The sequence below is a fragment of the Calidris pugnax genome, unplaced genomic scaffold (genome assembly GCF_001431845.1).
Source record: "Calidris pugnax isolate Ruff unplaced genomic scaffold, ASM143184v1 scaffold156, whole genome shotgun sequence".
Classification (NCBI taxonomy): domain Eukaryota; kingdom Metazoa; phylum Chordata; class Aves; order Charadriiformes; family Scolopacidae; genus Calidris; species Calidris pugnax.
Window position 1 is genome coordinate 2149252 of NW_015090889.1, and position 140173 is coordinate 2289424.

The 140173-nt window shown below is 39.0% G+C and overlaps 1 protein-coding gene across 1 annotated transcript; it reads left to right on the top strand.

Moving 5' to 3' along the window:
- The first annotated feature begins 19887 nt into the window (after positions 1–19887).
- CDC42SE2 (CDC42 small effector 2) lies at positions 19888–76816 on the top strand. The gene is made up of 5 exons (XM_014947647.1): positions 19888–19907; positions 48331–48653; positions 69770–69871; positions 74376–74493; positions 74911–76816. The coding sequence occupies exons 2-4, from the start codon at positions 48600–48602 to the stop codon at positions 74472–74474; spliced, it is 255 nt and encodes an 84-aa protein (XP_014803133.1). The 5' UTR covers positions 19888–19907; positions 48331–48599; the 3' UTR covers positions 74475–74493; positions 74911–76816.
- Positions 76817–140173: the final 63357 nt, after the last annotated feature.

A 140173-nucleotide genomic window follows, 5' to 3' on the forward strand; every position in this document is an offset into this window, starting at 1 on the left:
TGTACTGTCTGAAGAGCCAGGAACTACTTTTCAGCTTGCTTCAAAGTTATGGTTAAAGTATATTCAACAAACATCTGAAATATATCTCTGTGGGCTGTGTTCAATTGATAGCTTACTTTTTTGGCTGATGTTGAACATATGGATCATGAAATAGACAAATATTTAGTAATGTCAAAGGTCTATTGGATTGCAGTTACCACCACTTTATTGACACTGTGGTTATTAGAAATCTGTCAGCTCAGTCTTTCACTGGACAGAGTTTGAATTCTCTCCCCACCCTACATAAGCAGCAGAGGTGTCATGGTTCATAATGAGGTTTGTTTGCACTGCATAAACCATTGCCTCTACACTGGAGAAGAGGTACTGGAGGAGAAATTGCAATTCATCTTTAGCATATAAAGGACAAAATTTCGTCTGAATAATAAGGTGCTTCTAATGCTGGGAGAAGATTACAATGGTAGTGACCACTCTGATCCAATAATTTTTCACAGCAAACAGTTACAGTACTTAGAGTTGCACTTTAGGCAAGCAGGAATTAAATACTGTGAGTATCTCTAACCATTTAGGCTAAAACAGACAGCTATTTGTTTTATCGGTATATAAATCACGGTACAAGGGCAAAAAAACCACGAACCAAACAACTGATTACAGACTGCATTAATGTTTGCTGGGTATTTTGATGTGCTTTTTTTACAAATTGCTGTACAACTCAACACATTTTTTTTCTGTGTGTACATGCCTTGAACTTTATTACACTGAGTTCAGAAGTGTTTTCTTGGGAATGTTTCCTTTCCACAGAATACAAAGTGTGTTGTCACCAAAGCTTTCCCAGTCAAAATCCCAATTGTCCTCACAGAAAAAATGTGTGCCTGTCTTTTGCATGAAGTTGGTGAATTCTGTCTTAAGCTTCATGCCTTTTTTGCCATAACTACAGGCTTATCTTTGTATGGGCTTGATACACTTTTTCCTCACTTCCTTTTTGGAAGGGGATCTTTTGTCATCTTTCTTGTGCTCACCACTGAATTTGGAGACTGTTTAAATCTTGTGCAAAAATAGGACTTTCATAAATTGTACTTGGCTTCCTTGTCAAAACAGTCATACTAATATGTATTGAAATATTACATGCAGAAAGCTCTTAGTTAAATTTATTGGTTGCTTTTATCTTATGGCTCATGTTCATTAACTCTTGTGCTGACTGATAACATCTTTTTTTAATTGGCCCCACGTGATGCAGCTATTCTCGTCAAACACCAGTTAAAGGAATTCCACATACTCCTTTAAAGCTTACTGAGAATGATTTTTCATTAGAGCTCAAGTAGCTATTTCCCCTCATAACCCTTCAAGTGAATGCTATCTTGCCCTGATTTTCTGTACTGAAGTCCTCTTCTGGTAAGTTAGTAAGTTGAGTTTTATAAGGTTTGTTCTGCTCTGAGTTAACAAAAAGAAATTAAATGGATGTAAGAAAGTAGTTTGAAGTTAGGAGTAGTCCTGTTCACCTGAACTGTATAAACAGATTTTGAGATATGATGGAAACTGTTTTCTCCAGCCAAAAATATAAGTATTTCAGAAGCAGGAGTTTATGTGTTTTTTATGTGGTGGTCATATAGCCAAGAAGTCAACCTACACTGCACTGAAAGAAAGGTTTAGAAATACCTGTTTTTAGTACCTTCTAATTTTTAAGGGGAGGTAGCAGGGAGTGGTCATCAAATAATTGCTTTAGTTTTGGTATTTCATGCAGTCCTTTCTCAACAGATACTTTTTAAAATTATTTTTTATTGTCCTCAAGCATGTGGGGGAAATAATTTGTGGAGCTAATCGGAGAGTAAGTCAGTGGCTCTGGTGCGTTCCTTTATTTTGGGTTTTGTTTTTTTTTCTGTTCTCATATCAAAAACTCATCTTGCGCAAATATTTAGATGATCTGCTCATAGTGGGAGCATGTCACTGATCACGTCACTGGTACAGCCAGGGTTTACTGCATAATCATGTCTTTTATTTCAGTGTTGAAATAGTGACTTATTCTGAAAATAAATCTAGATGTGTCCAGCTCTGTTATTTGATGTAATTGTTTTCTGCTAACTGTCTTGTAATAAGTAAAGCCTTGTGATGCTTTTGGAAAATGTAAGTTGGACTTGAGGTTGTATTGAGGGGAGTTAGAAGGGGCAGTATGTCAGTACAGCCACTCTGTTGTGAAACGTATGATTCACTTATCCACGTGGACCATCCCCCAGGGTCTGCCATTGCCAAGCTTCCTGTGAGGGCTCTAAAGAAAAGCTTGTAAATCCCTGCACTGATGCTGCATTCTTCTTCACCCATGCAGGGTTGTTAAGTGGTGCTCCCACTTTACTGCAGGCCTTTCCTGGGAGGTCGGTAGAAGTGGTGAAGGAAGCCTGTCAGATTTGGTGTTTCAATTTAAAGCCTGGCAATGATGAAGTTAGTGGTGAACCTTTCATTGAGTCCTAAATCCGTTACAGTTGTGTCTGTGAAGAAAGTCAACTGCACCTCTGCAAGAATGGGTTTGCAAGGGTAATAGTCATCATTACCTGCAGCTAACACTTATGCTGAAGTCTTGTCTCTTGTATTTCTTCATTGGACTCATAATTGCATTAGTTGTATCCCAAGGTGCTTGCAAACTAAAGTATGAGACATCATCACTGTATGTACAGACACCGGAGATTGTGGTGGATTTTTTTTTGTTTTTTTTTGTTTAACCTATTGTTTGGTTGGGGCACAAAGAATCAAGAATTGTTGCCTTTGCTCCCATCCTCTTTTTTGTCAGGATATATATATTTTCACAGTAAGATGATCCTTATTTCTTAAGATGATTTTAAAAAAATTTTTATTTCTGTTGAAATTTATAGTAAATAAAAGGAAACTGTGTTAAAAGTGATTCTACTTGTGGGAAACTCACAACAGGCATAGACCTGTTATAGTTCAAACAAGTCTACATTTCAGTGAAATAGTATATAAATTAAGAATTCCTTTAAAGAAAATATGGTGTTCTGAAAGTGACGCATCCTTAGTGTCAATAGCTACTATTAGCTATTACTGAGTAGCAAATAGCTACTCAAATGTTGATAGAGATAAGGGGTGAATCTAAATTATGTGTTTTATACTGAATGTATGCTTTTTCTTTTCTTGAATCCATAAGATTAATTCCCTTTCTTGTAGGGAGAGAAAGCATAATATGAAAGTTTTGTTGCTTTGTTTCTACTTGTTAAGTTGTATTAAGATATTCTTGTCAGTGTTCTTCTGTAAAGACAGCTTTATCAAACTGTATGTGGCTTATTGTCTCTTTAAATGAAACTTAATTTGTGTTTGCATCTATTCAAAGATGTTGAGGGCATTTCAATACTGTACTGTTCCAGAATCCCAGGCAGCAAATTTTGCCAATCATCATGGAAATATATGTGTGTGGGAGGAGGGCTGAAGTCAGAATCTGCATTAACAGAATATGTTAGTATTGCATATGCTCAGTGCCTCTAGCACTGCTTGTTCTTTGATGTAGATGTGTTCTTTGCTTAATTAAAAACAAAGTAATACTGCTTATAGTGTGACTTTTTTTAATCGGGATTTTTTTTTTTGTGATTCTGAAACTAATCCACTGAAATAATCAGATATGTGGGTAATCATTGAGTCTTCTTTCTGTTCAGGAAATGGCACATAAGAATCTTATAATCTAGTAAAGAAACCTCAAAATCTGTTGCCTCTCCAAGAACTTATGGATAGGCTCAGAAGTCAGTGTTTTGCAACTGGAGCTACGTACTGAGGACGCTTACTCCTGATAGCTCATGTCCTGGAGATTTGTGCCAAGTCACTGTGAATGTTTAAGGTTTTTGGGTAAGCTCGTCTGGATGCTTTTGTACATGCAGTTGTTGCCTTAGACACAGAATTAGTTCCGAAGTATAGGCAATGCTAGTGTAAAAAGAAAAAAAAAAATGACCGACAAAAAATTTTAAAGAGGAACTGTGTTCTGTTTTAGACTGCTGAAGCTATTTCTTAATAAATACGCTTACTCAGTCAGTGCTGATGACAGATAAACTTATAAATTAAGAGGAACGCTGGCTATTGCTTTGTGTGTGGGACAGGAGGAGTTAAATCTGGCATTTCTTGACTCTTTACTACTGTAGTCTAAATAAACTTGAAAAAAAAGGGAGGCTTGGATGAAGGATAATTTATTTTCCCCATTACTGTATTTATTGTCTCAAATTTTATGAATAGTGATAATTTACTAGTTTAAAAACACTATTGCTGGTATTGAGAATTACAGAGGCATTGATACCGGTTCAAAATGCAGGCCAAGTTATAATGACTTTTGCGTTAGATGGCCTGAGGGAATGGGCTTCTTCACTCTTTCTTTGCATAGATAAACCCTATAGCAAAACCGCCAAGAGGGACGCTTGTGTTGAAGTGCCCTCTCTGCCTCAGAGTTGAGATGAGTCAGGGGAGGCTCACGAGAGCTGCGTGTGCCACCTGCAGCCTGGAGTCACTAGCCTGGTGTGGCAGACATTCGGTCAGGCTCTCCTGAGCTCACACAGTCAGCTGTAGGTCTGAGCTATCCATGTGTGCTTTTACATCACTCCGTGTATTTTGTTTTTACAATGCTATTCACTTGTTATATGCAGTCTGTCATAGTCATAATGCTTATTAGTACAGTAATTTTTCTTCAAAATGCCAGACCTCCTTTCGAGAGGGAAAGTGTAGGAAGTGATGACTTTGTAAGTCTTTGCCTTAGGAAAACAAGTTTCATTTTTTCAACGCTGTTTTTGCAAAGGCTGAACTCCACTGTGTAGACAGTGGAGCTCTTTGTATAGCTAGTAACTTGCTAGGTCCTTTCTTTGCATGTTGTGGAAGGAGATGTTAGATCCACTAACAGGATATATCTCTCTCTTGTTCTTTAAAAGACAAAACTTTAGGGTTGGTAGGACTTAAAAAAATGACCTATTGTAGTTCTGGGTGGAGTTTCTCGTTCGTTTACCTCAACCTGTCTACTTCTGTTAGGTACAAGATTTGTAGTAGCACACAAGTTGATTGTCACCTGTGTGATTTAAAGCAGACAGCTAAGGGATTATTCATAGCAGATTTTGAAGCAAAAATGTAAGTAAATTACATCCTTTATTTGATGAATCAGTTAAGTTATTCATGCCAGGTTCTTGAAGTCTGTGTTGGCAGGTATGAAAACACAATACCTGCTTCTTAAGAGTATACAGTTAAATGCTTTCCTCCTACCAAAACCCCTGACAGTATTAGCCTCTTCCAGCTGCTTCCTTATGAAAAAGGAAAGCCTTTATGTACTGCAAAAGAGATCACCATTAGATTTAGGTTGTATGGTAGTAAAATAATCTCAGATATAAGTATGAGCACACAGATACTTTTCCTTCCCTTTCTGAAAGGCTCAGCCTCTCAAACATGGTAATACATACTGAGTTTCTCCATACTAAAAATCCAGTGTGTCTAATTGGAATGAAATATAAAATTTCACCCCTTACACAGCTGAATTTCTGTACTTACAGTGTCTGACCAAGGTACCTTTCAGTCTTCTCCTTACTGTGTTCATACAGCATTGTCCATTCATCATCCAAGTGGAAACACCTCTGTCACTGAGCCAAATAATTTCATTAGAACAGAGAAGAAATAGGAAAGCTTGGTGCCAACACGGATAAATATGACATGAAGGTCAACTTTATATTTGTCTGACTCCTAGTAGTTTCCAAGAGGATTATTTGCTTTTGCACTTGGGGAGATTTCTGGAGGCCAAAAGAGGTAAATGTAAACTTCATAAAATATTGCAATGTCTTATGTTGCTATTTTCTAAGGATCTCTCAAAAACAATGTTTGAGATAGGCAAAAGGTATTCAGAGATAAGTTCAAGTAGGCTACTGTCCAAAGTCTTCATCTAGTTTAAGTTAGTAAATAGAGGTATCTTCCTCCTTCAGATTTATTAAGTGCAAACCCTGTCTCTACGTTGTCCTCTAAAGTACTGTAATTTTGAGACTTTTATCCCTTTGATAGGACTGGGAGAAACTATAATGAGCTTTCATGATTCTTTGTGCCCCAACTTACATTTAATGTTACATACCCTGTGACTCTTTTGCTTCCAAATATGCACAGCTCTGAACTCACTGATATTCATTATGGCTGTATTAAATGAATTGGTGTACCAGCTATAAGCTTTGTAATGTGATGATAAGATACACTATACTGGCTCTCTCTAATTTTCTATGTGTATGTGACTTTGCCATTGACTGGAATGGAAGGATGATTGTAAATGTGTAGATTGTAAATCTACATATCTCTATAGAGATATGAAAAGTACTTAGCAGGTGCAAAAGCTCTCCTTGGTATTTTTTCGATTTCTCTTTTCAATAGCTTGCAAAAAGGTGGAAAACAAGCCCAATATAAAGTTCAGGTGATCATTTTGTTACGGATAAACTGGTACAACTACTGAAATTCAATGTCTGAGTTTTTTGCTGGTTGGTTTGTTTTTTTGTTGTTTTTTTTAATGGAGAGGACTGAATGTTTGTAGGCTATTTCTCAAGTCTACTAATGTTTATGACACTTTTGTAGCTGTCCTATCAAAATAGACTTCTTTGACATTTAGCTTCTCTAAAAGTGTGTATATCTCTTCAGTAGAAGTGCTGTACTAATACAGAAGTTTCACCTGTCTAAGGCAATCCATATGTCACTTATCATACTGATTTTTACTTTGTCATCTTTGACATTTATAGACATGTTTTATACAGAACTTCTCAAAAAGGCTAATACAACTTAAACTGTGATGGACTAAGTAAAATAAGAGATCATCTGAGCAGATAACATCAGGATAATCATGCAATCACCTGCCAACATTGTAACATTAGTGATTTCTTGTAGCTGGTTAAATCAGTAATTTGATTATTATTTATTAATATAGGAAGTATATTGAATTGTTAGCTCTGAAAGCAAGGCTTTAGACAAGCATAAAGCTTTAAATTTTCATGCAAATGCTAACACTTAGACAATTACTATTTATAACTGACATTCTTAATGAATGAGTGATGTGGGCAAGTCTGCAATAAGCTGTCCAGCCTTCAGAAAAAGTGGTTATAGCTTGATTAGTAGTGTGTCTTGGCAGTACCTGCAAACAAATGTTCTTTCCACTCCGCTGGCTGGTACTCTATGCCAGTTCATTTAATAGCCTTTCAATACAGAAGTCTAGCGTTTATAGAAGTGGTTTTGTGAATTAAATTGTCTGTTAGGTTGTGGGTTTAGTCTATGGGCTTCATTCATCTGGGACTCTAAATAGCTGTGACATGATGACTTACAGCTACGGGTCCAGATCTCATTTGTAACTGACTTTTTAAAATGTTATTGTACAAGGATGGCTTTCATTGTTCTGTCCTGCCACTTTTACAGCATGGCCCTAGATTTCTAATGCAACAGTTCAGGAAAGTGTAATTGATTTATTTTCTACTTAGTCTATTTTTCTTTAAGGAGGGGGTGGAGGAAAACATTTGGCTTAGAAGTCGTAAATATAGATATTATTATATCTACTCTTACCTTATTTATATAAATATTGTTACATATTCAAATGGCTTTTACAGAATTGCAGTCTCTGCATGTTTTTAGGATGTTGTGTGTGCTATTGTGTTAGTGCTCTGTGCTAATGTCTCATAGTGCAGAATTATCTTAGTTTTACCTCAGTAAAATTTACTAACGTGAATCTTTCTTCGCTTTGATTTCATTTGGATTGCATTCGAGTGAGGAGGTTCATGTTTAAATACAATTAAATTAGTTGATTCTATATGTCTTATCTATATGTCAGATACTGTCCACAGAGTCTGTAACTAGAAGGTAGCCAGCTTTCAGTGACAATTGAGTTACAAAATTGACGTCTACTCTAAAAATGCATGCTTGCCTTGCTGGCTTTAATGATCTTATTTGCTTTCTTATTGAACTCGTTAGGCAACTAGTGCAGTGTCATGTATTATAAGCTGGTTGCTCAGCTGTTTTGTCTCAGGAACAGCTTATTGTGATATGGTTATTTTGCCACGGGAAAGAAAAATCATCAGAACTTTACTTACAGGTATTCCGAATACAGTTGATGAGGAACCTAAATATTATGACACTGAGGTTTTTTTCCAGTGGGCATCTGCCACTATGTTGATAGCCCCCAGCTTTGCTCCATCTTGATGTTCCATTTTTGTGACCCGTAGTTCTCTAGCCCCTCACCCAGTGACTCTAAAATTTTTATATAGCCTGTCAAGCTTATTGTTCTGTCAATTAAAGTTTACTTCATTACTCTTCATTATTCTGAGGTAAATAAAGATAAACAAAGAGTAAAAAGCTGTTGTCTGACAGCTTGTCTTTCTTTAGCCAAAGGTAGGAGTTAAATCTTACTCTTTCCACAGAGTTATGCCGTGTTACTGTCAGGGCTATGCAACCATCAAATGTTATTTTCATGAATGCAGTTATAGCCAATTCCTACTACCGATTCTTTTAGCAATCCACTATTGTGAAGTCTTTATGACCACTCAGGTTTCTATCCTAACAAAAAAGGTGATCAGAGCTTTGTGTCTCCAAAATGTAATGCTGTTTAGACAAGTTCTCCTCTTCCCTCTTTTCCCCCCAGCATTCTTTTCTTGATTTACCATTTTTCTTCCTTTATAGTCTATTTTACCTGCTCTTAATGTGCCTCAGCTCTTTGTTTCTAGACCATAATTTTTTTTTACAGTATTTTCTGAAAACTACATGGCTACAGATTAAAATACACCTAATTTTACTTTAAAACTCTGACTTATATCACAGTCTGAAAAAAAAAACAACCAGAAGAGTCGGTTCCCTAGTTTGTGAGCAAGGAAGGGGTGAAACAAAACAAGCCCCCAGTGAAAGTCAACAAGCAAATGTCTTGCAATGTAGTGTGAAAGTTAAAGCACTAGGGATCTCAAGTGTAGAAAAGAGTTGTTTGGTTTTTTAAAAGTAAAATCTACAAACATTGTCCTACCTAACACAGCAGATGCATAAAATTTAGTTTACTAGCAACTTTACCTGGTTTTACATGAACATTTGAAGAGTCAACTGGATTTTTTGAGTTTTCAGCTTTCCTCATGGCTTCTGTCTGTTTTGAAGCCCATTTCTGATACATGAATCCTGTCATGACAGTTTGTCATTACAGGTGGATGCTCTCTGAATGCAGGGGTTTTCTGGTTTGTTGGGGTATTTTTTGAATACAGTTTCAATACTGGTAAATAATGTGTTGCTGCTTCAACAGCAGATTCTAAAGCAGTGATTCTTCTTGTTGCTCAGAGCCAGCTCTTATGACTGGGTTTCCTTTCTGTTATTGCCTACAGTATTTGTAATCCATCCTTCCTTCCTACTCACAACTGCTGATCTTGGTAGCAGATGTCATGGACAATAATTCAGTATCAAATTTGTTTGCTAAACCTCACACATGCCAAATTACACATTTTTTTGGAGGTGCTTAGTACAAAACAGTTATTTCCTGGACTACCCGGTATTGCCAGTGATCTGATCAGTAATAAGGATTATGTAACTAATCTTGCACACAAAAATGTTGGGATATACATCTGGTTTAGGGCCTTTCCACCAGCCCCTGCCAATATGAAGGTTTGAACCTAGCAAAAAGAGCAGTAACTTTTGAACCCATGCTCCTTGTTTACTTCCTTTAACTATGTCATACCTATAGATATACACACATAAATTATGTTCTTCAAACAGTGTAAATTAGGGAAAGAATAAAGAGAGCACACAAGTCAGTGAAGGTTTCTTCCAGCACTGCAGTGAACAAGGTGGCCTCTAATTCTTGAATTCATTCACAAATAGCAGTAGCTCAGCTGTTCTGATATCTGTGGTGCTCTGCAAAGGAGAAAAGTTGAAGAAACTCCTGACTATCCCTCTTGGTAGCTGTTTTCTTTCTGCTAACATGAAGTTACGTTGCTCTTTGTTATAAATAATTAGCATTTGGAGTTATAATAGATAGTTACTTATGCCATTGCTTTTCCCTCCTTCCTTGCTGTCTAGAATTGGGGATCTCTTCAGTGAATAACTTACTACTTAAAGAAAGGACTAGAGTAACTGAAGTTGTGGAAGTCAGGTAGGCAATACTGTCCATTTACTTTTTACTTTAAGTGTTGAGGTAAACGTAGATGGCAGATCTATGAATATTCATTGTGGTACCAAAACCGACAAAGCATAATAGGGATTTAACCTGAAGTAAATTGGTTCTGATTTTGTGGCTCCTCTGATGAATTCTAAATGGCATTTCAAGTGCTCCCTGGCCATGAGCCACTGACAAGAAGTCCAGCAGAATTATGATATGCAAATGTTCTTTGTGCTCCTAATAAAAACAGATTGATTATTATTCATATCTAATTCAGGCTAACTTTGCCAGGAGAGCCAGGTACTTTGTGAGCCTCAATTAATTTAACAGATTATTTTTGACAGCATTACTTTGTCTTGTTGCCCTAACAAACTCCAATATTCATGGTATGTACAGCCACATATGCTTTATCTAGCTTTCCTTCCCTAATTTTCTTGCCAAAGTACATTCTTGATGGATTTGCTAATAACCTTATGTCTGTTCCTCGTTCCTGTTCCTTTGTTCAAATTAAGTCTTCTAAATAGATCTCCAATACCTAATTCTTCAGTAAGGTGACAAAATTCTTTTGGTGTTCTTTGTGTGATACCTTTCATGGCTTTAATAATTTAACTTTCAATTTAATATCAAATGCTACTGCTTATCCAGTTTTGCTGAGCTTTGAAGGACCTGTACATCTTGACTTTACTTTCTAATGCCCATCAAGTACATGTGCTTTGGTGTGGTGTTAAACAATGTAGATGAATGGCCAGTGTTTTTAATCAGCTCAATTTGCCTCCAGCAAAATTCTGGGATAGATCTATTCCTGTTTGTCTTTGGTAAGTGATACAATTGCAGCGCATTTATGTAGGGTTAATTTCTGTGGATTGCATGAGTACTGACAGACAATTAAACCCTGAAATTACTGCTAATTTCTTATAAGCTCACCTCTGTACAGCAACATTCATTTTAGAAGCTTGTAAACTCTAATGTTTTCCTTTACTGTTTCATATTTTACTTCAAATTTGGGATTTTACTAAAAATACAAGTGAACGATGGAGAAGGATTCTGTTAGGTACAGTACTGTAGGAAATGTGCATAAAAATCTCTCACACGTGCTGCTTCCTCAGAAAGAGGTGTAGCTTGTGGAACACATGCATTGGGAGCAAAGCCTGCAAAACACTCTTTAATTTCTCAGGTATTACTCATTAAATATCTTTCTGTTTTACCTTATTCTGAGCACCATTCATGAAGTATGTGATTGAAGTAGCAGTCAAACTTGATGATTTGCCCTAAAAATACTCAAAGTAAACTGAATTTCATTTAAATACTGGTAGACGTCTAACATTACATTTTCTGTTTCTTTCTTTCTCTCTCCCTTCCCCTATGTTCCTTTGACAACTCTGAAGTGTTTTCAGCATGACTGATGATGCCAGACATGTTTGGGCTTATCCTTCATGTTCCTTCCTTTCCATGAACACACCTGTTTTTTTCAGCTCTGATTTCACTATTACTTGTAAAATCTTTCTGCCAGAGAGCCTGGGGAAGGAAGAGTCTGCACATGAATTTACCCCAGAGAAGTTTGTGACAAGGAGGTGATTTTATTACTAGCATGTGAAACTGGAAGTGTAAGTGGCATCCCAAAAGTGGGAGCAGGAGCTGCAGCCTCCCGTGCTGGCCCTGCAGTTCCTCCTCTGGCCAGCTTCTTGCTGCTATGCTCCAGGAGCATCCCCTGACATTCATAAACCCACCCTGTGAAAAAAATGCTTCATTGCAGAATGAGAATGGAGTGTGGTGATAGGGAATATCTGTCCTTGAGACTGTTAGGAGGAGGGGGAGAGAATAACAAAATGGTAGCCCAGTCAGGTATTTTTTAAATAAATAAAAGAACTACCAACACTATAAAACCCCTCAACCAAAAAAACCTACCCTGTGGAGGTGGATGGAAGGGGAAGAAGAGAAGACAGGCAGTTGGGTAGCAGGTGTAGGGGTGATAAGAGCCGATGGTGATGTCTGTCTGAAGGGGATGACTAAGAAGAAAGAGTAGAAATATTGATGACCAAAGGAGAATAAGGGCTGTACTGCAAGCAGCAAGAGTATGGCCATTCATGAGAGCTGATGCAGGAAGACCAAGTAGGGAAGAGATAGGACTTCTCCTGGAGCACAGGCATCAGTCAGTGGTGATCCCCTCTGGAACAGGGGGAGCCTGGGAGGAAAGAGAACTCCACTGTGTGAAAATATGCACATTTCATTCCTGTGTCAGAAACAAGTAAAGTGTAATGGGTGTTCCCAACCTGTTGGCTGCCCTTTCTGTACATGCTCCAGGAGTGTCTGCAGGAAGCTTTAATCACAGGACAGGAAGTACAGTTTTCCTGATTTGCTGGCAGCTATGACATTGGTGAGTGTAAATCTCCATAAACATCTTACACTAAGTCCTATTCCAGCCTAAAAAGAAAAAATAAATGCTTAAAGTCCTAATATTTTAATTCATTTATCTTAAGTGTTTTGAGGTGCACACTGGGGGTTTTAAGGTGCAAAATGTGGGTTTGAACCTCAAAACACTTAAGATAAACAAAGAGAAATATTAGAACTTTAAGCATGTTTTTTTAGGCTAGAATAGGACATACTGTAAGATAGTGATGCAGGACTGTGCACCAGGGCCATTCCCTGCTACCTCTTTACCTGGAACCCTGCAACATTTCCCTCCCTTGTATCCCCTGTGGGGATGTACTTGCATCTTCTTTCACGTAGCCAGTGTTTCTTGTTGTATAACTTTTACCACATAGTGGGTAGATGCACTTCCAGTCATGTGAAGGAGAAGGCATCAAGGCTTGCGGCTCGTCATCTTAGTTAGTATATTCCTCATCTGGTCTTATGATGCTCTGAAACTTATAGTTTCCAGCTCCTTAGAGCAAACCTAGAACAATCTGAAAAAAAGATAAAAATGTGTTTTCCTTAACTTTTCCATTCTAGTATTGCTATTTATCACTTCATTCACTAAAGGTTTGGAATACTGGGGTGGGGGAGAAGGCAGGAAGAAAAATTATTTTCTCTCTTCTGGAGCTAGTGTCAAAGTCATAGTGAATTTTAGATAAATGCTTCTATACCAGTAAGTGACTTGGATTTGTCAAGGAAACCCTTCCTCCATTCATATCTAGCACTAAAAAGCTTTTGCAATACTTCCTCAGTACACTCTTGCAGCCAGAAGTCCTAGCCTAAAATATTGGCAGACTATTCATATGTTGTATTTGTTTCTGGGTATCACCACAGAAAAGCCTGCATATCTTCAAAATCTGAAATATGTCCTTTCTGCTACCTTGCTTTTGCAGTGTATGGTTTTCAAATTTGGCTCAAGGGCCTTTTTTTCTAAGATTTACATGGATTTTAGTTTCCTGTGTAAGGAAGTGTTCAGACTTCGTCCACCGTACTTTCACCAGTTTTGTGTGACTCTGATTTTCAGTTTAATAAGTGATTCATGAAGTTGGAGCAGTGGGAAAAAGAGAAGTTTTAGTTCACTTAATTAATTAACTTTTGTATGTGCTGCTTACTTAAAGGGCAAAGGAAAAAAAAATCCCACAAGATGTTGTATTTTAACATTTTGTTTAATGGAGGACTTTTATTTTTCAGTTTAACTTAACTTCTACCTGCAACTCCCAAGTTCTAATCATTGCATTAATCCTGAAGAATAACTCTGAAGTTGCACAGGTACAAAACTAAGGTGTCCTGTTACTCCATTCCAGATGCCCATTTGTACATATACTCACATTGTATTACTACTGTCTCTTGCACCAACACTGTTTCTATCTGACTGTCCTCCACTTCCTTAATTGTTACACTTGGGTCAAATCATTGGAGTGCAGCTGGATTGTGTGTCTGATTCTGCTTCTTACCTAGGTCTTCTTACACAGATCTTCAAAAACAGGTTTGTGCTTTTCCCTGAAACGTTTTGTTTGTATTTTGAAGTAGAACACAGCTGATCCAATTGAACCATATTAATGCAGAAAACAACTTTTGGTGTCACTTTTCACAGTAAAGTGGGTCATGAGGAACAAATTTGCTAAAGTTTTGTGCCAATGGAAACCACAAAACAGAAGATAGCTAGGTATCAAAGACTGTCAATAAGAAAATTGCTTGAACTTTCTTTACACCTCTCTGTATGAAGAGAAGAGTAAAAAAAAAGGAGGATAGGAGAGTGTGTCAGGAATATTGTTTGATATCTCAATTAGACTCTTAAACTGGTTTGTCCTCCTTTGTGGGTAAGCCATCTTGCAGTGTAATGAAGGAAAGCACGAGGCCCACAAAAAGATGATGCTAGGAATGCATGCCTGCATAGTGTTCAGTTACTGTAGTTTGAAATATTGAATAGGCACCCTGAGAGGTCTTTCTTTTTTGAGGTTTTACATTTAGACTTCTAACTAGCTATAGAATGTACTTCATAATAATATTTAAAGTATCTCTAACAGATTGGGAAGTTCTTGTTCTCTAAGATTATTTTTTTCTTTCTGGAAGTACACGCACATGCTGTAATCTTTTCATTAAATTGGCTAAGCTTATGTACAGTGTGAAGTATGGCATCCTGAAAAACCTGTATGTGCTTCCTGTCCTCTAATATGCGCTGTACTTAGCAATCATATTTTTTTTCATATGTGATTTTATGCAGGAAAAAAAATCTGCCATTTTGTGATTAAGGCACAAAGCCTAAGAGTGTGATTCTGGGTTTTGCCACTGTAAATAATCACATCTCTACAAAAGATGCCCCAAGCCCAAGCATAATGCTCAAGACAAAGCTCTATCTTCAGTGAGAATGCCAAGAACAAATGTCCTGGGACTACTTTAACACTGGTGTCCTGTTTCCTGGAAGAGCCCAGGCTGCGCGCTAATAGTCCTTGTCACAAATTTTTTAGTGCTCACTGTCTGTCTTTGGTACATCAGATTTGTAGTTACCCTCCGATGTGCAATGCCTGACCATTCAGAAAAGCTACCAGACATTGTGCAAGCATTATATAATCAGATTGATATAGATATCAAATAATTATGGAACCCTATTCTACAGCATGAAATTACTTGAAATACTTATGTAGCTCAGAGGCAGAGAAGAGCTCGTATGAAGCCTAAGAATCTGATCTTTACAGTAGGCTGGATACAAAAGTAAACACAACTGGAGATTTATTTCCCCTACCATACCTAAATCTTGTTCTTGAATTCCAGGTGGAACTTCTAACCATGGCAACTGTCCGTTTCTTCAAAAGAAGGAAAGTGACAATATTCTCTCCTATATTAATGATATAGTATCAAGAAGGAAAGAGGAAGACTAGTGGCCCAATTTAACTTTCAGGTTCATCTTTGCCACAGAAAATACTGTTCTACTCTGGTGTCATGTCTTCTTTTTGGACTAACTAACGGTTCTTAAAGCACACTGAAGAACATAGAATAGATTATTTTCTAGCTTTGTTTTTTAACATTATGTACAGCTTACTGGATATTCCCTTAATAATAAAAGCACCTTAAGCTATGTCCCTTGAAGGAGGGATGTGTTCCAGTAAGCAGTTATTCAGGACTTTGGCACATAGATTCAAATACTGCCTTGAAAATTTTACTAACATTCAACTTTGGACATGCAGGTTTCACAGACATCTTTCTTCCTTTTTGTGGTTTCACAGACACCAAGTCAGCAGTTTACTCTGGTCCAGAATTGTTGCAGTTTGGTTGAGCCATTTGGATGCTACCCTCTGTTCAGGAGAGACTGATCGAGTTTCTTGGAATATGTTTCATTCAAATCATACTGGGCTTCTCACAAGGCAACATTCTGCAATGTTATTTTCTTTTTGAAACATAGTGAGCAAAGTAATTTCTTGCTGTTTCTGCTTCCTTAAGCATGAGCCAGTAGCTGCAGCATTTTTCAAGAAACTGTTTTCTTCTTTTGACTGAGGCAATTCAGAAGAAGCACATCTCGTCTGTCTTTCTCTGTATTTAGGTGGATATCAATCTTAATTCCTTCTACTCTTTCTTGATGATTCCCAGTTATTAATTCTACCAGGAATGTTATATGTTACTGAGTAAATTGGGGAGAAAGGGTAAGCAGCCCAGTATTTCCATTATTCCTGTTCATAACAGATCTGTGCCTCTCTCTGGCTGGATTATGCATGACTGACCATTTTTTTGAGGCTGGTTTGTTAGACTTCAGTCTAAGTATTTATCAACAGTTATTCTGTCATTCAAGCTGGGTCAATCAGCCTTAAGTATGAGTCATGTTTAGAGGCTGAGCTTCATTTGCACATCGTGAGCACATTGACTCTTTGGTGCAGGAGTCTGAAGAACTGAAAGAGTGGCCTCAAGCTGCAACTTCCTTAAATCCCATCGACGAGCAAAAGCGGAATGCTGCTATCAATAGGATTGGCAATTTTTGAATTTACTCAGACAGGAAAATAGCAGTGGGGGAGTTGCAGTGACTTCACTGGGGTTTTTGTTTGCTTTTTAGTTAATACGACTGGATTAAAAAGAATGAGGAAGGTAATGCCAGTATATCCCCCTCTTTAAGAGTAGTCTTTTCAGTTTCATGCCCTTTTTTGTTGTTAGGGAAGATGCTTTTACTGTGCTGATGTGGAAATATGAAATACCCTCTTTTAAAGAGAAATGCATGGGTGATAGTTATTTGCTATATACGTATATGAAAAGATATTAATTTCCTTGTGCAGAAGAGGAAGTGTAGGCATGGAGAAACATTGTAATTAATTATTAGGAGGTGGGGATGCCAGAGGAATTGTTTGATTTGTAAAACAGCAAGCCAAATCTGTAGTTGAGTAGTACCTGCTTCTAAAAATCTGGCAGGCTTTGAATGGAAACATGCAGGGTACTTTGCACTTCTGAAAATCTAGCTACTTAACTTTCCAGTTCTGTTTTGGGATGCTTCTAACATAAGACTCCTAGCTGGAGATACGAGTTATGAACAAGAGACTGAGCTGCTGCTTTGTGAAATGTTCATTTTGATTTAATGGGCTGTGACTTAACCAGTAAATGAAAAGCCACACTGTGACATGAATCTCTGTAGACCCAGCTGATTTTAAAGTGCAGATCTCCAGACTAGTATGTACACAGATATTACTACTTGATTTATCTGTTGTAGGGAAAACAAACTCATGGAAGATTGCAGAAATTTCTCATTGTTAACAGGGTTGCCAGAGAAGAAACGTATGATTTACTGTCAAAATTTCATTATTTACCTTCAGATAAGCCAGTCTAGAAAAATATTTTGTCAGCAAATGCTGTCTTGTAACTACAGTGGTTCCTTTTTTCCTATACTGTCTTTCTTCTGCTCTCTGTCTACCTTCTGAATATCTCCTGCACTATCTTTGCCTCTGGATATTTAGATACATTTCAGCAAAGCTTCTTAATGCAGTAGGTTATCTGTTGTGGTGTCATTACAAATGCTTTGACTTCCTCTCCCAATTTTCATATGTTTAAAAACAAACAAATCTCCCACGCAGTTATTTTATATTGTATGTAAACTTCACACCTGTTTAGTATAGTTTCTTTTGCTCTGTTCTCCATTGCTTCTCCTCTCCCTCTTTTCTTCCTCCAATATAACACTATAACCTTTCCTGTTACCTTTCTGCCTTTTCCTGTTCCTTTCAGCTGCTTGTATCTCAAAATAGCTGCAGTGGTCCTTACTGCTGTGGTGATGTTGTTAGACAGACACAGAATTTGAAGGCTGCTGGATAATGTTACATCATTAAGTCCTTCCTGGGGTGGCATGGGAGAAAACTGTAACTACTTCTGTTTTAAAAACCTTGGGAAAAGTTGCTAGCTCTGCAAAATCTGACTGTAGTGTCATTTAAGAACAAGGGAGTTGATATGCGTTACTAATGTAGTAGTCAAGGCTTTTGGGTGCTCTTTGTTAACCTAATATATCGCTTTGCTGTGGCTAGTAACCTCTTGTAAATAGGCATCAAATTCCCAGATGTAAAGCTTTGTTGCAGAAAAGCGTTACTTTGCTGTATGTCCCAAAACAAACTGTAAGAAAAGCATGTGCTTCTTCTAGTCCTTAGAGACTGATACACTTTCGTTTCCATATATATTTAACAAAGTCATGTAGCATTTACTTACCGGAAGCTTCTGCAGTAGGGTAGCACTGCAGCTCTTACTAATTTGGTAGTTCAGGCTGAGCTCAAGTGTGGAAGTGGTTTTTTGTTTGTTTCACTGCTTTTTTTCGGATAGATGAGAATCCTTTAGATGGAAGATATATTCACATATAGCCAGAAATAATAACTTGTTTTGCAGAAACCAATTGTAGTCTGAGGACATGTTCAATAACATAGTTATTACAAAAAAGCATTTATGAAAAGAAGAAACATCCATCACTTCACAAATTAAGAGCAGTAACTTCTCAGAAAAGCTTCTGAAAGGCTTTTCGCTATTTCATTGTCCTGCTATTGGTATTTGCACATTTCAGAAAGTACTTCACTTTTGAGATATTGCCTCTTCAATATAACTGGAAAATAAGATATTAATCAGGAAATGGAAGAATATTGTTTTCAGAACTCTTGCAAAAATCCCAAGTGCTTTGTCTCTTTCCCCATCAAAGTACCAGTACAGAAATAATGAGTCAAAGTTGGTGACCAATATGCACTATTATTATTGGTGTTACTAGCACTGTCTAAATTTTGCAACTGTCTGGGATTTTAGTATATTATAAAGCAAGTGAAATCCGCTTTTTTTTTTTTTTTTTTTTTTAAGTCTCAAGTTGAGGGTGATAGCTTTGTGCACATCTCACAAATGCAACTAGAATGCTTGAGATATCCATCTATCTATAAAAATGTAAGATACACATATACTAGTTAATGTCAAATGTTGAAAAATGGATGCAATAGTGATATAAAAAGCAGATTAACTCTCTTTTGACAAATAACAATGTTATTCACTACATTGCGTGTTCAAGAATTGCAGTTATTTCAGCACCGCTGTGTGGTATTCTGCTGCTCCTCTGACTCTTACCCCTCTTTATTCTTCTAGTTACTTCTGGCTTGTTTGCTGCTAATGTGAACTACATGTGTTATATTATTGCGTTTTTGGAGGTTTTTTTTCTTTTCTTGGGCTCTAGGAAACGTATACCTTTAAGATACAAGTTTAATTTCTTCCTACCAATTGTTCTGCTATCCCAATTACAGAGCTATATACCAGGAGATGGAGAGAGGTATGAGATCAGACTAGAAAAAAGAGCAGGTGGAATCAAGTACGTACTCCTGCTTTAAATATTTATGAGATATTTGCATGGAAGAAAGCCCACAATTGTAGGTTAAGGCATCACAAATTCTGGATTAGAAAAAGAATTAACTTTCTGTTTTACTAGAAGTATTTGAGTCATGGTCCTCAAATACTACTGGTTGGATTCTTCAACATCTCTTTATTTAAACTCCTAACTGTTCCCCCCACCCCAGGTTATTAAGTGGTTTGCACAGAGCTGAGGTAGTTAACTGTAAATGTGTTGCTTTTTTTTTTTTCATAATATCAATTTATAAAGACATTGCCTTGCAGAATTAGGCTTGTTCATCTCTGCCTTGCTTTGTGCCCATTCAGAAATAATCACATGTGGTTCAAAGACCTCAGCAGAAGTACCGAGAGGAAACACATTAGGGAAGATGTAACCCTGCAAAAGATTACCAGGGAACAGACTAGACTGCCTGCATGTGTCCTGTGTCAACAAGGAGTTAACGTATCATCCTTCTGTTTATGGTCCTTCCAGTGTTAGATCACAGGTGTCAGATCATGGGACAAGTAGCAGCCTTTTAGCGTCAGGCTGGATCTGGAAGTTGTCGTACGCTGACTCTTTGGCTGTGTGGTAAGTGCATAACTTTGCCAGGGTGCTCTGGTAACCTTACGGGCATCAAACACTGCAATTTCTGTCACCTTGTATGGAGACCTGGTTCCTCAGAGCTGGCGCAAATCCCAGATGTTTCCTCCACTCTTGCTAAAGAGACAGACCTTCAGGTAGAGGATTGCTGATCTGATATTAAGTGAAAAAGCAGTCTGACCTTTAGTTACAGCCTAGAAAAAACTGTGATTTCCTTTCCACCTCTTGCTGTGTAATAGTCTGACACCCTATGTGAGAATGTTTTGGCACCCCGTGTACTCTCTGTGTATGCTTTTTAATGTAAAACTAATGATCACTTTGGGTTGCTTTCTGTGAAATGAATCTTCTCAGTTTCCATTGTAAACTACTTGTTTCACACAGCCTCAAAAAGCATGTTTATGAGTTGTTACGTGTTGATACTCAGAGTTCTTACGGAGGCTTAATTTCTTTCTTTTCCCTTTTCTTCTTCTGCTGTTCAACAATGAATTTTTTGCCCCAAGGAAAAGGAGTCCAAAGTAAAAATCAATTATTTTTTCCTGTTTTCTTTCCTCTGACTTAGGAATGCTAAACAATTTCGTTATAGGAAATTGCTGACAATATATTGGCATTTACAAGTGAGTACCAGGTACCAAAACCAGTCTAAGGAGCAATTAGTTTTTAATTATTTTGAAATTTTTTTAAAAGTTTATTTATTTATTTTTCTAAGTTTTCCAAATAGAAACACTGCCCATATCCCTCTCCCCTTCACAAGTGACACAACCATGTGAACGTGTTCATAGAATAAATTCAGTTGTTAATGCCAATAAAGATTTAAATGAAGCCCTGGGAAGGCAGTTCAGTGTGAATGAACAGTACTTTGGACCACAGCAAGGTGTATGGATTTGGTGGTTGTGTCCTTCTCTGATTTATGTCTTCAATCTCTGTATGTTCCAGAGGAGTCCGGGACTTATAAGCACAACTCTTTCTGGACAATTAGAAATATTAGAAGACTGTTCTTACTGGTTTTAAGAAAACAAATCTCATCTCACTAGTTCTTAAGTCACGCTGCAGTCTGAAGTTCCCATTAACTCATGAGTAAAGATGACTGGATCGTAAATGAGCAGCTTCTGAAGACCCGTCCCTAGACGGAAGCAACCTGTGGTGGTGTCAGGCAGCTTCTGCAGCCCTTCCTATGTAAATGGACACAAAAGAGTGGAGCAGAGGGGCAGTGGGTGCCTGCCCACTTTCTGATGGGGGAAAAAAGGGGAATGCTCTATTCTGGTGGTGCTGTGCCTGCTTGGAGGAGTATATAATGAAGCTCTTTGTGGCCTGCTCCAAGGACATGCGCTTTGACAGGAATGGGCTGTGCAGCTGCAACCCTAGCAACAAGGGCCCGGAGAAAGGAATGAGGACAGCTTACCAATGGACGATGGCCATGTTTGAAGATGAGCAAATTAAACCTGTAGCATAGTATTTATAAGAACCCATGTGCCTGTTATTCTTCATAGTGATTTTTTTTTTTTTTTTTAATTTTAACCCTTAGACTGAACTCTCTCTATGTTTTTTAGTATAAATCAATTACTTAAGACTTGGTAGTGCCTTTGTTTGTTACTTTTAACTTTGGGCTTCAGGAATTACTCTTACTGAATGTTACACTGTAAGTTCTCATAACAAGTAGTAAAAATCCTTGATTTTTTTTAAATTGTGTGTGTGTGATTTTAGAATCTTAACTTCATAGTGTATTTCCTAGAGAATTGATACAGCTCAAAATTCATTGTCACTAGTTAAAGAGCATGAAGGAATTAATTCAAAGTTGATTTTTGTGGTATAGATGCACAAAATTCTTAAAGAAAAAAAAGTTATATATAAATTCTCAGTACTATTTGCATTGATGCTTCCAAAGTGGTTGTGCTTATTTTAACAGATGTTTTCTAGAGAAATTAATGTTAAATACTTCATTTGTAAGATGCGGCGCTCTGGTCTATTAGCCTGGGAAGTCCTGTGAATGAGTTGCGATAATGCTACTGATGTGAATACAATAGGCTTCATTAACTACCCAGCTGTGGATAGTGATTCAAGAGCCACAGTTCTGGCCGCATGTCTGGGAGAGAGGGGGTGTTTTATTGAGGGAGAGACTGAATAATGAATACCTCAAACCAAATGATCTGTGGCTCAGAGGCAGACACAGAGGACTTTGGGGAAGTGACTGATTATCCTGCATGAAAGGATCGCACCCGTATCTGCCATTCATGCTGAGCCTTGCATGTGAGCCACCACTCCTCCTTTTTGAGAGAAGGGGAAATCAAATCCACTTAGGAAGACAGTGCACTTTGCCAGCGCTGAAGGTGTTGTAACTGCATCACGCTCATCTAGTTATTGTAATGTAGAATGGTGACATGAAAAGTTTGTTTATTTTATTTCTGTTTTCCAGTATTTTGACAAATGCAGTTGGCACTTTTTTGCAAGATAGGTATAGATGTTTTTGTTTGTTTGTTTTCTCTTCCACTTTCTTACCTCCTATATGTCGTCTCTAGCATCTGTGCAACAAGCTGATTGTAAGTCAGAGACCAGAGCGAACGGAGCAGCAGATATGATGTTTCCTGGGTGTTCTCTGATCAGGCCAATGTGCTGACGTAGGGCAACTGCAAGTCAGAAGCATGTTCCCTTCTGCCGACTTTGCAAAACAGGCAGTAAAGTCCTGCACAGGAGCTGGGTAGAAAGCTCGTAAACTGTTGAAGCAATATTTACTGGACCTTAATTGTAGATGGGAGGAGTTACTCATTTCTTGGATTTCCTTTTTCAATTCTGCCTCTGCCATGGTCTAGCCTCAGACAGCAACAAAGAACCACGCAGCCACTCTCTTGGCCTCCCTCCCACCACTCTCTCCCCCCGCCCCTGGCCAAGCCATGAAGGAAGAATTGGAAGAACAAGGCCAAACTCATGGGTTGGGACAAAAACAGTCAGAGGAATGTACAAACATGATTACGATACCACCTCTCACTGACTGGACCCAGGACACCCCAGCCCACTCCCAAGCAGGGACTTTCTGCCCTCTCCCCCAGCCAGCCCCCCGCACAGCTCACATGGTATGGAATACCTGTGTCCCTGCCAGATCCTGGGGAGAATTAACCCTATTCCCACCAGAACCAGGACATTATCCACCCCCTTTTATACCATCTATGCCATGCCCACCACCCCCTTCCCCTGTGTTATATATATACATATGTACATATATATTTGTACATATATAAAGTCCTTAGCCTAGGGACCATCCCTCTAAAATGTCTGCTGAGTTCATTTATTCCATGCCTTCAGGCTCCATCTGCTAGAACAGTCTCTCAGGGCAGGCAAGATGGTGTGTGGTGCTGGACTGTTGCATGCTGTATTTTCGGGGCTCGTGGCTGATGGATCTGGTGCAGCTCATGCCCATGGTCCATGGGTTGAACATGTCGATCTCAATGAAGTTGTTGGGCACCAGCTGCTGAGGTCAGTTCTGATCCCTTCACAGCTGCACTTATTTTTTTCATCAGAGTCCATCTGTCAGTAGTTTGGGTGATTCTTACTGTAGTACAACTGATAGCAATTATAGAAATGAGGATGCACAGTGGCAGGGTCATTTAGCAATGAACATCATACAATTTGATTAATTGGCTATTGCCCAAAATCAGGTCACCATGAGGTACACATCAGACTTACCCATCCTTCCACATCACCCACCAAGTGCACCCAGGTCCTTGAGCAAAGTCGATGCAACGGGTGGGTTTGCCTTTCCCTGAGGCAGGACTAACGCAGACTGTCTTCCCTAACATTCTTCATGTGCACTACGGGGACTTTATCCCCTGCTACAGAACGTGGAAGCTTTTATTGGGCAGGGCCAGCTCGGTTGGTAGATCCCCTGGAGTTAACTAGCCAGGTAGCCTTAGCTAAATGTTTATCCCAATGTTTTAAAGTCCCACCACCCATTACTCTCAGTGTAGTTTTTAACAGTCCATTGCATTGTTCTATCCTCCCAGAGGCTGGTGTGTGATAGGGGATGTGATAGACCCACTCCGTGCCGTGCTCTTTGGTCCAGGTGTCAATGAAGCTGTTTCAGAAATGAGTCCCTTTGTCTGACTCAGTTCTCTCTGAGCTGCCATGTTGTCACAGAACTTGTGTTTCAAGGCCCAGGATGGTGTTCTGGGCAGTGGAATGGGACAGGTTTCCAGCCACCCAGTGGTTGCTTCTACCACTGCGACCACATGGTGCTTCCCTTGAGGGTTTGTGGGAGTGTGATGTAATCAATCTGCCAGGCCTCCCCATATTTATATTTCAGCCATCGTCCTCCATACCAAAGAGGTTTTAACATCTTGGCTTGCTAGATTGCAGTACATGCCTCGCATTCATGGATGAGCTGTGCAATAGTATCCATGGTCAAATCCACTCCTCAGTCATGAGCCCATCTATATGTGGCATCTCCTCCTTGATGTATCATGGGCTCACACAGCTGTGAATAATTCACCCTTATGTTGCCAGTCCAGATCCATCCGAGCCACTTCAATCCTAGCAGCCCGATCCACCTGCCAGTAGTTCTGATGTTCCTCAGTGGTCTGATTCTTGGATACATGAGCGTCTGTGTGACATAATTTCACAACCAGATTCTCTAACTGGGCAATATCTTACCACAGTTCAGCAGCCCAGATGGGTTTGCCTCTGCGCTGCCAGTTGCTCTGCTTCCACTGCCGTAACCACCCTCATAGATTATTTGCCACCATCCATGAATCAGTATAGAGGTAAAGTACTGGCCATTTTTCTCATTTGGCAATGTCTAAAGCCAGCTGAATGGCTTTCAGCTCCACAAACTGGCCCAATTCACTTTGTCCTTCAGTGGCTTCTGCAACTTGTCTTGTAGGACTCCACATGGCAGCCTTCCACTTCCGATGCTTTCCCACAATCCCACAGGACCCATCAGTGAACAGAGCATATATCGTCTAATTTTCTAGTAGTTATACAATGGCATCTGTCACCTCATCCTCTGGCCATATTCCAAAATCCTTGCCTTCTGGCCAGTCCATGATCACTTCCACAGTTCCTGGGGGTCTGGGTTTTCCCATTCAAGTTCTCTGTGGGATCAGTGCAATCCACTTACTCCACATAGCATCAGTTGCATGATGTGTAACAGGGACCCTTTCTTTGAACATCCAGCCCAGCACGGGCAGTTGAGGTGCTAAGAGGAGATGTACTTCTGTACCAACCACTTCCAAAGCAGCTCAAACCCTTCATATGCTGCCAATATCTTCTTTTCTATTGCAGTATAGCAGGCTTCTGATCCTCTGTATCCCCGATTCCAAAACCCAAAGGCTTGACCTCAAGTCTCCCCTGGTGCTTTCTGCCAGAGGCTCCAGGTAGGGCCATTCTCCCTGACTGTGGTGGTAGGGAACATCTTTAACATCTTCTCCTGACCACAATGATAACCCACAATGCCCAAGAAAGCTTGTGTTTCCTATTTACTAGTTGCTGGAGGCATAACTGCTATTTTGTTGGTCATATCATTTGGATCTGACAGTGCCCGTCTTGCCATTTTATTCCTAAAAAACTGGATCTCCTGTGCAGGTCCCTTGACTTCACTTTGGTTTATGGCAAAACCAGCTTTCAGAAGGATTTGAACTGCTTTATTCCCTTTCTCAAAAACTTCCTCTGCTGTTGTGCTGCCCGGTACCATGATGTCGTCAATGTACTGCAGATGTTCTGGAGCTTCACCCTGTTCCAGTGCAGTCTGGACTGGTCCATGACAAATGGTGGGGCAGTCGATTGGGACGCCCCTCCAAGAGAAAGCAAACTGGGGCCTGCACTCTGCTGCCAAAGGGATTGAGAAGAATGCATTAGTGATATCAATGGTGGCATACCACTTGGCTGCCTTGGACTCCAGTCCCTATTCTGGATCCTGCAAGTTCTAACATGTCTGGCACAGCAGCACTCAGCAGTAGCTTCATTCAGGCCATGATAGTCTAAAGTTACCCTCCACTCTCCATAAGATTTTTGTGCTGGCCATATGGGACTGTTAAGGGCTGAGTGAGTTTTGCTGATCACTCCTTGAATCTCTAATTGATGAATCAGCTTATGGATGGGAATCAGAGGGTCTCAGTTAGTGTGATATTGCAGCCCACGCATCTTTGTGGTAGCAATCGGCACCTATTGTTCTTTGACCCTCAATAACCCCACAACAGAAGGGTCATCTGAGAGACCAGACAAGGTAGACAACTGTGTAAGTCCTTCTGCCTCCAAGGCAGCTATGCAAAAAGCCCATCAGTACCTTTTTGGGTCCTTAAGATACCCTCTCCTGAGGTAATTTCTACCAAGGATGTATGGAGTCTCTGGACCGGCCACAATGGGATGCTTTTGCCACTCATTCCCAGTTAGGCTCACTTCAGCTTTCAGTACAGTCAACTCTTGGGATCCCCCTGTCGCTCCAGAAATGCAAATGCCCTTCTATAGCTTGATGGTATTAGGGTTCACTGTGCACCTATGTCCATTAGAGCCTTATACTCCCGTGGGTCTGATGTGCTAGGCCATTGAATCCACACAGTCCAATAAACCTGGTTGTCCCTTTCCCCCACATGGCTGGAGGCAGAGCCCCTCTAATCCTGGTTATAGTGTCCATTACTCACTTCTTGCAGAAATGACTTGGAAGTTCCTTCAAGAGGATCAGAATTAAGATCAGGCCTTCTACTCTCTCTGGGGAACTGCCCGCTAGAGGTGGTACTTTTTCTGGAGGTATGGCCTTTTGTGTTTGTTCTTCCTTGAAACTCCTGTACCCATAGGATCGAGATGGGTTGTCCATCCCACTTCCTCATGTCCTCTCTGTGGTCATGCAGGTAGAACCACAGAATCCCTCGTGGTCTGTACCCTTTGTATTCTTTCTCTAGAATGGAGAAACACCTGCTCCTAATCGCTGAGATACTGGCCCATACAGGTGGGGAGTAGGACGTATTCTTTTCAAGTTGCTGGACCTTCTGGGACAGTGTCTCCACAGCTGAGAGGAGGCAGGAAGAGAGACTTTCTTCATATTGCCAGAGTTGTGCAGCTGCCCTACCTACCGTTGGTCCCTCTTCACCTTTCCATTCCATCACTGGCAGTGAGTTGGCACATGACGATGGTGTGCTCTGTACAAACTTCTGCCACGTGGGCCTTGTGCACTGGGCCTCATCGGGATCTGTGGGTAACTGTGCACTCTCCAGGTCATAATAAATCTTCTCCTGCAGGCTAAGTCTCTCGTGTACTGGATACCTTTCCTGTTTTCACCTGTAAAATATTTGGGGACACCTTGAGTCTCAAATAGTTCCATACTTTTGTGAGAGTTAGGAAAGATAAGGAAAATATTTTGGGCTGGGATAGGATCTGAGGCTGTACTTAGAACCATAGAATCATCTAGACTGTATGGTTTAAGTTCATCGAGCCCAAGCGTTAATGTAGCACTGCCAAAACCACCACTAAAGCTTGTCCCTAAGCACATCCTCTGCCCATCTTCTAAATACCTTCAGGGATGGTGATTCAGCCACTTCTCTGGGTAGCTTGTTTCCAATGTTTCATAACCCTTTTGGTAAATAAATTTTTCTTAATATCCAATCTAAACCTGCCCTGGTGCAACATGAGGCCATTTCTTCATGTCCTTTTGCTTGTTACTTAAGTGAAGAGATCAAGCCCCACTTCTCTATAGCCTCCTTTCAGGTAGTTTTAGAGAGCTATAAGGTCTCCCCTGAGTTTATCTCCAGACTAAACAGCCCTAGTTCCCTCAGCGGCTCCTCATAAGACTTGTGCTCTAGACCCTTCACCAGCTTTGTTGCTCTTCTTTGGACATAGTTCAGCACCTTAATGTCTTTACTGCAGTGAGGAGCCCAAAACTGGACACAGTATTTGGTGTGTAGCCACACCAGTGCTCAGGACAGGGGCATGATCACTTCCCTAGTCCTGCTGGCCACACTGTTCCCGAACCAGGCTAAGATGCAGTTGGCCTGGGCACTCTGCTGGCTCATAGTCAGCTGGCAGTCTACCAACAGTCCCAGGTCCTTTTCTGCCAGACTGCTCTCCAGCCACTCTTCCCAGGGCCTGTAGTGCTGCATGCGATTGGTGTGACCCAAGTGCAGGACCCGGCACATGGCCTTGTTGAACCTCATCCTATTGGCCTCGGCCCGTCGATCTAGCCTGTCCAGATCCCTCTGCAAAGCCTTTCTACCCTCCAGCAGGTCAACACTGCCACCCAGCTTGGTGTCATCTGCAAACTGACAGAGGGTTCACTTGAGCCCCTTGTCTAGATAGTTCATAAAGATATTATACAGAACTGGCCCCAATACTGAGCCCTGGGGAACACCACTTGTGACCAGCCACCAACTGGATTTAACTCCATTCACCACCAGTTTTTGGCCTCAGCCCTCTAGCCAGTTTTTTTACCCGGTGCAGAGTACTCATGTCCAAGCCATGAGCAGGCAATGTCTCCAGGATAAAGCTGTGGGAGGCAGTGTCAAAATGTTAGATTAAATGTTAGATTTAACAACTGTATCTTGTGGACTTTGCAGGAGTTGCTGTGAAAGCCAAGTTGCAAATTTAAAGAGCTCGACACCCCCTTTAACAGCCTTTCCTTTATTTGAAAAAGAGTAACTATAATGGAAAAAGATGCTAAAGAGCAACTGTAGCTTTTTATCTAAATGCATACTTGCTACATGTTAATCTTAACTTTCAGATAAAAATTCTTATCCCAGGTAAAGTAATTGGTGTGGGGGTCTGTTTTGGTTTGGTTTCCAAAAATATTCACAGAATATTTTTGTCAGCAGATGCAAGAAAAATTCCCCCCACTCACATACAAAAAATAAAAGTGTAGGGCATTGGAGTAGATAGGATATCATTCAAATAGGGAATCTTTGTGTGGTAAACTGAATTGCCACCTTACAACTGTTTGACAGTTTAGTAAAAGTAGTTGCTGCTTGCTTTTCATTTCAGTTGATTTACTTAAGTGTACTACATGCAGTCACCAGCCCACAAACTAACAAACAAAAAGCCAAAATCCGAACAAAACCAAAAAGAACTAAGAGAAATATGAAGGCAGAAAAGACCTTTTTTTTTTTCCTTGAACATAGAGGATTCTACTACATTTTACAGCTTAAATTTTCAGTGGTAATGGAGTTTGCCAGCAGTTCTGTAGTGTGCTTTGTCACAAAGTTTGCAATGTCAGTGTGAAGATATTTACTGATTGTACATACTTCAGACCTTTGTAATCTCTTCAAAACTTCCTAAGAATTCAAGATCACTGGGGAAAGGGGCAAAAGTCTCCATAGGACTAAAAAGAATAGGGTAGGTTTTTTTATTTTTAGAGAAGATGTGATTGTACCTCTTTCGTAAAAGGCATTGTGCTAGTTTGGGCTATTTTTGTCTTTCCAAAACTTGTCTGTTTAATTCCTGTTTCTCGGTCATTTGCCACAGGAGTTCTTGAGAGAAAATGAAGCTGTTGTACTACTTTGTGCTTTGTATCTCCAAATCGCTGTGATTCTGGCTCAGGAAATAGTTCCTCTATGTTTAAATCACAGGCATGCTCTCATTAAAAGGGAAGCATGTACCAGTTTCCATAGGTTTTCCCGATCCTGGCCTGTACCAGAAAAGGTAGTGGATGTGTATGTTAGGAAATTGTACTGGTATTTTGTGTTTCTCCATAAGAACACTTGGAGCCAGGATGATCTTTCTTAATAGCTAATATATATTTACCAGGTGGTCTAGGGAACTAAGCATTCATCAAGAGAAATAACTCAGATTAGCTAAATTTACCTGTCAGAAGAGTAGAATAATACAACAGACGGTGGAGAACAGAGTAGGTGGTGTTGGCAAAGCATTTTATTTCAAGCTTAAACGTGGAAGCATCTGATGTTAAATCCATCATGAGCTAAGCCTTGTAATTCACTTCACAGTTTGTGGCTTGTTTTGCAGTCTTCATCAGCATAGTTTACAAAAGAAAACCAGGAGGAACCTGATGATCTTACTTGATATGAAGACCTGCAATGGTTGCTGCTGTCATTTTCCTTGCTGCTTTGTCGTGTGTGTTACGAGAAGATTGCATGTTGGCTGTCTAGAAAACTTCCATAGTTGATCTTGAGAAAAGGAACTTGTACTTTCCTGTTTCAAGTGGGCAAATGTTTTTGATTGATGTGAAAAATGAGAAACATTTGAGCTTCATGCTTATATTTATAGAGATTCTTACTCTCTCTGGCAGCAGCATTCTTTTCATAGAAGGAAGCACAAGTATTATACTTCGTGTTTGTTATTCAGGACCTTTCAAGTTTATCAGCAGAAGTACTGTATGTCTAGTGATTGTTTTGGCATAAGAAATATCATGGTCAAAAGACTGTTTATTTTCCAGGCTTCCATTATTAGGTTAGAAGGTTGGAAAGAAGTGAGCAGTGGTTTTGTGTATGTTTTTTTTTTCCTTCCTTACCTGTTTGCAAGAAGGTAACTAACTGAAATAATGCAAGAGGGATTGCTTGGAAACAGTATGCCTCTGATCCATACTACAATTGCTGATAGTGTTTTCAAATGTGTATTCTTGTAAGTAATTTAATTTCTTCCCTTTCCCTTTCCACTCTCCCAAACAAATTCTCCAGAGCTAGGTCTTTGTACTTGAAAGTGTTCTTTTGGTGTGGGTAAGCAAATACTGTCAGGTAATGTGACAGGGGAATTGAAGTGCTCACAATGGCAAAAATAATATAACTTCATTGCTGTGCTGTCTTGCAGCAGTAGATCTTTATTTCACATGGATAATATCTGCTGTAAGTAGATAGTATTTTGGCCATTACAAAATGCAATATTTAGTGAATTTTTTTGCCTTACCTTATGTGTGCATGGAGGATAGAAGTGTAGTTCTCTTGAGGAGGAGGTGCAAAAGCAGGAGTTAGGTAGAAGCAATATCTGAAGACTGTGCCAAGCTGGAAAATACAGAGCAGGAGCAGGAAGCAGGCCTTCTCTTTCAACCAGACTTCTGGGGATACAAGTGTAAAAGGACCCTGTAGTAAGAAACACCTAGTTCAAATCACTTTGAAGGCTTGTTTTTCGCCTTCACTGTGTGGAAGAGGTGACCATTCATGGCAACTTCAGAGTTCTATGAGCAGATTTTGGAAAAAGTTCTGCTGAGAAACATATATGTTGCTTTATATGAAAAGATACCATATTTTTATCTTTTTATTTTTCCAATGTCTGCTCATAAAAATGTAAAAGATTAACATAGAGAATTCTAAAAACTAATAAACATCTGTTGGTTACTTTTGCAGGGCAAAGGTTTGCCTGTCTGACTTTAAAATCACAGAGCAGTGTCATTGTGCTAGCTTTGCGAGAAGACATACGATGAAATCCGTAAATTGCTGGAAATACATGTTCTTAGAACTAAGTTGAGTAAGAACATCCTCAACTATCTTGAGTTGTAAAATAATATTGTCATTATGCTTCAATTTCCCACACATGTAAAATGGAAGAGGTGAGACTTGCTCAGAGTGCTCATGGCAAATCCTGTGCCTGTCATAAGCCTCCATATTGTGTCTTTCTTTTTTTAACAATTAAACTAACTCCTGATAAATAGTTAGCAATATAATCCACCATAATGGGTTCTACTCAACGATTTTTACATGTAATCATATTTTTTTACAATAATTCTGTAATTACCAGCATATGCTATGACAATCCCATCATAGAAAATTGACTTCACAAACTATATCAGTGAAGTCATTGTGATCCAAGATGAAGAGTTATGCCTGTGTTAGAGTGCTCAGAGTTTATTAAGTTTAGGAAAAAGGTTGTAGTGCTTGTAGTTTTATTTGCTTCATACTGGTTCTCAAAGTTTTTTCCAAGTCTTTAAATGGGTACTGAATAAATTACTTTTTTTTTGGTAATGCAATTTTTAAATGTACATTAAAGACCTTTTGATTTCTCTCCCACAGAATCATTAAGAAAAATGGAATGGAAAAGATCTGCTCATTCATCTGTTAGTTTCTTTGCCAAGATGCGGCTGTTCATGTGTGGTTTTGGTTTTTTTTTTAACTAATGTTCTGTACAGTTTAGTACTAAATGACTCATGTGCTAGAACTTGCCCACTGACACTGTCCTATGATTTAGAAAATAAAAAAAAAAGAAGTGTTTTTCCTTTTTTTCCCCCCATAGCTTTTACCATTAAGCTATATACTCATTTAACTTGGGTTAAATTGTGCTACAGTAGGAAGGGGACCGAGAGGCTGGGTGTCAGAAGTGGTGATTTGCAAACCTGTCTTGGAAAGTGTAATTACCCAGTTATATCAACAGTCATCTGTGCTTCTGGGCATAATAATTTTTTTCTAATTAAAGGTGTGTTTCATGCTTCCACCTGTCATCAGTACGTGTGAATAAAAAACTGCCATGTTTGATAAATAAGCTAGATCAGTTATCTCATGTTTATTCTTTGTAACTTAACTTTGTTTTTTCATTCATTGGTGAAAACACTGCACTGGTGTGCTAGTTGCTCTCAGTGATTAAAAATATTGACTTAATAGGTAGGGGGCTTTCTAGCGTCAACTAAATAAGAAATTCATGTCTATGTTCAGTATAGGCAACTCTGCCCCCCAGGGCAACAGAATCTTTCTATGAAATTGAAACAAAAGTGTCATACAAAAGTGTCTGAGTTGGCTATGTACTCTGAGATGCTCTTGAAGTAATACATACTGGTTATTGACAAATATGTAAGTGTTTCGTGATCCTGCTGTACCCATAAATGCATTTCATGCATGAAGTTCCTAGAATAAGAACATGAAAAAACAGATCCTTTAAGTCTAGATATTTTTTGTTGTTGTTACAGTAACCTGTAAGTAATTATTTTAGTTTAGATGTGATGCAGCTTTGATTCTTTCATGCAAGATAGCAATACGCTGCATTGTAGGCTGTATCTTAAAAACAAAGGTAGAGCTAGCGTTTCGTGCCCAACTGTCAACTGTGCACAAATCAATCCCCTTTTCTACACAGATGCCCATGCAGGGGATGAGATACAGAGCATGTGAGAGGCAGGGGAGAGATGCTTGGCAGGCGGCCATGCTCTGAGGTTAGGTGAGTCTGTGTCATGTCTATATGTGGAAGTTGCAGTAGCTAGTTCACACTTACTTTCCGTAGTCTGCTCAAAAACCCTGTCTGGTGTGGGTACCACTACTCTGCTTGTGAAAGTCATCTTCCTCACGTACAGCCACTCTCGGCACCTCCTGAGGTGCCCACATGGGAAGTAGATGAAACGCAGTGCAATGATTATGCATGAAATCATGTCTCCAACAACTGAGCACTGACCTCTTCCTTTTGTAGACATAATGTATGTGACAAATGGCAGATCTAGTTTCATATCCAGCATGTTCTTGGTTGGTTGCTTTTTTTTTTTTCTTTCCAGAACAGGTTTTCTGATTTCTTTGTTATTAAGTAGTTTTATCTGTGATTTATATTAAGAATAGAGACTTTGAAAGACAGAAGTCATAGTGTAGAAACATTACTATAACTGAAAGCTAATAGGAAGCAAGCAGTAAATGCTATCTGGCTTTGAGAGAAAGAATGAAATACCCGCATTTGGGGGTAGGAAGGATTGTGGTGTGGTTGTTTTGGGGATTTTTTTTGTGGGAGCGATGTTTTGGGATGATTGGATGTTTTGGGAAGGTCTTCTGCTATTGTGGTCGCTACTCGCTAATCTAGAATAGAGATTCTGGTCAGTTGTGGGAACTAAGCCTGATAAGAGCTGGAGAGCTTGTTAACTTTTGTTTAATGACATCAGAGCCTAGTTAAGACTCCAGATAGCACAAGCACTGTGGCTGACAGTCCATTCACAACATCTATTCCTGAACACCTGACAGCATGATAGAAAGGACTGTTTTTCAAACAGCATTAAATTGAGAAGCAGGGAGCTTTGCTGTAAGTTGAGTTTTAGTGAATAAAACAGGAAGATTAACCAGTGACTGTGAAGGTAAATTGGGCAAAAAATCTCATGCTATTTAAATCTTCCTTATTGCCCTGAATAAAATCACAGAGCAGATGGACAACTGTGTTCACTTTTTGCTTTAGAATAGCTTATTTTTCATGCTGCAGCATTTCTGCATGTAAAGCAAAACCATTTGCAGTGTAGCGGAGGTAGCACTGAAAGCTGCAGCACTAAGATTTTTGTGAGGAAATGTCAGTGGCAGTGCATACCTTCTCTTTCCAAGCCAGTGGTTAGATTGAGATTGGAGCCTGAAAGTTACTCTCTTTTTGTATGATTCTTAATGTATTTTGAATTACTTCTCTCCCTTCCCTCCACCACCCCTCCCATGATTTTAGGAGGAAAATGAGTAGTTCTGAGTAGTTTTCAACTAGGTTGTATTGAATAGCTGGCATGACTCTGCTTTGCAAATGTGTTGTAGTGGTTCTGCCTGTGACATGACCTTAGTCTAGAACGTATTGGGAAAATAATAGGAAGGGTGTTTTTGTGTTTCTAGGAAAAATATGCTTAAAAGCAAATAAAAAGCATTGTTTTTAAGGAAGAGAATTAACAGAGATGCATGAATACATCGAAACCAACTGGCTGATGTACTTTTGCAGTCAGAATAAATGAGTAAACATGGTACAGGTGAATTAGGTTTCTTCACTGGGGAGAAAAAGAAAATCTTAGTAATCTTAGTATCTGTCTGTTATCTTGTCCAGCTTTTTAAAAAGTTTTCAGCTGTCTTTACTGGTGGGTACTTGCAGATGTATATAACATCAGTGAGGCCATACCTGGGAGCTGGGAAGCCAAGTTGAGGGTCCCTGACACTGGGCTTGATCCCAGGGGAAGGCTGCTCTGCCTGCAGCAAGCTGGGTGCCCACCGGCTACTCCCACCCACCCTCCTGCACCCTCAGTCAAGAACCTGCTCCAGATCTTGACAGTTCACCTGCTCATCTGGTTGTCATCCCCTGCTGTCACATAGCCCAAGTCTTAAACAAACCAAATGCTTTTATTTCACAGAAAACTTTCAAACTAATGGTGACATAGACACAACCAAGAAGGTAGATATCTCAAGGGCGGGCAAGAGACCACCTGCTGAATCCAGATGGATCCTGAAGAGTTTGTATGGTTGTGTCCAGAGACACAAACCAGAAGTGAAGAGGTATACCATCTCAGTCCTCTCTTGCATATTGGTGTAATACATAGGAAATATTGCCTTTGCATCACAAAGAACAGAAAGATCTTTAGTTTTGAGAAATGTTTGTATTTATCACAATTCATTCCACGGGAGTGGGTTTTTTAATGTTTTTAGAAATTATTTTTTTTCCTTTAAAAAAGCAAATCTCAGAATTTACAAGAGCAGTTGTTTGTGTTCTGACACATTTTTAAGCACATTCTGTTAGTGACTCTTGGATAAGATTGGATAGTCTGTGACATAGGATAATCTCTGCAATTTACTTTAGTTCTTAAATTGTTGGCAGACTGAATTTACATCCAGAAAATCGTATCATATCTGTGGTATGCCTGGTTTTTAGGAGGAAGTATGGAAGTAAAATTTCTAAGTACATGCTATACAGATATTTTATGTCTGTTGTATGAAACTACAATTTTGAATAGCTCTAGTTAATACAACTAGAAGTACATTGTGGAGTCTAAATAGTGTCATCCTGTGGTTATTTGGTGTCAGAGTACACGTTTCACATCGCCTATTAACTTCCTTATTACGGACCACTAACTGAGAATTGAGCTATATAAAGTTTGTTTCATACTTAGTAGGCAAGCACTGCAAGTTCCTTATGATTTTGTCAGCAGCTTGCAGTTTGGGAAGCATTTACCGTTATGAACAACTTATTTTAAAACTCATTGGAAAAATAACTCTTAGTCTTGATACACCTTTTATTTTAGGTTTTTTCGCTTACTGGATACCTATTGATGTAGGTAAGCCATATCCTGCTGTATACATGGGGTTTTCATAGAGAATCCAAACCATTTGAGATTTACAGTGATTTTACATTGGCAGTAAAACTCCAGGTAACTTAACCACCACTGAGACATGACCCACAGGGCATTTTCCAAATGGGCATTTTTAGCAGTAATGGCCTTGAACTTTTTGTGGGTACACAGGGAACACAATTCAGTGTTTCTTGGCAAGATAGGCAGGTCATTTCTGAGGGGACAATTTAGCTTCTTGTGCATTAAGATTTCAGAACAGCAGTAACTGTTCTGCTGAGAATATGTACTTTGTTAAAATGTTTCTGGAACATTTTGAAACTCCCTTTTTTGTACAGCATTTTGTTCCTTAACTAGGTCAATAATTCTGCTATCTCCATTTAAAGTGCATTTCAGTGCTGGAGATTTCTCTGTGTGCCTTTTTTTTTTTTAATTTTAGGCTGACTATATGTATGCTTGGCTATTTTTTCTGCATATTCTACGGCATAGTGTGTTTTGGTTTTTAAATTGCGCATCTCTAGAGATCCCTTCCAACTCTGTCAAATCTGTGAATCTCTACCTGATTACCTAAAACATTATTAACTTATAATTAAATTTTATTTGGTAAAGGTGTCCATGTTACATAGCGTATAAAAAGAAGTGTTGCAGGTGAATTATTAAGAGAAGTCATTATTATGGGGTCAACTTAAAGGGTTTTATAAATTATTAAATGATGATCAAATGATAATTTTATCAACAATTGAGTGAAAAGGAAATATTAATCAATTAAGCAGTAATTGAATGGTAATTAAGTGGTGATTTAACCCAATTTTCCAGAAGGGTAAGAAGGGAGACCCTGGTAATTACAGGGCTGTCAGTCTCATTTCACTGCCTGGTAAATTCATGGAGAAGGTATTTCTGGGAGTTACTGGAAAACACTTGAGAGACAATGCTGTCATTGGTCATAGCCAGCATGGGTTCACAAAGGTTCTGCTTAACTAACTTAATTTCCTTTTGTGACAAGGTCACCCATCTATCTGACCAAGGGAAGCCAGCAGATATGGGGTTTTGGAGTTTAGCAAAGCTCTTGATACTGTCTTGCAGTATCCTTCTGGACAAAACGTCCAGCATATAGCTAAACAAGTCCATGACACATTGAGTGAGCAATTGGCTGATGAGTCTGACTCAAAAGGTTATAATAAATAGGGTTACGTCGGGCTGGCAGCCAGTCAGCAGTGGGGTTCCCCATGGCTCAATTTTAGATCCAGCACTCTTTAAGGGTTTTATAAATGATCTGGATGCAGGAGTCAAATGTACATTAAGTGAGTTTTCTGGTGATACTAAATTAGGAGGACTTCCTTGAGGGTAGAGAGGCCTTATGGAGAGATCTGGATGGACTATAGAGCTTGGCAATCACCAACAGTATGAAACTGAACATCAAGTGCCAGATTCTTCACCTGGGGTGAGGTAATCCTACCTATACATACAAATTGGGATACAAGAGGCTGGAGAGCTGCCTTATGCAAGAGAGCTGGGGGTTTGGGTTGATGGCAAGTTGAATATGAGTCAACAGTGTGCCCTGGTAGCCTAAAGGCCAACTGTGTCCTGGGGTGCATCAAGCACAGCACAGCTAGCCGTTTGAGGCAGGCGGTTGTCCCAGTCTACACTGCACTGGTGCAGCCCCACCTTGAGTACTATGTACAGTTTTGGGTGCCTCAATACAAGAAGGACACCAGACTAATAGAGTGTGTCCAGAGGAGGGTGGCCAAGATGGTGAAAGGTCCCAAGGGCAAGACTTAGGAGTAGTGGTTGAGGTCGTTTGATTTGCTCGGATTGGAGAAAAGAAGGTTGAGGGGTGACCTCATTACAGTCTACAGCTTCCTCAAGGGGGACAGCAGATGGGGAGGTGTTGATCCCTCCTCTCTGGTGACCAGCAATAGGACACAAGGAAATCGAAAGGAGCTATATCGGAGGAAGTTCAGGTTGAACATTAAGAAGAGATTCTTTACTGAGTGGGGTGGTTGGTCACTGGAACAGGTTCCCCAGGGAAGTCACAACACCAAGCCTCTGATAGTTCAAGGAACCTCTGGATGATGCCTTTAGTCATATGGTTTAGTTTTAGACAGTCCCATGAGAGGCAGGGAGTTGGACTCGATGATCTTTATGGGTCCCTTTCAACTCAAGGTACTCTATGATTCTGTGATACTTTTAGGACTCATTTACCTTGTTATAGATATCAGATGCTTGGTAAGGGGTCTCTCAGCCTTGAGGATTAACCTTGAGAGGTGCCCCTGCTTAAGGGGAAGACCACTGCCATGCAGCCAGCTGCTCTACAGGAGCGTTCAGTGGGCTTGGCGGGGCTACACATATTTATACTGTAAAGTGATTGACTTGTAGTCAAACCATGCTTTGTTATATGTGCATGTGTGCAGCTGTAGCAGTTCTAGGTTTGTCTAGACTCAACTCAGGCTCGTACTGTTTAGCTCCTGATAAGGCATGGCCTAGATGCCTTAGTCCCTGTGAAGATACAGCCTAGAGGTTCTCACAGCTTGCACAGCAGGGCCGATTTCAGTCAGACCTTGTCAGTGATGCCTGAACCAAAGCACTGTTCACTCAGTGCATCCATCACAGAATCAGTGCATCCGTCTCAGACTTGCCCAACAACAAGCTTGATCTGTGCTTCCAAGCAAAAAAATTAATAACCAAATGTCTATCACAAAATGAAAATCAGCAAGGATTTTCAAGATTTTGTTTGCAATTGCATTTTGCATAGTCTTGCCATTGATTGTGGATCTAAAGATTTTACCAGTGTTTTGCAAGAGACATACTAGAGCTCTCTGTGGTCAAGTATTTCTTCCAAAGAGTAAATACTCCAATTGAACTGATTATTAAATATCATTTGCAATGATTCTCAACTTGAGGGAGGGGAAAGAAAGGAACAATAATTCCTCTTGATTAAAGTGCAGTATCTGAATCAAGCTGCAGTCTGAAGATAGTCCCAAAATAGGATACTGAATTATAGCATTTCCTCTATGAAACAGGTTATTGTTACTAATGAGCTATGTCCATGTGTGCATGCATAATGGCTAAGTGTGAACGACTGTAGAGATAAAAAGTATCTCTTAAATAGTCTTTGTCCATTTTTCTCCCCTTCCAAAATCTCATTCTGTTTTGAAAAATGAGTATTCGTTCCAGAAAAAAAAGTGCTGTTGACCTGCAAAATGTCATTTCATACTGACTGTACTGACTGCAACTCTAATACAGAAATTTTTCTTTACCAGTCCCTATAGACTTTCTTGATTTTGTAGTTGTTCTCCTTAATACTGACTAGCTGTCTAAGGTTTGTAGAGGTAAAATCTTATAAGCTTTCAGTTATTTTCATACTTGCTGTATATAGCATGATAGCTTTAGCCATAGGAATGAAATACTTTGTGATTGCTGCAGTTACTGAATTATAGGTTGCGCATGTGGCTTCATATGGACGTATACATGCACACGCAGTCGTGGTAATTGGCAGGCTGCTTTAGTGTGGAAGTGGGTAAGAGGGATTGTCAGTGCTGTGGAGGTCTAGGATCTCTCTGCATTCTTCTTACTTACTGATCGTATTTCGTGTCGTTGTTTTCTTTGTAATTGTTTAAGGATTATAAAATTAGGATATTCTTCTGGATGATGGCATATGTAAATTATGATACATTAACTCAACTAATTTGTTGTACAGTTAGGTTTAAATTTTCCTTTCCCTTAAGTGACTTAAGCAATGTCTGGAGGCAGAGGAAGAGAACCATCTCTTGTTTTATGCTGCTAGATAAACATGAAACCTGCCCCTACTTTGTGCTTCATGTTACATAGTGTTGTGCTAGCAGATCTCTGGTTATTGGATGGGAGAAAAGGCTAAGCAATTTATCCGATTTTAACTTATTTTTTCCCCCCACATGCTCTGGTCTGAAAGAATATGTAGCTACAGTAAGCATGTTTACATGTATGCATCTTTCTTACTAAAGCATTCTTTCGAGACTTGCTTTGTCAGGCTACTGGTGCAGCTCCCCGTGCTGGTATTTAGAGTGAAATCTTAACAGGCCCAGCTAGCACTTGCCACCTCTCACTGGTTCTAAAACTTCTGTGCTTCCTGGCTCTGCCATATGCCCCAGTAACATACTGCTTTTCCTTCTTAACTTATTTTAGAGTGTTCCAAGTATCTTTGAAAATGTGATTTGTCTTAATTTTTAAGTTCCTTTAAGCAATCTCCCACGTGCATACATGCAGGCGTACACAGTTCAAGTCATCTAAAGCAGCTAATAATAGAGAAATTATAAAAGGGCTAGAGAATAAATGTAAAGAAATGGTAGGGTCTTGAATGCTAGCAGAGGAAAAATATGCTGTTCTGTCACACTTTGAACAGAAAGCTATTGCTGTTTTGCTGCTTGCAAGAAATGGAACTGAAAGCTAAAGCAGAAGCATGCTACTTGAGGTGATGCACTCTTCCTGTTGGAAACATCTCATCACCACATGCCATTGAGGGCTTGAACAGAGGTGATTCATCTTGTTTTTCAAACAGGCAAATGTGCACCCTTGCTGATGTTACTGGGTCACTGTCTAAACTTCACTTATACAGTCCCACAAAATGTGATGCTGCTTTGCTTACTACAGTTGGTCTTGTCATTGCTTTGTACTTCAGTGGGAGGTGAGAACGTGACAGCAATAATCTACTGAAGTGCATTAAAATGACTTTAGATACAATGGCAGGCTTCTTTTGCAAGGCATTATATCTTACAATAGTAACATAAAATCTGCAATAGCAGCGTACCAGCTTGTTTTTTTTTAACACAAAACACTTACTGTACTGGTGAGAGTTTGCCTTTGTGAATTCATGACAGTTTTAATGGCCTTGTCTTCCCATGTTCCCACTTATTCCTTTCCTCTTTCCTAAACCTTCCATGGAAATTGCTTGGTTGTATTAGTTCTCTGTAGAAAAAGGAATATTATAAAAGCTGTGAATAATGTTTTTTACTTATAGGAATACTAAAAAACAGGTAGAGGTCCCTTGAATATCTTGTATGGTCTGTCACGTAGTTTGTCATGGGTATTTTTTTTCCCACAGACTATTCCATTCCTTTTAATGCTACGGTGTTCTTAAAATAATGGACTCTTTGGATGCTGATGTTGAGCATTTCCCATCATTAACTTGAAAAATGATAACAGGGGGCTCCTCAGAGAGGTTGTAGGGGTTTGTTGGTGTTTGTTTTTTTTCTTTCCATTCTTTAAGGAAGTGGTACCCTGCTCGGAGCCTGCCTTAGACCACTGGTTTGCCTTGTTAATTTTTTCTCTCTGACTGGTATTGCCTGTTAGAATTAACAAGTAGGCCACATGAGAAAAATGTTCTTTTGTGTTATCTTCAATAGGGCTTGACACTTAAGAAGATAATGTTATTGACCAATTAAAATTTGACCAACAGGATTTATTGATGTTCTTAATGTGAATGGGCAGGCAATATGAAATCACATTTCCTAAGCCATAGGAGTGGATTCTCAAAGGCCCCTCACTTCTTCTTAACTGACTGTTTTTGTAGGTAGGGGAAAATATATTGTGCCTAGACTATGTTGTAGGTGGGAAAAAAGGTATTTATTTTATCTTTGATTTGTCTTGCTGCTACTTAGTAAATAAATTATTTTTCTGTTAGTCTTTCTATATTTTCATAGTGCAAAACTATTAGATGTTCTGTGCTGTGGTTTTCAGAGAAGCAGGCTTCTCTCTACATGTTTGTGTGAGAAACGGTATGAAATAGTATCAGATATTTGAGAAAGCTGCATTGAACTCATGTATATTGAAAGCAATTATTAATTGAAGACACAGGAAGCTCTGAAATGCCAGTGCTGGGGAAAAGGTTACCGCACTGCTCAGTCACTAACAAAGTATTGCCTGTTAAGCTTGGTTTTGTCCTGAAAAACTACGTTTTTGTGTTTCATACTGGACACAGGGAATTCCAATGGCACCGGTGTAATGCTGTCTAGTTCATCTGTTGGTTTTGTGCACAAAGTAATAAGGACTATGCGAGGACCAGGCCACTTAGCTGAAATCAAATTTGACAGAATGGCTAGAGAGTAAAACTCGGGCAATTGCAGGTGGGCGCTGTGAAAAAAATAAAGAGGGGGGGTGCGAGGGGCGGGCAGCACAGGACGTTTCTCAATGATAAAACAAGTGTTTGAGTTTCACACTATCAAGATGTTTTGAAGATGTTTAAAGGCTCTCTGCCTTAAGCTCTAAGCTGGGGCTTGCAAACAACGTGATTACTGTCACACTGTGTAAGCTGTTTTTTCCTTGACCAAATGGTATGCTTTCCTGCCTTCACCTGCTTTACAGATCCCTCTCATGCGGTCAGTGACCCGATGTGAAAAGCCTAATATTTCTCCTTAAGGATTTGCTGCAGTTCCCTTCCTTTATCTTCTGCTGCCTTCCCATGTATTATCTCAGATGGGTACACTTGTTGCGGAGAGACTTGTGGTGGCTTCCTACAAACTGGAAACACAAAACTGGAGGTGTTTTGGCTTCAGTGAAACATGAGATTGTTCCTAAAGCTAGACTCTATTCTATTACTAAGAATTTAAAAAAAAAAAAACAACCATCTTTCTCCATTAAGCAAGCCATAAGAGTAACTTCATCCTATTTGTTATGGTTTGAGGAAATCCATAACAATCTATTGTCGGTCAGAAAATTATTCTATCACCCGATGACCCCTTCCCACCCGGAAAGGGGAATCGGGGAACACAAGGAAACACAAGGGTTGAAATAGAAAGAGATTTAATAGACTAAGACTACATAATTAACAATAATACTAAAGAACCAGTATTAATCCCGATACTGATATAAGTTACAGGAATTATACTCAGCCAGTTCTATCAGCGGGAAGCTGTGCACTCCCAGCTGTGGACAGTAAATGGTGGACACTGCAAGCGCAACGGCTTCAGGAGGAAGGGAAGGCCTCAGGGGTCCAGCACGGGGGCAAGGGGTTGTCTGGGCCACCACCATCAAGGGAGAGAGAGCTACGCAGCAAACTTTTCTAATTTATATTGAATGTGACGTTCATGGTACGAAATAATCCTGTTGGCCAGCCTGGATCGAATGCCCAGACCTCACTCCTCCTTGTCCCTGCGCCTGGCAAGGCTCAAAACCACTAAGACCTTGAATCCCACAGAGCCTGGCTGGCTATAAAGTAAACATTTTCACAAATTCAGACACTAGAGTCTTCTAGAAGTGCAATTTTCCCCAGCATTAGAAGAAAAGTTAGTCCTGTGTCTCTCAACCCACGACACTATTCTACCATTTTCAATATTCTTTGAAACTTTGAAACTTTTATTTCAGAAGCGAAGCACTGTCATAATATGTAGTTGTTTGTGGCTATTTATTTGTGTAAAGCTTGATTAGAAATTGCTTAAGGAAATACAGTAATGAAAATTATCGCAGTATAAATAGGGGCAAAAAACCCTCCACCCTAACTTCAAATGACCAATAATTCCAAAATAAAACCCTATAATAAAATGTTAGAAATCGCTTTAGTCAGAAGGTTCAAAACTGTATCATAGAGACATGAAAAAAATACCTTTTTAGGGTCAGGACCTATGTGTTCAGGGTTTGAAAATGCACAAGAAAGTCTAACTCAAACTTTGAAGAAGCTTCTTCAATGTCTTGAAACTAAAACCTAAAGCACTTGAGGTGATGGGGAGCAGAATACATATGGGAAAGTTATGAGGAAGTGAAAAAGGGATTTCAGCCTTATTCAGCCTATGTTGATGATGAACGTTGTTCTTTGTCTGGCAAGAGTTACTTGCAGCTCAGGTTTCTCGGGATCTGAAAGTGCAAAAGATAATTGGTGCATTAAAAGCAGTGCGAAAGTCCCCAGAAGTGCCTGTTCTGCTAAAAGGGAAGGGAGGAAGAGTGCTTCTGCAAGTACACTACCCTGGTGAGATAAAGTTTCTGATACAAAATTCATGTGTGAAGGCAACTTTCCCTATAGGCAGTTTTTGTTTAAAACTTCTAATTTTTCTTGTATAGATTGTCTTATTTCAAAAAACAGCAAAAGAGTAAACAGTTCTCACTTCCTTTCAGAGATGGAGACATCCTCCAATTGCTACAGCTATAAGTGGATGAAAGTGTGCACCAGTGCAACATCTTTTAGTTTGGATGCATCTTAATCCCCTCCCTCGTCATTTCTTGCTGCTACTTGGCTGTACCTGCTACGCAGTAAAAGGAGATAGTATTGCTACGATAGAGAGAGTTAGAGTGAAAAATATGAAAGAAGTCTTAAAAATACACTCTGAAATTATAATTTTCAACTTACAGCTTGCAGGTTTGATGTAAATGATAGAGCTATTCAGAGCCTTTAAGGCAAAAAAAAAAAAAATATATATATATAGTTTTGTCTTTTATAGAATGATACTCTCATATAAAGAATAATTGTAAATGTTTTTCTTATGAAGTACTTCAGACTAAAAAACTAGTAGTAGTCCTGGCCTTGACTTTGGGCATACATGTGCATGTCATGGTACATCAAGTCATATCATGGCATACTTAGTCATGACTGTGTGCATGCTTCCCCTTTTTCTTTTTTTTCACACCACCCATCCCCCCTTTAAATAATAGTCTGACCTTTGAGCAAGTCGAGTTAAATTCGGATGCTAACACCTGCACTCATTTTCTTTCTCTTCCTGTGGTTTTATTTGCTTCAAGTAATTGTCAAAGAGCGTTGTTACCGCACTTCCTGTTTGAACCAATAGCGAGCAGTATGCAGGCAAAGAATATAGAAGGTTCACCCTTAAAAGGAACTTTATTGGTGTTCTTTTAAAAACAGTATTCCTTTTTTAAGCTATATAGTTAATAAGTACCTTTATTCTAACTGACCCTTCGCAGCATGCGGCATATTCCTGTTTGGATCAGCTAAGGTAAATGCTCTCTAACTTGCTTTTTGCCAGTAAATGTGAAGAGTTTGGAGGGGAGATTGATTTCTTTTTTTTACTCTTCCTCCTTTCCTGCTCTGTTTCTTACAGAAAAGTTAATGCTGCTTTAATAAGAAAATTAGCTGATACTGTAAGAGAATGTGCTCCACCCCCACTATCTGTTAATGCCATGTTTGCACTTAACTGCCTTTATGACTGGTATTTAGCAATAAGCAGTAGCTTGTGGTTTTGTATTGGATCATCTACTGTGGAATAGACTTCATAGTAATGAGCATTACCTTACTGATTTTCTCTTTAAATTTTAAATAATGTAGCCTTTTTAATATCTTAAAAATTTAATTTCCTCACACTGCTTAGAATTTCTATAAATAGGATGAAATTAAAGTCATACATAAGGTATAAAAGCCTTAACATGTGACGAAGTTGTTCATGATAGTCAGTGTGAATCGTATGCTCTAAAATAAGTTGCATTCAGAGTTCAGAAAGTTTAAGTGGCAAAAAGCAAATAGGTGTTTCACCATTCATCACTCTGATTAACTTTCTGGTTCAGACAGAATAAGCGCCTTGTCTTTTCATCATGAGCTGTATGGTGTTCTGTCACTCCAAGCACCATAAATTGCATAAAGAGTGAAAACAAAGCGTGACATAGCCATTGTCTTGAACTGTGTTCTTCATCTGGCAAATGCAGCATTGCTTGCAAACAGCATCACATTAAATGCTTGATCCTACAACAAAGCAGAGTACTAGCTGTGAAATACTGCACATGTTTTGCTGTCTTATTATTTGCAGCTAGGTTTGGGGTGCAGTCCAGGCTTTGCAGGAACATTTTGTCATGAGATTGCTAGTGAGCTGATAATACATAATTACCTGACTGGTAACAATAGGTTGGTGTGGTGCTTTTTCTTTCTTTCTTTATAGCAAATAATTTGGAAAAGAACAGCAGAATTTTCCTATTTCAACTTGTTCTTTAAACAAGCGACTACCTGTGTTAAGAGAAGTCCTAGTATGTTGCTGTTGACGTCACCTTTTTGCTTTCTGTTTAATTACTTTTTCTTTCCATTTTGGTGCCCAGCTTACCTGATCTTTTATATTAACTTGGCCACTGTAAAGATCATTTGTTCAGCAGAATTGGGGTGTATAATATTCCACTGCTCTAACAGATACTGCTACGCTTTTGTTTGCCTTTTAAGAGATGTGGTTACTGTCAGTTTTCTCCAGGTTTGTCCTCCCACCACCATTTTTTTAATGAAAAGAAAAAGGATTGAAGAACTTCTTGTTACTGGTTGCAGAACCATGAAATTAAAGGGGAATGTGGCACTATACAGGATATAGGAGATAGAATGCATTTTTAAGAATGAATGTGTTATCAGAGACTATTATTCACGATCTCTGGCTTGACTTTGTCATTCAACAACTTTTGATTTAAGGGGGAGAGTCAGTTTCAAAGAGAACTCTGTCCTGAAGGGCACAAGTCCTGTGCGCTGAGAGTGGCTGGGTGGAGAAACTCTTCTGCAGCCTTTAGTATTTTGTAACCAGGAAGAGCCTTCCAGGCTCACAGGAGCACGTGCAAGTCCTTTGGGTTTGTTCTCATGGCTTCAGCTCTAGAGGGGCACTGAACGCTGCAGTGAGCTCGGGGAGCCTGCCAGCAATCGGTGAGCAAATGAGGAGACTGATCCACAGAGGAATTTCCCTGCCCTTTCCATGTACTTCTTCTGTACATGGATGTAACAGCAGCAGGATGGAAGTTAACCCTCTGTGAGAACAAGAAAATGATATGTTAAATACTCTCAAAGACAGATTGTAAGTGATAATATGAGCGTCAGAATTTCAGTAGCTGCAAATCAAAATATTGAGTCAGCAAAATATTGCACAGCAAGAGAAGCCCAGTGCAATGTATCCAGTTTAGAAAACAGTTGTGTAGCATGCAAATTCTGAGAACAGTAGAGTATTTTCTCATCAAGCTTTTCTACGTTAGTTCGGCTTTTGCTATTTAAAGTTGATCAAACTTTCAGTAACCAGAAGAATTGAGAAAATGATGTGAAGCTACTTAATTATGAAGTGAGAACTTCCTTACAGACTTGGAAAGTTATTTTCATTCTTGGATTTCACACTGTTGATTGATAATTCCCATATTTTATTGCAGCTTCTTGATACATACATCTGATAGAAAATCATCTTTAAGATAGAAAATAATCTTATTTAAGTAGTGAAAATATGTCATATAAGCACTGTACTAAGTAAGACCTTTTTTGAAGTGTCGGCCAAAAGGTGGTGTAGAAGGATTTTTCAGTTTTTTGATTAGTTTTTTACTCACTATCAAGCTGTTCTGTCTCTTAAAAGGTAAGAAGTGGGAAAGCTTCCCGGAGGCTTTGGACTTAGTACAAGAAAGGCTACTGTATATATGTATGTGTGCTTTGTAGTCAACAGTCCTGGAAAGCACCTGGCTAGTAGTGGCTGCACAGTACAGTAACTTGGCATGTATGTAGTAAATGAGGGAACCTTGTTGCTTAGGTGTTTGGCATACAAAGAACAGATGAAGGCAGTAGTGAAGTGGGACTATTCTGCCACAGAATGTGCATGTATGTACACACATATATATATCTGTAGTTTATGTATCCCATGGACTCTCCAAACCACCTCATACTTACTGTGAGGAATTGCATACAAATAATGATGCATAGTTATGCACACATTTCTATGAATGAAGGTGCAGCTGCATGTAGAATTATCAAGGAGTATACATATTAAAACTTCTGAATAGTCATTATCTCACTTTCTCTGCAAATAAAGTTTATGATAAAATGGCAAGATAAACAACCAGGGTGAAATTTCACAGGAATTTTTATTGAACTCTTACTGAAATAAACCATGTTGGAGATTAACTAATAAACATTATTTCAGGAAAGGAGTGGTTGGAATCTGGAGCCACAGTTGTTCCACATGAGGAATTTCAGAAGTTTAAGGAAACGGTTTCAAACTCTATAAGTAGTCTCCTATTTTGAAGCCAACTGTACATGAAGCAGGAGGGTAGAGAGAGTAGAAAGAAAATATCTTGAGTTGACCAAGTCCCACCATTTTGCAAATTTTCCATTTACAGGAATGTGTGTGTTTCCTCAACAATTAGAAAAGCAAACCTTTGTTTGATAGCTGTGCTACAGGATTGGGGTTTAATACTGTTTAAACCTTATGCTGTGAATGAACTGGGAACTTTTCCATTGAGAAATATGAAGTTTCAATAGGCACAATTCCCTAAGAAGTTTAAAGGACTGTATGGGCAATTGTCACTTTCTAACATGATATTTGTTAGATATATCTAACACTTTCTAAAATGATATTTGAAAGTTAGAAACAGATCAGAGATGGCTGCCAAAAAATTGGACACTAGTTCTTGATATCACTTCATCTAACCAAGGCTGGAGTGTGTTTGCAATTTTTGGTAGTCACTGTAGAAATAAGCATGTGACTTGTTTGCTAGTGTCTCTTTAGTCTGTGGTTCAAGATATTACCAAGATATCACTCGCGTGGGTGGCGGTCTGGGAGCATGAGATTCTGTATATTCTTTCTTTTTGATGCAATGTACTTCCGTTTTCAGGTTCACATAACACTAGGGACCAAAGAAGCATACGTAATATTTCTGTGGTGCAGGGACCAGCCTTCTGAAAGAAGACGCTGAAATAACTTTTTGCCTTCAAGTTGTTTGTCCTGGGACTGACTTGTCTTTGGAGAAGACCTCAACAGAGAGAAGATTTTCACATTGGAACCATCATAAATAAAACTATTTAAAGAACTTGCTACCTGGAGACAGATTTACAGAGGTTGTGTCCTGCTTTTCATCTGTGTTCCCACATCAGACTGTAAAGAATGAGTGAATTCTGGTTGTGTTTCAACTGCTGTATTGCAGAACAGCCTCAGCCTGTAAGTATGAATATTGGCACTGCTTTGTTTTCATATAATTAATAACATCGTTCGCATTTTCTGGTTTTCTTACAGCTTTTTAAATTAGTGCTGTCTGGCCAAGCTCAGTGAGAAATAAGGAATTAACTAACATCCTTGTTTAGTGGGGACAAAAAAATGTCTGTTCTAGACTGTTGTCACACATGTTTTCCTATCCTTAAGATGAAATCTATCCAAAGTCTTTGGAAAGAGCCTTTATTTGTTTGAATTGAAGAGGAGAGGAAAGGAAGGAAGGGTGAGGAGGACCTGAACCATTCATTCTAAAATAAGTCATTTTTGAGTGGAGAGCTGTAAATGTCCTGTCTTCTGTATGGCTTTAAGCCTGCCTTCAGGTGTGACTGGACAATGATAAAGGAAGGAAAGGATTCTTTTAAAAGGCCCAGTGTGAAATCCAGTCCTCCTCCACCTAATTAAGCCTTAATTGTTGTGTTAATTTTTAGATGAAACCTTAGGAGAGTGAAGGTATGCACTCATACAGTAAATACTTTTTTTTAAAATAGAATTTGGAATGGCAGTTGTGTGAAAAAGTGCGTCGCAAACGGATAAAAGACCGTTTCAAAGCATACGTAAGGAAGACAGAAAGTACAGAAATATTCTTGGGTTTCATTTACTCTAAGTACCTTTAGAATGTGTTCAGAAGTCCAATGCTCTTGGGAGAAAGTCTGCCTGCATGAAGGTGGAATTAACCAGGAATATGGTTAGCACTGTGAGAAAAATCATTGTATAGTGTGGCATCCAGATCAAGCTAAATGAATCTATAGAAAGTACAGTCATCTTACAAATTCATGAAAAAGAGCCCAGTTGCTACTAAAGAAATTACAGTGACCAAGAGAATCCCAGAGTAGAGCAAACTTACATTACTATGCTCAGATAATATTTGGCTTTAGGGAAGCCAAAGGATTTAAAAAACGGTCTTAGGCATTGTCATTGCACAAAGCCTGAATGCCAGACTAATCCTTGGGTGGCAACGCAAATATTGAAGTGTGGTCATTAACCTGACTCTTAGTCAGGTAGAGTTGTGGGAGATGAATTTAAGCTGCAGTCCTCTCCTGTTCCTTGAACACCATTCAGCCCTTTAAAATGCTTACCTGTGTCCTTATACAGCCAAAGTTACTTGTCTAGTTTTTGGAACTTATACTTCACTTAAAAATAAGCTTTAACTGTTAAAAACCTTTGAGATAGAAAATGGCATATTCTGTTTGTTTACAAGAATCCTGAGGCTCAGTCCTTATAAAATCTTGACTCAAGCTTTATGATACAGTTATGACCCAAGAAATGCATGGTATGTTAATACAGCATGTAGTGATCTGTGGGTCGTGACTCATGGCAAGGGTGGGGATTGTACTTCAAAAGTGTAGAAAAGGGAAACAGCACATTTTTGTATGTTTCTGCTGATCTGGTAGTGTGCATTTGCTTAGAAAATTAAATCTGTTCTTATGTTTAAGATAGAAAGAGCACATTGCTGAGCATTGACCTAGTTCCTGAAATCTGCCTTTCAAATGTTGCTTGTTATGAAGTGCCAAAATTCTTCAGGACAGATCTCAGAAAAGAGTTGTGGGCTCTCCTTGGCATGCTTGACACTAGGCGCTTAGTTTTCCTCCCTTGCAGTTACTCAGCTCATTTTCCTGAGTTATGTTGTGTCATGTTGTGTTGTGCAGCAGTTATTCTGCCATGCACTGTTACAGTAAGTGGAGTATTTAATTAGAGAGATATATATGTATCTGAGTAACTACAGGAATGTTTTTCCTCTCTGGCATGTAGCAAAGTATGTACTGCCAGTGTAAGCAAACTGATAAACCAGACAAGAGGTAAGGAAGCAGTTTTTCCCTGTCTCTGCAGGTGGTGTGTGATTGCATGTTTGGGACACATGCTGAAAAACATGCTAGGTTTTAGCCCCAAAATACTGGTACTTACTGCCCTGCTGTATCAACAGATAAGTGAAAAACGCGAAGTTGCATAAAAACTACTTATCTGTCCCCTGCCTGTTAAATCTGTCAGTTTAGGCCAGATTCTCAAGAGAAATGCCTCATCTGACTGGTTTCACCTCTTTAATGTGCCTTCTTTCATTTTACCTCCTGCATCTCAACTACGTGTCCTGACTAACAGTGTTTCAGACACCGCTTTCATGTTCAACAACAGTAACAACCACCAGCCTCTAAGAATAGACCTTGAAAGCAGGAAGTTACTTAATTTGCTGTTTGTTCTGATCAATGCTTAGTTCCTTTTGTTTTTAAACTTATAATCTCTGAAACATAAATTTTAAGCCTCTTCACAGGAGGGAAAAAAAATCCTACACCCGGGAACTTATAGTAGTTGCATGTTTCTGTGATATTTATAGCTTCCATTGAGCTAAGAAGTTTTCCTCCTGGAAAACCATCCCTGCTGCTTTCTTCTGGCAAAATTCTAGCATATTATATTAGGAACCTTCAGTGTGGCATCTATATGCTTTGCAGCTGTAGTGCATTTAAAATGAAAAATGCACCAATTCATTTCAGTCAATTGTATAAAAGAATATTATTCGCACTGTACACAAAGGCATTTTTTAGGTTATTGCCAATACTCTGCATGCCTTCCAGACTTGCATACTGGTGCTTTCCAGTGCATTTTCATGGATTTGAACCACGTCTTTTAGATAAGATTTGGGAACTTTATGTCAATAAGAACGCATTACTTAACCTAATTTTACTGCCGTAAGGTCTGTAACAGCATACCCCAGAGCAGAACAGTAACAATGCTGCACTTACATATTAGGGCACTTTAGGAGGTTTCTTAATTAAAGGACAGTATTCAAGTATTACCATCATCTTTTATTGAAATGTGTCATGGCACAGCTTTTTGTCTTTGTCAGTGCTAAATGGATGCACCTTGTTACTGTGAAATAAAACACAGGCATCTTGGAAAGCAGTGTTTTACTCTCTCTCGTAATGTTACCTTAGTTGCTAAATACCTCACTTTCCAAGACTGCAGTACTCATAATGTCATGGAAGGGGCATGTTTGAACATTGGTCTCTATGCTTCTCTGAAATAGAAAAACCTCATGATACCAAGGAGGAGATGCTAATCTCTTAATAAGTCCGTTCAGGTTTTCTTGGTTGTTTAAATAGCCTGAATTCAATCTCTTATGATCTGACCCAAACCTTTTTTTATTTTGAGAAGAGTAGCAATTTTTTTGATTGCACCAGGTTTTTTACACCACCCACCGATACCCTTTATGGGTTCTGTAAGCTGCTTGTGCACTTCCTAGTGACGCGTGTTTCTTCCCATGCTTCCTATGTGCTATCATCCCATTCACTGCTATGTTTCAGTAAATTCTGCCAAATCCCCATGACCAGATGCATTGCTTGGTAACAGAAGCTTAAAGAGCCTTTTATCTTGCAGGTTTTCAGAGAACACATCCATGGTTTCTTTCTTAGGCAGAGCTCGTCGCCTACACCAGGAATATGCTATTTCCTCCACTTTTTTTTTTTCCATGTTCTGTCCGTTTTTAACTTGCAAAGTTAATTTTTGGTCTAAGAAGCTTTTGGTCGCGGTCTGGGTGCACTCCCACCTGGTTTGGGCCACTGCCCAATACAGCTGAGCTCTTCAGTTTCCGTTGACCTTGCAGTAAAATTACTGCTGTGCTATAAAAGAACGAACTGTGTTTTTGTCCTTCTTGCTCCGAGCTTCCTTCTCTAGTTAATTAGTTTCTGTTTTGTTACTTCTCTCTTGTTTAGATGATTTCCATTTTGTATTTTGTCAAAGGGCTATTATGGTTTTGCTGCATGATGTTCTGTAAATGTTTAAAGTGGCTTAGAAAGTGAAGTTTCCTTGTGTCTTTTTTGATGTATGAAAGAAGACTGGCGGATCTGTATTTAGGGTGGGGAGGCCCATCTTAAAATACAGGTAGAAAAAGCCCTGCACATACTACAGTTCTTATCAACAGAACTGAATGCTCAGTGCTACAGAAAACATAAATTATCTTGATTCTGGTTACTTAAGGAAATTAACCACTGATGGATATTGTCAGTTCTAGCTTTTTTCTAGAGAAGGAGTCATACATATAGCTAAGGATACATCTACCACTGCAACTCTTAAAAATGTTAACACAATAAAGATAATGAAGCATTCGGTATGCATAACAAATGCAGAATAAATCACCTTCAGTAAGCATGCACAGAAAATCAGGTGTTTGTTACTGAAGAAGTACTGGGCCAGGCTCACTGTTCACTACCGCAGTGCTGTGCAAGGGCAGCTTTTCGCTCAAAATGACGAAAACCCAGTCTCTCTTATTCAATTAATTTGATCAGCATACCACATTCAGTAAGCCCATGAAAATGTAAAAAGTGATAACTCTTGAGAGCTCTCAAGTTTTCAGAGTTGTCATACTGAGTTACATATTGAGCTGGCAGTTTGGATGCTTCAAATTCCTTCTGTTTCCTGTTCACTGCTGCTGCCTGATGGAACACCGTATCAAAGGGGGCAGAGTTAAATAAGCAGCAAAATGCTTGGCTTTTATTTCTCAAACCTGATCTGTTTCTGCTGCTTTCAGCCTGACACAGTTGCTTTCGAATTTTCTTTTACCTTTAAATTAGCCCACACACATTTTAAAATATCTGTTGTGATGTTGAAGTACTAAAAGTTTACAAAGGGAAGAAAAAAGGCAGTATTTTGTGATTATGTGTGAATACCTGAATGAAAATTATCTGAATATTTTGCAGTCCCTTATTATGGCAGTGAATTTTTTAGGAGTTCTTGGTTAGCTGTATTGATGCTATTTATTTAATATAATAATAGTTGATGGGATAGAAAATGGGATGGGTGGAAACAAGAATTATGCCAGCTTTCTGTTCCTGGGAATATGTCGTGCCATTATCAACCTTTATGAAGAAGGGCAAAATATGCTTTTTGATATTTACAGGCTCTACAGAACCCAGGCTGTTTGCTTAAACATGGATTGGAAATAGATTGTACCCTTTGATCTGGACACCAGTGATAGAGCCCAATGAATTAGATCCCAGTTAGTTGGATTTGAATAAAATGGAGGAAAAGTCTTCAGCAGACCTGATGAATAGATGTTAACTGGGGATTATGCCAGAATGACAGAATTTTAGATGTGATGTTATATCAGGGTTTTCAAAAGACAGTTGCATAGACTGTAGTTAACAATCTTTAGCTCATAAGCAATATTTGAATAAAACTTGCCTTTTTGGGTGCTTTATCAGTTTCAGTGAACTGAAGAACTGATGCTCTCAGGAATGAAATTATTTAAAGAAAGCACACTTGGCTATGTTCAACTGGGAACTCAAGTTAGTTGTGTGTCAAGGGAGTGTATTATTTATAAAAGGAAATTACTCTTATGACTCATCAAGTTCCTCTAAACATAGGGGGCTTCCAAGCCAAATCCACTTCAGGTAGATTTCCTGAAAGACTTGAGTAAAATTAATGTAGAACAACATGTTATTTAACTCTATTTGGAACAAATATTACTTTAAATACAGCTTGCTGTACTCCAGTTACTTAAGATACATTTAATTCCTAGGCTCTAGGCTGATGGTTATATAGTAGATTACTGTTAAAATGGGGCAATAAATCCTGCTAGGCACATATTCCAAACAAATCTGCTAGGATATGCAAACACACACACATATATGTATGTAACATATGTGTGTGTAACATACTGAATTGCTTGTTTTTGTGGTAACAGCTTGGCATTGCTGAACTTGTAAAAAGAAGAGGAAATAGCAACACAAGAACAGGCATGCTGATCTATAGAATTGCAGGCAAAAGAGCCTACAGGGCCTTTTATTCTCCATGGGAAAATATCAAATGTGTTTTTTCTTTTTTTAACATCAGAATTAAGCTTTGAAAATGAAAAGCCTCTTCAGCTTATAATGCAAAAAAGAGAAGATTTAGGGGAGCAAAGAAAATAACTGCAATGTGTGTACTTCAGAGAATAAAGAAACAGGACATACGTGAGAGAAAACAACTGAAGCTACGTAATTATTGTTTTTAAAAACTATTTTAAAACCTGTCAAAGATTTCTAAGCCCATTACGCTATGTAGATACTATCTTTCTGTAAGCTAACCATGAAGACAGTGCAAATCTGTAAAACACCATGCAACCAATGCTAGGCTAGTGCCAGTAGGGAGAATGAGGGAAAAGAGGCGATTAAAGTGGCCATGGTGAAAGCAGTGTCCATTAAACTGACTGCTGGAAGACTAGAAAGGATCTAATCAGGGACTCTTTGAATGGCCCTACTCCTTAAGATATAAAACATATGCATGTATCTCAAGTCAGTGATGTTCTTTTCAACTCAGAAATAAAATGCCAACTTGTCCAGTACAAAAGGAGAGGAATGTTCCTACAAAGAGAAGATAATAAAGAGGAAAGTTACACATTCAAATACATACACACTGACATTAAAGTCTGGCAAGAAGTTGACTGATGTGTGAGGATGTGTGTGTGTTAGCTGATTTAGTGGCTAAAGAACTGAAGTTTATGGGGTTTTCTGCAAGCTGCAACACTTAGTGATTTCTACATAGCAAAACCATACAAACTGTAGTTCCTGATTTCTCTGATTTGTGAAGTACATTTTGGATGATGGCTTGTATTTATTTTGGTGTTTTAGTGGCCCTTTTTTTTGTGTCTGTGTGTGTGTGTAAAAATCTGCTGAATTACAGGAAAAATCAACTGCCAGAGTATTTTTCTGAGTGCCAGTCTGGGATCCTGCTAACTGTGCTGAGATCCTCTGAGAAAAAGCACTACCAAATAATAAAAATATAAAATTCTAGGATGTTTAGCAGTCAGTTATTATGGGGAATGTGTGTAAGCATAATGATTTTTTTTTTAAGGCAGCACATCCTAAATCTTATGGCAAAGCTAGATTTTAAAACAGTTTATGTTACTTATAGATTACATATATATATATTTTAGACAACTGCTTACTTGATATTCATTGTAAAGGGCTTTTCTATGCCTATAGAGATTATATACAAGAGGAGTTTCTGAAGTGCACAATACTTGTGTGAAATAACTGCTTTGTAACATCTACCATTATATTTTACAAATGTGAGGGTATCTTCATTGTTCTTTGAAGACAGTAAAATTAGTGTCTTCATGTGCTGCTGGTAGCATGCTTCATGTCGCCAAAATTACATTCTGCACTATCTTTGTCTCCTGCTCATTCTGAGTTTGACGCCAGTGTAAATACTAATTTCTGTTTAGTCAGAGTGAACAGAAGGGATTAAATCAGTTTGAACTATCTCTATATACTAGGAAAAATGATCAGGTACTCTACCATACCTTACATTAAACAATAACTTAAGTAATTTAGCGTTGCAGAATTAGTCAGATCATATTACTACTAAATGAAAAGGAAAGAAAAATGATAAAGGGGATGAGAGGATTTTATTCGGTTTTGATGTGCTTTCATTTTTTAGCTAAAAAGACAGACAAAGCTTTCCCTTTGAAGCATGGTCTGAAATAAACTTGAAATCCTGTTTTATTGTATAGTTGTTTGTTGGTCAATAAAATGTACATCAAGTGATCAACTCTAACAAGGAACCGCTTTGAAAATCAGTAAAACTTCCAGTTGCCAGGCCTACAAACTCATTCTGGATTCAGAGAGTCAAGCTGAATCTTTTTCCCACGTTGGTAAAGTTTTCTGCAAGTAATCCCTTTACTTCAGCTCACTGGAATTTAGTAAATAAGTTGGTTGTGCCCAAGAAGGAATAGAATTCAACTTAGGCTCTTAGCAATGTTGGCTCTGCAGGCATTGCAGGGGTGAATATCACTGATAATTCATTTTTTGTGACCAAACATAGCATACACTTATGTTTGCAGCACGTAAGACAAGAAATGCCGCAGGATGCACTGACTGGGGTATGGATCATGCTGTTACTGTTGCCCAGATAAACAGACACACCTAAGTTTTAGGTTGTGTTTTATGCAAATTTACTTGTTGTAGTTTCTTAAACAAAAATGAATTGTAATTATACAATCTCAGAACACACAGCAGTGGTATGAAAATGAAGCCTGCAGGGAAACAATTGGGAAGGACAAGTTTTGGGTTTCTCAATTTTTTGCTTAGTGATCCCAAAGAGGGAATTTTCAGTGTCTTGATAACACATGCGTATTTCTGCTTTCTGACTTTTTTAGCTTTGCAGTTGGAAAACAAAACCCCTTTGTGCTACTCTTAGTAGAGAAATTTATATTTGCCCTTGAGTTTTAAAAAATATTAGATTCAAAAAAGTGTACTTTAAGTGTATTTGCATTTTCAACATGTTACATTTAACACTTTAAAGCTTAAGAAATGTTGTTTAAAATTGACTAGAATTATATTGTAGAGAGAACTTGAGTCACTTCTGAAGCTTAAATATTTGGCTTTGCATAAAAGCCTAAACCAAGTATACATTGTTTTTATGAAGACAATTTTTTTAAGCTTCTGAAGAGCTATATTGCAATTCCTTTTTTTGAGGAGGGACTTTAGCATAGCTGCTGCAGATGGTTTAGGACAAAGAAAGGTGAGGGAATATGCAGAAGCCTTAAGTGGGAGGATTTCTTAATGCTACTCTATTGTCTTATAGCTATGCAGCTTTTGGGATCCTTTATTGAGGTAACTCAGTTGTTCTTTCCAGTAAAAAAAAACAGCAGCATTTTGGTGAAATTCCTGCCTGGATGGCTGTCAAATGACAAAGTTGACCAGTACCTTTAGGGGATGAGGAGCTGAGGCAGGGGGCTCCTGAGAAGTGAATATGCAGTGGACAGTGACATTCCCCTGGCTGTCCATGCCTGCACATGTGTACAGTCCAGCAGGCAGTGAAGAAAGGGATATGGAGCAAAGACCAGAGGGACAAGCAGGAACACCACAGCCTTCTGATTTTCAGAAATATCTCCAATGCCCTATTTCCAGACATGTAAAGTGAAAGGTTAAAGAAGCTCTGAGGAGCTCTCTGTATGGTAACTATAAAGTAACAACTGGTGTTTTACCAATTCCATGGTAGACAACTCAGATTCTGCCTATTAAAAGTGAGACTTTTCATGTTAATGCATCTCTTCTTGTCCTAAAGTATTTTGATGTAGTATGCAGCTTTCCTTGGTGTAAAACTTTGAAGCTATTCAGCTATCCAGAAGAACATAAGTGGCAATGTCTGTTCAAGAGAGCAGTTGTAGGCAGCTACTCAAATGCCTGTGTCCATGGATCTTCACAGAAATTCAAGGAAACTCAGTAAAATGGTGAAGCGAGCTTGAGGCATTTACCTAGGAGTGTTGGGGGACAGCCAGCTTAACATGAGCCAGCAGTGTGCCCAGGTGGCCAAGGCGGCCAACAGCATCCTGGCCTATATCAGGAATACTGTGGCCAGCAGGAGTAGGGAAGTGATCATGCCTCTCTACTCAGCACTGGTGAGGCCTCACCTCGACTACTGTGTTCAGTTCCGGGCCCCTCACTACAGGAAGGACATTGAAGTGCTGGAGCGTGTCCAGAGGAGAGCCACCAAGCTGGTGAGGGGCCTGGAGAACAAGACATATGAGGAGAGGCTGAGGGAACTGGGCATGTTTTGTTTGGAGAAGAGGAGGCTGAGGGGAGACCTCATTGCCCTCTACAGCTCCCTGAAAGGAGGGTGTCGAGAGGTGGGGGTTGGCCTCTTCTCCCAAGGGAATAATGAGCAGAAGAAATGGTCTGAAGTTGGGGCAGGGGAGGTTTAGATTAGATATTAGGAAGAATTACTTTCCTGAGGCAGTGGTCAGGCACTGGAACAGCCTGCCCAGGGAGGTGGTGGAGTAACCATCCCTGGAGGAGGTATTTAAGAAACATGTAGACATGGCTCTTCAGGGAATGCTCTAGTGCCCGAGATGATTGGTTTGTGGGTGGGTGTGATGTGGTGGGGTGTTGTGTTTTGTGTTTTGTGTTTTGGTGTTGGTGTGTTTGGTTTTTTTTTTCTTTTTTTTTTTTTTGCATAGTTGCCTGAGTCCACTGGAGACATGTGTTAGTGTGTGTTGGAGATCTGTGCCAGGTAAAAGGGTACCTGACATTCAGGCTGTGCATCTTATGACTTCCTTATCTGATAAGTGCCAGCAATTGCAGTATGTAGGAATTTTTAATATACAGTAAGTTCTTTAAACTCGGGCAACAAAAAACACAGGCAACCAGATCGCTGTTTGCTACAAGTACCTGGGACACATGCTATTGTTTTCAAAAGATTAAGGAATTACACGTTGAGAAATATTCCAACAGTAAAGGTTTATGACAATAAACTGACAAAAAGGAGATTTGCAATGCAGATGTTTAATCCTAAGGCTGTGATCTAAAAAGGTGTCGCTTTCTCACCTCTTTTCTCTGTTTTTCCCTTACAGGATCATTTGCTTTAAATGGGATGTTGTGCATATAGACTAAAGGTGTTTCCACTGGTAAAACACTGTTCCCAAACAAAGTGTTTTTTTCCTACAAGTTGAGGTGCTGAGCGAAAAAGAACGCGTAGGAATGAACTATGTGGCCCTTTCTTTTGAAGGGCAATGCTTTACGTTATCTCTGTCAACTGAAGAATCGGGGCAGTCAGACAGGGAATGCCTGGTGGCTTTGACCTAAACTTATCCTACTTGTGAAATATGCTATTCGGTACTTATGATTTCCATTTGCCCAAGAAGCAGTTCCTCCAGGTTACACGGTGGCTGACCCCCACTGTCACCTTGAGGGAAACATCTGAGAAGTCTGCTATATGCCATGCAGAAACCAATCTGTTACAGCAGCAGAGCTCTTCCCTCCCACCTTGCCTGCCCGAGTCTGACAATGATACCTTCATCCAGGGAAAGGACCAGAGGGCTGATTAAAAATAAGGGTGACCTTTTTTTTTGACATGTCAAAATCTTTCATTTCTTCTTTTCCCCAAGATTATTTCTCATCCACACTTCAATGAAAAATGGTCTTAAGTTTTTTTTTTTTTTTTTTTTTTTTTTGCATAGTTGCCAGAGTCCACTGGAGACATGTGTTAGTGTGTGTTGGAGATCTGTGCCAGGTAAAAGGGTACCTGACATTCAGGCTGTGAAACAAAGTGGTAGTGTTGTAGCTTAGTTGTTGGTAGGTTTTTTAAATTTAGGAACAGTAGATATTTTCCTACCAACAATTACTATTCAATTATGTGTTCAATTATGTTTTGGGAACATGGAGTTGTGTACCTATCTTTTTAGGTATCATATGGTTCCGTTTGCTGAAGAATAAAAGGAAAAGTATTTACTATAAATAATCTACGCTTATTGTTATGCACCCAATTTAGAAATTCCCAGCCTCCAGCTCTTCAGAAAAAACTGGTTTTGTTCGGTATGATTATTGCTTTTTCTTCTCTTCATTCTGTTTTTTTAACTGCCAGTGACTGTGAATCTGTAGCCATCGGCTGATGTTTGCTGTATCTTGTTTTTGATAGAAGCTGACTACACATGAGGAACTGAGAAGCAGTTGCCCTGAAGTTGTCAATAATGCAAGAACCTGGAGGAGTCTGAGAGACCTCCATGGTGCTCAGTGTTGCAGTGCCAAAGCTTCCCCAGTTTTGCTGACTGTTAAAGAACTGTGCTTTCCGATTCTTCCTATTCTAAGAAACTCCTAAATATGGGCTTACTCTGGCAAGGTCATTAGCCCTGAAACACTAAGAAAGCCACTATATTTCCTGGATTTCTATGTTGGATCCAACTTCAGAATTGCCAGTACTAGACTGAAGGAATGGTGTCAAAAAGTATGCAAGTAAGAGATACAATAATACAATAATAGAAATTCTGCTCTCACAGTAGTAAATTTATCAGAGATAACTTAGTGCTGAAGAACTGCAAAACGAGGAAGAATAGGCTTGCCACAGAAATAAATTAGTAAGTGGAAAGATTTTTCTGAACATTATGAGCAGCCAACATTGCCTCTGAAGTGGTTGTGTGGATGGGCTGTTGATCTAGTTGTGAGTCTGGCAGCAAATTCTGAATACAGAATGCATCTGGGACTTTGTCCTCAACAAAATTTGTGCGTGTTCTTAGTGCAGTTAGTGGAAGAGTAATGACCTGTTGCTTCAGCTCCTGAATACTTCTTTTCAACAAGGCTGTATTTAGAAGAGTAGAATTTGACAAATTAATTAGGAATATAGGGCACTTTTTGACTTGATGAAATTTAAATAGTTAATGATTGCTTATACTCGAGACCTGTGGAATTGTGGCATGCCTCAGCTAGACTATGCAAAAGTGTTTGTACATGCTTAGAACTGGAGCTTTACTTTTGATAGGAGGTTGGACAAGGCAGCCAGGATTCCTTTGTTTTGCCAGGGAAAGCAGAACACTCCTTGAAAGGACTTCCTTTTTAAGATTTTTGTTGAATGAAATAGGTAGGTTTTGATCACTGGGCAGTACATAGTGCATCTGTATTACAGCAAAGTCAATTCCAGCCTGCTCTACATTCTTCCTCTTCATCACCAGCTGAAGTTAGAGACTTGGAAAATAATCTAGGTGAAAAGAGATCTCTGGATGCTGTCTAGTGCAATGCAGCTATTCAAAGTAGAACCACCTAGATTGGCTTTCACACAGCCGTCTCCAGTTGTGTTCTGGGGATCTCCAAGGATGGGCATTCATTTTCATTGTGTTCTTGGTCCAGTGTTTGGCCACCTACATAACAATTGTTTTCAATTATTATTTAATCAGTATTTTCTATATTGCAACTTCAGGTTGTGGCTTCTCATACTATCACTGTTCACCTCTAAGTCTATTTGTCTACTGTGCCCTCCATTTAGGTAATGGAAGACCGTTAAGACCATAAGCAGATGTTTCTTCTTTTCTTAAGAGTGAACAAACCCACTCTTTCAGTCTCTCCTTCTATACCATGTGCAGCAGAATTTTTGTCCCTTACCTGTGTCACAGCTCTGGATTCACTCTAAAAGGTGCAGTGATAAGCTTTGTTTCCAGCTGTGCAGGTTGGTAATAAGCAAGTACTTGTTCCAAGCAATAGCTAACATGTTGGAAGTTACTCAGCTTGGCAACTGTAAGAAAAGAGTTAAATGCTAAGTTCTGTTTTTTGCTGAGATACCACAAGCCAGTATCACAGACTTGTTCCTTTCATCACGCGCTGCTGTGTTTTTATCCATCACTCTAAAATCAGACTGCGTAGTCTGTCTAAAGAATTAAAGAAACAGAAAACTGTATAGTAGAAAACCAGTAGTATTATCTAAGATGACTGGTTTGGGTAGGTTTTTTTGGTTTGTTTTAGGGGGCATTAATCACCAAAAGTAATGAAAATAAACTTACTGGAAAGATAAGTTAGTTTGTGGTATAACATGACAACTAAGTTACAAACTATAAATGTCAGTTAAATTTGTGCTAATGTGTATTTTGAAAAGCACAGTACTTACTAGCTATACCAAGGTATTCATTCTGATTTACTATGTGACTTAAAGTTGGTTTAAACATCTGGAATGGAACAAGTTCCCTTTAGTGTGTGAGCTAAACACATTTCTTAAAGGACCTTTTGTCTTTCAGAGTCATTTAACCTCATCTGGCAAATTTTCCTATTTATTTAGAAAACATAAGCTACAGTTGCCAGTTTTGTCATATGATAACTAACACCATCATAATACAATGGAACTTTGTGTAAACAGATGAAAAAAGTGTACACATCAAAAGATTCAAGAAGATGCCTAATTTGCTAAAAGCAAAGGAGCTGTTTGAGATAGCAATATGTAATCCTGTTTGAGATATTAATGTGCAAAATAGATTAACATGATGTGAAGTTGTACTTAAAATCAGGCTGGAACATTTTATAAAGTCAGCTTCTCTGCAATTTTAGATTATTTTATTTTCCCTTTACTTTTGTCTTTTTCTAAATATTAATGGAACTGCTTGGGAGTTCAGAAAGCAACCAAATTTGCTCATTCTTTTTTTGCAACTTGAGTCAGCAAATGCCAAGTGATTTTGCCTTAAGTCTAAATCCAGTATACATTTGATAACCAATTTATTGGATGCTTATTGTAATAGCTTACATTAAAAATGTACCTCTTGTCAATCTTTTGTCTCAATTTCCTAACTCTCCTTTAGCTAGAGAAGTTAGGTAGCATCCTGAATTTTTGGAAAACTTGATGAAAGATGAGTGTGCTGAAGGACTGCTACTTATCTTTGTTGCCTAACACCAGGCATGAAAACCTCTCCTGGTTTCCTCCTGCTTTTGTACTGATAAAGCCATAGTTTGTAAGATCCATAAGCACTCAAGACTCTTTAAGCAATCTGCTAGAAACTTCCCAGGTAAGGAACTATGTTAGTAATGGTAGATTTTTTGGTGTTTCACAGCTGATAAAGATCACAGTGCTGGTTAGAACATCACTATGCTTGGCTTAGATACCCATTAAGTTAGTTACTGTTTTAGAAAAAATCTGTCACTGAAATATGGTGGTTTAGCTAGCATTTTAATTTATCTTCCATAATATCTTAGTTGTGCTTCTCTGTGTTTCTTCTGTATAGCAGACCTAAGGCATTTGAGACTTAAAGGTCTAGTTCATCATCCTTGCTTCGTCAAAGAGTACGTGTTCTCCTGCAGTTCAGTAAAGTCAGTGTCACTTTATAGTTCAAAAATTAAATTAAATGTTAGCACAAATGCTAGTGCCTGGCTGGAATTTTAACATTACTGTGGGTAATGTCTCTTTAATTTCATTAACATTCATATAGTGCAGATTGAATAAATGATGGAATTGGCACTGTAAGCTCATAGGTTTAAAAAGCTGCAAAAAAAAAGGAAAAATACTACAATAGTCAGGGAAATGTTTAGGAGGCATGCCTTTTCTTCTTCAAAAATATAGGAAGCATTCCAGCTTTATGGACATGCTTTTTGTTGTTTTTACCATGAATCTCTAGGTTCCCAATTAGGGAGGAAAAAACCAAAAACATGTACAACAGACACCCTTACCTCTTCAGCCCCTTTACGTAGGGTTTGATGAAAGACAGTCTTTAAGACTTTTTTAGGTAATTTTGGTGGGTCAATATGGGGAACCCAGACATGTAACTCAGGCCACAGCTTGTCTTGAGAGGGAGCCAGCCATCCTGTGCACATCAGACTATTTTGGGAGCAGAACAGCAGGTATGTGGGAGGACAGAAAGCCACCTCTACAGGGTGGTTTGATACCTCCTGTTCTGAGCAAGTATCTAGCTCTTCCTGTGTGTTAGCATGTGGAGGATTGGCTGGGTGGCACAGCATAAGGACTCTTTTGCTGCTGGTGCTCTTTTTAGAGCAGATATAAAAAGTAGGAGAGATCAAATAAAGAAAATAAAATGAAGGGTATTTTCTCTCCTACAGTTTCTCCTGAACCATCCAAATCCCCTATCTTGAAATGGTTAACTCTCTTGTCTTTGATTAAATCGTCTCTTTAGGTTTCTATCTTAGTTTTATCTTTGGCCTGCACTGCTTTTGAAGTTTCAGCGGAGTTCTTGAGTACAAAGCTAGCAAACAGCTCTATTTCAACAGAGTTATATCATTGAAAAGTCTAACAGATCACTTTGTCCTTGGAATAAGGTTATGAGATACCTATCTTGACTGGTCATGAAGAGAGTAAATTAGCAGATTAAAAGAACTTGCTTTTTGCATTCGGTTAGCTTGAAATTAACACTAGAATGAATGACAACAGAAGTCCTCCAAAAAAGGGTTGCTGTTTGAGGGTTATTTTTGAAAGACGGTCAAACACAGTCGCTATAAGCCTCCATATAAATCCGAAAGTTTCAATTTAAGAAATAAAAAATAAAAATTAGCAAATCCCATACTTACTGTCTTGATGGTGTGTCCATACTGTTTTAGATGTATGAGCCAACTAAGTCCTAATCATAAAAACAAATGCACTGTGCAGGAACAGAGGATAACCAGGAATGTATTCCTTGATTTCTTTTGTACTGTCTGCCATAAGAACAGCAGTTTTGGTGGCTCTACTGGGATTTATTTTATTTTAGGAGAGTTTGGGATTTGGATAGAGGTATTAACTCTAGATCTCTTAGTGTGGCAAAGGATTAGATGATGTGGTTAAAATTTACTATACTTCATTATGTTCAAATTACCTTGCTGTTATTTAAAAGTCAAGCTTGCAAAGAGCTATCCTAGAGAGTGATTTGCATCTTACTGTATCTGATGCAGGGACACATTTTAATGTCTGAGATAGCAGTAACTGAGCAGTCTGAAAAAATGACCCTCATGTTGTGGAGACAAGTTTAAAAGCTAAGTAACTTTCTAGTTTTTATGAATTCACAGTTGTCTTTCTGCTTTGAAAAGAGAAAAATTTGGGGAGGTAATAAATGTAAGTGGTCATTCTCTGACCACAGGAACTCATTCTGCAAAGCTGAACTCTTTATACCGTCCAGATGGATCATTCACTCTGTCCAGCAGCGAGAGTTTCCCAGTAGGACAAGTAAATTTATTAAGTCTTGAACTAGACTTCAGATAGGAATTAAACGTTCTTTAGTTATCTTCTTGCCAAGAGAGATAAGCCTGTTTTATGACAGTAAACATGTAAGAAAAAACCAAAAAACTATTTTTTGTCTTATCTAAGTTACTGAGCCTGCAAGCCAACTGTAAGCATTGCTGACTTGATGAAGACAATTCTGGCAGGTGAATGGGGCCCACTGAAGACTCAAATGCTCCTGCTATGCCCACTCTAATGTGGAATATTATGAATACCTTGATTTACACAATCTGCACTCCTTTTAAAGAATACTTTTTTTAAAAAATAGTCTGAAATTAGAGATTGGAAAATTAATCTTGGGAAGTTTATGCTTTTATTCTGCATCAGATGAGGTGCTAAAGCCCAATATTTTGGTTTTTTGTTTCGTTTTTCTTTGATTACATGTCAAGCCTCTTTTGAAGTTAAAATACAAAAGAAATTTCTCATCATTTTATTCTGAAAGGGGCACTAGAAAGCACAGGAATTATGTCTCAGTAAGTGTCACTTCTTAGATTTTGTGCATGTGTGTCTTTGGGGCAAGCAAATACAAATTTTGTCTTGAAATAAAAGAGAACCCAAAATAACATCATGAAAAATAATAAATCTAGTCTTACAGAATAAGGAGAATAAGGAGAAACGACAAATTTGACATGACAAATTTGAACGAAAGTTTCTCTTCTACAGATAGCTAGAATGAAAGACGATAAGAACTGTGTCAAAAAAAGAAGGTGGATCACTTTATATTGATTTGAGTCTGGTTGGAAACATGTTGAACAAGACTAGACTAGATAGATCAGATCAGCATGCTATTACTTTTCTAATTTAGTTTACTGTGTACTTCACCTCTTGGAGCATAGATAAGCATGGAGTGACAGAAAAATGCCTTGAAATGTAATATATGATATATTCATGTATATTGTTATGTAATACATAAATACATTATGTGTAATGTATTTCTACTGCATATAAAATAACACAAAACTATATATATTGAAATGCAGTGATGAAAAATGACACTTGTTTTGGTAAATGTTACAAAGTTAGCAATAGGAAAGTGTTATCGTTGCCGTGGGGTAGCTTGATGATATTAATAAATAATAATAAAATATTCTCCCCAATAGAAAAGCAACTGTATCTGTGTTAGCTTTAGAGAAGAATGATAAAGATTTACTACTTGTGACATAAATACCAAAATTTGGTATTCTTAATATGAGATGCAAAGTTCCAGTCTGCCCCTGCCACTACTTTGTTTTTAGCGTAGGTGTGCTCTGTCTATTCCCTATGGTAGACTATCATTGAGGGCAGCGGGTAGTCTGTTGCCTGGTTTCTTACAGTTTACTTGACTGAGATCCTAAGATGTAAAAAGCCAGGACCACATACAGCTGGGTAAAGAGTATTGTTGCATGGGGAAAAGGAGTTGGCAGTTTTTCTTGTGTGCAAAGTGGAGATGAATTAAATTGTAGGAGAAAAGTGCCATATGTGAGAATTTCAATAAAGAAGCATTGTATTCAGAAAATACTCATTTACAATATGGCAATAACTTACCATCCCCTCTGAATTGCTTCAGTTTTTATCGTGTATCACTTTCTGCTTAGAGGGCATGTTCCTTTTCTGCACCCGCATTACCACTTCCATTTGAGGACTGAGATGGAGACTTCTGTAGGTCAAATCCATGCAGGCTTTTGTGTTGCATGGTCCTTTGAAGTGCTGTGTGTCACGTATTTCACTCAGACTTGGATTTGGGATATGTATCTCACAGCTATGTCAAAAAATCTGGTGTAGATTTCACAGAACATGCTTTTCTGCCAGCTAGATAGAAGAGATTTCTTTGCTTTTGATCCCCAGCCTGTGTAAGTTTGTACATGACTTTGGGATAACTTTCTATGATATTCTGTTTGACTTCACTTGCGACTTCTTTTAGCAGCTTCCAGAAAAGTAATTATCAGCCTGCTAGGATCTAAGTGACATCACTCAAATATTTTCTGATACATTTGAGACCTTGATGTTACTCTACATATCTTTTCTTTTTCTTTTTTTCAGAAGGCCTGACATGAAGTGCAGAGAGGGATGCATGACTGAGCAAAGGAGAAAAATTTCAAAAACTTTTCTTTTTTTATGTGTACAGATACAAGCAGAGAACTCGTCTAATTCAGAACTGTTGCAATCACTGTGAAGTGGTTTGAGTTAAAGAACATCCTAGCCTCTGGACGACATTTGGAGATAGTCGAAAAAGATCACTTGTTTTTTGAAGTGAAAAGCCAAAAGTAGAAAGCCAAAATAGAGGAGAAAGCCAAAAATAGAGGGGAATAAAAAGGAAATTTTACATACCTCTGGACCCATCAGTGAGTGGCAGTTATTTGTTAAAAGAAACAAATCTGGCTGATGGCCTCTGATAAGAAACTCGCTTAAGATAAGAAAAAGAGTTTGATGGTGATTCAGTTTAACTAGTGGTTACTGGTTGACTAGCTGATGATTAGCAGAGTCATTTACTGGGATGCCAGGGATCTTAGCAACAGGTAAAGGAGGAAAATAAGTTGAGTTGACTAAAGATGTTTGTAAAACAAATAAACAAAAAATTCCGAAAGCTTTGATCTTGTCTACATTTCCTCTACATAAAAAACCTGCATTTCAAAACTATGCTAAAATGAAGAAATCATGGATGTATTGTTTGGACATATAAATGAATCTGACTCTGGTTGTTACTTTTTTAGAAGGGAGAGAGGGGAAACTACTGCAGACCTGAGACAATTTTAAATGTTTTAATTGGAGTGGTGTGTTTCATATAGCTCTCTAGAGCTTCTTTACGTGTCATACTCATAGCTTATGAACAACACTATATTGTGTAAATACACAATGTGGATTTAAAATAATCATTGCACCTGGTGGAGATTCTTCTCCTCCTGAACATGTCAGAGAGCAGTTCTTACCCAGTAGAAGCATAAACCTGGTGTGGGGTCTCTCCCCCCAAGTTTGTCACATATACTTTACTAGCTGATACCATGCATAACTTAAGAAATCGTTTGTTGTATGTATAAGTGAGCTAAACTTCTAGATATATTCTTCTGGAAATATTAATCCATCAATGGGACATGATAATAGATTCTGTTGTGTCTATTTATGGCTCTGTGAACCATAGTAATGTTTTCTGTAATTGAGACATCTCGATTTGTGAAAGCCCTCAAACTACATGAAGATATTTTTATAGCTATGATGATTTTATTTGGTTGATCTTGAGAAATGTGTTGGGAGTGGAGAATTCACTCATAGTTTTGGCACAGATTGGATTATTTTGTTTTGTTATTTCTATAGGAGTGTTTTACGTGTTTCTCCTGATACCAGCTATTAATATGATGTTGTAAGGTACTGAAACCTACTGAAATCTGGGTTTAGTCATGTGGAAAAGGTACAGGAAAAGATTCAATGTGTTTTGTACTTGCTGGCTAAACCCCATGATGTAGTCTCATAGTTGTGGGCCCTGATTCATAAAGATTTAATCTGTAGCTGTGTTCCAGTAGCAGCTAGCCCACTTGTGAGGCATGTACCTTCATGTCTTGAGTCTGGGTGGTCTTATGATCTCACTGCAGATTAGAAATGGAGATCCCTTTAAAAATAAGACTGAGTGGACTTTAAGATGGTGGGGAGCTTCTAATTGAGCTCAAGTAGTTTCTTAGCTATTGCACTGTTTTCTGTGTGACACACCTTGAATTGAGATATTCATACTGTGCTTCATGGCTATTGTGGGTTTTTGTCAAATACAGGATACGGGCATATGCAGGACTGCCCACTGAAAGGTTTGCTCTGTGTAAGCTCCCTGGCTTTGGCATAGGAAATGAGGAATAGGTTTCTTGTTTTATTCCTTTAGATCCAAGGCTTAGCTGGAGGCAGGCACCAAACAAGCTGTAATTAGAGGAAGTCCTTACTGCTGCCAGTTTTTCATTTGCGTGTTATTACACTAAAAAATGAAGCTGTGACTCTGAGAAGGAGAGGCAAAGGTTAAGCAATTCTTGCCTTCTGTCTCACAGCACAGGAATCAGAGTCCCTAATCTGGCATCCTGCCTTACTATCACACTGCACCCCTTCAGCTCACACTCTACAATCACGCAGACTGGAAGTTATCTTAGTATATGGGGCTCGGGAAAGACAGCTCTGTGACTAACCCTGATCAAACTCAAGGCATTGTTCTAAACAACGCCATGAAATATATTACAAATAGTGACATAAATTGACATGGCATATAAATCAGAAAATCAGTATGCCAGTGGTTTCATAGACTATACTAGTACTCTTTGATCCTTAATTCTTGTTTTGAATGACTAAAGCTCAAATTTTATCTGTCACATCATGACTTAAATACAAATATAGGCAGAATTTACTGTCTGAAATGTTGCAAATATTGCATAATAAACTGTGGAATGTAATAAGGTTATTTAAAACTGTTTTGTTGGCCCAAATGTTAGGAGTGTTTTAATGATCTGCTCCAGATCCTCCAAGTAAAAAGAAAGGACAGTATTACCAATGTCTTGGTTAACCTGGGAATTTGGACTCTTTTTGACTCTATGAAAATATCTTACAGTGTGTGAAATATCTTAACATTTACATTTAAGACACACATTGGTTTTGGCTTTCCAATGACTCTCAGTTAGATGGTTTCTTTACCTTTCTTTCAGAAAAGACGACGGCGGATTGACCGAAGCATGATTGGGGAGCCAACAAACTTTGTTCACACAGCTCATGTAGGATCAGGAGACCTATTCAGTGGAATGAATTCGGTAAGCATGAGTGAGTGAATAATATTTCACCTTAGAATACAGGAACACCATATATATATATTGTGGCTGAAGCAACGAGTCTTTCAGCTATAAGAAAGAATCTCTATAAAACAGAAGAACAACCTGCTAGTATCTTAGTTCCAAGTCCCAAACATCTATTATGGAATATCATTCTTAAAATTTCTGTTATTTACTGACAATACATAGTAGATGCTACATAAATTGTGCAGATTATCACAGAATCACGTGGGGTTGGAAGGGACCTCTGGAGATCATCTAGTCCAACCCCCCTGCCAAAGCAGGTCCACCTAGAGCAAGTTGCACAGGAACATGTCCAGGTGGGTTTTGAATGTCTCCAGAGAAGGAGACTCCCCCACCTTCCTGGGCAGCCTGTTCCAGTGCTCTGCCACCCTCGAAGTAAAGAAGTTCGTCCTCATGTTTAGGTGGAACTTCTTATGTGCAGAATACTTTTTTAAAAGTCTTTCTGATGGCATGTATGAAGTAAAATAGAGATATATTTGAAAATATACTAGGCTATGTTAGAGAAAACTTTTTAAAGTGTCTTATAATTGACTAGATTCCTTACCTTAAATACTTGAAGCTATTTTAAGTATAGCTCATGTAAAACTCTAAGTTACCTTGTTTTATAATACACACAAATATTTTTGAGTGTCCTTGTTTTTGTCCTTTTCTATGTTCTGAATAATTTCCAGAGCACCAGAGCAAGCAGTGAAGTCACAGGCAAGGTGTTGTGGCTTCCTGTAGATGATAGGAGCAATAAAGATTTTTATCTGTCTCAAAGTGAAAAACAGAGGCTAAGATAGATGCAGAAAATCAGCTTATGAGGATAGATTTCTTTTGTACACCTTCCTATTTATGTGAAATATCAATCTGTTTTTAAGGTCAATAATATGCAACATAGGAATGTAGATAATGATGGAAAATACTTCTTGACTGTAATAATTCTTCTTAAAGGAAAGAAACATTTTGAGATGAAAATTATGAATAATAGTTCTTGACAGAAGACAGAGTTCTGTCAGAGGTATCAGAATAGACAGTTATAAAGGAAAGAGGCAGTTTTAATGTAAGCAGGTGAAGTCATTTGTAGTTTCAACTAGTTTACAGCTTACTGAGATCAGACAAAAGCTTTTGTAACTCAGTACATATTGGGGAAGGGCAAAGGTAGAGAATCTGACATGAGAAAGAAAATACTACTTTTTCCCAAAAACAACATAATGGGTTGGAAGTGATTTGTACTAAAACATCTATCAGCAAGTTAAATGGACAACTTCAACTTGATAACATTAAGTTAAAGTTAATTACTTATTTAATACACTATATTACATTAATATTTAAAGCCACTACAAATGGAAATAAAGTGAGCAGCTTGCTTCTGTTTTTTTTCAAAACATAGCTTTTTGCTTTGTTGTTCCTCCCGTGAGAGCCTTCATTATTCTCACAGCTCAGCTGCCTCATGTGAGGTTTGTGGGGATTGCTCTTTCACCTCAGACTTTCCCCCTGTTTACCCTCACCTTTGCCTTATATGATATCCAATTCATCTCCAGATAGTAAGTAATCATTATTTTCTCTCTACATGAAATTTGTCATTTTGACTGGTCATAACTGGCTATCTATCTCTCTTTTTTTCATTTAGTAATGTACTGCATCAGTGGGCAGTGATTTTTCTGAATCCTGATAGAAAGCATCTGTATGCAAAAAATAATCTTTTTTTTTCTCCTCTCTCTTCAGATGCACAAATCTCTACTTTTTCCACACTGCTTATTTTCCTGCCTCTTCTGCGTTGACTTGTTGTCGTATACTGCAGCCAGTCTCGTGTTCATTCTTCGCAGTGTAAATTCCAAGATTACAATGTTAACATTCAAATGGTTTTCTGCTGCTTTATTTCCTTTACAGTATGGATATTAGACTTCTTTGTGAACCTCCTTGTGCCTTCTCTCTTCTGAATACCTTGGGAGAGCCTTCTGCAGTTTCATTAACTTTTCCCCTATAAATTTAGTTCTTCATCCACTCTTTGCTCTGTGCTTTTTTTCATCAGCACTGTTCTTCATTATATATCCTTGTGATTCTGAGTACAGATTCTGACTACTGAAATATTTTGCTTTTCTTGTTTGCATTCTCTGTAGAGTGCCTTGCTCCTTTGTCAAAGGTACACTTAAACAGTAGGAGCCTTCTATGCACTTTCTTTATCATTCTCGTCACTTACTTTCTTATTTTATCTTCATATTCCATGGTGAAATCTCTTTCTTCTTCTGCTTCATATTCCTGTTTAGTTTTTGATTTAATGTATTCCATCCTTCTTTTCGTTTTCCCTTGTTTTCTTTCTCAAGGACCATCTATGCTATTTCCTAATTCGAAAAGGGCAGAAAAGAAAAGGATAGAAGGAAATCAATGAGGTAGATAAGCAGCACAACAGATTGTATGATCTTTAATTGGTGCAATCCTCTCCCCCATCCAAAGTCTTATCCTATCTAAATTAGGTATAAGAGAGAACAACCTTACTGTTATGTATCATCAAAGGAAGATCTTTAGGAAAGAAAAAAATAATAATTGCATTTCATAGTGTTTGTTCTTGTAACTCAAGACTGCCTCAAAAGGACAATGCTTCAGAAAGAATACCACCTTATAAGCCTACAATTGTTATACCTGGTTTTGCTCCGTGTTTTTAATATTGTATGTCTCCTACATAAATTTTCATATACAGAATAGCCACCAAACTGTTAATGCAATCAAGTTTACTTTGCTGCACTCTCTTTGCTTTAGGTGTAACAGCCTCTGCATTTTTGACTGATACCTCCTTGCCTACTATCTGTATCTCTCAAGTACCAGAGAAAATATTCTAACCTTTAGAAGAAGTACTCATAAAAATTTATGCAAGTGCCTTGCAATTTGTGTTGATTTGCTGTTCTCCAAAATTTTAAAGCCATGAAGGCAAGTTGTCAGGGTGGAAAGTGACATGGTCTTGCTCTTTATCACTAGAGGCAGGGTTCATTCAGATGAAATTTATGCCATCCTCAAGTAATTCTTGAGAACACATTTACATGTAGACTAATTCTTTTCTGAGGAAAAAAATATTAAATTCAAACTCCTTTTGTTCCAATGAGCAACAGAAGATGCTTGGTTAAGAAGATGACCAGCTTGATGAAACGTGAAAGTTCTTAAATACCACCCTGGTGACTTGGTTGCTCTTCTCCACACTTCCTTACTGAATTTGTAGTCAATGATGTCAGAACCACTAGAGTATTGGCCCTGAACACTTTCCTGTGAAGGAAATTGTGAATATAACATCACTTTGCTGGAGCTGAATCACTTATTTGAGCAAAGCCCCAAGGTTGAAAATGGTTTTACTTTGTGCTGCTTGGGTACATAAAAATCAGATCTTTTGGACCATGCTGTAGTATGCCATGCTGTTGAAGACAAAGATCCAAAACCAGGTTCTTTTTTTCACGTTGGTATGAGAAATATTGTGTAAGAAAGAGTTGTGATGATTAATTTTGTGTTTGTGCATGTGTTTTGCTTTGCTGTGGGAATGAATATACTTATTTTGTCCTTGTAGACAAGGAGAATATCATGCAAGTTAATATTTCTCCAGTGCTGTTTTAGTACAGCTTTCTAGTGACGTTTTGAGGTCTCTGTGAAGGAACATACATGTAACAACTGCAAGTGGTGTCCTGCAGGCATAAGATCTGCTGCAAGTTCAATTTCAGAAGCTATAGCCTTGAATGAATATGTTATTTTGTGCTCGTTGTGTACTTGTTATGTATTCTCTGCGGTGTATAGAGAAAAAGGCCAAACCTGTAAGGTTGGAGTTGTCTTCCTTCAGACACTTGGAGATTATTATTTTGACTCATGCAACACAAGCAGGAAAGAACTATGGATTCCCTTCCCTTTTGTTGATAAAGGCAATGAAAGCCATATGAAGTGCATGTCTTTATGTGTGTGTCTTGGGGATTTTTATGTATTTATTTGTATCAGGTTAAAATAAGCTATTTCCAGAGAAGTTGGTAGATTGAATATGGTTCTCTGGTTTATCTTACTTGGAAAAGAACATTTTCCATATAACAAGGTATTTTATGGCTTCTGAGGTGGAGTAGAGTTGGATACCAGTAAGAAATTTGATTAATTTTTTTTGAGCAATCAAGTGGTTCAGTAAAAGCCTGAATCAGCCAGTTTTCTTTGGGAGAGAGGGAAAACCTCAGCCTCAGCATCAGTTCTTCCATCTGTCCTGCTGAGCTGCCTGAAGAAGTGAAAATTTCAGCAAGCCTATGCTGCGCCTATCCTCATGCTAAAGAAATGTAGCTTTAATGGTAAAGGAGCACTTGATTCAGCAAGCCTATGCTGCACCTATCCTCATGCTAAAGTAATGTAGCTTTAATGGTAAAGGAGCACTTGAAAACCAAACCTAAACAAATAAAGTTGGAAACAAGAAGACATCACACCTCACTAACCACCTTTCTTGTTTTCTCTGCCCACCATCTGTCTCCAGGTCAGCTCCATTCAGAACCAAATGCAGTCCAAGGGAGGCTATGGAGGTGGTATGTCTGCAAATGTTCAGATGCAGCTTGTAGATACAAAGGCAGGATAACCTTGGGGAAACCTTTGCAGTAAGTACTGCACTCTGCTTTTTAGGCGTTGTAAGAGTAGTAGGAAGAATTAGCTCCCTATAAATAGCTCTGTCTTTATGATGCCCAATTTAAGAATGCAGTTCTGAGTAGAAATTTCAATACCATGTAAGCGTGCTATTTTTTTATGCAATGAACAAGCGATTGTCCTCCTGATTGCATCAGTCCTTCCATAAGCCTGTTTTATACCTGAGATGATATTGTAGGTAAATCTTCACAAGTGAAGTTAGTTGTATAACAAATTTCAGAAGAATACTGTGATATGATTAGGGCACCATTTTTGGTTCCATCCATTTAAGTATAATATATAGTGTGTTAAATCAATGAATAGCAATGTTACAGAAGGAAAATGGTTACTCAGAATGTTCAAAAGCTTATTGTGTGTTTTCTGTCTTCCAGGTTTATGTGAGTTCCTGTATCTTCTTTCCTGTGTCCCCTCTTTTGCCTTGGTGACTGCTTTCTGTGCTCATGACAAGAGAAGTGATGGCTCATTATTCACCCTTTGTGATTATTCCAGTGAAAAGTTGCTGTTCTGCTCTGATGATGCCATTTATCAGATTGGTCCAACCGTGCCTTTCAGTGGCATGCACACATTGGCCTCTACCAGTATCATGGACATAGAGCTGTATAGGATTGTTTTTAGCTTTTTGTTTAAGGCAAATTAAAGCACCAAACTTAGCTTTCCTCATCCCTCACAAATACTAATGCGCAACACTCCGTTGCTTTTTAGTCTTTAATCTTTTCTTCACTCAAGTAATTTAGAAATGAGTGAGTTTTGATTAATGTCGTCAATCATCTGTTGTTCATACCCATTTTGGAAAGGTCTAGGACCTGCAAGCACAAATTACTATTTCATACAAAATCAGCAGAGTAGACAACCGCATGCTTTGTGAGGTTGCTTTGTATGGTGGCCTGCTTGGTGCTAGAAGGAAAAAAAAAAAAAAAAGCTTCCTGTAGACTGGTGAAAAATTTTGCTGTGGCACCAAGTCATGCCTGTTTCTGAAAAAGGACTTGTAACTTAGCTGCTTCAGAGTTATGTCTTTATTTTAGTTTTTATCCAACTGGTCTTGAAATAATAAAGAGAGAGCTTGCATTCATGAGGCATTTGTTGTAAATGTTCAGTATATTTATTTTAAAAGAGCTGACCTTGAGACTGTAAACCAGTGTAGTACCGTATCTAAGTGTTGTGGAAGCGCGTTAGTCTATTTAAAAAAGAAAAGCATCATGTTTGGCTGCTGCTTTTTCTTTCTGTAATTTTTCTTGATTTTAAGCTGTATGGTCATTTCCAGTAGCAGCATGTCAGACTGCCTGAAATATTAGCTGAAAAGTTTGGTAGACCTCTCTAAGTAGTTGGCAGTTTCTGTGTACTAAATATTTAGGGGCCATGGAAGTTGCTAAGAGCAACATTCTAATCTGGCAGAACAGATGCCAATGAAAACAACATACAGGGTGACTTTTTACTAAGTCAGTAAATGCCTTTTGCTCAGGTTCCAAAGCATGTTTCTTTCACATGTTGTGAAATTGTATTTTAATATTGCACTGTTTTCAGATTATCTCTGTAAATGGTCCCCTTTTTCCTCCTTGGTGGTGGTTTGAGAGAAGTCAATGATTAGAGTCCTGGTTGAGTTAAATTTTTATCTGAAAAAAAAACCCAAAAACATCCAAACAATAACTGAGCCTATTCAGACCCATTTTTATATGTAAACACACATGTGTTCATAACTACAGATTGCTGTCATAAATTATTGTTTTTCCATCCTTTGCCTGATTTCACATTGCAACAGCTGTCAGGTTGATTTAAGCGTGTATGAACCTACCTACTCTTCTCTCTCAGTTTGCAAGCAACACACAAAATATAGGGTTAACCTTCCCTAGGTTGTATTCCAGTGGTAGGTGTCAATTACCTGGTTGAATAGTTTGAATTAGGTTGGGTAGTCTTCACTGATAAAGGTACTGATTCATGACAAAAGAAGATCAAGATGTTAAGCTGGCAGTGCAGTGATATATGTTTTCTTAGGGGTCAACATTTTCAATGCCACTTTATCAATGAGTCCTAAATATACTATGACTATAAAATTATTTGAACTTTGTCATTGGTAATAGGGGCTTACATTTGCTTGCCAAACCTATCTTGCACTTGTCAAAATGTTTTCAGCTCAATAGCCAGGAAAAAATTTGACATATTTTTATAACAGACACACTTTTTTTGTACATTGTGTTCATTCTTGAATAAAGTCAGTTCAGTGTTGGCTTGTAGATATTAAAAGGAAAGTATTGACTTTGATTCAATAAATGTTTTCTTTCAGTTGGTGGCCTACCCTTTTTCTTTTTCATAAGTTACATTTTCATTAGAAAATACTTGCAGCCTATGGACAAGTTTGTGACGAAAATTCTCTGACAAGTAACCTATTAGTGTCAATAAGTAATTTGCAGGCTTCAGGTTTTTTCATGCCATTTGACCCTTTTGTTGTGAAATGGATTAAACCTTAATTTTATTGGCACTTGAGTTGCATTGACTTAAAATGTATGCCAGGGGCTTCTGCAGGGATCTTCATTGGAAGGTTTCTTAAAACATACATTGGAAAACTTTATATACAGGATTTATTTCCTTTTGACTGCAGCTGGTATGTATGTTATTTTCTTGATTGTTATGCAGATTACTGTAGTGGTCAGTAGAAGACTTAATTATACAACTAAGCATCATAATTTACACATCTGCATTACATATACCTGTAAGGCACTATATTGTCTACTCTTTATTTGGCTCAATTAATTTTTATATTTGACACTTTGAAAGTTAATTCCTTAAGCACTGATTTACTAGTTTAAACTTCACGCTACATTGTTTTAAAGACTGATAATTAATTCTTTAACTCATGGCAAGTTCTTGAAATTGGTAGTTGAGGAAAAAAGATAGTTCTAAAGGGAAAGAAAGATCACAATAAAGTCATGAGATATCAGTCAACTAGAGGGTTCTTTAATTACTGAGATTATAGAAGTTTAGTACTGTCTACAAAGATGTGTCTGGAAAAGCAGATGTTTTAATGTAACCATCTATAAAAATCAGGGGTTTTGATCTCTGAAAGAAGAAGCCAGTCTGTTTACACTTAGTCTTTAGTCGGTTTAGCTGCCTCAAGCAGTTATATGAGTCAATTCATCCCTTTTGTGCTATTTTTAAGAAGGTGCTGCATTAGAAACTAAGTTTCTGAACATAGTCCTGGTCTCAAGTAGCACAGTACTCTGCCATGATTAGATATACCAAAAAAACCCCACCCTTCAAATCCAGAAAATCCCTTTCTAGAGAATGGAAAGTGATTTTTGAGCTTCATAAGGATTCTATAGATCTTCAGCACTTTATTGAATTTCCTGATCTCCATCTTCTATGAAAATCTCTATGTGTGCTGCTGCAAAGATTTCATTAATTGACTGTACTTTTTGTATGCCTTAAAAAAATAATAAAAAAAAAACAACCCATACTAAATCCCCTTGTGAAACTAGCAGGAAGCAGCATAGGGTTTACCAAACAAATTTTATTAGGTTTTTATATTTGTGAACACAGTGTAATGGAAGAGGCCTGGGTAGTACGCATTCCCACAGAATAGAAGCTTTTGGTGAGGATTTCATGCTGATTGTGATCCTGGATGTTGCTGTTTGGGAATATTGCATTTATTTGAATTTCAATTGTGTTCCCATATCCCTTTTTCTATGATCACAGCTAATCACAGAAGACAGCACAATTATGCATAGTAATATATTATCTAGTGTTTACTCTTTAACATTTTCTTATTCCTTAAAAACAGTTGTTAACACGATAAGATCATGAAATCTGGACTAAACTGCAGATTTAGTGGTACAATGCAATCCCATGAGCACAAACACATCAGGATATAAAACACTTTCAAAGTAAAAGACACAGGCTCAGTATTTGGCATGAGAGTTTGAGGCTTCTTTTGTATTAAGTCTATAAAAACATGCTGGTTACAGCCACAGGCTATGACTTCCTTGTAAAGCTATTCTACTAACAGTATGAAGAGGTAAAAATTGTAATCAGCACTGGGCTACTTTATTTCTGGAGAATTTTACCTGCCTGAGACTGATGGCACACAAAATGGGAAGCTAAGAGATACTGAGTGAGGGAATTGCCAAGCAGTGATCAAGTTTCCCCAGAAAGGGATGTAATGAAAACGTAACCATTTCCTGATGGCAAAAAATCTGTGCATCAAAGTAGCAATAGGTAAATTTTAGATGGTCCTTGCAATGTTCACTTTTAGGTGATTAGGAGCAATCTCTGTGTATAGACGCAATAAGCCAACATAATTGGAAGTTATCATGAATTTGAGCAAATAACACTCTCTAAATGGAAGCCATATTTCATAAATCATCACTGTGAATGTATAGCTCTGGCTAGATTCCTTGAAAACAAACAAAACACATGACCAGACAAAACACAGTAAAACATCCTGCTCGCTCTTGATAGATGTCCTACCTTATGCAATACTGGCAAATATTCAAATGGTAGTTTGGTGAGCATACGTTAAAAGTTTATGTAATGGAGAAGAATTGCATGCACTTTTCAGTATTTCAGAAGAAGAAAACCAGTTTATTTTCACTGTATTCATGGCGTGAAGCAAAGTGGTCATACATCTGCACCTCATCACTTAGTATTATTAAATCAGATATAAATTATTTAAAACTATGTACTACTCAATAGATAGATTTAATTGTATTTAGCATCCCAGATTATAATGATGTAGTCCTGACTGTAGATCCATATACAGTGACTGTGACATTAAAGCTTATTCAAAATTATGTCCTGGCTCTGCCAGTATGAAGTAGAAGTGCTTCAAAGGCATACCAGTAAAACTGATTGGAACTGATCCCATCTACTTACTCTCACAGTCCGTGATAGCACTGACACTGATTTGGCTGCTCAGCTGACTGCATTGGGTACTGACCTATAGTAAAGGTTGGGGTTTTGTCCAAATTGATTAGTTTTAATCTGGAGCAGTTTCTTAGTGCTTATGCAGAGTAAGCAAGCATGAAAGTGAGTGGCATGGGATCAGGAAAAATTTGTCATGGGGGACCACTGATAGCCTAACCTTGCTGTGGAAAAGCATCAACCTTTCTGAATTAAAAAAAAAAAAAAGACATGATGTTCTGCCTTGACACAAGCTAAGACAACATGATTTCAGACTTCAGGCAAAAAACAGAGTGCTGGTGGAGTTGGCAATAATTTGCTGTAATACTAAGCTTGCGTATTTAAATATGATCCAGAATGCTATAAGCACATTTATGAATGATTTAGCTGTCACACAAAAAGCACATTCATTTGTTACGACATAGCTGTTTGTGAGAGCTTTTCATGGCATGGGTTGTCTACAGCCAAGTTTATCTTCTTTTTTTCCAAAAATTTGATGATCTGTCTTTAGACACAGGGCCTCTCAGCAGAAAATAAAAGTTTGCTTTATTAGTTCTTTCAAGTGAGGTGGATGCTTCACTTTTAGACTTGGCTTGTAGTAGAAGACACTCCTGGCATGCCATGACACATGCACAGAGGAGGGCTCAAGATCTCATAGATAACACTGAAATCTGATTTTCCAGCAGTCCAGGAAGGTGTTCGTATATGAAAGAGTCATAAAAAGCTTTTTCAGTCCAACAGTAACTTTGAGGATAAGAGAAGTTTCAGCATGAAAAAGTGAGCTACCCCCTATGGATACGTGTTATTTTTCCTCAAAATGTGTAGCAGAAATGAAGCTTCATATATTGATGTCAGCACTCAGGGAGTGCTGGTCTTCTTCCAGTGCTCTGCATGTCAGAGTTACGGGCACTTGCTTCTCAGGGATGTGCTTTGTTTCACCTGTGCTATGCCTTCAGTGCCACAAAGAGGCTGTTGGCTTTTGGTTTGTTTTTTAAATCTCTCACCATTACATCAGTCTTAATTGATTTGAAATACCTGCTAGACAATATAAACATATTTTGCATTTGTGAATTTCCTGGTGGGAAGCTCAGATTAAAGACTCCTGTTGATACAGCAAAGGTGTGAGGAGTCCTCACGCACCACACATGTCCTGGGGTTTTTCTTTTCCACCTGCTGTCACTCACCATGGTCCCTTACCAAATGTGTGAGGTCAGCTGTGATGCAAGGCTAGTTCTTAAAATTTTGCCTCTAGGAGGAAGATGAGTATTACTTGGAATTGATTTTGAAGTCCTCAGATTTCATGAAATGTGGCAACACATGGGAAATGGCTATTCTGAAAGATTTTACCTTTGGAAATCATCTGTACACTAGCAATAAAATATGCAAAGGATCATAATCCTTGGAGAAGAGTACACTTTCCAGGTGCTTAATGCTAATGTACATTTTGGCATTCCACAACTTTTTCCGCTTGTCACAGTTTCACCTACTGGAGCAGTAAAAATCATCTCGTATATGGTGTGTGCATTAAGCAGCAGAGATGATGCATGGATGTGGGGGTGTTGTGCAGCATTTCAATTCACATTCATAAAAGAGAAAAACATTTCAGAAGACGGAAATAAGGAATCATCAATCACATTTCAGTGAGCAGCTCTTTGGGTTTGGAAGGATGGGAAGCTGTCGGGAGCGTAGGTAGTAACAGTGGCTGAGTGAAAAGAAAGGAGGGTAAGTCAGGGACAAAGTAAACTTTGATAGGTGTCCGAGCCAGAGCCCAGTGCAGCAAGGCTTGATCATTTTTCACTGTTTTAGGTAGTAGGTTCCAAGCCAATTACTCTTCTGTAAGTTGGAGCAGATGCTTGGTTTCCAGCTGGCATAAGCAGGAGCCATTACAACAGGCGGAGTAGAAGTAGCCCAGGGTAACAGGGCTGCATGGTGAACACAGCTGGGAAATGAGACTCCTTGACAATTTTAAAAGTCTGTATTAAATGCAAACTATTTTTCTTAATGTGAACATATATGGGCTGTGGATGCCCATGCAGCTCCACATCTCTTAAAAAAACATTCAGAAGTCTATTTCCAAACCTATTTGTTGAAGCTGGACAACATCTGGATGATATGGCTGCTACAGGCCCAAGTCTCAGTATTTATTTTTTTTATTAACTAGAACCACCTACTTCCGTCTGCTTACATCTATATGCAATTGTACAGATGCTATTTTCCTCAGGTACTGCCAAGATGCACCCAGCCCAGTCCTCAGATGGGAAATAAATTGCCGTGGCATGCTTCGGTTAAAAGCCTCCTGAATTCTCTGAGCATTCTCTGAATCACAAACAGAGCACTGGAAATACATGACAGAAGGAAATACTGTGGCTAACGCAACTAGAGCTGCAAAGTTACATCAACGTGACTGCTTACCAAAACAATTTCAAATAGGCTTTCAGCCTCTTAAAACACACTTGCATTCCCAAACACAGCAAAATTAAACTGTTCTGACCTACACAGATGCAGTGGCCCATGCTAACCCCTACATACATACTGTCATGAGACATGGGACTGTTTAGTATGAGGAAGAGGAGGCTTAGGGGAGACCTCATCACTCTCTACAACTACGTGAAAGGACACTGTAGAGAGGTTGGTGCTGGTCTCTTCTCACAGGTAATTAGTGACAGACCGAGAGGGAATGGCTTCAAGCTCCAACAGGGTAGGTTTAGACTGAACATTAGGGAAGAATTTTTCACCAAAAGAGTGGTCGGGCACTGGAACAGGCTGCCCAGGGAGGTGGTGGAGTCACCATCCCTGGCTGTGTTTAAGGGACGTTTAGATGCAGTGCTAAGGGTCATGGTGTAGGGGAGGACTTTGTAGAGTAGGGTAGATGGTTGGACTCGATGATCCCAAGGGTCTCTTCCAACCTAGACGATTCTATGATTCTATGATTCTATGATTCTTCTCTAAGAATGAGTTCCTAATGTTTTCTGGGGCTGCTGTGCGACATCCCCCTGCCTCCTGCACAGCAGTGCTTCGAGTACCCATCTGGCAGCAACGCAGAGGCCAGCGCAGCACTGACAGGACAATTTGTCCCAGCCCAAAGTGCTAGAGCCATTTGGCATGAGGGACTTGCAACCATTTTTGTCAGTGCTTGCAGTCACCAGCAGGTTAAGCCCACTGCCAATGCAGTGCCCCCAGCTCAGCTTCGGCGTGGGCCAGCGGGGTCTGCCATGGTGGGACTCACCCAAACAGCTGCAACTGCAGGAGCCCTGGAGCAGGGCAGCTGAGATGGCCCCAGCCTCGCCCCAAACTGAGTTGTCTGCATTACATTCCTGGGCAGCACTGCCACCATCCTAAGCCCAAATTCACACAGTATTGCACTGAGTTAAGCAAAATCTTTCTCAAATCTGATTTTCTAAGGGGACTTGGCCACCTGTGCGCAAAGAAAAGTCAGGTCCTCCTCCTCCCTGCCCCTGTTTAGCAGAGTTATGCCATCCCAGTCAGCTAATGTAAGGACGACTGGAGCTGCTATTATCCATACAATAATCATTGCTGTCACTGCTTGGAAAACTGTGATCAAGTTTGTGCAGCTGCTCATTTGGATAGCTTTCCTCAGTGGGAAAGTAGACATTGACCTCCCTGGATGGTCAATTGCTTTAGACAGCTCATTGTCCCATGGTATAAGCCAGTTTTACAGCACAATGGATTTCCCAATTGAAAACCCTACAGTCTCCAATCCTCTGACCATAAATGAACCAGCAAACAAAAATGACCCCTTCTAATCAGTCCAAGAGGATCCAGAATCAGAGGACTGCAAAAATTTTAAAGGAATTCACAAAACTAAGGATACACATGCATGGTTCAGGATTCCATTGCCTTGCTTTTCCTCTGCGCAACCATTTCCCCAAATTTCTAGTACACTATCATCTGCATTTATATTTCTTCACTGTGTACTACTTAAGGCTTTGGCCTCCTGCAAACTATTTCTTAAGACTGTGGGCTACTGATGCTGCTTGTTTCCCATCTGAGGTCAGTCTAAATTCTCCCTTCACAAATGGCATTATAGCCACATTTGCATGAATTATCAGGAATATGCAGCAGGAGCTAATGAATTTAAGTGAGGTTTGAAATAACAAACATAGGAAAATTGCCCCTAAACATCCCCTAGAATGTCCTTGAAGCAGCGTGTTTGGATATTTGGTCAGGAGCTAACATCTTCCAAAAGATAACAGCAATGTCACATTTTGGTTTTGTAGCATTGCATCAAATGACCAGGATCCCAGACCTCACTTCAGTCAGATATACTTATTGAAAGGTCACTTCACAGCTTTCTAGTGAGGTGCAAAAGCACAAAGGATAGACACTTTGGAAAAAAAAAACAAACAACCAACTAATTTATTTTTTACTAATAATTATATAAAGCAGCTAATACTTTTTTCATAAACTAAATGCCCCGTCCCTTGCCTATGTTCTGTTCTGTACCCAGAAAGATAAGACGGCTTCAGAAGCAGCTGGATAACAAGAGAGTTCTCTACCACTTCAAGGTAGGAAAAAATAGATCTTGGGAGAAAAGTAAAAAGGGTCATAGCACTCTTGTAAGAAAAGCCTCATTTGTTTTAATGAAATAATTTATTTGACCAAAGACTGCAGGAACTAAGCCAGGGTAGGATAACTTGTCTCATAAGAGTGCACTGCAACTTACTTTTAGTTTGCTAATTTATGTCAGTAAGAGCACTTAGGGCTACCTGAGTGAACAAAGAGAGAACCTTTCACTTCTAACACATCTTCAGATACAGCTGTTAGTCACTTCTATCAAAAATGTTCGTTTGATGGGACATAGGAAAGAGATCTGTTCTCTGCCAAGCTGCTGCAGAGAGACTCCTGTTACCATTACCATCTTGGCATGATGGAAGAAACATCAAACCACAAGAGCAAAGACTAAGGAACTTTCACAGATAGATGGGATAATTCTTTTTCCTCTGGTTCCTATAAGCAACACCTCCAAGGAAAGTGGGGAGGAGAGCAGAAAAGGAGCTGTCAGGGTCGTGCTGCTATAACAGAGCTCTGTCCACAAGACTGCTCATTGGCATTTTGCTCAGACACGCTGACCAGCTCTGCAGAAGAGGCAGAGATCTGTGCAACCTTGCATGGTTTCAGCAAGTATCTCTTTGTCTGTGAGTGTGCCTGCGTGTGATTGCAGAGATTGTTTACAGCACTAAGGTGCCCCCTTAGTCAGCCCCAATGACACAACATCATCACTCTGATGTGATACACTCTTGAGCCCTTATCTCTGGGAACAGAGGTGCCAAAAACATACCATCAATTTTCCTTACAGACAGGGTGATTAATGGAGGAATGCTACTGTGAACACAGCACCATATCCTCATTAGAGCTAAATGCTTCAGGTCTTGCCATTTTGCTCCTGTGGTTAAATGCAAAGTGAATATTGATTTTGATTGATTGTGGTTCTTTAATCAGCAAGTGGGTTTGATGTTTGCATTCATGGACTATGGGAAGCAACAGAAAAATTCCAGCCTGCCTGGAGGTAAATGTGAACAATAAAGGTGTGTGCTGAAGGATCAGTGGTTCTCTGAAAAGCCAGACCCAGAGTGTGGCTGCCCGGCTGCTCCAAGGCTGAGCACAGGACTCAGATAAAAAGCCCACAAATACAAGCAGGCTTTCACAGCAGTTCTTGGGAGTGAGAAAAGGAAAACTCAGCAACTTATGCACTCCCAGGCTCCACTATCTTTCTTTGGTCAGGTAAACCTGCTCAGACAGAGGATAATGGGAAAAGACCATGGCTGGTCCCTGAATGAAGGAACAGTTTTGAGGCTAGTTCTTCTGGGCTAATGAAAACATGGCAGTGTGCAAAGTCTCAGCTGGCAGATGACTGTCAGCACCAGGACTCAAGGAAGACGGTAGGCTAAGTGATGTGAGCTGCTTTTAGCCCATGGAAAATTGATAACTTGCTTAGGGCAACGAAGCTGGTGAGGGGTCTGGAGCACAAGTCTTACGAGGAGAGGCTGAGGGAGCTGGGGGTGTTCAGTCTGGGGAAGAGGAGACTGAGGGGAGACCTTATCGCTCTGTACAAGTACCTGAAAGGAGGCTGTAGAGAGACGGGGGTCGGTCTCTTCTCCCAAGTTACAGATGATAGGACAAGGGGTAACGGCTTCAAGTTGCGCCAGGGGAAGTTCAGGTTAGATATTAGGAAACATTTCTTTACTGAAAGGGTTATCCAGCATTGGAATGGGCTGCCCAGGGAGGTGGTGGAGTCACCATCCCTGGAGGTATTTAAGAAACGTGTAGACATGGTTCTTCAGGGCATGCTCTAGTGCCCAAGATTACTGGTTTGTGGTGGGGTGCTGTGTGGGTGGGGGATGGTTTTTTGGTTGGAGGTTGTTGTGTGTTTAGGTGGTGGGAGCTGGTGTTGTTTGTTTGGTTTTGTTTTTCGGTTTTTTTTTTTTTTTTTTTTTTTTTTGTGGTTGGACTCGATGATCTCTGAGGTCCCTTCCAACCACTACAATTCTGTGATTCTGTGATTCTGTGAACTCTGCAGCACAGCCTCCTTCAGAAGGGGCGAAGGGCTGGTTTTTGAGGTAGAAGTGACAAAGTTAAACGACGCAGTGATGCCCTGCTGATGAACTGAAAGATTTAGTTTATTTCAGAAGCCTTTGGCAACTCATATTTCCTCAGCAACTTGCCTTTTGTCTTGCCATATAGTCTGAGGATTCATTATGCTGGAAATCAGCTTGCTAGTCCCGGCTGCATTCCTGCTGTACTTGACCCCTGTGTCAGTTTGCAAGTCATGGTGGGTTAACCTTGCCTGGCTGCCAGGTGCCCACCATGATGCCCTGTCACTCCGCCTCCCAACACAACAGGGGGAAAAAATACTATGAAAAGCTTATGGGATGAAATAAGGACAGGGACATCACTCAGCAATTACTGTCATGGGCAAAACAGACTCAGCTTGGGGAAATCGATTTAATTTATCGCCAATTAAACAAAGTAGGATAATGAGAATAAGAACAAATGTAGAAACACCTTCCCTCACCCCTCCCTTCTTCCCAGGCTCAGCTTCACTAGCAATTTCTCTACCTCCTCTCCTCCAGGGGCACAGGGGAAGAGGAATGGGAGTTGCAGTCAGTCCATCACGTGTCTCTGCCACTCCTTCCTACCTGCTCTCTTTCCCTGTGTTGGGTTCCACCCATGGAAGACAGTCCTCCACAAAATTCTCCAATGTTGTCCTTCCCATGGGCAGCAGTTCTTCAAGAACTGCTCCAGCGTGTGCCCTTTCCACAGGGCACAGCCCTTCAGGAATAGTTTGCTTCAGCACAGTGTCATGGGTCCTGCCAGGACCCTGCTTCTGCATGGGCCCTCCATGGGGTCACAGCCTCTTTCAGGGCATGTCCACCTGCTTGGGCATGGGGTCCCCTAAAAGCTGCAGTGTAGATATCTGCACCACTGTGGACCTTCATGGGCTGCAGGGGGGCATCCTGTGGCATCATGTTGTTCACCATGAGCTGCAGGGGAATATCTGTTCCAGTGCCTGGACCACCTCCTTCCTCACTGACCTTGGTGTCTGCAGAGGTGTTTCTCTCACATATTCTCATTCTGCTGTTGTATGCTGGGGTGGTTTTTTTAGCCTTTCTTAAATATGGTATCTCAGAGGCACTACCACTGTTGCTGATGGACTCAGCTTTGGCCAGCAGTGGGTCCATCTCAGAGGCAGCTGGAGCTTGCTCTGTCTGACCTGGGTGCAGCTTCTGGTATCTTCTCACAGAAGCCCATCCCTGCAGTCCCTCTGCTATCAAAATGGTGCCACAAAACCCAGTATATCACTGTTATTAATCTCTCCCTCTTGCCTGAGAGCTTTTTCGAGAAACGTAGTGGGCAGACATTATCTTCTTTCACACAAGGTGGACGGGTGAGTGCTAAGCCTTATTTTCTTTAAGAGACTGCACAGAACGTGTCTGGTGCCCCGCTTCATACTGGCTGACAGCTGACCTGCCTCTGAAAGTACACTGGTGACTTCACCTAGCAAAGCTGTGTACAAGGGTTTGGAGGTCTCCCAGCATACTGTGAGTGGTGATGTGAGTCGCCATGTAAGTCTTTGTGGTGTGCTGCTGCCCTTGGTCCTCTCTCTACATGTGTCTTCAGGTGAAGGTGACATAAACTAGCAAGAAACACACTGATGTGGTGCAAAGCTTTTTCCTAAGAGAAAAATAGAAACATATGAATCTAGACCAAAAAAACCACCCCAAAATCTGTATGTTTTTTTCTCCCCCTTGACTTTGCTTTCTTGCCACTGCAGAACATTCTGCAGCTTCAGTGAAGGTTATCTCAGATGTCAAACTTAGGGTAACTCCACTTCTCACTGAGCATTTGGCTGTCAGTCTTTAAAAGGTCTAAAGTCCTGGAAAATCATGTATGTGAAGAAAAAAGCCTAGTGAGACATTGCTTATCCACTAGATCCTGAACACTTGTTAAAATTCTCTCTACTACAAATCAGCTAAAAATGATTGGCTTGGTTGAGCCAACTTTACCTGGGACTCCCCCTGAGCTCCCATCTGCACTGTGAGACCCTATTCCTCTGAGTTGCTCCTTTCAGCAGAGCAGTCAGATTTTTGCAACCCACTATGACTAGCTCTGTGACGATGGTCTTGGAGCCCTCAGCTCACAGAAGAGGCAAAAAAGGCAGCAGAAAGCAAAGTCCCCTCTAAAACTGAAGCAGAGTTGCTGTTTGACACAGTGCCGTACGTGCTGTATTACCGTCTGCTGTACTCTTCTGCTTCACCTGAAATGGAAAATCCTAATCGTCAGTGCCCCTGGTTTTCTGCTGGCAACCCCACCTCCTTTGCATTACATCTCCTCGCTTCTAGCTGTGAGTCTTGCTCCTGGGCATTTTAGCACTAGTTCCAGCCAGAGCCCATTTCCCACCAGACACACTGAGAAGCATTTTACTGCTCTAAGTTAATTACCACTTCAGAAACACAAAAGCTCCTCTGCATGTCCCTTAAGACTGTCCCAAATCTCTGAAAACCAAACCAAAGAAACACCTAGACACTGTGCTTTCTTCCTCTCTCCCCTAGAGCAAGCCAGTAGCAGGTTCTAACAAATACGTAACAAAACAAAAAAAAAAAAAAAAAAATAAACTATTTTTCTGCTGTGTTTTGCACTCGGAAATAAGCCCTAGTTAGCAAAAAACATAGAAGAGGGAGAATAAAATGCATAACTCAGATTATGATACTATTCTCTTTCATCAACAAGTCTGGCTAAATTCTGTACCTCCTTCTCTTGCCTTTTACAGCTGACACACAGCTAACCTGGCAAGCACTGTTGAAAACCATTGTTACTTTTGGGCATCTTCCATCTCTGTTACTTCCCTATAAAAAAATTCAGAGAGATGTTGTATGTAACAACCTTTATTCTGGCTAGGTGGAAGAAGAGGCACTTCTGGACTAGGTAGGAAATACATTGTTTTTGAAATAAGCTGTTCAAAGAGAGTGTACACAGGACAAAACAGTACATGCATAAGCATGCCTGGTTCTCTGGTCATGCTCCAGGCCTGGTACTGGTCTTCAAAATGTTCGTTGGCTCTAAACTATTTGTGGGGCAGGCTACATGAGATGATATTAGATAGCTGGACTAGCTTCCAGCCTTAGCTCAGGTCTTCCTGCAGTGCCTTGTTCTTACATCCCTCTCCAACTTTCTTGCCCCAAAGCTGACCCCAGCAGTGTAGGGCACACAGTACCAGAATGGCATGAACAGTCCAAAGCGTGAGGAGTGGACACCACATGAAGCACACCACATCTGTTGTAGCCCCAAGGACCTCACACTACTCTAACAGTGCCATTTGCCTTGGGAAGTCTCCAGTCTCTCTTCACTTAGGGATGACAGAGTGAATGAGCCTTTCCCACTCTGGGCCCCCGAAATTGCTTTGTCTTGCAGTGCTCCTCCACAGGACAAGCTGATTTCTAGCACCACATGTAATAGTTCCCTACCAACACCAGGAAAAGAAACTTCCCCATCCCACAGCCCTGGCAATGCACACTTTGTACAATAGCAAAGCTCACATGCATGCTTCTCCAAGTTGTCACTGTGGATGAGAAATCAGCTCTGTGGATACATCATTAGTTTGAGAGCAGATGTGAAAGTTGCCTGCCCAATTTACAGGGCAATCACTATTGTGATTCCCGTTGAAGACAATTGCACTTAGGATCCTCTGGTCAGCTACAATGGGAATAGCTGCCCTGAGCTTCATGCAGCTCTGCTGCCTTGGCCATTTCCTGCACACTGAAAATGGCGGCAGTGCCACTGCTGGGTGCAATTGCTCCATCAGCCTCTGCTCCCTGCAGTAAAGAGAAAACAAAGATAGCACACTGTAAAATAAGAAGCTCAGCAATGCACACAGCAGACATAGGGCATGAAAATTGTCACATATGCATTTAATCTACCAATAAATCTTACTTTCTTGTGCCAATCTGTGGCTAGGCAAACTTCAAGGTATCTGTGTGCAATTGGTTTCTCCCTGAAACCCCTACTTGCTCTTACACTCCTCCTACACTGATAAAAACAGTCCAATCTTCCTCTCAAGCTGAATTGCACAAAATGTGACTGAAGAGGCTTGAATGAATGCATCAGAACAGGAGCATTTTTAAGGCTCTGCTGAGGTTTGAAGGGAAGCTCTGAGCTTGGGTCAGCAGTGTTAAAAGGCTGTTTTCTCTCCTTCCTGTTCAAGACCCTGTGTGATGCTGCTGCTCATATGTTTGACACCATGACCAAAGCTCTGGCTTGGCTGCTGCTGCTGCCACCTTACCAACTTTATGCCTTGCCTCCCCTTACTTTTTTCTTCTCCATGTGCTGTTCATGATGATTTTCCTTTCCATATCTTTGCCACTATTTTAGCCTTGTGTTGTTACAGCATGCTGTGATGTGTGTGTCCTTCTCTCCTGTTCCTCTGTGCATGAACACAAATGGGTAGTGCAAAGCATATACTCTATTTTCTCAACCTCTGACACAGAAAAAAAAAAAAAAACAACAACAGAGGGGAAGAACAATGAATGTGGACAATGATCATGTGGACAACACATCTGGAACTACAATTACTGGTAAACTGTCCCATAAGTGTGATTACCCCTATATACACAGATTCACACCATAGCTATCAGCAACTGTATCTTCTAGGGTTCAATAATAAATTTTTCTAGAAAAAATGTCCCATGACTCTTGCTGTTATAACGCAGGTTTTTCATGATAGGAATGAATTATTAGGCAAAAGCTGCTCTGCAGAGGTATGGAAGAGTCATATTTTAGCTACTAGTACACTTTGATATCTGGTGAAACACATCCTGACCTAATGTTAGAGTTACTTACATAGCTCATTACCTTATTTGTGTAAGCTTCTCTTGACTCCCATCTGCTGTAGGGAAGCTTCTTCAGAGTGGGAGATCTCATGAAGTGGTTGATATCAGGGATGGAAATTTATGAGTGCCTTGATCACCCATACTAAATCTACGAGTCTTTCTTCAGTGTTTGAGAAGTGAAAAATTTGAGGAAAGATGCAAGGAAGATGAAGTTTTAGTGTTAATATCTTCCAAGTCCATGACAGAGCACAAAGACTCATAAGACAACAGCATTGTAGATACCACTTTTGCACTTCAACTTCAATCAATTGTACAGAATACAGTGTTTTCCTCAAACACTGCAGACCTATTCTGCAGGCACTAGTGGTGGGAATGTGCCTGTTGCAAAACAAACTGCTAAGTCAATTATTTTCCCTTAGTTTCTTTTTGTGTTTTATTCTTTAGGTAAGAGTTTTACTAGGGATGAGGCGTTCTAGCAGCATATCTCCTAAGAACAAATAAATGAGCACAATGCATAATCAGACTAGTCACTATAATGACTAGTAGCCCAGTGAAATCTGAACCAACAAAGCAAGAGATAAAATGTTACTTTCAGATGTCAGACCAAAAATAAAAAAAATCACTTTTTTCCCTCAAAAATACCCTGATTGCCTTCAGGCTGTGGTGAAATCTCCTATGTAGGAGGCAACAGTTTGCAATTTCCTTTCATCAGTCCTTAAAACATGTCACATTTATAGGTGTCATCATCCCTTTCTATTCTGTCACAGACTCTAACTGACACCCACACTGAACAGGAACTGCTGGATAAATAAGTTTTATATCACTGTAAGCTTTTCTCTAGGTGAGAGGTGTGCCAGTCCAAGCTTTAAATTAGCATTGATCAAGTTCTTTTTTTTTTCCGTAAACAAACTCACAGTAATGACATAAATGCAAGCCAGAGAACTTAGTACATTTTAAGTGGCATCTGATGTATTAAAAAAGCTAGTTAAAAGGAAAACCACAATGGTTACTCTGTCATTCCTCCTAGAAATAGCTCTTGGGGAACTTTTCCAATGAAAAAATATTTCTTAGAAGAAAGCTTCTACAAAAGTAGGAATTGGATGAGAGAATCTCCATTCCAAGGTGTTTTCTCATATTAAAATAGCCTCCCTTCTTCAGAGATGCATCTGCTCATATCTGGTGGACCTGGAGCAGAAACAATGCATCATGCATTCATTCCACACGGAATTTCCTTATGTTTTCATTCCTTATATTGCTACACAATGGCTTTAGGAAATCTTTGTAGCAAACATCCCAAATCTACTTTATCTTCCTCTTCCCTGTCCTCTTACTATGTAAAAGAGATCCAGTGCATCACCTTCCTCTTGGTCAGAGGCACCAAAAGTAATTCCATCCTTCTGACACCCCGTTGCTAAATGAAAAGGTGAATTTTGCTTAGGTCAGACTAAGGCTATCCATACAGAAATGGTACCAGTAAGGATTTTCTGTTACACAGACACTAGGAGAGAGTAACTGTGGCATTTTATGAGTCAAATCCTAATGCTGAAGAAAGGCTTGACAAACAGTCATATATAGATTTTATTCAAATAATGGAGAATATGTACAGAAAGGCAGAAGAACATTCACTTAAGAAAGGTTTTATTTATTTTGTACCTTACATCAGCTGTCCCGTTGACTGGCAAGTTTGTCACTGGCTGGAGCGAGCCTGTCTAACACTGACCCTTTCAGTCGACAAAACTATGCTACTGCAAAGAATTATTTAATTACTCCCATGTATGAAAAGAGATACTTTCTCTGCAAGTAAAAAATGCTTGATGAAAGTACATGGAGTAGATTGCTGAAACACAAGCTTTTCCGTATGCTCAAATATATGCCTGACTATACACAAATGCATGTGGAAATATACACATTTCAAATTTGTCAGGGAAATTTTTAGCAACAAGTCGGGCAGAAGAGGTCATGAGGGCCATCACTCTTCATTCCAAAGCATTGTATTAGGTCATTCACAAAGTGTTGCATATTCAATATGCCAGTTTTCTTTCAAATCCCTAAAGAGAAAACAAAACAAAATAAAAAGGCAGCTTAAAAAAACCCTTTCTTTCTCTAATTTTATTAGATGTAACTCAGAAACTATTGAAAAATTTGCATTTTACCAACATCAACAAAGTGGCTGTAAGTCTTGAGATACATTAAGTTACTAGATTTGTTGTTTTATTGGCAAGAAACAACCCTGCGGCATTTGTAAAGACAGAATTCCTGAGGACCAGCTGTCTGGGTGTCTGGTTCCTATGTGGCAACTAATTAAAAGGATATGGGTCAGAAAACCCAAGCAATAACAGAGTTACCTGTCTTGATGGATGAAGATATCAACATTCTGAGTTAAACTCATGTACAACAGGTGAAGGAACAGTAATGTTTTCCCCCAAAATTGTCTTTTACTGTGAATTCCCAGCAGCACTGTTAAAAATTGACCATTTATTTTCAGCATGAAAGATAAAAATGGGAATATTAAATATGTTTTACCCCAACACAACTCACTCCTGTCACTGAGCATATACTGCCTTCCAAAAACTGAGATTATTTTTAACAGTAAATTTTTTTAATATCCCTGAGCAGCGATTTCTGACAATGAAAGCAGCAGATCCCTTTTTTTTCCCTGTACACAGAACCTATGAGAGAAAAACCTAATTCAACAGAATTAAATCCGTTTTCCCTTTTGCTAACCAAATATGACACAACATCTAAGAAACAGCAGAAATTGTTGATTTAAAGAAATTTTAAGGAGGGGACAGGAAACAGGCTTGTTCCAGAACAGCCGAAAGCTCCAGAGCAAGCTTTGCAGGTAGCAAGAATTAGATCTTCTTCCACCTTCAGTTACTGAAAGATAAGGTATGTCATAGCATGGAACATGCACTGGAAACATTTTCCCATGTAGTTACTGCTCTGAAGCACAGAAGCGCTGCGAGAGAAAACTGGGTAAGGCATCGGATTTAAAGTATCCATTTGTCTTTGCATACACCACAGTAGCTTTTTCCCTCCTTTGCACTTGATTTTGCATGAAGACTGAAGAATTTCGCCTCCCAGGCAGGAAGCTTGGTAGCAAAGAAGAGAACTTTGCTTCTCAATATGAATGTGTTTAATCCCCAAACAATCTATGGTATCTGCCTAATGGCATTAAAGACAACAAAAGTTAATAACCCATACAGAATAAGGAAGATAAATTTAAATAAAAAGACTTTATGTATATTTTAAAGTTTTGAAAAAGAACATCCTAGAAGCTTATAAAAACTATCAAAATATTTTTATTTAATGGAAGAGAGACAAAAATTTGGAAACATTATTGTGTTCTGTGGAATGGCAAGAGCACAAAATGTGGACTGGGTATACATACCCTGTCTGGTTTTTTTGCCTAAAGCTAGCACCAAAGAACTGCTTGGACTATCATTACATATGCCTTTCCAAGAGCACACCCGCTTCAACCATCTCACTAAAGACTGAACCACCAGCAGCACCAGAGGTAGGCCCTTGCCAAGGAACAGCTAGAGAAGATGTGCCAGAAACAATGAATTATGCGCTGCAACAGCTATGGGAGCTGCAAATCACTGTGCAGAAGGAACCTGTTGGTTTGTATGGGATAAAAGTAGCAGCAGGAAGAAAGCAACAGAATGAGATGTCTGCCCAAGCAAAGCCCTTTCCTTTTCATTCTTTCGATACAGATAACTCTCTATATGGCTTCTGAGCAGCTCTGTAACTCAAATGCCCTGTCCTAAATCATTTAGAGGAAGCAAACCTCCCAAAACTGCAGTTAGCTAACTCCAGGCAAAAGAGTGATAAAAGCTACAAAAAGTATTGTTATGCTGTTTAGAATTGTACAATCACAAGCCCCAGGGGTCTTTGCTTTAGAAGTTTCCTGTTGGCAATAAATCTCAAAATACTAAATAGTAACAGTGCTATGCTGACACAGGACTTGAAACATTTTGGGGATGCTTCTCTGAGTCCTTTGGCTTACTGACCTCAACATACTTCTGTCTTACAAATGCAAATCTGTGACATCACTCTAGTTTTCCTAGATCATCAAACCAGCCACAAATTTCCAATTAACCTGCTGACCCAGCACTCACAGATTGGATTCAATTGCTGATCAGATAAAGGCTCTGTCTAGGACAGCAGAGAGTCACCTTATGGAGCCAGGTATAATTGTTAGTGTTAACACTGCACTCATTCCTTGCACAGATAAACCAAAGCTTTTGGAAGCACTGTGAGTTAGGAAAGCTTGTAATCTAGCTTCTGTTTCTTAAAGTGCACATTTTGGATAACTTTTGTGGTACTGCCACACAGCATAACAACTTGTTTCCTGACAATGAATGTGGAGTAAGCACTATTCTATCCAAAAGATTCAGACACTAGTAAAAGGAATTTACACTATAATGACTTAGCCTGGCAATGGTTTTCTCGTTAGGTGTAAAAACCTCCTTGTCCCTTGGACCATCTCTAGCCCATTTTTGGATAATTTAATAGTCAGGTCTTCCCAGGTTATGCAGAAACAGGATGTTTTCCCATAAGTAGTTGCATAGAACTTGGCATCTTCACCACTCGTACAGTGTGGACCAGCAATTTTAAAGGACAACACACATACTAGACATACATGCAAAGTCAGGAGTTGTTTGTGTTTATGCTTAATTATATATAAGCACATACATATAGTATGCCATCTTATGGAGGTCAGATAACAGGCTTCAGGAAAAAGCCATCTCTATGTAAGAGCACCTTAGCATTTACGCAACAGACAAACTTCCCAGACACACAGGTTATAGGAATTTGGGTTGACAGAGGACCCTGTACAAAGTTTTTCTTTATTATCAAGGTATCAGAAGTCAAGTCAAATTGCTTAAGAAGATTAAAGTCACCCCAGCATTACAGGATAGAACTTCAGACACTTAAAAATTTAATTGCTTATTCATTATATGGAGCATACAACGATGAAATTTGTTTCAGTGGTCTTGTTTTAATCTATATTTTTAGCTTAGTGCAGATTTGTGTACTGATGATGGGCACTTTAACATAGAAACAAACATTGAACTCAGAAGCCTGGTGATTTTGAGCAGTTTAACACCTAAGAAGGCACTTGTGAATGGGACTAGGAAGATTAACAGTCTATTCCACAGAACAGCTGACTAGAGACACAAATTGCTATGGAATGATGTGTTAGTTCATCCTTGAGACAAATGATGGGGTTCACATGCTGACTAGACAGACATCATTTAACTATACTTGCAGGAGGCTCAGCTGCAGTCACAGAAGCAGCTCCTGTCCCCCACAGTCAATACTGTCCCCTGCACTGCCGCTGGCTATTAATATACAGATGTTCCCTTGCATAACTGTTGCAAGCAGCTCCTGCCTCCATGTCCTCTGGCCTCTTCCCCCTGCCACGTTCTCCCCCAGTTCTGGTAGTTGTGAAGTTTGTGAGACTGCTTCTAAAGTCACAAGTTAACCAAATCAAGTAACTAAGGTTAAAATAACTATTAAATAAGAAAAGAAAAAGCAGCAACTTTGCTCTGCATTCAGATATCCATGGACCCACAGCTTCTAGAGTGAGGATGGCACATCCTACCATTACTTCAGCCTGAGATGTCTAAATTGCTGATAACCTTAGCAGAGGAGAATAAGCAGCAGACACATACTCTTGTTGGCTGCTCCTGCAGTGTTGGGAACAATAGCCTTTGGTGAAGGCTGGAGGGAGGAAGAGACACCAACCACTGGAGCTGAAGTTCCTTGTGATGGTGAGTCAGTGCTTGTGGGCTTTAAGTAGAAGTATGCATCTGGCTCAATTTCTCACATATTTATTTTTACTTTGCAGAAGCACCAGTATTAAAATGAAAATTCAGATTCTGGAGTGCAACTCTGTGGCAAGGTCTTGTGCAGAAAGCCAAGGAGACTTGCTCAGTAAATTGGGTAGGAGTCTGTGGTTGTTCGCTTCTGCAAATCTCTTCTTCTCACTTTAGAATAATTCTGACTTGATGCTGGGTACTGTTTACCAGACCTTTCATCCTTTAGAACATGAGACCAAATTAATCTTAAGCCACTCAGTAGTGGTGATTTATGTCCCAGTTCCTATACATTCAATAATAATAAAGTAATTATTCTTCCTCACTCTTATGACTAATCGTGACTCTCTGGTTTTCACATGATTTGTTTTGTATTACAAACTTCTATTGCTTAAAACATTGCTCAGACATCTGGAGTTCCTGTCACTGGGCAACATAGGTAGGTCAGCAGAATCCCCTTATGGAGGTACATTATTCTCTCGTGTTTCTGCAGGAGATGAGTAATAAAAAAAAAAAAACAACAAAAAACCAGCCTTTACATTACCATTACCATGTACAGTTTTGTCAGTATAGCTATGTCTATGCTATGATCATTTGCCTGGCAGTGCTCCAGTTGTTACTGTAAAGGTCAGAACTTTCTGTTAAGCCCCAAGAGTATTTTCATTAAGTAGCATGTATCCCTTTCAGTAAAGCCTGATGCTTTTAATATATCAAAGCATATCTTCCTTGGGTTTTTTTGTGAAGATATGTTAACTTCTCGCACACATAAAATATCTACAGAAGAAAAAAATCCCAAACAATACATCTTGCTTCTATTCAGAACTTAAAAGGTTAAATAACTTACAAAAAATAACTTAGCCAGTGAACCTGCTTTGGCAGCGGGGTTGGACTAGACAGTCTCTGAAGGTCCCTTCCAACTCCGACCATTCTGTGATTCTGTAATATCTGCAGATTTCCCTCTGCTAGGATAACGGAACCACTGCTCACCAGAAATAAACTACTGCAACCTGTGTGCAATAGTTTTGTAGGGAACACTTTATTACAAATGTAGGAAGATGGCACGACTTTCCTGATGCATGCGCAGAGAACTACAAATAGTCAGACTGATTGGGTATTAACAGTCTTGTGTCTGATGACAGCTTAGATTGACATTGGTCACTTTAGTCTTCCAGGATGTTTAGGGCTTGAGAGCAGATGTAGCAGAGGAAGTGCTGAGGGATACACCTCAATGCTGCTATCTCTTTGGGAATTTTAGTCTTGTTTTCATACAGAGGTAGCATTAGCTGCTGCCCAGCCAGCACAACACTAAACCCTTGCTGTCATGACTACAGCATCCAGTCTTCCCTATTTTCTGATCTCCCATGGGTAAGCACATGCTCTGAAGGCCCCTTATTCGTTCACATTCATGTCAGCAGAACTGTCATCAGCAGCGCTGGCTTTCTTTCCCATTAAAGCTTCTCTACTGGTACAAGAAAGTAACATTACACAACAAAAGACTAATTTATGTGAAAAAAAAAAATTAACAGGCTAGTTCCTGCTCTGCTCTCTGGAGCTAAAGGGAGCAGGGTAAAAAGGCATAGCATTAATCTTTGGCATAAGCACTTGCTTTCTCTGTTGGAGAACAGGGTAGTTAGCTTTCCTGGCTTGGGGTAAAACAGAACGAATTCTCTGTTCAGTACTTTTACTTTTTAGCTGGGCATCTTCTAACTAACTAAACTCTGAAATTAACAGCATTTTGTTCAGAAACTGTTCACTCTCACAGTGATAAGACCTGATTTTACTAAGGAATGGATTGCAGAGAGGCTCTTGCTCATACTTATTGCTTTAACAACCAAGATCAGGTAACTTTGCCCTGTTGGAGGGACGTAAAAGCATAGAGGGGTCACCCCTGTAGGGAGGAGCAGACAGGACAGGTGACCCAAAAATGACCAACAGGGTATTCCATCCCATCTGCATCATGCTCAGTATAAAAGCTGAGGGATCAAAGGGTCAACTCTCTTTCTTCCATGGCCGACATCCGAGGAGAACCCTGTCTGTTCGTCTGCCTTTGATCTTGATCCATGTGTTCCTGACTCCAGATCCTGAATCCGGCTCCTGTCCATCACCGAGTCCAGCCTGGGACTTTCCCCTGTGCCTGCTGGTGATATGATTGTCATCCTGGGAGCTTGATATGGTTTTTTATATACTATATACCTTTTTCCCTTTTTTAAAAAAGCAATTATTATTATTATTTATTATTTCATTATTTATTAATATTTTCATTAAAGTAGTTTAGTTTTTTCCTAAAGTCATAAATGTCTTTATCTCTTCCTCTCCTCTCTTTGAAGAGGGGGGAGGGAGGGGCCATCTGTCATTCTGATTGGCCAATCAGACCAAAACCACATTACTGAATTCAGCCCAATGAGTTTTCCAAACTTTTTTGGCTCAACATGATGGTAGAGGGTCACATGTTAGAGGATATAATTCTCTGTGGGAGGGAGTAGCTAGCAGATTTTATTAAAGCCAGTTTGACATCTCCCAGTGACAAAAACTGTAAAAACCCTTTCTGGCTCCATGAGAGACCAAAATAGCTATGCTCTGGACACAACTTGGGAAGCTACTATGTTAAATATTAAGTTAGATCCTCTACATATATTTTTCCTGTTAGGTAATATTCTGCTTTCCCTTAATTTCCAGTCTCTTTCAGGTACTCATTTTTCCCCCTACTCTTGCATTTTCTATAGAAAAACATGCAGATCACTGACATTACTCTTACTCCAAAGAGGTCAGGATTTTTGGCTTGACCCTGCAACTCCCACCAGTTGGAAGGTTCCTCTACAGCTCTAGATCCCAGTGCACGCTGTGGTCCTGCTCTGCTGGATGTAGACTGCATTTGCATTGCTTGGAGATTATTTCATGCATATGGACAGTATTATGTTTGTACAATTAGATACCAATTTGGTTCAGATATCAGCATATTACAAAAAATTTCTTCAGTTACTGCTGTAATTTGCATATGCTCTTGCAATTACTCTCAGGCAAACAGCAGAGCTCACTCAGAGTGTGGCATGTTTGACTCCAGAATATGGATCTACTCATTCTTCCCTATACTGCAGCCTGTTGCAGCATTATACTACTCCAAGTAATGCAGGTAGAAAACATTTTCAGCTAATACTTTCCATTATATCCCATCTACCTCCTCTGCCCCTCCTTTAAAGGTGTATGAATTTTACAGGCTTCAATTAGTTTTTGGATTGTCTAGGAATCTGTCTCAAGTGCCTGGGAGAATTTATCTTTCACAAAACTAGATGGGTGAAAACTAAAACAAAAGTGGTTCAAGCAAAACTCCCGCCACTGACTCACTACTATATCACAGCTGTTGTACTGGATCTGGTGGGATTGGAGTTTAAGTTTCCTTAGCAGCCCTGATAGTGCTGTGCATTGTATTTGGAGCTAGAAAGGTGTTGATAACACACCAAAGTTTTGGCTAGAGTGCTTATACGGCATGGAGGCAATCCACCAACCCACCCCCCTCGCACACCCAGAGGCCAGTAGGCTGGGTGGGCAAGAGCTGGGGAGGTGACATAGCCAGGGCAGCTGACCCAGACTGACCAGAGAGGTACTCCATACCAGATGACGTCTACTCAGCAATAAAAGCAAAGAGAAAGGGATGAGGGACATCTGTTACTAAGGTGTTTGTCTTCTGGAGCAAATGCTAAGTGATTGGAGGGCTACTTTACCGGACATTGCCTGCCAACGGGAAGTAAAGAATGAATCTTTTGTTTTCCTCTGCTTCTACATGTGGCTTTTGTTTTTGCTTTATAAAACTGCCTTTATCCATGAGGTTTTTTTCATCTTATTTTCTCCTCCACTGTCCTGCTGAGGAGAAGGAGTGATAGAGCGGCCTGCATGGACACCTCGTGGCCAGTCAAGGTCAACTCATCACACCTGGTCAAAATAAAATTTATTCCTAGTATTGAGTTTATATTAACTTCCATGGGTTATTCAGTCTTTCGTCATTCTGCTCATATCATTTGGAAGGTAAAGCCACCTGATTATGGGTTTTACAGCTTAGACATCTTTTTCAGGAGAACTGTTTGCTCAACTATTCAATTCACATTGGTTACAGGGTGATACCCAACATCAGTACCTACCCACCTAAGCTCAGTTCACAGCAATTTCTGATAAAGGAGACAGACACACCCACAAAATCATCAGAATTGGCATGGCATAGTTTGCTCTGGGTATAACCTCGTCATTTTATCTAGGGTTGCTCCTTAAGTTGAAATATTTACAAGTGTATTCACTTGTACCCATCTAACAGGTGGATTTTACAGTCCATTGTGAAAAATCACAGTATACACAATGGCAGTGTGAAAAGAGCTAGCAAGGTACTCTTATTGTTAAAGGAACTGACTAAGTAATGCAGAGAATTGAACATATGATCAAATGCTACGGCATGTACTCAGCAATTGTTCTAATTCTACAACTAAAGGCTGAAAAACATTCATTTGTCTTTGCATAGATTTTCTATAGTTACATTCAACTAACAGCTACTTTTGCTAATATTAACTACCATTAACATTTAATTAAACTTGTAAATGACACGACGCATTAAATTCCAGATAGATTTTTTCTGCCCTCCATGTACACTTAAATTCTACATTCTGTCATTTTTAAGATGTTTGATATAAAGCAATTAAGTCCCACCATGTTTCCACTAGCAGACTGTAACCCACAGAGCTGCACAGGAATGCTGTGTTACACCACTGACAGTAAGACTGAAGTGTGAAATCTGTAAGAATGTATTTTGTGCTTGCATCCCAGTGCCTACTTTCATATACATCACAAAACTGGGTCCCATTTGGACTCCTATTTAAATTTATTGAATTTGACATTACTTTATGGTTGCCCCATTCCAGAAAGCACTCTACCATTTGTAAAGGGGAAAATCATTCTTCTGACTTGTAGATCTATAATGCAGAATAGACTTGAGCATGTCTGAGATGCTTAATTAAGTTTTGTCTCAGCCACATACACATTTTCTGAATTGCTGGGTGACATTGAAAGTACAAATCTTCAAGTTCAGAAAACAAAATTTGGGAAACAATTTCAAATAATATAATTTTATAATACTGATTTCATGCTATTAAATGTCTTGCTATAACAGTTTTATCCATCCAGAGATGAGAAATGACATGACTTAATAACTGAAAAGCAGTTAGCTGAGAGTTAACTGAGGATGAGTGAACAATGTTGCACACATGACATTTACATAAACTATTTGTAATGATGGTAAGGGTACTGACTGCCATGGAAGAAACAAATAGACACTACCCACCTTCCTTGCCTCAGCAAATCTATAACCATGTTAGATGAATTGTAATAGAACTCCGTAACTTTTAAATAACATGTGACACATCCCCAAAGTAATACTGCCTACCATCCCCAGATACTGCCTACCAAGCATCTCTTTGCAGGGAGCTAGAATTTTGCTCTACCAAGCTCCAGAATCTATATTCTCAAAAAAATTACAGCCCCTTAATTGTCATTAAAATCAAGTCTAAACAGTCAGGCATCATCGTTCCTAACAGACCACCTCTCCTTACTATGCTGTTACACAACTGAGTCAAGGTCAAGCCCTACCACAGTTACTTATAAAAAGAGCATACCTGAAGGGCATCCCTCCCCCTGACTCCCTTTTCACTTACTTTGGCAGGCACAGCCCCAGCCAAAGCAATTTGTGTCCAAAGTGTCCTGGGCATGCTGGAAAACCCACCTGTGTATGTGTGTGTGTGTGTGAGGGAGGGAGGGAGGGAAGGAGGGAGAGAGAGGGAGAGAGAGAGGCGTTCTCACTGGCACAAGAATACTGAATTTTTGTTTTCCTCTGCTTCTACATGTGGCTTTTGTTTTTGCTTTATAAAACTGCCTTTATCCATGAGGTTTTTTTCATCTTATTTTCTCCTCCACTGTCCTGCTGAGGAGAAGGAGTGATAGAGCGGCCTGCATGGACACCTCGTGGCCAGTCAAGGTCAACTCATCACACCTGGTCAAAATAAAATTTATTCCTAGTATTGAGTTTATATTAACTTCCATGGGTTATTCAGTCTTTCGTCATTCTGCTCATATCATTTGGAAGGTAAAGCCACCTGATTATGGGTTTTACAGCTTAGACATCTTTTTCAGGAGAACTGTTTGCTCAACTATTCAATTCACATTGGTTACAGGGTGATACCCAACATCAGTACCTACCCACCTAAGCTCAGTTCACAGCAATTTCTGATAAAGGAGACAGACACACCCACAAAATCATCAGAATTGGCATGGCATAGTTTGCTCTGGGTATAACCTCGTCATTTTATCTAGGGTTGCTCCTTAAGTTGAAATATTTACAAGTGTATTCACTTGTACCCATCTAACAGGTGGATTTTACAGTCCATTGTGAAAAATCACAGTATACACAATGGCAGTGTGAAAAGAGCTAGCAAGGTACTCTTATTGTTAAAGGAACTGACTAAGTAATGCAGAGAATTGAACATATGATCAAATGCTACGGCATGTACTCAGCAATTGTTCTAATTCTACAACTAAAGGCTGAAAAACATTCATTTGTCTTTGCATAGATTTTCTATAGTTACATTCAACTAACAGCTACTTTTGCTAATATTAACTACCATTAACATTTAATTAAACTTGTAAATGACACGACGCATTAAATTCCAGATAGATTTTTTCTGCCCTCCATGTACACTTAAATTCTACATTCTGTCATTTTTAAGATGTTTGATATAAAGCAATTAAGTCCCACCATGTTTCCACTAGCAGACTGTAACCCACAGAGCTGCACAGGAATGCTGTGTTACACCACTGACAGTAAGACTGAAGTGTGAAATCTGTAAGAATGTATTTTGTGCTTGCATCCCAGTGCCTACTTTCATATACATCACAAAACTGGGTCCCATTTGGACTCCTATTTAAATTTATTGAATTTGACATTACTTTATGGTTGCCCCATTCCAGAAAGCACTCTACCATTTGTAAAGGGGAAAATCATTCTTCTGACTTGTAGATCTATAATGCAGAATAGACTTGAGCATGTCTGAGATGCTTAATTAAGTTTTGTCTCAGCCACATACACATTTTCTGAATTGCTGGGTGACATTGAAAGTACAAATCTTCAAGTTCAGAAAACAAAATTTGGGAAACAATTTCAAATAATATAATTTTATAATACTGATTTCATGCTATTAAATGTCTTGCTATAACAGTTTTATCCATCCAGAGATGAGAAATGACATGACTTAATAACTGAAAAGCAGTTAGCTGAGAGTTAACTGAGGATGAGTGAACAATGTTGCACACATGACATTTACATAAACTATTTGTAATGATGGTAAGGGTACTGACTGCCATGGAAGAAACAAATAGACACTACCCACCTTCCTTGCCTCAGCAAATCTATAACCATGTTAGATGAATTGTAATAGAACTCCGTAACTTTTAAATAACATGTGACACATCCCCAAAGTAATACTGCCTACCATCCCCAGATACTGCCTACCAAGCATCTCTTTGCAGGGAGCTAGAATTTTGCTCTACCAAGCTCCAGAATCTATATTCTCAAAAAAATTACAGCCCCTTAATTGTCATTAAAATCAAGTCTAAACAGTCAGGCATCATCGTTCCTAACAGACCACCTCTCCTTACTATGCTGTTACACAACTGAGTCAAGGTCAAGCCCTACCACAGTTACTTATAAAAAGAGCATACCTGAAGGGCATCCCTCCCCCTGACTCCCTTTTCACTTACTTTGGCAGGCACAGCCCCAGCCAAAGCAATTTGTGTCCAAAGTGTCCTGGGCATGCTGGAAAACCCACCTGTGTATGTGTGTGTGTGTGTGTGTGTGGGAGTGTGTAGATTTAATCTTCTTGGTTTTCTAATGAATATTATTCAGATGTGGAGGCATCTTTTGCTGAGCTGATGGCTCTGTGCTGTTCTCAGCAGAGCCATTATCAGTTGACTCTAGAGGAGTTCTAGGGAGAGAGAGAGGCGTTCTCACTGGCACAAGAATACTGAATTGAATCCCATGCTGCTGGGAGCAGTGGAGAAAAGGGTTACAAGGGTTACTCCCCTGGTTTTGCTTTCACGAGGATCCCTGCATTGTGTTTGCATTTAAGAGCAAAGGCACTGGGAGATGTCTCACTATGGATATCAACAGTCAGCCCTCAGGGCCATTCCTTTCCCTCTCTGGCCTCCTCCAAATATACTTCCAAGAAAAGATCACACTCAAAAATCTCTCCAAGTACAACTAGGTGGGAAGGTAAGTGGCTTGGATTTTCTTTAGTTATTCTTATAAATTCCTCAGAAAGGACACATTTTATTGCACTTATTTAAAACATCGTTTTGTTTCATCCCATTCATACATGGGCTTCAGCTAAATCTTTTCAGACATACAGAAAAAGAGTAGTTTTTTCCAAACAAAAATATCTCAGGTCAAAGTTATCTCCATGACAACAGCTACAATTTAGACTTTTGACTCCCCCAAATTTTAGATATATATATTTTTTTTAGATGTAATACAATAGTAAATAATAATAATAATAATCATAATCATCATCATCATCATCTATAACAATAACAATAATATAATCATCAACAACAATGGCATATAAATAGATAAGTTGTATATACAAGCAGAAATATACAAGACAACTTTCTGAAAAATATACCAATCTATTTGGAATGTGGCAAACATCATTCTATACTTTTCAATACTATTTTTTAAAAGTTGCTTTCTATGTAGTATTTATCCTTCTGAAACTATTTCAGAGTACTTTTAATGAAGTACTCTGAACATGAAGAAATGTTATAGATCGGGATTTATATATCAGAATCCCAGTTTAGCATGACAATTAGTAACAATCCCATTTTATTGTTTTGGGCAGACCTCTGGATTTAGAATAACTCTATATGGTGTGGATTTTAGAGCTCTGAAGCCAGATTTTTTAAATTTGTAAGGCAAGCAGTAGTCCCACTCTGTTCTTTCCTCAGACAGTGGAAAAGAAGTTTTGCTTTCCATTTGGAGAGATGTTTAGCCTCATCTAAAAAGGAAAAATTAGAATAATTTTAAATTGGCTGCATGCTAGTTTTCTAACCAGACCAAGCTGCCAAAACTGTGCCAGTTCTTTTGCTTGTAAAATAAAGTTAACTGCATGATACAAGTCTTCAATTTCCAAGAACAAGCAAGCATAAGGCCAGTAATTGTGCACAAAAATGGAGATTTACAAGATACCACAAAATGCTGGGTTGCGGGGTGGGAGGAGGGCGTGTGTGAAATGGGAGAGGGATCAAGACAAATTTTCACTGATTTTCTCATCTCTTCCAAATTATGATGGAGTTAAATGCACTACTAATATTTTAATAATGGTAGTTTACATTAAAAAAATAATGTAGAAAAGAATGTTTCTCTGTATAAATGTTGAATTTCTCAAGCTGAATGAACAGGACACTAGAGAGACATGCATTTCAGGGTTAAAATAACCTTTGAATTTAAAAAGTTCAGTTAAATAATGCAGAGAATTTTCTTTCTGCCTTTTTTGTTTTCTTTAGAAAGCAAGATGTATTGAACCTACTAAATATTTGGATTGAAATATTCAAATGCTGGACATTAGAAATGAGGCACAGAATTTCCCCATGAAGGACTTAGAAAAGACACAGCTGAGAAGGAAAATCCGAGCCTTCTAGAGAAATGCAAACCAACTTCCATTACTGGGCCCTCTGGTAAATAGCCAACTACTAGCTGCAATGAAAGTTAACTAGTAATAAACCAAAACTTAAAAAGTACAATTGGCTGAGGGTCAAAATCTGAGCTAGCTGAAGCTTTTAAATTCAGGCATTTTCAGTAGTAATTAGAAAAAAAAATCAGATATAAATTAATGGATACTGCTGATTTTCAGCTCCCTCTACTTATCTAAACCGTCTGGCAAGTCAGGTTTTTTTCCAATAAGGGTTTCCAACTGCCATTATAATTTGGGGTTTTCAACTCCATTGGTTAAAAAAATATTTAATTGACTTTTATGAAACTTGGCAGCCAGTATGAACTCCCTAATTTAACACAAACCATGTGGTTGGAGAAAGCAGCTCCTAAATAGAAAAGATTCATTTTTTTTTAAAGTTAGTTACAGGCTGGCAGAATAAAGCTACTATCACTGAAATTGGGAATAAACTCCTTAACACCAACATAGTCTTAAGAAGCAGGCATTATTTTATTCAGCACTAGGGACATGGGGGATCTCTCCACCCAACATGTACACTGAATGGGAGATTCACAGAGACTTATATATATACAGAATATGCATTGTCATTACATTTCCCAGAACTCATTGTAATCTTCACATCACCCTGACATATGCAAATTAAGCTCATTAGTGGCTTAATGGCAGGTCTTGGGTGGTCCCTAGTGGTGTTCAGTTGTCACTCAGGAATGGTTTCAGTGAATTCTTGGTCATTCTTTCCAGATGGGGCCTTTACCTGGAGCGTTGTTCTGCTTGATCAGTATGGCTGCTTTGTGCTGATAACTCTTTGACTGGATTGGGGAAGGTAAACGCAGAAGCTTTTCCAACTCCTCCATTTATTTTACAGGCTTGAAAAATGGTTCTTTCTGATGGTATTCTTCACTGTTTATTTTTGCTTGTATTTGCGAAAGGCGCCCTTAATCCTTTTAGTTACACATTTACATATCAGCTAGACTCTCAGCTCCTGATTGTAACACTACCTCTAAAAGACTAGTTGACTTTTTCCATTTGGCTGAGAACTGCCACTTTTTCTAAAGGCAATGAACAACATGAGTCATGTCAATGCATGTTTATATTACTAAACATGAACAATTTAAATTCAAGTGCATTTAAATATATTTGATAAATCATTTCAGATATCTAGATACAAATAGAAATGGCTGTGCAAATCATGCTGTCAACTGGCTGTCCAGTCAAGGGCTATCCATATGCAAAGTTCAGCACAGGCAACCTACTGGGAAAGAAGTTAACTCTCTCATGGGATGTCTGGCTAGGTAAGTTATCTGAACCAAAGAGACAACTTCATTGCTTTAGGTGCCATAAAGGCTTAGTCAAATCTTCAGGAAACATCACAACCTCATTGTGCTGCTCACGTTCTGCCTCTATCAGGACCTCTGTGGCTGGAGATTAGACAAGAAGTATAAGATGGGCCTCTGTTGAATGCTGATAGACTGGAGAAAACTAGCCATTAACAGTGAATGATCTTGATGAAACAAGTGTATTTTCTACAACATGAACTATTTGTGATAGGAGTTAAGAAAAAAATTGCAAACAGACAAAAAACCCCTTCAAACAGGAACTTTATGCCCATTATGTTTTCTGGAGTTGCTTTCCATATGTACAGTCACCTGCCAGCTTCCATCCTGGCAATCTGTTGTTACTGCTTCAGTCCAGCTGCTGGTGACTTTTACAACACTTCCATGTGGTGTAAAACAATGAATTAACAAATGCATAGAAACAGTGTACCACACAGCAAGAATTCAAGCAGCAACAGATAATATTAATTAGCAGTAAAACTGTCATTGTGAATGAGCAAACACAACAAGAACCATTAACTGCTGGAAAATTGAGGATGTGGATGTCACTATAGAGCAAGATGCACCCGGGGAAAAAAAAAAGCTGGTATTTTGGTATTCCCATTTAGTATGGGAAAGGCTTGAAAACAAATTCAACCATATCTCTCACACACAAAAAATAGAGACTTTGATCCCTAAATGAAAATAGAGAACTTCTGAATGAGGAAGGGAAGCAGAAATATCTTAATTAACCTGTCTTCTGCCTTCTGGGCTTCAAAGACCAGTATCGGTAATGCAGAGAAAGGTCCAAGTAAACTTCACATCTATTACATTCAGTAAGAGTAGAAGACAAATTTCTAGTTAAAGCTCATTTGTCTGAAAGGAGCAGCAAAACAGTCCAAGTAGCTAATCTGTCACAGCTTCTTACGCTTCTCAGGTGGTTCATGCTATAAGTCTTATGGCTCTTGTTTCACAAATTAATATCTTGAAATAACTACCATGAAGTACACTTGGCTTTTTTATTGCTTAGCTAATGACTAAGACAAAACCCAGCTCTAGAACTGGCTTTTCAACTTTTCCAACATTCACATTAGTCAACAATATATTTCTAAATAACTGCAATTTAAGATTTGAGAAACCTTCTGGGAAGGCAAGTGTATGTAAAAAAACTGCTTTGCTTTTTTAATGACAAGTGTTTACTTTCCCTTATGATAGAATTCATTTAGCACAGTCCATAGCTTACTGTGTAACACAACTCAAAGTAAGCAGAGATATTACTCTCAAGACCAAATCAATAAGACAAGGAAAGCACATCTGAGATTTTTCATTATGAGGAAACTCAAAGCTATGTTTTTTTCTCTCACAATGCTAGTAGCTAGAGCAGTTACTAGATATGTTCCCCTGTGGCAGCCCAAAAGGAGACTAAACCAAGGAATGGTTTCAGTGAATTCTTGGTCATTCTTTCCAGATGGGGCCTTTACCTGGAGCGTTGTTCTGCTTGATCAGTATGGCTGCTTTGTGCTGATAACTCTTTGACTGGATTGGGGAAGGTAAACGCAGAAGCTTTTCCAACTCCTCCATTTATTTTACAGGCTTGAAAAATGGTTCTTTCTGATGGTATTCTTCACTGTTTATTTTTGCTTGTATTTGCGAAAGGCGCCCTTAATCCTTTTAGTTACACATTTACATATCAGCTAGACTCTCAGCTCCTGATTGTAACACTACCTCTAAAAGACTAGTTGACTTTTTCCATTTGGCTGAGAACTGCCACTTTTTCTAAAGGCAATGAACAACATGAGTCATGTCAATGCATGTTTATATTACTAAACATGAACAATTTAAATTCAAGTGCATTTAAATATATTTGATAAATCATTTCAGATATCTAGATACAAATAGAAATGGCTGTGCAAATCATGCTGTCAACTGGCTGTCCAGTCAAGGGCTATCCATATGCAAAGTTCAGCACAGGCAACCTACTGGGAAAGAAGTTAACTCTCTCATGGGATGTCTGGCTAGGTAAGTTATCTGAACCAAAGAGACAACTTCATTGCTTTAGGTGCCATAAAGGCTTAGTCAAATCTTCAGGAAACATCACAACCTCATTGTGCTGCTCACGTTCTGCCTCTATCAGGACCTCTGTGGCTGGAGATTAGACAAGAAGTATAAGATGGGCCTCTGTTGAATGCTGATAGACTGGAGAAAACTAGCCATTAACAGTGAATGATCTTGATGAAACAAGTGTATTTTCTACAACATGAACTATTTGTGATAGGAGTTAAGAAAAAAATTGCAAACAGACAAAAAACCCCTTCAAACAGGAACTTTATGCCCATTATGTTTTCTGGAGTTGCTTTCCATATGTACAGTCACCTGCCAGCTTCCATCCTGGCAATCTGTTGTTACTGCTTCAGTCCAGCTGCTGGTGACTTTTACAACACTTCCATGTGGTGTAAAACAATGAATTAACAAATGCATAGAAACAGTGTACCACACAGCAAGAATTCAAGCAGCAACAGATAATATTAATTAGCAGTAAAACTGTCATTGTGAATGAGCAAACACAACAAGAACCATTAACTGCTGGAAAATTGAGGATGTGGATGTCACTATAGAGCAAGATGCACCCGGGGAAAAAAAAAAGCTGGTATTTTGGTATTCCCATTTAGTATGGGAAAGGCTTGAAAACAAATTCAACCATATCTCTCACACACAAAAAATAGAGACTTTGATCCCTAAATGAAAATAGAGAACTTCTGAATGAGGAAGGGAAGCAGAAATATCTTAATTAACCTGTCTTCTGCCTTCTGGGCTTCAAAGACCAGTATCGGTAATGCAGAGAAAGGTCCAAGTAAACTTCACATCTATTACATTCAGTAAGAGTAGAAGACAAATTTCTAGTTAAAGCTCATTTGTCTGAAAGGAGCAGCAAAACAGTCCAAGTAGCTAATCTGTCACAGCTTCTTACGCTTCTCAGGTGGTTCATGCTATAAGTCTTATGGCTCTTGTTTCACAAATTAATATCTTGAAATAACTACCATGAAGTACACTTGGCTTTTTTATTGCTTAGCTAATGACTAAGACAAAACCCAGCTCTAGAACTGGCTTTTCAACTTTTCCAACATTCACATTAGTCAACAATATATTTCTAAATAACTGCAATTTAAGATTTGAGAAACCTTCTGGGAAGGCAAGTGTATGTAAAAAAACTGCTTTGCTTTTTTAATGACAAGTGTTTACTTTCCCTTATGATAGAATTCATTTAGCACAGTCCATAGCTTACTGTGTAACACAACTCAAAGTAAGCAGAGATATTACTCTCAAGACCAAATCAATAAGACAAGGAAAGCACATCTGAGATTTTTCATTATGAGGAAACTCAAAGCTATGTTTTTTTCTCTCACAATGCTAGTAGCTAGAGCAGTTACTAGATATGTTCCCCTGTGGCAGCCCAAAAGGAGACTAAACCAAACTGTTCTTCATCTGCCCAGAACTTAGGCTGCTCACATACTGCTATTCTCCCCTCAAGGAGTCTATATAGGAATAGCAGGGTTATAGTACTGGGCCTATGTGAAGGATGGACGCTTGTAAAAGATTCTCCTCCTTTACCTTCCGCTTGTCCTCCAAAAAAGACAAATTCATCTGCTTTTTGTGTTTCAGAAGCAGTTACAAAGAAGGTAACTTTGGATTCCTTTGGGTTAGGATTACAACTCCAGCACTGTTCAGATATTTTGAAACGTTTTTTGGTGTTGATAAATATCCAACACCTATTTTAAAATTAGATCCCATTAGTCATCAGTACCCTTACTGGTTCACAATTTGAACTAACAACCTGATCTGGAACAGAGGAGAGATGTGAAAGATACATGAGTAGGAGGTTTAACCATGCCACAGCTGCAGCTGATGTTTGAACAGGCTCATTGAAGATGTGTACATTTGCTTAAGTTAATATGCGCTTCACTGAAATAGGAGTGGATGAACCACAAGAAAACGTATTTGTATCTGATGGAAGTCTATTTTCTTGGATGGTATAGTATTTCCTAGTAAGCAGTCTCAAATATAAACCAAGTTGTTCAGGAATATTTTGAAGTCAGCAGTGTTATTCTCGCCACTCCAGACAGGATACTATGGGTCTTTTGCATCTCTTTTCCAGTGTTTCTCCCATGTTATTTACCACATCCCTTGGGACAGAATGTTCACAGACCACTTGCTTGGTCTGATTTCTACAAATTTGTCTGTTACAGAAGCCACTTGAACGGAGTATTCATACATCAGAGTCAAGAGCCCAGCCTTTTCAGGGCTAGAGATTTCTTTCCTGATTCACAATTTTGCACTCAGTCTGAAAAATATATTTCCTGTTTCCCAAAAACTCACTTTCTGCAGACAAGGCCTTACTAAAGTTCAAAAGAATTACTTTCAAATTTTATTGAAGTGTTTCTTGAAAGTAATCCATATTCCTGCAGGAGGCAATCAACTTCTGGTCATAAGGCCTAAGCTCATTCAAGGGGAATCTGAAACTCCATGCTCTATCACACTAAGTGGATGTGCTTTGCCAAGAATTGAAATGTTCTACATTTTTTGTCATTGTATACCATATACAGTATGAGAAAAAAAATCCCTTTTCTGAGTCCCATCTATGTTGCTTAAATGTCAGTATAGGCACAAGGTTCACAGTTTTTTATCTAGGGAAAACCTATTTTTTTCCCCTTTCAAAATGTACATACAAAGCAACTAACTCTACTGTTTTATCATCCATGTGACACTGTTTAATTTTTAAACTATTTCTTATGAGAGTTTGTGGTAACAAATCACTCCTTGTAAAGAATCTTTTTCTTCTGATTAGACTGAAGAAGGTGCAAAGAGATATTTTTTTTTCCCATACAATCACAGAATGACAGAATCACAGAATGATATGGAGTTGGAAGGGACCTCTGGAGATCATCTAGTCCAACCTCCCTGCCAAAGCAGGTCCATCTAGAGCATCTTGCATGGGTACATGTGCAGGGAGGTTCTGAATGTCTCCAGAGATGGTGACTCCACCACCTCTCTGGGCAGCCTATTCCAGTGCTCTGCCACCCTCAAAGTAAAGAAGTTCCTCCTCATGTTTGGGTGGAACTTCTTATATTCAAGTTTGTGTCAGTTATCTCTTGTCCTGTCACTGGACACCACTGAAAAAAAGACTGGTCCCTTCCTCCTGACACCCACTCTTTAAATATTTATAGGTGTTGATCAGATCCCCCCTCAGGCTTCTCTTCTCTAGACTGAAAAGACCCAAGTCTCTCAGCCTTTCCTCATAAGAGACATGCTCCAGGCCCCTAATCATCTTTGTAGCCTTCCGCTGTACCCCAGCTTCTTGAACTGTCCTTCTTGAACTGGGGAGCCCAGAACCAGACACAGTGCTCCAGATGGGGCCTCACCAGGGCAAAGTAGAGGGGGAGGATGACCTCCCTTGACCTGCTGGCCACATTCTTCCTGATGCCATTGGCTTTCTTGGCCACAAAAGGCACATTGTTGGCTCACGGTCATCTTGCTGTCCACCAGAACTCCCGAGACTTTTTCCACTGAGCTGCTCTCCAGCAGGTCAGCCCCCAACCTGTACTGGTGCACGGGGTTATCAGTAGTGCTGCACTGACACTCTAAGGTTTTTAGGCTGACACTTCTTAAGAGCAACAAAGTTGTTTTCTGAGCAGCAATGACAACAGCATGGGGCACAGGCAGAGGAGACCTGCATTGCAGCCAGCGATTCTCCTGCCACAAACAGATTCAGGAAAGGGGCATTTCTTACCTACTAGTTTCACTATTTAGTAACTTTCAAGTGGTTTTGTTTCAACGGCTTCCTATTTACTCTTTCCCTTTTCTATTCCCTAAGCTTCCTTCTGTGCTAAGCTCGGTGTGAAATCAACAAAGAAATCATCCACCTTTTGAATCCAAAGTATTAAAGTGGTTTCCAAACTGGCCAATACCAGTTTGCAGAGGCTTAGTGTCAAGTAAAGGAAAAGTGAAGGAGACAGGTACAGGACTACATAAAAATATATAGCTTGTATTAAGAAGTACCTGAATGTAAGGAACGCACAATTGTACCTCAACAGGTGCTATTCTTCTAGTTTTCATTGAGAAAGGCCATTTGCAGATTTTAATAGACACCTGTTCCTGGACTATGTGACTAGTAGGTAGCAAACCACCACATGCTATGATAGCAGGATATGAAAGCAGCAATTAAAATTGCCCTTTTTCTCCATGTTCTGGGTTTCAGAGCTAGAGAAGACAGTAGCAATTACCCTGATTTATTCTTATAGAAATACTAAAGTGTTTCTACATACACTTTAGTATTCCTGTAGAAATACTAAAGTGTTTACACTTGTAGAAAAACTAAAGTGAGGTAAAAAGAAACTCTTAAGTAATTCTAAGTAAAATCAGCCCACTTAAACCTGGTGCAAAATAGTGAAGGCTGAAGTGCTGAGGGCAAGGTGTTGCAGTACTGTGTGGCATAGTGCCCCTTGAGGTGAATGGTATGGTGACTGGGTTTGCCTCGATGCTCCTACTACAGTAAATTTAGTGTAAAATGCAGCTTCAAGACAAAACAACTCTGATCCTGGGGGGCTTATGAGTCAGTCCTACCCTTCAGGACACCTGGGAGTTAAAGGTCAATAGGAAGCACAGCACCTCAGTAGTAGCTCTTGAAGAATAGGTAACCACGTATGCGGGTGTACGTATCTTAAACAAATAACAATGAAACTGTGGTACAAATACCATCTCATTGGCACATATACAAAGCAAAATAAACTCTCAAGTTCTCCAAAGTAACAGGAAATCTATATCCAAGGTACAGTTTCTGTCTCTACAGAAGACTGAGCATACAAATTATTCCCTTAACCAATTATTTCTTAAAAGACTGGTGTTTCCTTTTGGTAGAAAACTAAGTACATAATCATAGTAAAGATTAGTAATCACAGAAGTTGGAAGGCTTTCCTGCTTTTTGCAATGCATTTTTTGCAGTGCTTGCTTTTAAAAATCTCTCTGGTAATTCTGGAAATTTTAAGCTTAAAAAGCCAATCAGCCCTTATAAAACACTGACAACTGCAATTTACATACATAAGAAAAAATATTTAATATGAAAAAAAATAATATGCTAGTTAAGATCTTGTATGTTTTCCCCTCAGCTAGCCGTAGTCAGTTGAATAAAGGATTTTGCTTTGCCTGCTAAACCTTATGTCTGTACAGGTCTAGGTCAGAGGCAACTATTTATTGGGAGATTTTAGGCCATAAAGTGGTGTAAGATTCATCGCATTAGGTGCTGATTTTGCATCTGAGAGATGCAGAAATGGATCTAAGCTTAGAAATAGGTGTGCAGTTAAGTATTTTGCTGCCCTAAATCATAAGGGGAGAAAAAAAAAGTTCATAGCTGAACAGTGAGCTCATATCCCATCAAAAAGATCTCATAATTTACAAGTAGGCTAAAGACTATTTTTATTCAAGTTACTAGATAAACACAGGATCTTTGCCTTGGATCGATGTTACTCATAGAATCACAAAATAATAGAGTACCTTGAGTTGCAAAGAGCCCATAAGGATCACTGAGTCCAACTCCCTGCAGGATTACCTAAAACTTAACCACATGACTAAGAGCACCATTCAGATGCTCCCTGAACTGTGAGAGGCTTAGTGCCATCACCACTTGCCTGGGGAGCCTGGTGCAGGGACCGAACCATCCCTCTCATCCAACATGAACTTCTAAAAGTTGCATTGCAGAGATGGAATACGATATTAGTTGGAGACAAGCAAGCCTAGTAGAACTGACTTTAGATAAACATCTAAATAGCTAAACAGTTACCACAAGTTGCTGTTAGATCTTATGTTTATAGTTTCTGCCTTTACTAGGACCTTCTGCGACACTAGTTTTGGAGGGGTTTTATTTTTTCTCTTCCCACGTAAATATTAATTATTACTTTTAATATTTGCAGTGAAAAAAATAAGTTTATTTATGTATTTATTAAGTATTAATTAATTATTTACTTGAAGAAAAAAAAATCTTTCTAGAGACAATAAGTAGGCACGATGTATGATTCCGTATCAGGAGTAGTAAATTGTACAGGAAGAAAAGTCAGGTTAAAGATTGCAACTTCCAAGGCTGCAAATATTTTTGTGCAGCAGTGCTAAAATTCATTTAAAGAGAGCTTTAAATAAGCGTAGCTATATAACAAAGAAGTTAATTCCATTCTCATAGTTCTAGCATATGCAAAGCTCCTCAGTTAATTAAAATTTTTGCCTAAGACAAACTGCAGGGTAACTTTAGTCACACCTTTTGTAGAGTGATCCCAAGAAGACTAAAAAGGGCATTGGGAATCTATGTAGCCTGTTGGTTAATCTTATTTAAAATAAGTGGTGATTTTAGAGATTACTTGTGATGATTTTCAGGAAGTGCCACCAGTTTCTGAAATAACAATTTCAAAATTTCAGGTAGAACAACCTAAATTGATACTACTTTATTGAGAAAGTAGTGACCCAGTATGAAAATATTACGTTCTAAATAAAGTAAATAGCTTATTAATAATTTTACACAGGGCAAGGGGTGGGGAGGGAACTCTTAAAATATGGTTGGAAGACAGACTCTCCCCTTTGACTATTCAAACTATTAATATGGAGGAGAAAATATTGCATATGAATCTTGCAAAATGGCTGGAGCACTTTCACACCATATTATAGAGATATCTTCAAAGACTTGACATTATACAATGTTCATGCATTATTTCCTGCATATTTTAGTTCTGTCTTGAAATGTATACTTAAAAAAACCAACTATAAATTCAGAGGAGTAGAGGCACACGACATACACTTTCTTTGTTGGTGTTAAAGATTGAATATGAGACATCACTACAGAAATTGCTTTCTTAAGCTATTTCTTAGCATATTATTAAAGAGGAAAACAGAAGACTTTTACACAATTGGACTACATCTTCTGCAAAGTTCACCAGTGGAAAGTGTTTAGTATCTAGGATTTTGGGGAGGCACAGGACACATATAAATAGTTTTGAATCATATTTCTACTAATGTTATTTTAAAATTTGCAGTTGTCAGATAACTGTCTGCTAGGCCTTCTGTATTCTTATGTGAAAATTAGGCAAAAGAAATCAAAGGGCAGTGTGATAACACAATGTTGCTTTAGGTGTTATTTCATGGTGACAGTTGAAAAAGTAAAAATTAAAACATTAAATTCTTAATATCCTGTGAATATTAAGGTTTTAAAAAGAAGCAAACCACTCTGAAAGATCAAAATTCATTATAAATACAACAGTTCCATGTATAACAGAGGGATGGGGAAAGAAATCACCATGTTAACAGCAAATTAATTACAGCATGTAAATGAGGCATGAATGGAAGAAAGGATAGGGTAATGTTCTTCAACTTCCAGTAGAAGGTTTCTTTTGCTATGTAATATTACAAAGTAATTATAGAGGGGGGATGTTTGTTTTGTGAGGGTTTTTTTCTTCTTTTTTCTTTTTTCTTGTTTTGTTTTGTTTTACAAAGCACCTGTATAATTGTACAGTTTGTACCTCAATCCTGCAGTCATACTGAAAACATTGTATGCCATTTGTATGCAAAATTATACTGTGACCGTACATACACATTTAATGTATGCACAGAATATACATAAAAACTAAGCACTGAAGCTCTAGTTCTATGCAAGTTAAGTCAGTGGACCTGGAGGAGAAGCACTTTTATACCATTCACTGCATAAATTATGCAATTAACATGCTGCCAGATCAGTACTTTCAGTGAGAAGTTTTCCATTACCCTTAAAACAGAGAATTAGCTAACTTTGTAATGGTGACTGGCTCAGATGACTGATTTCAGGACAGAAAAGACCTTTGTAGATATGTAATCCGACAGACAGCCTGCATAAACACAAGCCGTAAAACTGCCAGTTTATCATACTATTTTTTAAAAAGAAAATACACAATATAATTGTTAACATTGCTACAACTTCTTTAGACCACCAAGTGTTGAGATTTTTAAATTTTTTTTGCAGGGAATGGAAGCAATCCATAAACTCAAGGATCAAGCATTTTCATCTGACGCAATGAAGCCCTTAAATAAAACCTATTTTTAGATAGGTTTTTAGATATACACTGTGATGAATTCCGTCCTTCTGCACCAGTCAGCATCATCGAGATTCTGCAACTGGGAGAAAATGGGTCCTGCTACTTACCTCCTTTATATACTTGCACTAGGCGACTACGGCAACTATTCTGCTCAGACAAGAATTCTCTCTGTTTCCACTTCCCACAAATACTACAGTAAAAAGAAGAGTAAGCAGGCCAGATTCTCATCTATTAAAGCATAGTTTATCTGGAATGGCTCCATTGTGGCTGACAGAAACCTTCTGGGTTCACAGACTTGTCACCAAGATCGGCAGCTGGCTGATGGCCTCAGAGAGAGGATGAAGCCTGAAGTCACTGCAGTCAGATTTGCACACTGACAACTAAATTATCTACTGCTTCGCTGACCAGAAACATCTTGGGAGACTGGCAAAGCCAACCAACAACAACAAAAAAAAAAATACAGGAAGAAGGCTGGGAAAGGTGAATAGTTGCATCCTCCTTCCTCCTATTTCTCACTGTAATTTCTGCCCAATCTATGTCACTTTTATAGCTAAATTACAATTTAGGGAATTATTTCACCATTAAAAAAAACTGACTCATCTCTGCTGAGACAGGACTGTAACATTATAGTGACACAATCTGAGAATAGCTTGATGTAACATTTAACCCAGCATTTCATGTGGTTTGCCTAGGATAAATATGGGATAGACAGACAGCCTTGTTCTTTGCAGTACTTTATGCTGTGGAATGTGTGTTAAACAGTATTTATAATACTATGCATTGCCTGGTGGAAAAGGACATGTGTAGTTTAGCTCATAACCCTGACTTCACTCTGTGAAGAAAAAAAGCTTGGCTCATCAGTACAAGCTGAACACAATGTGTTCAAGAGTGAGATGGTTATTGTTTTACTAGTTACTGGCCCTGCAGACTTACTAGGAACGATGAGTTTCTCACAGATTTCTACCAAAATTCATTCACAATATTCTGGTGGAGTATTTTGTCAGCTCCATGTAACAATTGCTTCTGAAAACTGCGACAAATAACAGACTGACCGACAGCCTGTAATCATAATCAGAGGGACAAAGGCTAATTAAATGCTGCTGCAAGACAAGATTCAATTTCAGCCAAGTATCCTTTCAAAACCAGCATAGAATAGAAAGCTGCCAAAAAACCCACATGTATTTGGTATCCAAGAAAGGAGGAGGTCCTCCAGGTTAACAATGCAGTAAAACCATACTTTTGATAGTTTCTCAAAGGAATAGGCTAGAGGGCAACGGATGATCATACTGTTTTTCTGTAATAGCTGACAAGGTACTAAAAAGCAGGATGACAACCAAAAGTCTAATCAGTTCTTATTTTTTCTGATATGCATCAAGGGTCTAGCACTTCTTCAAGGTCACTCTGTCCTTCATAGCTGAATTCACTGCTAAAACCTGATTTTAAACCAGACATTTCTGAATACAAAATTTTAAAAAAAAAACAACCAAAAAACCATCAAACCCAGAGCCTGGACACAGGAATCATAATCCAGGGCTTCTCACAAACAGTATTAGACAACAGTTACTATCCTTCTTGTGTTTTATTTTGGCAATAAAAGAATTCTTCCCCTTGCTTAGTGGCACCACCAGACGAGGTGGTAGAAGAATGCTCTGCATTCAGCTTGTTCTGATTATTTTGATCTTCCAGGAATTAGAAAGATGGATCTGGTCCTGAATTTCTTACTTCTTGACGACAACTTTCACCAACACTCCTTTCTTTCAGGGGCAAGCATCACCAGCAACCTATAGCAGCTTCACTGCTTTTCAGTTGGCAGAATTCTCTTCCACACCAATGCCTACGGTTTGGTGTATACCTCAGGGTGTGTTGCTGTGCTGGGCTTCATGCATTTGCTGTTTATGCTTAGCAAGTGGTAAATAAGACTAGGAAAATTACTTTTTTGACAGCTATAAAGTCCAGTTCAGGGCAGACCCCACTATTATCAAGGTAGAAACCCCTGCTCTCAGCTGCTCTGACCCTGCAGTTTGCCATAAACCCTGAATGCTACGTGTTAAATAATCTTGAACAGGTATACCATGCCATTCTTCCCAGTTCACTTCAATACACCATTGGAACGGTGTGTTTCCTTGAATGCATGTTCTAGTTTTAAAGTGCTTAATTGTGAAAACATGAAAGTGAGGTCACCTTTTCACATTATTGAGATGGAGGTGGTTCTGGATTTTATTGATAATTACGTTTAAGTCTTACTTTAAATGCAATAAATGGCTAAATCATATAACCATGCAATCAAGCGAGCTCAATGCTAAGAGAATAGGGTTTCTCTCCCTTTCTCAGGTTTGTGTAAATGAATCATGATCATGAATCTTTTTTTTTTAACCTTTATTTAGGGACCTAAGCTCAAGTTCATACTGACTTTTCCAGAATTAACTGTGTAGGAACTTGCCCTTCCTCCAAGGTCTGTTCTGGACGAAGTGACCTAGGCAAGACAAAGCAGAATTGCCCTGCAACACGTGGAGTAAGAGAATGTCTCAAAGAAGAGGAAAAAAACGACTTCTGAAGTTATGAGAGAATTCCCGTAGATAGAAGGCTTCTTATTTCATGCACTCTTTTACTACACTTTTTAAAATCTAACACATTTCTTCATAAGCACCATTACACAACACAAAATACTGTAAATCATGTGTGTTTAACAAGTGATAAAAAGAACTGAGAGATTATATAGACAAATTAATCTCTAACTGTTTGAAAGGAAGTTCACAGTGCTTTAGTACTATCTTACTGGTTTAACAATAACTCTTTCACTAGCTTCAAAGGACCATGACATCTGAGAAGATCATTAGCTCTACACAGAGTACCAAATAACTTTGATATTATGCAATTGTTTAAGTCTAAAGTACATAACAAAACAATGGCCTAGATTCTATTTTCAGCAAAAAATGTATATCATTTTAAGCTCACATAAGCAAGTAAATGGTAAATGAAAGTGTGTGAGGAACATGACTACTGGTGATGGCAGATCACACTACTTATTTAAGTTTATTTGAAATTGTCCTGAGATGGAAATATTTTAGAAATATTGCCTAGAAAGCCCGTTGTTAATCTCTGAGAAACACTCTAAAAATATACTGGTATGTCAGATGAACAAATCTACAATTTTCTTTTTGTATGCTATGAGTATTAAGAAAGATTGCATGAAATATATAATCTGGGGGGATTTTTCTTCTCACACTTAATATAGGAGGCTTATTTCAATATACTTAAATATCTACAAGGTAAAGAGAGAATAACGACCTTTCCTCTGCTGGCTCTTCTGTGCAGATATTTAAATTATGTAGTTGATGTTAAGTATCTTTGCTGCTCCTTTAGTATTTGAGTTCCTCAAAGTCATATGAGGTATCTCCCCAGAGAAGTAAAACTGTCTGCACTTTTCTGAGAGGGAAATGAGATTGAGACACTGACAAGCATGCAGCTGTGCTGAGAATCAAACCTCCGCCTCCTGAGTTCCAGGCTAGCGCATTAACTGCTGCACAGCAATTAAAAGCAGTATCACATACATGACAGACCTTCTATCTAACCCCAACATAAGGTTAAAAAAAAATTCATCAGTACTGTAACAAAGTATTGCACTATATCAATACGTGTACCAACACTCACTATGTTTGAGGATGGAAGGCCTTCAGAGGAGGACCAGCTAAAAAAAAGGCTGGGACCCTTGCTTAAGTTTCTACTGGAGTCCTCCCTGATTTGAGAGATAAAGACAAATGACAACTTTCAACTAACCCGAAGAATTTGGATAAATCATATTTACTAAAGTTTATCTATTCTGATTAAACTTGAATATCTCCAACACATTTTCCCTAGTTAAGATATTCCAATAGATTATACATTAATATATTGTATTGCCAGCATATCTTTGCAGTTTGGCACTTTAACAGTAGAAAAACCTCAAGATGCCTTGGTTCAATTACCTTAATATTAGCTACTGTTTGAAGATACTCTTGAAGACCACTACTCCATGAATAAAGCCAGGGTTATAATTTTCAATTGTTGTTGTCAGGATGCTCATAGCATACTGTTTCACATTGTGTAACCATATGTCCTAAAGCAGAAGCACAAAATCATTGCTAGGACACATTCCTAGAAATTTCTTGCACATAGCAAAAGCAAGGACACTAGAAAGAATCAGGAATTCTCCAAGAACTGGAGCTGGAACTAGGTCAATGGATGATAGCTCTTGACTGACATTCAAAAGTTTAAAATAGCCCCTACTATTTTTTCCTTGAGTCACAAAGATCATTCTGAACTAGCAAGAGTTGACACTACAGAAAGAAATCACACTTCCCTGCAATGAGCAGAAGTTTCTGACTACTTACAGATCTATTTTTCCAAAATCTGTGGGTGTCTGAGCTCAGCATTTCCATTCTAAGCTCATCTTGACCTGAAACTGCACTAAGGAGAACGGACAGAAGTGGCAAATGGAGTAGAAGGAAGAACAGCAACAACTTCAGCTTGCTTTAAAATTTACTGCACATGCTGGTTCACTTCCCACAAACCACTGCCTCTCAGCAGTTAGCGTCACTCTGCATAACAACCTACCTTTGTCTAGGCTGTAAACATAAATATGTAAATAGTCAATTAATCTATGCCGTCATTGCTCTGTCAAATGGTAGAAGAAGTACTCTCGCTTCTAGCAGCCTTAAAAAAAATTGCTGTATTACGTTATCAACAGTAAATCATAAAACTTAGCATATTAACTTCTGCAAAATAGCAAACATTGGAAAGACAAGCTTGATAGTGCAAGACAGAAGGAAGTTGTGTTTCACTTCCTTTTTCCCGTTATGAGAAATCAGAACTTCCTACAGTGTTGATTGTCATAAATAGAATTACAATTATAAAACCTCTAATCAGGTCCCTCTTGGTCCCACTTTCTTGTGATTAACATTAAAGTGGGGAATAAATGATAGTTGCATATATTGTAACAGTAATTAAGCCCAGTTAATATCCTGCCTACTCAGTACCATAGTTCTGAATTTATTGGAGCACAAATAAACCTCAATTTGTTAAAGAATCATTTTGATTTAGACCAAATACACTTTTTATTATTGTAAGTATTTCAGGGCAACAGCTGGTTTCTGATGAGCTGGCTACACTTAGGACCAGCCTGATCAGCTTTGGCACAAGATTAATGCAAACTACCAGTCCCTTCTGCCATCCTTGTAGCAGGGTCTGCATGCATGGCAAATAAACAAAGTGAAAATACTTAAACCATACCATCTACACCCAGTTGAGAGTCCTAATATGGTGAAGTTAGACATAATGGCCACAAATTTTGCTGAAGCTTGTCTCCTTCCTTAGTGTTTATAATGATAACTGCCTTACAGGAATAAGAGCAGGTATCTCATCTGAGTTGCTCCATGAATTCTACCAGCAGCTTTTGAGGAGGTCAATTCTCCCCTCAGTAAACCCTAGCTGACATCAGCAGGGTCGCTGTTGGAGAGGCCAGTGCTGGTTATAAAACAGTCAGATCCCAGTCACAGGTGGAGAAATCACTAGATAAGGACAATGTTAGTCCTTATCAGCTAGTTTATTTAAACCTCTAAGGTGTTTTATAAAGGACAGCTAGGGAAACAAACCACATGGAATAACAAAATGGACATATTGTTTGATGGCTTAGGAAGAACAAAAATGAGACAGCATCTCATTTCACCTCATATGACAAGACTGAGCCAAGATGATTCTTTCTCGCCTGCTTTCTGAACTGCTAAAGAGAACTGGATCTCACCAGTCCGCTCCGTTACTCATGACATACTTTAACCCTGCTTAAAATGCTATTAGGATATCATGTAAACCACAATATTAAACACCACTGATATAATTGCTATTTACTGTACAGCAGCCAACAAGTTGTATCTTCCTGGGCAGTAGAGAGATACACCTTTTGTTTCCAGTCATACTGTTCTTCAGTAGAAAGGGGATATCCCAAATGCAAGAATAGTGAGACTATGGATGTGGTACAGCAGCAAGTTGGAATATCTGAGTTACATAAGCTTTTACAGTTGACATTTTCTGAGGACATGCATTTGAATTCTTTTTCCTAGTCATGTTTTACACATCTCAATTTAATTTGGTTTCCCATGGTAGCCTCAGCCAAAAGAGAGAACAAGCATATGGGTAAGAATGTACAAAAATATCCATTTTTTGAGTTTAACAAGATTAAATGAAACGAACTTTTCTCTCAATCCCCTCACAGAGTGGATCTGTCACCTAACTCACAGATGACTAAAATGTAACTTGACATTTTTGTGGCTCTTATTATTCAAGCCACACCTCAAAAACAGCTACACAACTGAAATATGGGTTATAGCCCCTGTGTACTTCTTAAAATCTATAAGGTAGAACTAGCTGAGGTCTTGGGAGATTTGAAACATTCTCCGCCTGTGACACAGATCTTTATTCAAATCTTCAGAGCTATAATACTTTGCTTTGTATCAAAAGTTTGTGTGTTTGTCTTGGCAGAACACAATGAAGAAATTTGAACAGAGGAAAACTTCACTGTTCCTCAAGCGTTCTGCAGTGCATGATCACAGAATAGTACAAATTGTGCTCCTAACCCAGTTAACAGACTGCATGTGAAGAATATGTACTGCACATACAGAATAATGAAAGGGGTACATCACTGCTGGGCCATGAAACCTCCTTGTTACATTGACCATGTCAGTTTGTTCCCTGTTGATCAGCGCTATTTTCCCCCTGCTGTGCTAGTGAACCAAGAAAAATACCTTGAAGCTGATAATGCCACTTGTGATATCTATTAACTGTCCTGAGTTCAGGGACTAAATAGGTGTAAGGATATTTCCCACACAGTAAAATCTGGTCTTACACCTATTTTATCAAAGAATTAGCACAACCACTGATTTTAATGGACTCAGTATTACACCCTAAATATGCAGTTTTGTGGTGTATTTGGACAATGGCATTTCTAAGCTTCCCTTTTCTGGCTTTACAAAGTCTTTGTTCCTTTTAGATGGTCAGAAAGCTTGAAAAAATGCCATGGAAGGCCCAGACCACCCTCCCCCCCCACTATACATACTTAGTAATACCTCAGTAGTGAAGAGGTGTTGCCAGGTTGCTTCTAAATAAAGCTTAATGGAATGTCTAAGTAGAGGAAGGTTGATTTAAGAGAGTGAAACCTTTAAGAATTAGACATAAACTGATTTGAGCTGCTCAGTTTCCATCATTTTATACAACATTTATCAGGGTAGTATAACTAAAACAGTATGAATGAATATTGTGTTCTTTCCTGAATTTCAGGTTAACATGAAGAGAGTTGTAGAGTTCCACTGAAGTCCTCAAACACACATAATTTTTAACCATTAAAGTTTCTGAAAGAAGCAATTTATAATAATAAGGGAAGAGTCTAAAGCCCATTTGAGAAGAAGACAGTCATACATGCACAATACCTTTTATTTGCAGGATGCTATTCTCAGCCCTTTGACACCTCTGGTGAGGATACACTACTTTGCACTTTATAGTGCAAATCTGCTCTCTAGTGGTGAAAAATTACCACACAGAAAATTTTTACAGAAAAATCCTTAGGTTATTCTCATGTAAAGAAGTCAATTCATTGCTGTTTCATAAGAGTGAGTAAAAAAAAAAAAATCTGAGTGACTGAATCTAAGAGTATTGACCTCTGTTTAGATCTGATAATTCTAGTTAATTTCTCTGGCAGTACTGGATCAATCTTTTGTAATATAGACTAAAAATGTATTTGAAGTAGGGTGGGTAATCATAAGAAGAAATTTAACAAAAAAGAGCTGATTTACTGCTGGTGTAAACTATGTAGGGTTCTATCAAGTTCAAATCAGCAAACTTGAAAGCTTGTAAGACTGGAACGTCAACTCTCAATGCTCATGCATGTTATTACTCGTCAGTAACATTTCTTTCCATTTAAGCTAGGAAGTAACCATAGACAGAGGAGATAGCAATGTCATTAGATCATTTTAATAATTTCCCAGTTACATCTTTCCTTGCGTAAGCTTTCAAGAGAGACTTGAAGAAAGATTGGGAAGAAATATTGCACAATTGAATTTACAGAGTCTACTTACTACACTTTGGAGTCTTTTAAACCTTATTATTAGCTCCTGAAATCATAATTGTGATTAGGCTAAGTAGCACAAGTAGCTTTCCAGCTACTTCATTCTTCATTTTAGTAATTCACACTGTTCACTGCCAGTTCACACTGTGAACACTGCCACTGTTCACTTATGACCACTGGCAGATTAAACTACAGTAGAATAGCTAAATCGGCCATGACTGCCATGTGTCAGTACTTGGTTGAAATACTTACATGGGTTGAGAAATGAACTGCCAGTTTCCAGTCCAGAAAGTAAAAGCTATCCAAAACTGGTCTTTTTAATGACAGAAATTCAGCAGCAGCTAGGTGTGCATTCTCAACTGAGGTTGCAGACAAGACGGTGATAACCAGTTCTGCTACAGTCTCCAACGTACCTAATACTTCAGAGCACACTGGCAGGACAAAATTGAGTTTTATGGCAACTTGGGAGGATTGAAGTGATTTAAGATATATTTTGAGTTCTCCTTATACCAATGCATTTCTCTGATATTTGGTGGATTTCTCAGACACTCAGTAAAAGAAAGATTAAGAAGAGTGGAAAAAGTCTGGATTGACACACAAAATAAGGTTGCACTTCATGACAAAGAGAGCCTTCATAGAGTACACTGACTTTCTTAATTGCCAGCCCTCAAACCTGAGAAGACAAGGCAGAACAGCAGCTTTTGGAAACTTATTTTAGGCACTGCAGTGAAAGGTTTATATCATTTGGAGTCCTGACTCTGGATTTTCAAGACAGAAATGCACTCAGATGTGCAAATGCACACAGCAAATGCACACTGACCTATCAGTCAAGAACACCTATATATAGCTCATCCTTTGGCACTCTCCCTCTCCTACATTTTCGGACTGCAGTAGCACATAATAATTCCTTGTGGTACATTGGCTCTTCTTATACCGTAACTAGGCAACAGCTCTACCTAAAAAACAGCTAATCCTTGCCCCAAACAGCTAGCAATCTAAGGGACCAAGGTGACAACAACTGAATATAATTAACAGAGTGTGGGAAACAGACTGCTCTGCATTAGGGAAGCCATCACAGTACAGCAGCCTAACTAGAAAAAATGGTCTGTGTTGGTGTGGTCCAGAGGATGATCTGACAAGGCATTTAGAGGGGGCAATAAGGTTGTTTTGTGGTTGTATGAAGCTCCTTGCTCCTCCTATTTTGCAGCATTTGCAGATTCCTGTTACAACCAGGTTGCTGCTACAAAGTCAGAGTTCTGTGAGAAGCAGAGACATGTATTTTGTAGAGTAGTAATGAGAGTAGTAATGGGAAACTAGCACCTGGGGAATCCTGCTGTTCAATGCTGTAATACCAGGGCACCCTGTTCTGACTCAGACATACCTTAGATGGGCACCCTACAAATTCTACCCACAGTGTTATTTCACAGCATGAAAAGAATACCTGCAGTACTAAATTCAAACCTAGCTTGCCTCAAGACTATGCTACAATATCAAGGGATACCAACTCAATTTAATTCAACTTAAATCCAGAAATGTGTATATAAAGCCTGATGTTAAATTCAAAGATACAAGTTTTTAAGAAAATTTGAGATGCAGATTTTTAGGAAAAACTGAATACTATTTCCTATGGAGTCAGTACTACAAAACAAACAGTTCAGATAACTTACCTATATTTTCCAGTTGGACTACCCAGGACAATTCTGTTGTTTCCTGGCTGATCTGTGTACATATATATGGTATGCATATAAGGAAATCTCATACTTTGCCCTCATAAGGTGACAATCTAGCCCAGCTGCAAATTACACGATGTGGCTTTTTTTTTTTAAGCACGGATTGCCATTTCTACTCACACCCTCTAATAATGGGATATTCTTACTCTACATTGTTTCTTTCACAGGATGGTGTTTCAAAGCACTTGCATAACCATAAAAGATTTGTATAACCACAAAAAACTGTTGCTAGCTAAATCAGTTCAAAGTCACTGCTTCACAGCTGCAGTTTCCAAAAATTATGAGATTAGTACTGCTATAAACTGATGCTTTTCGGAATCATTCAGTCAGAAATACTTGCAACATATCTAAAGGACTTGAGAAAATATGGGCAAAGCAGCATTGCTCACAGCATGACTAACTGCAGAAATGTGGCTAATGTTTTGCAGGTCAAAGAGAAATGACGTTTGTGTGCTGGAAGACATATATATGCAAACTAAGTTTTTATCTGGGGAGCAAGGTGTCATAACACATTTGTATTAAACCTGGGAGGGTGAGGGGTGATCATCAACAAGCAGAAATACTGAGTACTGGAGAAGGGAGAGAAGGCTTTGCAGTTAAGATAACATGCCTCACAGCATGACAAGTCAGGAATGAATTACCAGTCACAGGAAGAATGTAGTATGTTAGATAAAGGAATGATATTTTTCCAGTGAAATGGTGTCAGCACTTAATCCTTTCTGGATCTTTTTGTGGATCAATAGCGCTAAAGGAAAAATATCCTAACTCTCCTGCTCCTGAAAAAAGTCCCCAACAAACTAACACACACTCCCCAGAAAAACCTAGCAATGTAAGCCAAGAAAAACCTTTAGTTTATATTAAATTTACATGTATTAAACAGACAATAAGTGTTTGTGGATAACTGCTGTGACTTGAGTAATAAAAAACAGGTAATGAATGAATTATTCTTCACATTAAGCTCCCCTTTCAATAGTCTATTTCCCTACAACCCCAGCATAAAAGCTTTCTGCAACACCAGTCTCTCTTTCCAGCACCTTGCAACACCCCTCAGAAATCACCTGGCAAAGATCACCTTTCTGTTGCTTGTGTGTTCTCACTCAGCACCTATCCCCACAGTGTCTGAGCTCCTGCTAGGGCTTAAAAGAGCATGGCTAACATCTGCCATATGTTGTTTTTACTCTCATCCTTCCCCCAGGGAGGAAATGTGCCATAAAGAGTTCTGTTTTCCAGAGGATTTGCTTTTGTTGTTGGGGTGGTTGTTTTGTAGCACATGTGGAAAATTAACTTATCAGAGCTTTAGCCTAAAAAAAGGAAAATTCATTCAGACTTGCCTGACAAACATTGCCAAGTCAGCAATGTTCCCTTTGTGGGTGGCAGAGTACACCTTAAAAGCCTCCTGAGCACAACTGCAGTATTGTGGGTGGGAGATGGTCTCATCCCCACCTATAGGAGTGTCAGAGATCAAAACCCAATACCCTGGATTTCATGTGGAAATCCATAGACACACAATCACCTCAGTATTATAGGTAATTGGTGCAAGGCACCAAGCAGTGACATGTTAAATTTCTGAGAAGTATTAAGGTTAAGATCTAGGTAAACTGTTTATGGTAGCCTAGTTTTGTGGTGTGTGCAACTTCTTTCTGTCATTAATTACTCATCTTATTTACACAAGAAATACACTCAATCACAGCTGCCATCTAACAAGATCAACATCTAGCAAAAAGGGCGTGTGTGGTGTCCTGAACCTTCTCCTACACCGTTTTGTGTTTTGTGGGTTTGGATGGGTTTTTTTAAAAAAATACAGAGCCAGGCCTTGTAGTTCAGAGCACTGGTATCAATTTCATATTTTTTCTGATCCCTGTGATTATTTTGTTTAGCCTTATCTGAAATCACTTTAGTTAGCTAACCTTATAGAGTTCCTGACTGTCATGATATTTTCATTGGTAAAGCACATGAAATGCTGTTACAATTTTCATAGTAAACACACTGACGACATGTTACACTGGGAAGTCAAAGCATATTTGAGAAACCCCTCTGGCATATGTCAGAAATTCTTTCTAACATCTTAGTTTTGTCTTTACAATAACTTGTCTCTTGACTTTAAGGTTAAATGCCCTCATTGATAGGAAATGAACTTTCTTATCCCTCCCAAAGAGTAAACACCATAAAAAAGGAAAAATGCATGTCTGAAAGAAGTTTTAACAACTGCCTAACAATAGACACCGTGGTACAGATTTTCAAAATGCAAAACTAATGTAACTGTGTCATCTGAAAGTTATAAAACTACAAATAGACGAGGGGCCAGGAATAAATAGTACATCTTTTTTTCCAGTGAAATATCAGTGTGCCCCAATCTAAAATCCCTCTGACAATCAGCCTGACCATGCCCTTTCCACATTGGATAGATTTCAGACAAGTTTGTCAGTGTTAATGTTACCTTTTACCCATTGATATATTTGCTAGGGACCAGATCAAGACGGCTAACAACTCTTATGCAAGTCACATATACTTTAAGCATAATGTAGTTGCAATGGGAAGACCACCAGGTCAGACAAATTGATAACTTCCTGGTCCTACTGTTCACTCACAATGCACAACTGTTCCATGTAGGCGCCTTCTAGTATTAGGCTAGTATCTTCCTTCACTGAATGAAAGGGCTTTCAGGATTTTTAGGGACTGCAACAAAGAACATAGAATGAAGAACATAAGCATCACTTCAAACAGTTGCTGAAGCATCTGGGTGAGGCCCTTCTTATCTTTGTGAGGCAAATGAATCAAGAAATAAGGTCTCATTTTTCAGCTACCTCTTGCCTTCTTACTGCCCTTTCCTAAGACACACACAAAACCAAAAACAACCACACAAAAATACCAGATCTTTCCCGGAGTCTGGCATAAGTGTATAAAGTAAGCATAATGACCTCTGGTTTTTTTACTTTCCCATGACACTATTGTATGAACTCTAGTGTCAAGTGACTTCAGTGCATTGCCTCTCACTGGCAGCAGATGTCCCTTTGTGCCCATCACTTTGCATTTGTAAAAAAGGCTAGCAGTTGCAAAATTACATGAACAATTTTCATCTAAACAGAATAATTGTTTTACTTCACTTATTTCCACAAAGGCCTAGGAATATGCAAAATATGGTGGTTCTATGTTTTTGTAAATGCAAGACTAAAGGATCAAAAGAAAATAAAATTCTGCTTATCTCAGTTCAATTTCCATTTTATGCTTTCAAACAAAGAAAATGAGGATGATTATTCTCAGTTAACTTCTCAATTTACAACAGAATTAATGAGTAAATCCATAAAAGGCACTCCACTGGGATTTCTTGGCTGGGATTTAAAGACATTTCCACTCTAACACAGAACTTGCTTTTTGTAATTGGGCACCTAAACATCCATTCTTAGATCCTGGCTTTGGCAGATTAGAGATCTAAATCAGAAAGCAAGTAAAATAACTTGAAAACTTTGGATTTGATGTTTTGTACTTGACCCTGCATTTTTGACGGTAGCAGAATTAGTTTCTGAGTGTGCACTACTTTAAGTAAGCATAAAGGCTTAAGTTCACAGCTTTGGATATTGGAACATTATTGCTTTTCTAAGTTTGTGGGAGCGGGAGTAATCCTCTTGAGTGAGACGCAGCAGACAGCCCCTGTTAGCTGTCAGAGCTACTTCAGCGGGATTCTAGAAATTTACACCACTTACCAAGAATTATTTTGGTGGTGGGGTCCCAGATCTAGCCAATAATTATGTTCTTTCAAACCCTGCAATGTACTTTTGCAGCCTTAGGGACACCAATCTGGTATAGAAGTTTTGCACAAGTTTTTCTATGAGGCAATACAAGTGTGGTTAGGGGAGAAAAAAAGGCCTTATTTCTGTAGCTAGCCACACATGTCCAATTTTGGTTAAAATATTTAACAGAAAAATCACTTGAAAGATGTTTTGCAAATGGTTTTTACACATTTGTTTCTCCATATGGAATAAAGAAATGCGTCTGGGAATGCTGGTACCACAACCCTAAATTCTTAGTGTCTCACTCACTTCCTGATGAGATCTGTACAAAAAAGGCTTGAAGTATGAATTGACTACAAAAACTCCTGTTGCACAAGCCACCCATTTCACAGTAAAACTATTGCGCAATTTAACAATGTATGGTTCTCGTTTCCCCACCTGTGCTTGGAGCAGAAGGAAACACAGGTAATGTTAAAGCATCACAAAACTGAACACAGACATCCAAGGAACTACTGAAGGAAAAATGCCACAGTGGTTTCCTATACCTATACCTAGTGGTTTCCTTTTATTTCTACATAAATACAGACAATTCAAAGAATTATACCAAGATTTTTTACTTTTCAAGTACAGAAAGAATTAAGATTTGCTTAGAAGTACCTCTTTAAAAAAAAAAAAAAAAGCATTAATGCTTTTCTTTTTTACACAAAAAGTAAATATGTTATAATTGAAAACCACAGCAAACCTACCAGGATAGAAAGTGATTGGATAACTTTACTACCTGGTTTTGATAGCAGTCATCAGAGCGGACAGAGTTGATCAGCCTCTTTGCACAGAAATTTAGCAACAACTATCTCTTTCAAGAATGAAGCTTTTATCAGAATTTTCTCCAGATTTCTTCCTCTCCCTGTAGTTATGGATACTAATCAGAGAAAGTAAGTTCATCTCACATTCTTCTCTATTTGGTAACTGCCCAGACAGTGAACACGTTTGTCCTTTCCTGTCTCCTAGAAAAAGAAATCAGAGTCTTCGGAAAGTTGTTCCATTTCTTTACCATGTTTAAGCAAAGACCAACTGATTTTAAACTGCTTTATCATCTTACATGTTCATTAAGACTAGTGTCATCTTTTAAAATAATCAGTCAGAATATAACCCAAGAGTACAGATATAAAAGTCACAAAGAATAAACAGCAACTTAAAACTAGCTTGCTTGTTTTCCAAACCAAAAAGCCACGAGCTAAGCAACCTCTAGTCCACTGCATTTGTCAGAAGCCTGTTTTAAGACATTGGCTGTCCTAATTTTAATATGAATTCTAAAGTGGAACAATGGTATAAATGGGAATTTGTATTTGAAATATGCTGCCATTATAACTGCAAAATTGCAGCCATTTCCTTCAAGAGGAGGGAAAAACTATTAGGATAATCAGGAATAATTAGGAGAATATTCAGAAGGAGAACAAGCTAAGTTGTGCCAGTTTTTTCACTTGAAACTGTGCACTTTTCCACTTGAAACTGCACAGCAGCCGACATAAACAGTTGCATGCAGCAGACTTGTCTTCCAGTGCAAACATCTTACAGAAGCAAAGATAAAATAAGTGTTTCACGATGCTGAAGAATGCACTGGGAAATTCTGAAAAGCTTCAAAAAACAAGTTGCTCTTTCCTTTGATTCCAGCAGACCTTCACTGAGCTTTTCAGAGGTGTCAGAAAGATCAGCATCTGTCTTATAAATCCATCAACATCCACTCGTTAACAAGGACTGTGGTGTTGTCTCAATTCCCTGTTCAACCCAACTTTTCAGGTCCCTCTGAAAGACACATTTCAACAATTACTTTCTGTGAGAAAGGTGTGTGGAGGACTTCACAGTCACTTTATTTCCTGTCATTATCATTTTATCCAGCTTATTTTATCTTCTACATGTCAACTGCTTCAATTACTTAGTTTTGTGAAATATCTGGGGTGACTATGGGTGCTTGATAATGGAGAACACCATTTGTATTCTACTAATTGGCTATGAAACAGCAGTTGAATAGGGAACTATGGTTTTACTGAGGCCTTACCAGGTAAAATCATATGGTTTAAAAGCCCGATAAGAATTTCAGAGCTTGAAGGAGCATTGCTGTATCAATTCAAAAATGTTTTCAGCCACATCTGTTCTGAATTCATAGCAGTTATGTTGCAACTCTCTCTGGGTAGCAAACATATGCAAGGTGTTGCCTGTCAGACTTGACTAGCTCTGCCAACACATGCACACACATTTTACATATAACCACAAAGAATTTCAGCTTGTGTTCTGGTATGCATTACATGGATCTATAAACAATACAGTGCCTTCCTGTGCTTCAGTAGATTGGCAAGAACAACGAGTTGGCAAAGGACGACTTTGTGATTTTCTGTCTGAAATTTAGTTGCTTCTTTTACATGCAATTTTACAAATAAGTCTTCAAGGGAGCAACCTCCATGCTGAAAACCATCTATTAAAATGCTGAAGTTACCATAACTTTTCAAACTTCTTTCCACCCTGCTAACACCATCTGAAGTCTCTTGTTTCTAAACTCAAGTACACTAGCAAGAGTTTTACAATTACATGCTGCAGACGCTGTTACCATTAAAATGCAGAACTGCCTAAACAGTGGTTCAGCAGAAATGAAGAAATACCTAAGAAACACAAAATGCCCCACTAACATCTGCAGAAGGTGTCACAGAATGAATGAATGCATCAATGCTTAATAATCAATGCTTTCTAAAGTCAGCACAATGGAGTTACCAAGAGCACTGAATATTTTGCAAATCTTAGTGAAGAAACATAGTCATTAAGGAGAAAAACAAAGATTATGTTCTCATAGACAGTTCAACCTGGTCTCAAAGTTCCTGGAAATGATCTGTGAAGATTTACAGCTTGCTTAAAACTTGAAATAAACATTCAGCCTGAGGATGTTATGACAGCATGGGATACTAGAATACTTTAATGCCCCATGGTGTTACATGGATGTAAGAAGCTACCAGAAATTGAGCCATGTAAACCATAATGAAGATCAAGAGATGCTTTTGCTTTAGCCAAAATCTGCAATTGTTTGCTTCATTCCGTTCTTCAAAAGGCCAACAAAAATAGTGACTGCACAGAGCACAACTTCATCCAGTTTTGACCTGACTTCTGCAATATTGCTGGCCTGAAAAAGTTCAATAGTTCTTTTCTCTTTTTCACCAGAAAGATTTGTTCGCAATTAACTGCGGAAGAATGAAGAGGAAAAATCTGTTGCTAATCTTTAAGTATGATCTGCTACCTGAATGGATGTAACATGCATTCAAATTTAAGACTAGAAACCGGGTTTGTGGTACTTGATCCAAAGCCAATTCATTAAAGCTGGAATATAGGTATCCATTGCATGTCTATGTATCAGAAGGGAAAAAATGCCATTTTAATCTGAAAAAATGGAGCTTTAAATCCAGTACACACTGTTAGCATGAAGTTTACTGCATCTGGACTACACTCTAAACCTGAAATTTTGGGGAACTCTTCCAGTCACAGTCCAGTGCAGGAAACAGCTTCTCTCTGATAAGGACGCAATCTTTCACAGACTGTGTGTAAGACCTGTTTTGAAACTGAAGTAGGATATAGTCACCTACCTATTACATCATGACTCCGTAATTGCCTACTCATCTGCCTATTCTTTGCAAGCAAATGAAACCTACAGTACATATAGCTCCATTTTCAAAAAATGGACTGAACTATCTTACTTCAAAAGACTCCAAATCTGACTAGAAAAACCAAAATCTCACCTCCCTCTAGAACTCAAAGCATAGTGGTACCCTCACAATTTTAAATGGGCAGCTTCACGCTCATTTGGCTTTTTTTATGGATCCTTTCTTCAGGCATCTGGTTGCAACTATGTGAAGTAAAGGCTGCATACATCACACTTTTGTGCTTCTCAATACTGAAATGTCTCAGGCTCTGTCCATTAGAATAATCTGAAAATGATGGTGCCACTGTTTGTTGTTGTAAAAGCACTCATCAAAAAGCCAATTTTTATGTAAGACAGCCAGTGGGTAGTGGTACTGTAGAAGTAGAGGGGTCTGTACAGACCAGTGTGACCTTTATGTAACCACACAGAGGGTGTGGGCTATTCAGGCTGCATTTGGAGGCGGCCTTTTACCTAGCCAGAGCATCAGAAGATGAAGTCCTCCTTTACAACTTCTATGACAAATAGTAAGTATGGAAAACACTGCTGACAAGAAAGATTCTTGGACATTTTGTTTTAGTCCAAATATTCAGGTAAATAAGCTGAATTGATTCAGGGTTAATATCCCTTTGCTTCTTGTTTCATTCTCAAGAGAGGAGGCTGTCATGGTAGTAGTTAAAGGAGGTATGGAATGTAAACCTTTATGACCTTCTAGTGGCCACCTTACCAATGGTTAGAATTTATGTCAATTGTGTTTTTCTTTCTCATCTTGCAACTCACAAACTCTACCTTTCACATGGTGCATGTTATATGGGTTATGTAAAATTCATGCCAGATTAGCCCATCAGAGCATTTTTTAAGAGTAACATGAAATTTTTCAGCCTAGAGAAAGTCAGTTTGATGCAGGCATGTAACTTTATAACACATCACTCTGTACACACATTTGAATCTAGTCAGTCTGGACAATTTGCATGTGAAGAGCTGATAGCACTTCACAATATACTGCATTATATATTTTGACTGAATTACTCTTTTCCTGAAGCAATCCTGACTTCATTGTGTTCAACCTGCTTTATCTCCACCAGAATTACTTTGGGTACAAGCCTACCCATGGTGTCTACCATGTTTCTAATCCAAATATGCTGTGGGAAAAAGCAATTAGACAATTCAGTATGAGCAAAAAGTGGGACAAGAAGAAGAGAAGAACACAAATTCAAGTTGTTCTATTTATTCCAGTGCTTGTGTTTCTGTAAGAAACGAGACTTAAATGGACACAATTTGGAATAAATTGTATGCTGTTTGGACTAAGGTTTTGAAGTACAAGGTGGACATCAGTTCACCTGTGGGGGGAGAGAAACAGGTGAGCCACCTGTTTCCTTCTGCAGTAGGGGGAGGAAACAAAATATAGCTCTGCAACAGCAATATTGCAACACCACAGACGGGTAACTGGCTTTCTGCAAGGCACACATTCCCATTTATACAGTGTCTGTTCTGTTAGTTGTCCCAGCAGCCTGGCTAAGCAGCTCCTACAAGTTTCTAATACAAGTTTTCTTTAGTCATCTTTAGTCACCACAGAACTGGGCCTATCTCCTGTCGATTCCATTTTAAGACTCCTAGTTCTGTCATGTATTGGAAACTTGTGTGCTTAGCCCAGTGCTGCCAAACCCATGGGGAAACAGGCACTGAAAAGCATAAGCAGGAGACAGACGGCTGTGTCTACATCCATCTCTGTGATAAATGAGATTTTTGCTCCAAAGGTTTGCTCCACTTTGGCTGAATATGCTTTAAAAAGAGGACTCTGGCCAGTCTTACAGAGTTACAATAGTCATTAACTCCAAACAGTTGAGGTCAAATCTGGTCCCCATTCTATGACAGGAAAACATCACAGCATTTCCACTTTATGTCACTTTGTCACTACAGTTGGTAAGGATATCATGGTACAGTTTGGGATAGCTAGACTGCACCAGTGCCCTGACCAGTAGGTACCCTTACACAAAGCTTGTGTCAAAGGCTGTGATCTCCAGATGCTTCCCAGGCAGTTCTAAGAGAGGTTTCTGTTCATGAAGCTAATCCAGAGCAAATTCACTATATAACCAGGATTAAGCACATTTCCAAGATGCAGTGGTGCATGGCTTGAGATAACACTAAATTCATCCTGTGTTCCATCTGCCTTGTGAACAATTACTCCTTTGTATATCAGGTAAATTACAGAACTTGACATTCAAGTTCTTCTTGGCACTTGCACAGTATTCCTGCAACATCTTTCTGGTTCACACTTGGAGCTGGGACACCATTTTTTGGCTTTAATACAAAGCTTCAAACTGACTTTGGACATTTTCTGTGCATGCTGCCAGTACCATCTTGGTTGAGCATAAGGTTTCAAGGCAATAAAAACTGGAAAAGAGTAAGTAGTAATATCCTGCTATTCTCCTTGCCAGCATAGGATTGCTTTCCCAACACTTTACTTATTTTTTGATTATTTTTTTGAGGATAGCCACAGATCCAACAAGTTATAACCAGGGACACTAAAAACACAGTAATATAAGCTAAGCTTTTACCACTAATAACTTGTGAGAATAGTTGCAAAAATTCCTTTATGTCCCTAATCTCCTTGGTCTCACACACCTCCTCCTTTTGGGTGTGGTTGGAGGAGGCAGAGGGGAAGTGAATGACTCTGAGGACTTGTTCCCACATTTCTCTTCCTACCATCCCTTACACGTACATATCTCCAACAGAGTAATACAAATAGCATGTCAGCAACCACCACCATCCCTTCACAGTTATGTAACTTCCTACTGCCATTTTCTACCTTTCCTAAAGTACCAGGTTGAAAGGAGCTGGGGCTGAGATCCACGAGTGCAGGAAGAGGGTGGACATCATTCCCTCACTTCCACTTCCAGCTCCTACTGTCTGTCTCATGCTTGACAGAGCAAGAATGAAGAAGCCAGAGAAAGAGCTAATAGAGCAAAGAGTATCAGAGATATCTGGCACTGGCTACCTCTGTGATATCTAGAAAAAATAAAATTCCTGATAGGCATACCAAGTCCCATTTTTCTGCTTCTGGAGAGACCAGAGAACAACTCTAGATAACTGGCATGCCAGTGCTGACCCAGGGGAATTGAGCTGGGAATTCAAAGCAGGGTGTGGGACATGAGGGTTGGAGGAAGGTCCAGAATAAGAGAAGTTTAGGAATACTGCGCAACTCGAGGATATGGGGGGAAGACAAAATTTGACACTTCCAGAACACTAATTTCCTTAGGGCACTATCTCAATAGCTTTTGTTGGGACTTCAAGTTCAGAGATAGACCCAAGCTGTTTTTCCTCTCCCCTTTCTACCCAGCCATAAGCTGCCACTGCAAAGGACTTCTCCCTTCATCTCCCCCTCTTTTTTTGCTGTCAGAAGTATAGCAGCCTTAAGCAATTAGCAGCAGCTGCCTTGTATTGGAACAATGAAACTACTGAACAATAGGGATAGCTTATTATTATGAGAGACCTAGCCCTATGATAATCCAGACCAGGAACTCCAAATTCACTGCCAGAAGAATTACTGGTTAGCATGTTATTAACTTCTTTGCATTCCAAGCTGGAAACAATTCATCCACTGTTTCACAAAATCAGTTTTTTAGTCTCCCAATCATACACATGTATGTCAAACACTGAAAGTTAGAATCTGATGTTGAAAGCAGGGGTGTAACTTAATCTGCAGCCCACCAAGACAACCAACGTGGTCCACTCTTCTGGGGGCAATCTGGGACTCAAATGCATACCAGACACATTCTTTGAGGCTGGTAGTAGCAGCCATTTCCCAAGAGCCCAAGACTCCTCTCCAGCATGATGCAATGGCCACAGAAGTACTTAACAGTGTGAATAATCTTCATGCAGCTACAAAACAAAAGGGACCTTTACTGTCTCTGTCTTGACTTTTCAGATAGACTTAAACCACAATTTTTCTCTTTACTGTATACAGTCTGGAATTTGACAAGTGCATCAGTAAGTTCAGAAACCAGGGGAGAAGAAACTAGGCTCATCTTTTTTCAGTGGTGCCCAGTGACATGGCAAGAGGTAATGAGCACAAACTTGAACATAAGAAGTTCCACCTAAACATGAGGAGGAACTTCTTCACTCTGAGGGTGGCAGACCACTGGAATAGGCTGCCCAGAGAGGTAGTGGAGTCTCTGTCTCCAGAGCCATTCAAAACCCAACTGCACACGTTCCTGTGCAACCTGCTGTAAATGGACCTGCTCTGACAGGGGGGTTGATCTTCAGAGGTCCCTTCCAACTCCGCCTGCTCTGGCAGGGGGGTTGATCTTCAGAGGTCCCTTCCAACTCCATATCATTCTTTGATTCTGTGATTAAATATTATGCGTTTCAGTCAGTATGAAAGTGAAGTTCACTGATTTTAACCATCTACTACTGTAAAACTATGACTCTTTGTTTGCTTGTAGTTAGCCACTGCACCCAAGGTTTTTGCTATCAACTTTTAAATCAACTGCTGTCCCAGGTTCCTCTTCTGTAACCATGGTGAAGACTAGGGAGTGAAACCCCAGGGGGTGCAGTTCCACGGTGCTCTCCCAAACTACCAGAAGCTGTCCACACCTGTTTAGCTTCAGTGAAGCAACTCTGAAACATCTCCTTAAGCAGCAGTATCCTTTGTTCACCTTCCATCAACTGCTATCTCGCTTCCTAAGCCAACTTCTTTCCAGCTTCCTGTCCTCTACACTGCAGTTGCTCAAGTCCTGCACAGCTCTGCACAGGGACTCAGTCACCTCCCCACACACAGAGTGTATCCACACTCTTTTTCTTCGTGAGGTTTATCTCTCCCAGCAATGTTCAGCTTTTACGGCTTATCACTTTGGCAAGGCTCTGAAAGGTGTAATTTCTCCTGCTATTTGAATTTACTCATTATTTGCACCATACTGTGGGTCTGCTTCTGCTGTTCAGTTTAGCCAAGTATCTGAACACTGTTTCTGACAGCCGGGAAGTCACCAGTTACGGGTACAGAGGCAGCAAGCCTGAATCACAAAATCTTCTAGGTTGGAAGGGACCTTAAAGATCATCTTGTCCAACCATCAACCTAATTTTGACAAAAATAGACACCCACACAACAAACAAAAAGCAACACCATCACTAAACCATATCTCCCAGCACTACATCAACCCATCTTTTGAACACCTCCAGGG

What these genes read in the sequence shown, in the direction of transcription:
- CDC42SE2 (XM_014947647.1), top strand. Translation starts at nt 48,600, where the DNA reads ATGAGTGAATTCTGGTTGTGTTTCAACTGCTGTATTGCAGAACAGCCT. An exon ending in TTGCAGAACAGCCTCAGCCT is followed by an intron (nt 48,654 to 69,769) that starts GTAAGTATGAAT and finishes CCTTTCTTTCAG; the next exon opens with AAAAGACGACGGCGGATTGA. An exon ending in TATTCAGTGGAATGAATTCG is followed by an intron (nt 69,872 to 74,375) that starts GTAAGCATGAGT and finishes ATCTGTCTCCAG; the next exon opens with GTCAGCTCCATTCAGAACCA.